General features: G+C 38.6%; 2 protein-coding genes across 6 annotated transcripts; one reads left to right on the top strand and one right to left on the bottom strand.

Moving 5' to 3' along the window:
* Nucleotides 1-24,646: 24,646 nt before the first annotated feature.
* Nucleotides 24,647-43,363, top strand: LOC103026470 (homocysteine-responsive endoplasmic reticulum-resident ubiquitin-like domain member 2 protein). Its single transcript, XM_007236447.4, has 9 exons — nucleotides 24,647-24,804; nucleotides 27,226-27,438; nucleotides 31,678-31,755; nucleotides 31,887-31,985; nucleotides 33,581-33,702; nucleotides 36,233-36,358; nucleotides 37,944-38,210; nucleotides 40,635-40,746; nucleotides 42,610-43,363. The coding sequence occupies exons 2-9, from the start codon at nucleotides 27,292-27,294 to the stop codon at nucleotides 42,775-42,777; spliced, it is 1,119 nt and encodes a 372-aa protein (XP_007236509.3). The 5' UTR covers nucleotides 24,647-24,804; nucleotides 27,226-27,291; the 3' UTR covers nucleotides 42,778-43,363.
* A 5,789-nt stretch (nucleotides 43,364-49,152) lies between these two features.
* On the bottom strand, nucleotides 49,153-137,877 carry LOC103028288 (sodium bicarbonate cotransporter 3-like). Of its 5 annotated transcripts, none has more exons than XM_049474892.1 (26): nucleotides 137,516-137,877; nucleotides 115,688-115,769; nucleotides 111,365-111,514; nucleotides 109,751-109,886; nucleotides 100,449-100,609; nucleotides 98,724-98,915; nucleotides 93,563-93,868; nucleotides 85,060-85,169; nucleotides 84,196-84,353; nucleotides 83,242-83,329; nucleotides 82,361-82,507; nucleotides 81,486-81,589; nucleotides 76,866-77,040; nucleotides 76,395-76,528; nucleotides 75,249-75,494; nucleotides 72,109-72,214; nucleotides 71,762-71,923; nucleotides 71,525-71,638; nucleotides 64,445-64,606; nucleotides 62,576-62,827; nucleotides 60,642-60,710; nucleotides 60,353-60,526; nucleotides 60,001-60,135; nucleotides 58,488-58,597; nucleotides 54,678-54,735; nucleotides 49,153-53,413 (listed from the first exon to the last, which is right to left on the bottom strand). In XM_049474892.1, the coding sequence occupies exons 1-26, from the start codon at nucleotides 137,594-137,596 to the stop codon at nucleotides 53,390-53,392; spliced, it is 3,636 nt and encodes a 1,211-aa protein (XP_049330849.1). In that variant the 5' UTR covers nucleotides 137,597-137,877; the 3' UTR covers nucleotides 49,153-53,389. The 5 variants fall into 5 exon arrangements, with proteins under 5 accessions (XP_049330849.1, XP_022527707.2, XP_049330848.1 ...); XM_022671986.2 differs by lacking the exon at nucleotides 54,678-54,735 and adding an exon at nucleotides 54,236-54,328; XM_049474893.1 differs by lacking the exon at nucleotides 49,153-53,413 and adding an exon at nucleotides 54,240-54,328.
* Nucleotides 137,878-144,179: the final 6,302 nt, after the last annotated feature.

The raw sequence follows: 144,179 nt of genomic DNA, 5'->3' as shown, positions 1-144,179 counted from the left end.
TTTGGATACAATCCGGGTTAGCACCCGAACATCCCTTTCAGACAGCTTCCTCTTACAGCGTCCACAGTTAATCCTGTTGGATGTGGTTGGTCCTTCTTGGTGGTATGTTGACATTACCCTGGATACTGTGGCTCTTGATACATCACAAAGACTTGCTGTCTTGGTCACAGATGCTCCAGCAAGACGTGCACCAACAATTTGTCCTCTTTTGAACTCTGGTATGTCTCCCATAATGTTGTGTGCATTGCAGTATTCTGAGCAGAACTGTGCTCTTACCCTGCTAACTGAACCTTCACACTCTGCTCTTACTGGTGCAATGTGCAATTAATGAAGATTGGACCCCAGGCTTCTCCAATTTAGCCATGAACCTCCCACACTAAATGACAGGTGTTTCAGTTTCATTGTCCAACACCTGTATCTGCAATTGTCTCTCATGTGTCTGGCCCGTGTGATCCAAACTTTGCTTACCTTTTTCAGGTTACGGCAAGGCTGCTTTTGTGGACATAGCGTATCGTAAAAATGCTAAATGTACCCACTTATCCAGACACCACTGCAGTGCTGGATAATGGCATTTCTCACCTGCATGAAGAAGGTTAACGAATTTAAGTGCATTGTGTATTGATTTGTCACTCCATCTCTCTATTCATCTCTCTCTATCTCTTTCTCTCTCTCTGTCTGTGGTAATGTCTCTCGTGCTGTTCTGTTTCATTAACTCTCGGCCGCTCCTAATGCCTTCCCTGCACTTCTTATCAATTTCATTCGCAATCCTTCACTCCATCATACCCCTCCCCTCCTGCCCAGCTCTCTCCTAACTAATACGCTGGAGAGAGAGAGAGAGAGAGAAAGCAGTCTCACTCATTCACAGGAAACCCATAGCTGGAGTTGGCGGAGTAGACAGACCTGTTGCTATGGGAACAGTTGCCAGCTGTTGACTGTCTGTGCAGTCAGGCTATCAGCAAAACACGCAGGAAAACTAGCCGAAGTCCATTATATAATCTTAACTTTCCCTCACTCTCTCACTCTCTCCCTTTCTTTCTCTTTCTATGACGCAGGTGACCAGCAAAGTGGAGAAAAGTTCATCCCCTTTCCAGCAGTCTGAAGGTACTCAGCTTTCTCAGTTCTGAGTGATGACCTGATGGACTGAAACCAATGCTCTGCACACTGCAGACTGCACATAACACACCTGACAGTGAATGTTTGTTAATGCATGTGAATGCAAACAATGCATGCTTTAATTTCTCTAAATTGCATGCAATACTGAGCATGTGGGCATGTCTGCTACATGCATGCTTTCAAACAGAGGAAGATTTGCAAAAAAAAATGCAGGCTTTCCATCTGCTTTCACATTTGTGAAGTTGGAATTACAAGCATTTCATGTTTAATTTGTTTATGCAACTTCTGCTAAAACATCTGCTAATATAATGTTAATACTGAAACATGCACTGCATTAGCAGTGATTACTCAATCTGCTGTGAATAAGTTAAATGCACACAGTTTGCAGATTAAAACAATTTGCATAAACAGCCATTACCACCAACTGCACTGTTAAAAATAAATATTTTTAATGCACAGTAAAAAGTAAAAAAAGAAGTTCCATTCTGCATTTAAAACCCTGTCATTTATTTATATACACTGCGATTGCATATTTCATGATGCACATCCGATAGTAAATGCATGTGAATGCATGCTTTAATTTCTCTAAAATGTATGTTGGACTAAACATTTGCCCATGTCTGCAGAATGCATGCTTCAAATGGTGAAATGATTGTTTGTTCAAATCTTGTAGAGGAGTGCAGGTTTAAAGCCACTTCTGTAGAGTCTACAGAGTAGGGTCTAAAAAGTGTACACTTTGGGTAGACATGCCTGTGTGATGTGGGATCTCCACTGGCTTAAGAATAAAGAGCATGATGTATGGTAGTTGACAAATGAGCTAATACATAATTTATATCTCTCTGAACAAACCCATGTGTGTTCATATTCTTTTCAAAATTCAATGATTTATGGACCAATAGAAATGGAGTTCAATCTTTTGGTACTGACTTCCTATAAAGTTTAGGAAGACTTTTCTTTCTTTCTAATTCTTTCTTTTATTGCTCTGTCAATGAATGTAAATGCATGTCTTAATTTCTCTCAGATGCATGTAGTACCTAATATGTGGTCATGTCTGCAACGTGCATGCTTTAAACTGATAGAGATTTGCTAATGATGCAGGATTTCCGTCTGCACAGCATAATGTCAGCTAATCTCACATTAATAGCTTTTACTACACTTTTTTACCCATTTGCTACGGATGTAACAATGACAATAGCAAATGATAACAAGTGATACTGTGTGAGTTGAGGAATGTTAAGTGCCTGCATAGCTTTAGAATTGGAAAATCACCCTTTAGAAGGCCTCAATGAGTGCTTTTCCACCGGCATGGTGCCGCCGGTGCTGGTGCCAAGATCCCGAATAATTGTGTGCTTTTCCATCACAAATCCACAGAATCTTGTCTAGAAAAGTCAGTGCTATACAGGCCCCACAAACTTGCTGGTTTGCAAGGTGTTCAAATCATCCCCCAACTTCTGTTTCCAGCTTTCAGGCCGATTCTTAAAAGGTTCTCAAGTTGGTGGAAAAAAAGTAAATGAGAAATGGGACAATCCAATACCAAAGTGGGCCATTGCCAAATATGTAGGGGTTACCTAACACTAATGCATCTGCTCCAGACAGTCACTAACTTCTGAAGAGGCTAATTAGCTGGAGCTGCTGCTGCTTGGAATGTGATTGTGGACTGTGAGAACCAGACTGCTGACCACTGGTGGTATACATACATGCATTAGCATCCACTCTCGAGCGAGGAACCGTCTCTAACGAGGCCGCCTGCAGAGAATCCTTATTATCGGCGCTGTTGCATAAACGCCTCTCTGCAGAAAGACGATGCGCTTTCGGTGTTAGCGGCCCCAGCGAGGGTTCAATCACCACATCTGCAGCTAAGAGCTGGAATAAAGGGCATGTGAAGCAGACGAGTCGTCTCGTTCCCCTTCCTTTCGCTGGGCTTTTGCTCCACGCCGGGCTGTTTTGCTGGCTGTTGTTCTGCTCGTTCCTCCAGGCTGAATTGAGTCTGAGAGACCCTTTGACAGAGGAACTGAAAGAGAACACCTACGCTGGAGCCTCCTCTGTAGCAGAGACAAAACACGAGGTCATCAATAAAATGCTGATTTCGACTGTGAGCTGCATCTAAACACGTTAGCCTCAAGAGGACCATATCAACACCATTAGGCAATCCCCCTCCCCTTCCTCCTCCTCCTCACCCTCCTCCTCCTCCTCCTCCTCTTCACCCTCACCCTCCCTAATTATTTGCTGTTTGGGCAATTACATTTTGTGTACCAGGCTTTAAAGGGTGAGAGTTAAAATCAAACAATGAATGATGTGAGAAAAATAAATAATAAAACAGAAAGAAAATCAAACAAGTTGGCACTTTTTGAAGCCCACTTCCGGTGCACTAAAGCTCATACTCATACTGCCACCTAGTGCTCCCGTAGAGAACTGCAGCACACTGGAAAGCTCAGGACTGGCCGGAAGTTGACCATGTGTGGAAAATGTCACCTGAATTCAAGAGCCTGGGTGAAGCTCAGTATGTGTGTGTGTGTGTGTGTGTGTATGTGTGTGTGTGTGTGCGTGCTTCCTCTTATTCTTGTTTCTGGAAAGCGACGCTTGTGTCTTAATGGCATTGCATTTAACGTCTAATTGCACGCCGCTGAAGAAGCGAGCCACTCAGAGCGCACTTACTTATTTATTTACCACCCTGTTCATCCCCAAGGAGACAAGATAATAAAGCAGTAGTTATGCATAGTGCATCTGCATGCAGCCGCATCTTCATCATCATCTTCATTCAGTCACATAAGCATGCATGTACAAGCACCTGTAGAATACAACACATGGAAGAAGCAGCACAGAAACACAGACTATGGATAATTATCCTGGACAGCTGGTGACGTGACCTGACTAGAGAGCAGCAGGGTAACCGGGTGCAGTGAGGAATACCAGGCTGGAGTAGATACTGCCATGCAACTGGCATAGGATGTAAAGTATGTAAAGTGTGTATTGGAACAACACAAACAACACTAGTTTAGTGTCATATATATAATAAAACAAAAATATATTTTGATATAATTTTGATTTTTAGGTCAAATCCAAGAGAGTTTAACCTATAACATACTAACTGTGACTTGTGTTGCATGCAAAATATTAATAAAGCTGTATGATTGAGATTAGCTTGTGTTTTCACTTTCTGGACACTTTATTAGAAACACTTACTACTACCTCTGCTACTACTACATTGTGCTTCAAATCACTGGCCACTTTATTAGAAACGCCTACTATAGAACCTTGTGCTTCCACTCACTGGCCACTTTATTAGAAACACCTACTTTGTTGTGTTTTTACTCACTGGCCAATTTATTGGAAACACCTATTATATGACCTTGTGTTTCCACTCTCTGGCCACTTTATTAGAAACACCTGCTACTACCTTGTGCTTCCACTCTCTGGCCACTTTATTAGAAACACCTGCTACTACCTTGTCCTTACACTCACTGGCCACTTTATTAGAAACACCTATTATACTACCTTGTCCTTACACTTACTGGCCACTTTATTAGAAACACCTACTATACTACCTTGGGCTTCTACTCACTGGCCACTTTATTAGAAACACCTACTATACTACCTTGTCCTTACACTCACTGGCCACTTTATTGGAAACATGTACTATACTACCTTGTCCTTACACTCACTGGCCACTTTATTAGAAACACGTACTATACTACCTTGTGCTTCTACTCACCGGCCACTTTATTATGATTTCTCCTGTTGAATGGAATTGCATTTAAAGTCTAATAGCACGTCTCTGAGGATTTAAGCCTCTCAAAGTGCATTAATGTATTTACCACTCTGTTCATCCCCAAGGAGACAAGATAATAAAGCAGTAGTTATGCATAGTGCATCTGCATGCAGCAGCATCTTCATCATCATTCAGTCACACATGCATGAAGCACAGTTACACAGACTACAGCCTGGATAATTGTGGACAGCTGGTGACGTGACCTGAGTAGAAATCTGCAGGGCAGCCGAGTGCGGTGGGGAATACCAGCTTAGTATCAGAGCATTACTAACTAATCATGACTTCTGCTGTATGCAGATTATCAATACAGCTGTAAAACAGGCCTAGCTGCTCTAATATAGTGTGTTATTTAGTTTTTCTACTCACTGGCCACTTTATCAGAAACACCTAGTACTACGCTGTGCTTCCACTCACTGGCCACTTTAATAGAAACATCTACTGCTTTATGCATTTACTCACTGGCCGCTTAGAAACACGTACTACTTGAAGATTCTGCTCTACGTCCACTTTATTAGAAACACCTACTTAATTTTACTTTAACTAACTGGTCACTTTATTAGAAACACCTACTACCTTGTGCTGCCACTTACGGGATGGCCACTTTATTAGAAACACCTAACAGTTTGTTCTTCCGCTCATTAGATGGCCACTTTATAAGAAACACCTACTTGCTTGTACTTCTACTCAATGGATGGCCACTTTAAAAGAAACAACCAACTACTTTGTGCTTCCAATCACTGGCCACTTTATTAGAAACACCTACTTCATTTAACTTTAACTAACTGGCCACTTTAATAGAAACACCAATAAGCTTGTACGTTCACTTACTGGTTGACCACTTTATTAGAAACACCCACTAGCTTGTGCTTCCACTAACTGGCCACTTTATTAGAAACACCAACTACTTTCTCCTTCCACTCACTGGCTACTTTATTAGAAACACCGATTAGCATGAGCTGTCACTCACCAAATGGCCATTTTATTAGAAACATCTATTACATTGTGCTGCCACTTACTGGATGGCCACTTTAACAGAAACACCTAAAAACTTGTGCCCCCACTCACTGGCCACATTATTAGGAACACCTAATAACTTGTGTTAGAAACATCTACTACATTGTGCTGCCACTTCCTGGATGGCCACTTTAACAGAAACACCTAATAACTTGTGCCCCCACTCTCAGTGTGGCCACTTTATTAGGAACACCTAATAACTTGTGTTGCCACTCACTGGCCACTTTATTAGAAACACCTGCAACCTTGTGCATTCACTCAATGGCCACTTTATTAGAAACACATACTACTTTTTAATTCTGCTCTCCGGCCACTTTATAAGAAACACCTACTAATTTTGCCCTTTCACTCTCTGGAAGCCTTATTGGAAACACCTACTCCCTTAGGCCTTCACTCACTGGCCACTTTATTAGAAACACTTTATAGCTTGTGCCTCCACTCACTGGCCACTTTATTAGAAACACATTAAAGCTTGTGCCTCCACTCACTGGCCACTTTATTAGAAACACTTTATAGCTTGTGCCTCCACTCACTGACCACTTTATTAGAAACACTTTATAGCTTGTGACTTCACTCACTGGCCACTTTATTAGAAACACATTAAAGCTTGTGCCTCCACTCACTGACCACTTTATTAGAAACACTTTATAGCTTGTGCCTCCACTCACTGACCACTTTATTAGAAACACTTTATAGCTTGTGCCTCCACTCACTGGCCACTTTATTAGAAACACATTAAAGCTTGTGCCTCCACTCACTGACCACTTTATTAGAAACACTTTATAGCTTGTGACTTCACTCACTGGCCACTTTATTAGAAACACTTTAAAGCTTGTAACTTCACTCACTGGCCACTTTATTAGAAACACTTTATAGCTTGTGCTGCCAATCACTGACCACTTTATTAGAAACACTTTAAAGCTTGTGCCTCCACTCACTGACCACTTTATTAGAAACACATTAAAGCTTGTGCCTCCACTCACTGGCCACTTTATTAGAAACACATTAAAGCTTGTGCCTCCACTCACTGGCCACTTTATTAGAAACACATTATAGCTTGTGCCTCCACTCACTGGCCACTTTATTAGAAACACTTTATAGCTTGTGCCTCCACTCACTGGCCACTTTATTAGAAACACATTAAAGCTTGTGCCTCCACTCACTGGCCACTTTATTAGAAACACATTAAAGCTTGTGCCTCCACTCACCGGCCACTTTATTAGAAACACATTAAAGCTTGTGCCTCCACTCACTGACCACTTTATTAGAAACACTTTATAGCTTGTGCCTCCACTCACTGACCACTTTATTAGAAACACTTTAAAGCTTGTAACTTCACTCACTGACCACTTTATTAGAAACACTTTATAGCTTGTGCCTCCACTCACTGGCCACTTTATTAGAAACACATTAAAGCTTGTGCCTCCACTCACCGGCCACTTTATTAGAAACACATTAAAGCTTGTGCCTCCACTCACTGACCACTTTATTAGAAACACTTTAAAGCTTGTGCCTCCACTCACCGGCCACTTTATTAGAAACACATTAAAGCTTGTGCCTCCACTCACCGGCCACTTTATTAGAAACACATTAAAGCTTGTGCCTCCACTCACCGGCCACTTTATTAGAAACACATTAAAGCTTGTGCCTCCACTCACTGACCACTTTATTAGAAACACTTTAAAGCTTGTGCCTCCACTCACTGACCACTTTATTAGAAACACATTAAAGCTTGTGCCTTCACTCACTGGCCACTTTATTAGAAACACATTAAAGCTTGTGCCTCCACTCACCGGCCACTTTATTAGAAACACATTAAAGCTTGTGCCTCCACTCACTGACCACTTTATTAGAAACACTTTAAAGCTTGTGCCTCCACTCACTGACCACTTTATTAGAAACACATTAAAGCTTGTGCCTCCACTCACCGGCCACTTTATTAGAAACACATTAAAGCTTGTGCCTCCACTCACTGACCACTTTATTAGAAACACTTTAAAGCTTGTGCCTCCACTCACTGACCACTTTATTAGAAACACTTTATAGCTTGTGCCTCCACTCACTGGCCACTTTATTAGAAACACATTAAAGCTTGTGCCTCCACTCACTGGCCACTTTATTAGAAACACATTAAAGCTTGTGCCTCCACTCACCGGCCACTTTATTAGAAACACATTAAAGCTTGTGCCTCCACTCACTGACCACTTTATTAGAAACACTTTATAGCTTGTGCCTCCACTCACTGACCACTTTATTAGAAACACTTTATAGCTTGTGCCTCCACTCACTGGCCACTTTATTAGAAACACATTAAAGCTTGTGCCTCCACTCACCGGCCACTTTATTAGAAACACATTAAAGCTTGTGCCTCCACTCACTGACCACTTTATTAGAAACACTTTAAAGCTTGTGCCTCCACTCACCGGCCACTTTATTAGAAACACATTAAAGCTTGTGCCTCCACTCACTGACCACTTTATTAGAAACACTTTAAAGCTTGTGCCTCCACTCACTGACCACTTTATTAGAAACACTTTAAAGCTTGTGCCTCCACTCACTGACCACTTTATTAGAAACACTTTATAGCTTGTGCCTCCACTCACTGGCCACTTTATTAGAAACACATTAAAGCTTGTGCCTTCACTCACTGGCCACTTTATTAGAAACACATTAAAGCTTGTGCCTCCACTCACTGGCCACTTTATTAGAAACACATTAAAGCTTGTGCCTCCACTCACTGGCCACTTTATTAGAAACACATTAAAGCTTGTGCCTTCACTCACTGGCCACTTTATTAGAAACACATTAAAGCTTGTGCCTCCACTCACTGGCCACTTTATTAGAAACACTTTAAAGCTTGTGCCTTCACTCACTGGCCACTTTATTAGAAACACATTAAAGCTTGTGCCTCCACTCACTGACCACTTTATTAGAAACACATTAAAGCTTGTGCCTCCACTCACTGACCACTTTATTAGAAACACTTTATAGCTTGTGACTTCACTCACTGGCCACTTTATTAGAAACACTTTAAAGCTTGTGACTTCACTCACTGGCCACTTTATTAGAAACACTTTATAGCTTGTGCTGCCAATCACTGACCACTTTATTAGAAACACATTAAAGCTTGTGCCTCCACTCACTGGCCACTTTATTAGAAACACATTAAAGCTTGTGCCTCCACTCACTGGCCACTTTATTAGAAACACTTTATAGCTTGTGCCTCCACTCACTGTCCACTTTATTAGAAACACATTAAAGCTTGTGCCTTCACTCACTGGCCACTTTATTAGAAACACTTTAAAGCTTGTGCCTTCACTCACTGGCCACTTTATTAGAAACACTTTAAAGCTTGTGCCTCCACTCACTGACCACTTTATTAGAAACACTTTAAAGCTTTTGCCTCCACTCACTGGCCACTTTATTAGAAACACTTTATAGCTTGTGCTGCCAATCACTGACCACTTTATTAGAAACACATTAAAGCTTGTGCCTCCACTCACTGGCCACTTTATTAGAAACACATTAAAGCTTGTGCCTCCATTCACTGACCACTTTATTAGAAACACTTTATAGCTTGTGCTGCCAATCACTGGCTGGCCACTTTATTAGAAACACCTGCTAACTTGTGTTTCTGCTTTCTGGTCACTTTATTAGAAACACTTACTACCTTGTATTTTCACTCTCTGGCCATTTTATTAGAAACACATTCTACTTTGTGATTCTGTTCTCTGGATGCCCACTTTTTTAGAAACACCTACTAGATTGTGTTTCCACTGACTGGCCACTTTATTAGAAACACCTAATAGCGTATGCTGCCACTAACTGGATGGCCACTTTATTAGGAACACCTTTCATGTAGTTGCACTATATAGCTGTAGCCCATCTGTTGTTATGCATGCAGCTTGTTCAGACCACTGTACCCAATTCTCTACCAATCAGTTTCTGCCATGCTACAGCAACTCTGTGCCATGCCCATATTTGGGCATCTTCCTAGAGGACATGTTGGTGAGTAAACTCACTAATGTTCTGAACCATTAGAAGTCACAAAGGTTCTCATTTACTGCAGATTAGCTTTTAATGGTTTAATAGTAAGAATGAATCCCAGGACTGCCTTGATATTCGTGCTTGTCTACTTCATTGATCCATCATTATTGATCAGCCTGCCTCTGAGCCATTGTGCCGGGCAGTGCTGCTCTGCTGGTAGTGCTGTGCCGCTCTGAGGATTTGCTTTGTTAGGCAGCAAAATAACCGGTTTCTATTGAAAAATAGATCAAAAGCACATAACCGAACAAACAGAACACTTTCAAAAAAACCTAAGCGATTGAAGTCCTCATTTAGTCTAAAGCAGGATTAGTGTAATCAGGTGCATTCAAGCCAAAATACACTGAAATGTTTAATGTCATGGGACATGAAGTTATTTTTTGTATATTTTGTATATATGTCCCATGACTTTTGGCATGTCTAATGTAAGCTAACTGGACTCACTGACCTGTGTGATATGCTTGTAGAGTCTCCTTCATTAAATGTGGATGTGATTTTTGCCTAGAGTTGCTTTTCTGTCCTTACAATCATTTTCACACACTGTGCTGTCCACTGTGGGTGGTAACATCTTACATGATGTATTTCCAGTACAGGCCAGCCACTATCAGGCCTAGGATTCACATTGTCCTGCAACAAACATGTTTACCAGTGTGAAGCCTCAATCGATCACAAGATAACACCTCACAACTTACACAGGTTTTTCATTTTCCCAAGCAGTCCTCTGAAGGAACACTTCATGATCAATTCATGTATATGTCATGTCATGTCAATGTATATATACACTCACCGGACACTTTATTAGTACACCTTTCCAACTGCTTATTAATGCAAATGTCGAATCAGCCATTCACATGGCAGCAACTTAATGCATTTAGGCATGTAGACATGACCAAGACAATCTGCTGCAGATCAAACTGAGCGTCAGAATTGAAAAGAAAGATGATTTAAGTGATTTTGAATGTGACACGGTGGTACAATTCAAACACAGGATCACCAAAACTGGACAATAGAATATTGGAAAAACGTTACCTGGTCTTATGAGTCTCTGATGATTTCTGCTGCTTCATTCTGGTGGATGGTAGGGGCAGAATTTGGCGTCAACAACATGAAAGCATCGATCCATCCTGCCTTGTATCAACGGTTCAGGCTGGTGGTGGTGCTGAAATGGTGTGGGGGATATTTTCCGGGCACACTTTGGGTCCATTTGTACCAATTGAGCATTGTGTCATTGAACAACACCACAGCCTACCTGAGTATTGCTGCTGACCATGTCCATCCCTTTATGAACACAGTGTACCTGTATCTTCTAATGTTACTTCCAGCAGGATAATGCTCCATGTTATAAAGCACAAGAGAATCATCTCAGACTGGTTTCCTCAACACGACAATGAGAGAGTTCACTGTACTGGAATGGCCTCCACACTCACCAGATCTCAATCCAATAGAGCAGCTTTGGGATGTGGTGGAACGGGAGATTCGCATCATGGATGTGCAGCCGACAAATCTGCAGCAACTGCGTGATGCTCTCATGTTAATATGGACCAGAATCTCTGAGTTTCCAGTACCTTGTTGAATTTATGCCACAAAGGATTAAGGCAGTTCTGAACGCAAAAGCGGTCTAATTTGGTACTAGCAAGGTGTACTTTATAAAGTGGCTGGTTAGTGTACATATATACATCTGAATATAATATAAAAATATTTTGGTGATTTTTAACAGGCTTTAAGATCTCAAATATTAATGACCTAATTGGTACCTGGAGACCTCATGATTCTATTGTATTCAGTACCACTGTCCTTACCTTAATGACCCATGTAATTAAAAAAAACTGGCTTAAACTCAGAGGAGGTCGTAGGTTGTATAGATTCTGTGTTTTTTCTGCTCTAGAGCTTCTGATTCAGCTCCAGAAGGACCTGACCTTTAGTTAATGATGTGACTCAGCAGTAGGGAACACCAAACTGCACTGCTGGAGAACTACAGGCATTAAACTAGGAAACACTTCTCTGATCCATCACATGTACAGTAGACCTCTATAGTATCTTAATGTATTACTAACAACCTAGTCAACCTGATTCTTTTTACCAAGAGCACCTCTGCTGCTGGCTGAGCATCTGGATTCAAATGCAAAGCATTGGATGCAGTGGTGTAAAAAGCACGCCACAACTGGCACACTTCTATCAGATCTGGCAATCTGATAGATTTGTCTGGGTTTGGTGGTTGCAGGAGAACAGTACTTCTCTGACTGCTTTGTGCCAAGTTACGTTCTTAAAATCTGTTTTTTAAGAACTTTTAACATCTTACAATCCAGTCTGACTGGCCTACCTGACAGTTTATCTCCCGGTTCCTTTAAAACACTGAACACTGTAAACCCATATATTGTTTGAACTCAAATTATTTAAGACTGTTTTACATAAAAGTAGATATTTCTAAACAATACTCAACTATATTGACTGAGTTTACTCTGTTGTCATTGGCAGCTTCTTTTCCATTGGCCTCTGTCACAATCTATTTGCATACTGGGTGTGTCCAACAGTTTCTGATACTCACCATCAGTGTGTAGTGATTCCCCCTGGGCTACCTTAGAAATAAATCAAGTTCCCCTTTAGTTGTAATAACTTGATGTTTTAATTGATGCTAACTCAAGTTTTCATTCCCCATTACTTAAAACATTTGAGCAAACCGGCTGCCTTAAAAAAGTTAAGTAAACTCAACATTTCTGGTTTTACAATATAACAAAAATAAAAAGGTAAAATCAACTTCCCCTTTAGTGGTAAGAACTTGTTTTCATTACCCATTACTTAACCTTTTTAAGGCAACGGGTTTCCTCAATTTGTTTTAAGTAAATTTAACTTATCCGGGCTTACAGTGCAGTTAAGTCACTGTGTGTGTGTGTGTTTGTGGTGCTGGACAATATTGTGCATTGTTGGCATCTTGAGGACACCAGATTGAGCTGTTAACACTTTTGTTAAGATAAAGACTCAGAACTGGTTTGGGATTTTGGGATTTCTGGGAAATTATCCATAAAAACAAGCTTGGATCAGCCCTGATCTCAATCCACTGAATTAGAAACTTAATAGGATGCATTTTTCTCACCATTTTTTATTAGTAGAGGCCATGTGGAAACATATTAATAACATTTTAATAACACTAACTAATAACATTGTAATGACACGACAATAACATGGTAATAAAAAAGTAATAACACAATTGCAATATCACAGTCATATCACCATAGTAATAACATTATAACAAGCAAATCACTATATATATTTTTATTGGTCTGTCTTTATTGTTCTAATTTCTGTGTAATTTAATGTTTTGTATTGCAACTGCATGAAATGTTGCTTTAATTGCTGTTTTAATTGGAAATGAAGTAAATCAGGCTGGTTTCAAAGTTTTTTACTGTGCAAAAACACAGTCGATAAAATATTCAGTTCAGAACTGACCCTAAATAGCATAAAACCTGATCTCTGCAACTTTCCAGCAACTTCCGGGAGGTAAAGGTTTCTCTGAACTGCAGAACTCAGCATGCCAGCACTCATCAGCTCAGAGAAAAAGAGAGAGAGTGAGCGGAAATTCATTATTAAGAGAGAAACTCAGTGCAGACTCTGAGAGAAGCTGCTCGGCTGACGTGGGCTGCGCTGAGATGTGTGAACGCTCGCTCCTGGTGGACGTAACAGGCCACGGGTAGAAGGACCCTGTTATTAAAAGTCTGCAGCAGGGTGTGATGTGAGAGCATGTGAGTAGTCTAGCTCGTGGCCGAGGCGGCACACACACTTCTTTATACTGTTCCAGACCAATCCTCTGAACACACACTGAAAAAATAAAAAAAATGATGCACAGTGTTTGCTGGGTAAAAATACAGTACATGCATCATTTCTATAAAAAGACGATACATCAAGTTTGATTACATCAGCACTGTTTCTTTATCTTTGGCTTTTAATCTCCCAAATGAAAACAGAAGGAGAAAACTTTCTTTTCCATTGCAAATCATTGAATGTGGCTGTTCCAATCAATTCCATGTACTTCCAATTGTGAAAAAAGGGCTTAGTGAACTTAATAAACAAGTCCAGCTGTGAAATTTCCTCACAACTAAATATTCCACAGCCAACTGTCAGTGATATTATAACACAGTGGAAGAGACTGGTAGAAACAGCGACTCTGTGCTCTGAGGAAAGGGTTTCCATAGCTAAGCATCTGAATCCAAGCCTCACATCACCAAATGCAGTGCAAAGATTTGGATGCAGTGGCGTAAAAACCACACCACCTCTGGATCAGAGGAGACCTGTTCTCTGAAATGATGAATTACACTTCTTCATCTGGCAGACTGATGGATTGGTCTGGGTTTGGCAGTTGCCAGGAAAACAGTACTTGCCTGACTGCATTGTGCCGAATGTAAAGTTTGGTTGAAGGGGGATTATTGTGTGGGATTGTTTTACAGGGGTTATGCTCCACCCCTTAGTTCAAGTGAAAGTATTTCTTAATGCTTCAACATACGAAATTCGAGATGTTGAACAATTTCATGCTCTTCACTTTGTAGGAACAGTTTGGGGACGGATCCTTCCTGTTCCAATATGACTAAGCAAAGCAAGCTCCATAAAGAGACATTGATAATCGAGTTTGGTTTGGATTCCTGACCTCAAACCGATAGAGACTGTGAGCCAGGCCTTCTCATCCAACATTTACATTTACGGTATTTAGCTTACCACAGTGCTTCATTGTTTTACTTCAAAATATCCATAGCTAGTTGGTAGAGTCTAGGATCAAGAGATACACGGAGCTTGATAATGTTGAGAACCCTAGCAGAATTTTTTTTATTTTAAGAACTCTTTGAAAAAATGAGTCTTCAGACGGTGTTTAAAGACCGCGAGGGACTCTGATGTTCTGACACCAGTAGAAGTTGGTTCCACCACCTTGGTCCTCTAGAACAGAGAAGAGTCGGGATGTTTGTTTTCTGTTGTTCTTCAGGGATGGTGGGCTGAGTTGAGCCTAGCCCTACTGGAAGCTCTAAGAGCTCTTGGTTGGTGCAGATCTGACTTTGACCATCAGTGCCATCAAGTATGAAGGAGCTGGCCCGTTTTTGGCTTTGTAGGCCAGCATCAGGGTTATGAATCTGATGTGGGCGGCAACAGGGAGCCAGTAGAGTGAACGCAGCAAAGGAGTCACATCCCTAAACTTCGGAAGATTGAAGCAAGTTGTGCTGCTGCTGATTCTAAACTAGTTGCAGGGGGTTGGTGGCTCACATTGAAGGACCAGCCTGTAAATAGTTGCAGTAGTGAAGTGTTGAGATAACAAGAGAGAGAGACTGCACAAGCACCTGAGTGGCTTCCTGAGAGAGAAACGGTTGAATTCTTCAGGTGTTATACAGGAGAAATCTGCATGACTGAGTCAGATTTGCAACTTGGCTTCAGAATAATAACTGGTCATTCATTACTACCCCAAGGCTTCGTGCTTCTGCTAATGGAGTGACCAGTGAGTTCTCAGAAGAGATGGAGAGATTGTGGTGAAGACCTGTAGTTCCTGGGATGAACAGAAGGTCAGTCTTGCTGGGGTTTTAGGTGATGAGAACTCATCCACGATGGGACATTGGTGAGACATGCTGAGATGCGGGGTTGAGTGTCATCAGCATAGCAGTTGTATGAACTGAATCTGGAAGAATGGGGAAAAATTTATTTTCATATTTAACACATTCCTAAACCTTGTGAAAAGCCTTACCTGAAGAGCTGAAGCTGTTATAGCTGCAAAGGGTGGATCGCCATCGTATTAAACCTTCAGCTTCAGTCGACCACTCTATTTAAACATGCAGAAGTGTGTGTACAACACAAATAAATGATGTAGTAACCAACAAAGTTAAGCTCTAAACTAGTTAGTGAGAGCTAGTTATTCGATCTTTCAGAGGTGAGTATTATTGGCCTGTAGTCTGCTTTTAACCCCGGCACAACACTGCTGGAGCAGTATTAGCATTACCTGCTAAGCGCTAGCTTTTTGGCCATTCAGAGGTGAGTATTATTGACCTGTAGTCTGCTGCTAACCCCAGCTAGACCTGCTGGAGTAGTATTAGCATTACCCGCTAGCCATTCGGCTGCTCCGAGTATATTGGACTGTAGTCTGCTTGTGTTTACCTTGTTAAAACAAGCTATGTGGGACAAACCGCTAGCTAATATTGCCCTGGTTTACTGGAACACTCAGAGTTACTCAGTGTAGCGCTGTGGAGCGGCAGTTAGGCAGCATTAGAGCATTAGAATCTAAGCCCACTGTAAATAAACGGAAGCACTTTATTCACAGAAATAAACAGTTTTCAGTAGAGAAATCTGTGTAGATTAACATCCAGCTCTGTTTTGACTCGTCTGACTCCTTTGAATAATGTTTTTTTTTTTAAGAATTACAGTTTTGTTTACTTAACTTAGCTTAGCTTTACATGTCTCACCCCCAGCAGCTGCATTAGAAGGAAAACATGGCAACACCCCTGTTCCTAACAAGTGCCGCTTTAAAAGCACCTTATTATCCAGTGAACCTTTTGTATAAAAATAGAGCAGAAAACAGACATTTACTGATAGTGCGCCTTGTAATCTGGTGCTCCTTATAGTCTGAAAAATACAGCATATACAGTGTAAAATGCTGAGCACAATAAAATTGTATTCAGAGGCTAAATTGCAAATACAGAACAAATTTATTTCACAGGTTTCCATTCATTTCACCACCTTTTTCGCTATTTCATAATTTAAATAGCCTAAATGTATTGTAGACAGTACTTTTCAAATTTGGATTCATCCTAAATGCATTGTTATTCAGTGAGTCCCTGCACTGTTAGCTTCAGCTGCACAAGAGATTAAGCTCAATGGGACTTCCTACTTCATAAGTAGGCCATGTCCCAAAACCCATCCTATTATAGAGCAGCACCTACAGAATCTATCATCTCTCCAACCCCCCTGACATGAGCTTAAAACAGCATGTGTTCCTTTATTCCACATCAATCAAAACACAAATTAAAACATTTTAATATCTGTGGTGTTTTCTCTGTGTCACTATTTCACAAGAAAAAAAAATTTCTTCTTCTTTTCTTCCTCTTAATTTACTGTGTCAAGCACACAGACACCAACAGGAAGTGGGTAATAAGTCAGTACTGGTCATGTAACGCTGTGAGGCAGGCAGCTGAAATAGCCCTTTGTAAGAGAGAAAGAGAGAAAGAATAAATAGTATTCATGCAGAGAGACGAAGATGAAGGAAATTGGACATCAGACCTGCTAATGCAGGAAGCCATTAGGATCCGTGTGTGTGTGTGTGTGTGTGTGTGTGTGTGTGTGTGTGTGTGTGTGAGAGAGGTGAGAGTGGAGAGCAGCGCTGTTCTGGTAGCTTTACAGGAGTTACAGATTAGCTTATATATTGTTATTGGCTATTTTTTGCTGTTTATCCAACACTGACAGCTTTTTCTTCTTCTCTTACATTGTGTTGTTTCCTCAGGATTAATGGACCAAAAGAAATGACCAAAATGACTTAAAAATATATTTTTATATTGACTTTGATTAAACGTTTTTTTTCTTCTGCAAATGTGCATAATTTGAAAATAGATTTGTTTGTGCAACAATGACAATATGTAAACTTTACAGATGCCTTAAAGAAGAAATCCAGTGTATAAACAAGTTTAGTGAAACATTTTAGCCGTGCAAAGTTTTAATTTTAGCCACACAGATGTTTAATTTTAGCCGTGTGGACCAGCTTTACTTTTAGCCACACAGACCTGGAGCTTTAATTTTAGCTATGCAAAGCTTTAATTTTAGCCTCACGGAGCAACTTTAATTTTAGCTATGAAGAGGTTTAATTTTAGGTGCGCAAAGCTTTAATTTTATCCACTCAGATGTTTAATTTTAGCTATGTAGAGCTTTAATTTTAGCTATGTAGAGCTTTAATTTTAGCTATGTAGAGCTGTAATTTAATTTTAGCCCAGCAGAGCAGCTTTAATTTTAGCCCAACAGAGCTTTCATTTTAGCCACATGAAGAAGCTTTCATTTTAGATTTAATTTTAGCCGAGCAGAGCTTTTATTCTAGCCATTTAAAGCTTTCGTTTTAGCCGAGCCGTGGTTTAATTTTAGCTGTGCGGAGCTTTAATCGTAGCCATTCGGAGCTTTAATTTTAGCCACACAGAGAAGCTTTGATTTTAGCCTTGCAGAGCTTTAATTTTTGTTGCGCAAAGCTTTCATTTAAGCCACTCAGAAGTTTAATTTTAGCTATGCAGAGCTTTAATTTTAGCTGTGTGCAGCAGCTTTAAATTTAGCCATGCGGAGCTTTCATTTTACCAGTGCAGAGTTTTATTTTGAGCCGTTAATTTTAGCAAACTGAGTTTAATTTTAGCCATGCAGAGCTTTCATTTTAGCTGTATGGAGCGGCTTTAACTTTAACAGTGCAGAGCTTCTATTTTAGCAGTTCAGAGTTTTAGTTTTATATTACCATTCTAATCTGAGCCGCATCACACAGATCACAGTTTGATTTGTCACTTTTGCTGTATTTGATTTTTACGCAATAACTTTATAATACAGAGAGTCAATTAGACTCTCATTAATAACACAATTAGCATGTTAGTCTACTAGCTATATCTACCTGTGATAGTACTATGCAAAACCAATCAAACATAGCTCGACCTAAATATATTTATTTTACAAATAAATTAACTTATTATGTTACTAACTTCTTAACTTAACTTCTCATTTTACATTACATTTGCTGAACTATTTATATATTTAAAATCATTTGCAAAAAATACTTTTTACTGTTTTACGAGCGATTTCCCGATCATAGCGTCAGTTGGGGGTATTAAAGTGTTTAACCTGAACTCGTTTAGAAATTAGGTCATCTTTTCTTTGCTTAAATTTTCATACTAACAGAGATTTTGAACAAATTATCACAGACATGGACTTTTGCTGATTTTCTTTTCTTATAGGAATGAAAAAGGCTACACATTTTAGACACCCTTCTTAAGTCACAAAAACACTCACAACAAACCACATGGGACACCACAGCAACCACACCATCTAGGCCAGGGGTCAGCAATTTAGTATGGAGCCAGAGAATGGATGAAAAACTGAGTGCGACAGAGAGACAGGGGAGAAATGTAAACAAAAGCTCACCAGAGAAGCATTTTAATTTAATTTTATTTCATTATCATTTATCATAGTTCAAACAACCTCGTGGGCCAGATGTTATATGCTTGCAGGCCACATCTGGCCCCCTGGATGTCTATTGCCGACCCCTGATCTGGGCAATCATCTAGAATACCATAGCAACCACCTAGCAACACCCTTCTAACAAAACAAAAGCATTTTTTTGGAATTAGGTCATCTTTTCTTCACTGTAACAGAGAGTTTGACCAAAATTAAATAAACTTTTGCATGCCACTGTGGCTATCAGCAGTTTTACAGCAGTCCAAATACGGAAGCATTGCCCCTGTCTACCATTACAGTGCTATTGCTCCAGTTTTCCTAAACATCTTAAGGTCCTTAAGCAGCTGCAGTGCTATGAGTGTCCCTCGAGCCAAGTCGAACATCCCATAATGCACAAGGCCAGTCCTTAAGCCCCACGGTGGGAGACGCAGGCGGTGGTGTAGCTCTGATAGACCTGGCTGTGAACGCCGGACTCCTCTGAGACGCTCTCACTCGCCGTATGCTGGCTCTGCTAATGAAAAGAGGAAATGCAGAGCGGAGAGCCATTAGCAGCGCCGCCACTGAGAGGCCTTACGCAATGATCAAGACATCCCAGCAAGCTCATATACACTGATTTCTCATTCATAAACAAAACAGACCTTTATTGTGGGCAATAGGGCACAACCCCTATTGACTTCCTCTGAAATCTGCATTAGTATTAGGCTGCTTAGAAGATTAGCAGTCTATACCGCTGTGGTATGCCCTCTGCTCGAACTCATGAATAATAAAATGTAGTAATAACTGTGATTGATCCTGGGCCTCATAAGGTGACATGCTTCCCAGTGATTTCTCATTTCGCTTTCCGAACACAGAGACCAGCCAGTTCAGCTCACACTGGACAGTCATTACCAGGGCTGCCACCTGCCACTGGGCAATTGAGGTAACTGTTTGGGGCCCCAGGTCCCTGAAAAAATTAAAACTACGGCAGTGGTAATGAGTAACAATTGCAGTAACTGTAGGAAAGACATACAGTAGTAGAACATCCAATAATACACAAGGACAACCCTTAAGCCAGGAGGTGACAGATGCAAGCGGAGGTGTAGCTATGTGATTCTCACCCTGATAGACTTTATAGACTATAAGCCCCACCACACTCCACCTAAGAAATTAAGTTTATGGGACTGAAAAAAGTATATAATGTCAAATATTTAATTCTGCTAGTATACACTTAACAGTGAGGAAATTTCCACTAGAGTCATATTATTGCTTTTTGTCGATTTTCTGATTACTGCATTATTTCAACAAACCAACTGTCCCGTATACTGTGTCAAAATGTCTTGAAAGGACCAAAAGAATTTCTCCAAAATTACCTGAAATAAACTGTTTTTACACTGACTTCTTACCACTGAAAGGTAAGAAGGTTTTATCTCTTTCTACTAAAGTTGCTGTTTTGGAGATACTTGTTTTTCATTGGACAGGGGCGATATGTGTGTTGTGGTAGGTACATTTTCACTGCATAGCACATTTCACAGTTTTTGAGATACAATTCTGACTCCAGAAATTGTTTTTTTTGCAGATTTTGTCCCATAGGATGGATAAAGTGCAAATTTTGAACACAACAAAAAGAACAACAGTGCAACAGTGTAGCAATTAAGGGAACAAACATTTAAAAGTTGTATTGCGTGTTTACTCCTATTGTCTCAATCTTATATTAAAATGTAAAACAGAATACTTTTATGCAGAACTCACTCAGATCCCCCTGTTGTCCAGAGCCGGCGCTGGACGGATGTTTTGTTCAGTACTCACTGGCCCCTCTCTGTGACAACCACTGGACCCAGGCACTAAACTATGTTTGACAGATAAAGCACAACAGAGTATGCTGCGCTCCTGTTTACAGAGGTGATGGATCACATAACACTGTTTCTGACCTAAATACAGCCTTCATACCAAACAGTAGATGTCCTTACCAAGATTCTTACATTTTTCACCTGGATGGATGGATGGATGGATGGATGGATGGACGGACAGACAGAAAGATAGATAAAGTATTTTAGTACTTAAGTACAGTAGAGGAGTAAAAAATAATACTCCAGTAGATACAGATACAGTATTTTAGTACTTAACTCCAGTAGTGAAGTAAAAATAATACTCCAGTAGATACAGATACAGTATTTTAGTACTTAAGTACAGTAGTGAAGTAAAATAATACTCCAGTAGATACAGATACAGTATTTTAGTACTTAAGTACAGTAGTGAAGTAAAATAATACTCCAGTAGATACAGATACAGTATTTTAGTATATCTGCTTTAGAGAGTCCTATTGTTTTGAATCAAACTGTTGTCAGGGGAAACAGCAGTCTTGTTCACAGGGAGCTTAAACAGCAGGATGTCATCATTTACACACGTAGTTTATCATAGTGCCACACACACACACACACACACACACACCAGGGAAAACACTCTTTAGTATTCGAAAACATCTCCACATCAAAACAGCTAAATAACACCCCATCATCATTTTATATCTGAGCATCACACACTCACGCAGAAAAACACAACCAGTCTGATAACATCTTATTTGTTAACAGGTTTTCTGTGAACAACATTGCAATACATGATGAAACCTGCTCACAAATACTCAAAGAGATAAAGTAATCATGCCTTAAAGGTGTCTTTCTTCTAAAATCCACTTGTTCTTTGTGAAATACTATAGGTCTCTCTGAGTTGTATATGATGCTGCACATAAAACTGTTCTTTAACCTCCATTGTCTGCAGTAGCTCGTAAAAGAAAATATTCAGAAAAATGAGTCGATCAGGAAAAGCTCCCGTGTCTATGTCAACCCGTGAGTTCATGGCCTCACCCACTTGGCTCAGGATAGCGTTGAAACTGACATGTCTCGTCAGATAGGAGCTAACAGTGCTAAGAACAGCATGGCAGTTAGTTCCTGTGTTATTTGCGCGAATAGGTTTTATGCTTTACCCAATAATTCAGAGATAAGGAACAAATGGTTAGAATTCGTCTATGGAACACCACTAGTGAACCATTAAGATTGGTAAGTGTATGTTTAGAACAGTTCTGTTTACACTATTTAAATGTAATAATCCAGCCCAGGTTTTGTTCCAACTGCCTGGGCGGCTCTGCTGCGGCTCAACCAGGTGGATTTTTACTTTCTAGACCTGGACTACCCACCTCCATGTGTTTATGTAGGTTTATATAGGATCTCCGGGGGATTTTACGTTTATCAGAGGCAACATGCTTGCATATATGAATATTCATGAGCAAGAGCCAAAATCCTATTGTTTCTCACTGTTACTCCTCCACTGGACTAAAACACTGTTAGAATGGATCACCAGAGCCCTTTTTTTTCACAAAAAAACAGCTCACATGACATTCATTCATACTAGAGACCACAACTAGACATTTTAAAATGAATGGAATGACAGCGAAATGAACAATAAACAAAAGTGTCAAATGCAGCAGTGCTGCTGCAGTTTTTAAACACTGTGTTTAATCACTCACTGTCCTCCACTCTATTACACACTCCTACCTACAGCTGAAACACTTTGTAGATAAAGTAAAGTCAGAGACAGAAGATCTAAATCTGTTGTGTTCAGATCAACAATAATTATCCATCCTTAAGTCCTTCTTTAATCATATCTCTGGTTGGTGGACTATTTTCAGTCCAGTGGCACCAGCGTTTAAAAACTCCAGCAGCACTGCTGTATCTGATCCACTCACTGTACCACCAGCTCAACACACACTAACACTTCATACACCACCACCATGCTAATCACTGCTGTATCTGATCCACTCACTATACCACCAGCTCAACACACACTAACACCTCATACACCACCACCATGCTAATCACTGCTAATCACTGCAGTGAATAACAACCACCAACAAATAATAATAATTAAACTGCTCTGAGGTTATTTTTTTCTCCTGTGGGGTCCTATATATATGTATAGGATAATATAAACTATGCAGAGAAACAGATATAGGAATAAAAAGTGCTTCTGCAAAAAAAATGGGTGTAGAAACAAGGAGGTGGTTAAATGTCAGTGTGTGTGTGTGTGTGTACTCTTTGTTTACATTGCGACAGTAATTTGTACATGTTTGCCAAACATTTTTCTTATATGACACTAACACTTTAATTAATTGTCATTAAATTAATTACGCTGTCATGTACACATAAATATGTGTATAGCAACATAACTATAATTGTCTAAAGATTAATCACTTCTCCAGCACGTACCAGCTGTAGCTGTAGCAGCTGTCAAAACTGCAGTAGTCACATAAAATGAAATGACAGAAATGTTATGTGAAAATATGAAGCACGTAGCACTATTGTTAATGCGTAAAAGCAAAAAGACGCATGAATTCTGATTTGACCGTTTACATTCATGACTCATCTCCATGGATCAGATACGTATCTGATTTAGGACAACAACCAATAGGAGAGCTACAGGAAGCCTCAAGGCAAGAATATTGTATGTGACTGTTTACAAACGATTTGAAAAAGAACACATTTTGCAGTTAATATGCCTTATATGATTTTTACTTTAATATATACAGGATTTGAAACACAGGTAGCATTTTAAAGTCATTATATGTATAGTTATTTTATTTTGCACTACTTTGTCTTATTGTGCAGTGTTATTTTTGATACAAACAAGTTTAATAAATACACATTTTGCAAGAGTGATGTTCTTTATTGCATTAATTCTATCTAAAACAAAGGTGAATGTATAGCAGTGAAACTGTGATTCTTTGCTATACAAGGTTGTAGCAAAAAGGGGAGGGAGCAAAATGTATTCTATTAAAAAATATCAAGAACTAACAGTGTGGCAGAAAAATAAACTGTTGATGGGGACAAAAGTTATGAGTCTCTGATTAATCACAGTGCTGATACACACATTATTTATAACTTAATATCTAATATGTATTTGTATGTAAATTCTCCCAGAAAGCAGCATGATGGGAAATAACCTCAGAAAGAATCTAGTAGCTGTCTTGCAAGTAGTGATCCCCAGTTTTTGCAAAATCTTAACCTGTGACTTGTCTTTACAATTGAGAGGGTGTCAGACTTTAGTCTCTTAAAAGTCTTTTCAGAAGCTCTATCCGGACAGGATAGAATATTTTAGAATATTTCACACTTCTACTCAGTGATTAAACTCTTGCATCCGGACTGCAACTGAAAAAACAGGAGGACCAGTGAGTTTTTTTGGCTTTCTCGATCACAAGACATCGCGTTCAGTAGCTATTTTATTAAAGTGAGGTGATGAAACTCAGAGATGTGCGTCCGGACGAGAGTAAAATTACTGGAGGACCACGGAGTTTAGCAAAAAACAGTAGATAATTTAGCCTGTAGTTTAGGAAAAACATATATATGGTTATTCCGGGTGGGAATAAAATCCCAGAGGACCCCCCATAAAAGAGAAAATTACCCCAGGAGCCCCTGAGAAACTAATCCAGTCCAGTGTATGGATAACGTTACTGTATTTTCTCAGCTGATCTCCTGCTCTCCAGAGCTGCAGGGGCGCTGGTGTTCAGGTGAGCTCAGCTGAGGGACAGTGCTGTGAGCTGCGGGGCTGAGGAAGCAGCTGTGGCCGGATCAGCTGAGGCTGAGATGAGCGACAGAGGATCGGGGAGTTTGGGCGATTAGAAGAGAAGAATGGAGGCGTGATGCGGGAGAATGATCTCTGGATCCTGTAGCAGGAGCTCTGAGGTACGGGTTAGAGTCAGTACTGGGGGACTGGCCGGGTTTTACTGAGCGCAGCGGGCTGGAGACTGCGGGCTAGCAGGTCGGCTAACAGCGCTGAGTCTGAGCTGAGCTAGTTTACTGTTTATCTAACTGTAATCATTAATAATAATAATAATAATAATAATAACCTAATGCTCTGAGGATAGGCTTTAATATATAGATATTCTAGAGGCTGAGGATTCTGTGCTTCTTTCTGAATAGTACCTGCAGGGATGTGTGTCTATCTGGCTGTGTTTTTAGTGTTTTAATAATAAAATGTGTTGCTGTTTAGAGAAGGGTGTGGGTCTGTTAGCTTAGCTTAGCTTAGTTAGCTCAGCTACAGGTGCCAGAGTCTGCTGCTGTCTGTTGTTAGCTAAGCTAGCTTAATTTAGCTATATATACAGCTCTAGATCAAATTAACAGACTATTTAGACTGATTTAACTATTAACAGACTGATTTAACTATTTATAGCTATATGGTTGTATAAAATGAATATTGTGGTTTTATTCTATAAACTACTGCCAACATTTATTCCAAGTTACAAACAAAAATATTGCCATTTAGATCATTTATTAGCAGAAAATGGGAAATAGTCAAATTAACGAAAAAAGATGCAATAATAATTTTGTTAATCACAAGAGTATTCTAAAATTCTAGAAAAATAGCATTTGTTACCTGTCCCCACACTCAGACTATAAACTTTGCCATGAAATATAATTCCAATAAAGTGCAAATTCAGAGATGTAATTTTTGTGCATTGTTGTGTGACTCCAAATGTCATCCATGCTTTAAAAACGTCTTATCATAATAAATCCATAATATTTAAAGTTAAAATACACATTTTAGTTGTGTCCCTGGTTTATCACTCAGTCCTTTTACCCTAACAAATCACATCTACAACAGGAAGTGACATCAGCTGGTTCTTCTGTAGATCATGGGACGGCCAAAATTAAGTTCCCTCATTAGTTTTTCTGTATATTTGATCTTATTTTAACTGTGACTGAGGAGGTAAATCTCAACACTCTGTCCTGTTACCCAAATTAATTCTTAAATCTTATTTGTTTATTTTTAAAATACAGATTTGGGGAAAATCAGTAGAATTTGCTCAGTGTTCTCTTGCTGTTAGCATAGCCGCCATTTAGCTATTTTCATGGTTTGCTAATTATATGCTAAAAACTCATTCCTGTTACTTTCAGTCCTGTTACTCAAAACATAAAAAGTAACAGGGGTGAGTGCCAGTAACAGTTTCCTGGTTTCTTGATATATTGATGTGAATATTAGTTAATGTAAACCACATTTTTCCAATTCTGTTTGGTTTGGTTTCTTCTTGAAAAGATAAAACTGGCTTTGTATATTTTACAAAAATACAATGTGCATGATTATATAGTGCTTTTTTATGTCATAAATATGAATAATTTGAACATACAGTCAACCATTTTTTTTAAATAAAGACTTTCTTGAGAGAAAATCTAATGAATTAGTGGACTTGCTTTTAAACATGCTTTTTAAATGTCAAATGGGTTTGGTAACAGGACTGAAAAAAATGTAACCGTCTTCAGCTTAGAAAATTTGTGAAACATTAAGTAAACCTGCCTGAGTTTGACCAGTACATGTGCTGAATAGTTAAATACATGTGTTATTAGATTTAGAGTATTCGAGTTGGAAAAAGATAAAAAAAAAAAACTGTGATAAACGGGTTAAAAAAACTAATTAAACAAAATGTTAAAATACTAAAAGACATATCTGCTTTTCTTGTTAAGTGCACACAAAATTATGGTCATCAATAAATATTGAGGTCATGTCCAAATGTTTTTCTATAATTTGATAACTAAATTCTAACTGTTCATGTATATTGTTTATTTTATTTTTATTATATTTATCCTCTGTACTTATTTATTAACATTATTAATGCCACAGTGGTGGGTGATATGGCATGTGTAAAGTAAAATACTGTAGGCAAACATATTGAAGATAACGATTTATTTATAAAGATATATCTCTTATAAAGTAAAACACTTTCTAATATCTGAGGATTGATGAGTTGTAATAGACAGCAGTAGTCAGGGCCAGTCAGTGGACATTCAGGAGATTAAGCTCATATAAGCCACATAAGCTCATCCCACCCGGGTCTAACTCGCTGTCTCTAATGCTGACATCACCTCAAGGTTAAACTGCTGCATATATGAACATCACTTGCTTCTGATTAGACATATTTGTGTGTTATTCAGCAAATTAAATGCTAAATTAACCTTTTAATACTGTATTAATTTCTGAATAGCTATGTGAAAATGTGTTTAGAGTCTATTAGAATGTCTATTCTGAACGATACACCAAACAAGCACTTCATAAGGCATAAGAAAGCAGCTTTTACTTTAGCTAAATTTAGATGGTTTTTTTCTCTCCAGATTGTCGTCCCAGCAGCCTAGAAGACAGAAACACACACTTCTGTCTCGCAGAGTGTGTGTGACGAGATGGAGCAAGGCGTGGTGGACAGTCCTGTCATCCTGGTCATTAAAGCACCGGATCAGAAGTATGATGACCAGACCATCAACTGTTTTCTGAACTGGACGGTGGAGAAACTGAAGAGGCACCTTTCCAAGGTTTATCCGAGCAAACCTGTGAGTGAACTCATGATATTATGTGACGTTTTCACATTTAATGCATTAATAGAAATGGTTCAAACTCCACTAAGAACAGAAACATGTTACTTTACTTCATATTAGAAGTTCAGAATGTTTATAATGTTCCTCGTTTTGTACAGTTGCTGGTTTGGTGGCATACAGTAGAAGTATCAGTAGAAGGAGTACAAAAACTGCTCAAAAGGCGGAGTGTGCAAATATGAGCGTAAAGCTATTTGTGTTTTTTGACATTTACTAAGCTCACTGAGAGAAAGGTCAGCAGAAAATGATCATACTGGTTGGAGCTGACAGAAAGGCTACAGTAACTCAGTTAAACACTGTTCACAACAGATTGAACCTTTAGGAGGTTCTACTTCTGTTAGCCAAGAACAGAAAGCTGGGGCTGCAGTGGCCACAGACTCACCAACACTTGACACTTGGAGATTGGAGAAACATAGCCTGGTTTAAATCTCTGGTTCTGCTGAGTAGGTCTGCTAGGATCAGTCAGCGGAATCAACAATGTTTACTATAGAAAAATTGTCATTAATGTGTGATGATGAGAGAGAAAGAAAGAGCACATACGAGAGAGGAAGACACAAACATAATGAGTGAGTGACAAATTCTGAGCTTCCTGATTGGCCTCTTCTCATGCTTAGTTGGCCAATGAGGTTTCAGTGTGGATGGGAGAGCGGGAGAAAGAGCATTAGAGATGCGTGTACAGTGTAATAGTAGAGCTGTGTCCATTAAACACAAACACATAGTAAGAAAAAAAAGTAAAAAAAATAAATTCTAGAATCTCCTGAAAATATCTCAACTCGACTCAACTTTATTTATTGAGCACTTTAAAAACAACAACAGCTGCAACAAAGTGCTGTACATAGCAAACTATAAGATAAAAAACAAAACACTAGAAACAATAAGACAAATTAAAATAAAGGTATCAATAAAAATAAATTGCATTAGATAAATATATGAGCCAAGTAAAGTAAAAGTTAAACAAAATAAAATAATAAAAACAGAAAAAATAAAATAAAAATAAATAAATAATTAAATAAAACAATATCATACAATCTGTTTAATGTTTACAAGAATATTATTTGTAATTTTTTGTTTAATAAAGGTACATCAAACTATGAAAATGTACTGCAAAATTGGTCTTGGGGCCTAACGGTTTAGCTCTCCTCACCAAATAGACGGCATGACAACAAATAATTGGAACTAATTGACTAATCAAACAGGATTAGGCACCAATATAATGAAGCTGCCTTGCTTAAATGATCTCTTAAATGCCACAGACCTTTCAAGTGTAGATGCTGACCATGTGCATCCCTTGCTGACCACAATATATGATGGCTATTTCCAGCATTAGGGCTGGGATAAGTTATCAATATTGCAATACATATAGTTTTCGTTTGCTTTATTACTTGTGGTGGTGCTGTAATCAAATGAATCAGGAAAACATGCGGTGAAGAATAAGAATGCACTACTGCAACAAAATAAATATATATTTTATTATATATGTATAAATTATATATATATATATATATATATATATATATATATATATATATATATATATATATATATATTATTGCATACAATATGATATGTCTCACCCCTAACTGAGATATTATGATCCAGAATGTCATGATACTAATAATAATGCACTCCAAATATCTCCATATATCCAGAATTAAAGTAAAATAAATGATACTGGACAGATATAATCCGTCTCTAGTAGATATATAATAAGAAATGAGAACAGTGTCAATTTTTCTTTAGCTAAAACAGCAAAGTAGTAGTTACCTGATGTAATAATTAGGCTGAGCATTTTCATTGGAGATTTTTCACTGAAAGGAAAATATTGTCTGTGGCTTGATCCGTGTCTGGGGAAACTGGCCCGATTGAGCACAGGCTCAGTAGAAATTAGGCTGCAGGTCGAGTTGAGAGTAAAGGAGTGTATAAATATTACGTAACATAAAATTTTTTGAACCACCAGCAACTGTCCAATAAACAGAAAAGCAGATTGGAACAAATCCAACCTAAGCGAAGAAGCTGGCCAAAGAAAATAACTGGGTTACCCTTAGCAACCACTTGTACCAACAGCCTGGATAATGGAAAAAAAAGGCCCAAGTGAAGAGGCTGTCCTGAGGGACCCTCTGTACTCTCAGAAAAAAGCCATTTCTACAGGCCCATTTCTATGTCCTGTTGTGTCTGTGGCTTTCACCCCAGGTGAGGAAGGGCTGTAGGGCTGTGTCTGTAAAAGTAGGTGAGAAATGTTTATGTGGGAGATTGTGAAAGAGTCTGTTAAGGAAGTTATGGAAGTGGAAAATGAATGGGGGCATGAACTAGTCCAGATAAGGATGGGTGATATGGCCCTAAAATAATATCACAATATTCCATGGTATTTTTGCAATAACAATATTATTGGTGATATGACAAAACATTGAATAAAAAATATATATATTCTCAAGAATTCCCTACTGCAACAAAATAAATATTAAAGTTTATTTAGCAATATTATTCCATACTACACTGCCTGGCCAAAAAAAAAAAAAGGTCACACTATCTAATGTTTGGTTGGACCGCCTTTATCATTGATTGCAGTACACATTCACTGTGGCATTGTTTCAATAAGCTTCTGTAACGTCACAAGATTTATTTCAGTCCAGTGTTGCTGGATTCATTTTTCACCAAGATCTTACAGCAGCATTGATGATGGTAGAGTCTGACCAACCGCTGCACAAAGCAGCTCTTCTCCATCCAGCACATCCCAAAGATTCTCAATGAGGTTAAGATCTGGATTTTTTTTTTTGGCCAGGCAGTGTATAAGGAATGGCACACTCCTAATTGAGATTTTTACCAGATTGTAACAGAAGTCAACGTTCTAGCATGTTGTGATACTAATAATGAACTGTATATATCCAGGATTAAAGTAAAATAAATGATACTGAACAGATATCTGTCTCTAGTAGATATATAATAGGAATTAGAGCAGTTTGAACATTTTCCTTTTGCTACAAACAGTCTTAAAATAGGTCACCATATTTTTTTATCAATATTTAAACATTTTGCTGATGTTGCTGCTTACCATACAATATGGCACACTACTAGGACCAGATTGTAAAACAGTATTCTGTAGCATTTTGCAGTAAATTTACAGCATAAAAAATAGCGCTTGACGATTTTCACAATAATTCTGTAAATTCATATAACAGTTTTAATGGGATTTTAAAATGGAGTAATCGCAATTTTACATATAGGCATTTATTATTATTATTTTTAAATATCAGCGTTATTGCTCTTTGGTGAGGAACCATGATTATTAGTGGAAAACAATAATAATCTCTTCTTCAAAGTTTTTTTCTGTGACTCGATTAGTGCGTTATTTCACAATCACAAACCCGTGTTCTGAAGTATAATCCAGTGTCTGTGTGCACAAGTTTCTCCCTGGCTGTGTGTACACAATGTCAGAGCGTGATATGAACGCATGAGCTTAAAACAATGTTTCGAATCATTGATTCACTCAAACTCTGAACACCAAACAGATTTTTTTTACAGGTAAACCTAATTTGAACCATTTCTTTTTTTATCTGCAGTTAGATTTCTTTGTAGAGGGGAAAAATCGATTATAATCAAAAATCAGACTTTTTGTGAAAATCCGATTTTGTCTTCTTTTTTTTAGGCCATAATTGCCCCCCAGCACTGGTCCAAACTGTATATCAACATATATTTCTTCATTTCAGTTGATACCATATAATTCCAATATTGATATGAATAGTATAAAAGCCACTGCATGTTCTGTATTTGTGTCAGCAATGGGTGCTTTTTAAATAAACTAAATTGATTCATTAGAAGGGTAAAAGGGGTGTCCACCAACATTTGTACATAAGGAGAAATGGTGTCCTAATTCTGAAGGAAAGTTGTGTGTGATCTTTGTCCTGAAGTGCAGTCTAATCTCGTAAAGTCGGTTAAGTCTTCTCTATCCAGTTAAACACGAGAGCCAGTGCTGCTGTAAACCAGGCTGTGGCACAGTTCCAGTTCCCTTCTTAAAGGAGCACAGCTCCCACAAACCTGAACGAAGAAAATCTAGACCCGTTAATATTTTACACAGATTTAAAATAATATTTATAAATGTTGATAAATGTGGAGGACTGATTGTGTGTGTGTGTAGTTGTTGTTTGTTGATTGTTTGATTTGGTTAAATTAATACAGTTTATATAATGGTGTGTGTTGCAGCGCTCGAAGGATCAGAGGCTGGTGTATTCTGGAAAGCTCCTCCAGGATCACTGTAAACTCAGAGACGTGCTCAGAAAGGTATTACACATCCTCATTCACTGTATGATGCTCTATAATAAGTGTTATTAGAAGTCTGTGAGCTCTGGGTCATCACTGTGAACTCTGGTCATCTCCTGAAAATCATGCTGAGTGTTTGTGCTCCTCTACAGCAGGATGAGTTCCACATGCTGCACTTGGTTTGTGCTTCACGCAGCCCACCTCCGTCCCCCACCACACACAGAAGAAACAGCAACAAGAAACAGCCCACAGTGAGAGAAACACCCACACCCACATACATACATACATACCGCAAGGCGCACCAGATTATAAAGAACACTATCAATAAATGTCTATTCTCTGGTTTAATTTCATACATAAGGCACACCAGATTATAAGGGGCATTATGCGACACCATTAAGGAACATGGGTGTCACCATGTTTTTCTAAAATTAAATCACAATATTCCATGGTATTTTTACAAAACATTGAATAAAAAAAATATATTTTCTCAAGAATACCCTACTGCTTGGATTGCAGAACGGATTCACTGTGTCATTGTTTCAATAAGCTTCTGCAATGTCACAAGATTTATTTCAATCCAGTGTTGCTGGATTAATTTTTCACCAAGATCTTGCAGCAGCATTGATGATGGTAGAGTCTGACCAACCGCTGCACAAAGTCTTCTCCATCCAGCACATCCCAAAGATTCTCAATGAGGTTAAGATCTGGACTCTGTGGTGAACTCTCTCAATCCATGTGTGAAAATGATGATCTCATGCTCCCTGAATCACTCTTTCACAATTCCAGACCCATGAATCCTGATATTGTTATCTTGGGAAGAAAAAATCCATTGATGGAATAACCTGGTCTATATTCAGTATATTCAGGTAATCAGCTGACCTCATTCTTTCAGCACATACTGTTGCTGAACCTAAACCTGCAGACCAACTGCAGCATCAACCCCACATCATTTACTTACTTAAATCCAGGTGCAGTGTTATACTATATATAATCTGTCTCTAGTGGATATATAATTGGAATTAAAACAGTCTTTTCCTCTAGCTACAAACAGTCTTAAAATAGTAATTTTTTTTTTTTTTTTTTTTATCAATATTTAAGCATATTGTCAATATTACTGCTTACACATGTTTTTCTTCTAATTCAGCTAAGATAAGCTAGGTTAAGTAAACAAAACTGGAATTCTAAACTAAAACTTGTTAAAACTAAGACTTTTTTAAGTCAAATGACCACTGGATGTTAATCTACACTAGATTTCTCTCTTTAAAAAAAAATTGGGTGAGTAAAGCTTAGATTGCCAGATTTCCATTAAAGCTGGGTGCAGCAGCATAGCACAAGCCAGTTCATCCTGTGTAGCTAGTTTTAACACAGTGAACATGCAGGCTACAGTCTAATATACTCACCTCTAAACGGTAAAAGAGCTAGTGCTTAACACGGTTAGTGGCTGATGCTAATGCTGCTCCAGCAGTGCTAGCCGGGGTTAGCAGCAGGCTACAGACTGATAATACTCACCTCTGAATGGCGAAAGAGCTAGCGCTTAGCAAGGCACACTGTATTTCTCCTTTAAACTGCCATAGTAGCTGTTAGATAATGTACACTCTGTTCTCTCAATTCTGTAGCAATAGAAAGTAAGTTTTCTTGTTTAATTATTTGTTATAAAATTATTCATGGGCATGCATAATAAAAAAAATGCACTTTCTGTTATTTGTTGAATCTCTTGTTCATCATTTTAGGCATACGTCTTGTATATATGCACTCTAAACCTTGGTGTTCGGTGCTTTATCTATTTAATGTGGCCCTAATCTGTGGCTTCCTAACCTCATTTCCTATAATTCTTCTCTGGCAGAATACCGACAACTCTGGAAGTCCCGCCCCTGCTGATAACACCCTGTCTGCTTCTTCAGGAGAAACTCCCAATAGGCTGACCCAGAATTCAGGTCCCATCCATAATCACCCATCTGCACAGGGGTAAATACTGTTTACTGTTATGTGGTTTTCAGTGCAGAGGGTCTAGCAAAGAACCCGGTAACACCTTATAATAGCTTTCATTAATATACCATTAACTAATGATTAATAACTGTTATTGTGCATATTTTAAGAAATTAAAAAGCTGCTATCACATTTGTAAATACTTATAAACGCATTGGCAACAATTTAAAATTCGTATTTACTAGCGATTTATTAATGTTAAAATTCTAATGAGCTAATAAATGATTTGCTAACATTTTTAATATGAAACTCCTTGCTGAGAAACAAGTGTCATGTGTGAGAATTTGTTAATATTTAAATTCTGATGAACTACTGCTTTGTTCTCGTCTACTGAGCATTAGTTAAAAATACATTAATGAAAGTTATTATAAAGTGTTACCAAGTATGTGGCCATCCTTTCTAAAAAAAAAATGGGTGTGAACATTTTAGCCAAAGTTATAGCAAGCAGGTAAATAAAACATACATAAAACCATGATGTCTTTATACAAAACTACTATGAGTAGAGTAGAGTAGAGTAGAGTAGAGTAGAGTAGAGTAGAGTAGAGTAGAGTAGAGTAAAATGCTCAGTGACTTGGCCCAGGGTGCCAAGTCAGTGTCTCAAATATGTAGCCTGCTAGAGCTGCCCTAGCCAACTGTAAGTACCGTATTTTTCGGGCTATAAGGCGCACTTAAAATACTTATTTTTTTCCCAAAAATCGTCATTGCGCCTTATAATGCAGTGCGCCTTGTGTATGGATTTTGCTTGTGTTTACTGACCTCGATTTTTATGTGGTACACGGCGCTCTGTTGTGCAGAATTCCTCACCCACGCCAGAAAAAGATCCCCCTCTTGGGCTAGCGCGCGGTTACCTTTGACTGCCGTACTGCCTCTCGGCTGTGGCTCAGGGTAGCTAGTTTCCACTGTAGCTCCGTGGCCAGAACAAGGTGCCGGTAAACTTTCCTTTCCACCCGTTCTGGGGTAATAGCACAAACTGTTTCTTTTTAGCGCCCACTTCTAAGTAAAGTTAACCTCTTAACACGCGCTGGCCCACCGGCGGGCCAGAAATATTTAATATTTCATAACTGGCTGTGTTTCTGAATAGTTATGAACAGTTACAGGTTCAATATAGACATCCAATATACCATTTTAAAGCTTAGAATCTCTGCTTTTGAGCTATTTAGCCTATTTAGCGGAATATCCTTTCAGAAAATAAACATTTAGGGCGAAATATGCCTTGGTTATGATTTTAATAATTCATAACTCTCATATTTGCGTTTATCGTTCGTCCATATTTCATCGAATGCGGTCATGTCATACACCATTCGAACCGTCTGGCTCTCCGGATTTCAGAACTGTGCTTTTACTGTAGGATGTATGTTTCATGAATTAGAGCTGCGTCAGAGCGCATGTTTCCAGTAATAAAAGGCTCTCCTTTTGTCCTGGGGTAACCTCCGGTCACTGCCGCCACCCCCCGAACACACACCCGCGCTCAGCCACAGGTCCTACCTTCAAAACGCGTCCAGACTAAAGAGAATCCATCAATCCAGTCTCCTGTAATCCACAGTTATATCCAAACAGCGCTGGAAATCACTTCATCCAGAAATGAAACTTATCCAATCTTTATCTCTGTTTTAAAACTGTTTTATTCACCGAATTCGGCACAACACGCTATTATAGTCAGAAGCCTCGCGGAGTAATGCGGTACTTGCTGTGCTTCAACATAATATTATGGTCTGTCGGAGCGTTGCGGCTACCGTTGTCAGGAGCCTCGCGGAGTAATACGTACTTGCTGTGCTTCAACATAATATTATGGTCTGTCGGAGCGTTGCGGCTACCGTTGTCAGGAGCGTCGCGGAGTAATACGTACTTGCTGTGCTTCAACATAATATTATGGTCTGTCGGAGCGTTGCGGCTACCGTTGTCAGGAGCGTCGCGGAGTAATACGTACTTGCTGTGCTTGTTGATTTATTGCTCAGAGATGTTGTTATTTTTCACAGATATTGTGAAGGATTTATTGCTCAGAGTTATTGTTACTGATATAAATAAAGTTTCATTTAGTGCGCCTTATAATCCAGTGCGCCTTGTGTATGGACTAACACTAAAAATAGACCGTTCACTCATCGTGCGCCTTATAATACGGTGCGCCTTATAGTCCGAAAAATACGGTAATATTATTGCAATGAGCAACATGTGCTCTGTGTGGACGTGATGAGCCACAAAAAAAAAATTACTGAACAACTCAGCCTCAGCTTCTAGAGGCAACCTCAGACATGTTTAAGAGCTGCTCACAGGCCTAGGATCATTATTTGCAATGCTCAACTTATCAGCACCCAATTTACTACGTATTTACTTACTTACTTAACGCAGACTTTTTTATTTTATTCATTTATTTTTTAATAAAATGTTATTTTAAAATGCTTTGATGTTCAGGTGTCCACATGCATTTGGCCATGCTTGGTGTTCAGTACTGAAAGTAAGTGTGTGGAGGCGGGGCTATAATGTTGGATGTTGCATTTTGTGCTCTGTGCAGGTATGCATGGAACCAGTGGTTGGCCCAGCAGGGACCCAACGCGAGTATGCCACACTACCCAATGTACAACCCCATGACTCTGCTCTGGTGGCAACAGCTCTACGCCTGGAATTACCACATGAACTAGTAAGATGCCTGTGTAACTATTGGACAATTATTAAAAAAACAATTAAGGATTTTATTTTCAGTACTAAATGCTGAAATAATTAGGATGTATCATCAGATGTTAAGAAAACATGCTGAGTACCTTCCTTTTTGGACTGTTGCCAAAGCAAAAAAGCAAGCGGAGCTTCCCAAAAATCACCTGGCAATTCTCAAGCAATAATGAAAGAGTCATTGAAGCAACCAATTAGCAATACCCGAGCAACCACCTGGAAAACTATAACCTCCAGTTATAGAAACAATGTATGAAGAATATAGCGACATCATAGCACAGCTGTGCAGTATCATTCATTTTACTTTTATAAATCCTGGATAGGTGGAGATATTTGGAGTGCATTCTGGATCATTGACTTCTGTTACAAATAAATACAATACAAATTCTTTTAATATCTTAGCTAGGGGTGTATTATTGTATGCAATAATAAAATAAAATTCATTTTGTTGCAGTAGTGTATTCTTTAAATATATATTTTTTAATTTAGTGTGTTATCACTAAGAATATCGTTCTCGCGCAAATACCATGAAATATCGGGATATTATTTTAGGGCCATATCGCCCACCCCTAAATACAGTAGACAACATAAAGTGCAAATGTGCAAGTACTGTGCAACATGCATCTAAAACTCTACGATAAATACAATAATAATAGCAGACATGAAAAAAGTCAGACAGACAGGAAAGTGTAGCTACCTAGAAAGCACCATATGAACCACCTACCAACTTTTAATCAAAAGTGAATGATGCACTTGCAGTACCATAGCAAGAAAGTAGCAATATTGCAGCAACCACTTAGCAATACCCTATCAACCATCTAGCATCCTTTCTTCAGAAAAAGGCATTTTCATGTTTATTAAAACTCAACTGAAGTATTACAGCAGCACATAACTGTATATTATTCATATCCTTTGTAGGGCTGCAACGATTAGTAGATATAATCGACATTGTCGATTAAAAAAATTGTTGACTCCAAATGTTCGTTGTCGACTAATCGTCGATTAGTAGCACTACACAAATTACTGTAGACAAAAACATGGCCTGCGTCTCCAAAAGTTTTCAATCACAAAAGATTTCACATTTCCTCACTAAATATCAGCACCTTCCACATTCAAAGGCAAGGCAAGTTTATTTAAATATCGCCTTTCATACACAACGGTCATTCAAAGTGCTTTACAAATTAGAAAATACAAAGAGAAGTCAAATTAAAAATATAAAAAAAACATGTAAAAGAATAACAATAAAAATGGAAATAAAACATAAAATAAGAATAAAGCATGACTGATTTAGATTAAACAAAGACAAGTCAAATAAAAGAAACATTTGAAAGAACAACAATGAATTAGAAATAGAAATAAAATAAGAACAAAGCACAAATAAAACATGGACAAAGGACAATGTTCTGGACATTTGAAGGACATTTATAAAAAATAATCAGCAGATTATCATTAGATGCAGCCCTAATCATTGATGTTCTTTTCAGTAATATATATATATTTTTTTTGTAAAACATGCTGAACATTAATGTCTGCTGTTCTTTCGTTCTATCTGTCAGTCAAGCCTGGTCCAGCTCACACAGACCACCGCAGCAGCAGCCCACGCCCCCTTCAGTCGACCCTCCAAGAGAGGGACGGGCACCTGTCCGAGACCACCCTCAGGATGCTCCAGTCGGGGAGGGGCAGAACGAGGAGGATCTGAACCGTGATTGGCTGGACTGGGTGTACACAGCGTCCCGAGCTGTGATTCTCCTCAGCATAGTGTATTTCTATTCGTCCTTCAGTCGTTTCATCATGGTGACTGGAGGCATGCTGCTGCTCTACCTGTGAGTCACTTATTATAACCACACATCACTGTTTAACCACTTTAACCAATCTCTTTAACCATTTCTTAACCACTAACCACAGATGATGTTTAGTTTTGATTATATATACTGTCCTGCCAAAAGTCATGGGACACAAGTATGTAAACTCATTGTAAAGGCTTTCCTCAAGAAATAGCTTGGTTTTGGTTTAGATTGTGCTGAAAGTGTATATGTAAGCATGTTATTATTTGGAAAAGATTGTACCCTGATGAGGGAAATGTAATGGGACATGTGGCTCATAGTGGCAGCGCATTAGAACGCTGGACCACTCGGCACCCCAATGCCCTCATGTTTAATATTATAGGTACTCAAGTCACAAATATATATATTAGAGCCCAGTTATGCAAAGATAAGAATAATAATACAGTGAAACTGTCAAAATATTAAAAATTACCTTGATATACAGTGGGGAGAACAAGTATTTGATACACTGCTGATTTCTCAGGTTTTCCCACTTGCAAAGCATGTGGAAGACTGTAATTTTTATCATAGGTACTCTTCAACTGTGAGTGATGGAATCTCAAACAAAAATCCAGAAAAATACATTGTATGATTTTTAAATAATTAATTTCCATTTTATTGTGGGAAATAAGTATTTGAACATCTATCAACCAGTAAGAATTTTGGCTCTCACAGACATGTTACTTCTTCTTTAAGAAGCCCTCCTGTTCTCCACTCATTACCTGTATTAACTGCACCTGTTTGAACTCGTTACCTGTATAAAAGACACCTGTCCACACACTCAATCAGTCAGACTCCAGCATCTCCACAATGCCCAAGACCAGAGAGCTGTGTAAGGACATCAAGGATAAAATTGTAGACCTGCACAAGGCTGGGATGGGCTACAGGACAATAGGCAAGCAGCTTGGTGAGAAGGCAACAACTGTTGGTGCAATTATTAGAAAATGGAAGAAATGCAAAATAACGGATAATCTCCCTCGGTCTGGGGCGCCATGCAAGATCTCACCTCGTGGAGCATCAATGATCTTGAGGAAGGTGAGGAATGAGCCCAGAATTACACGGCAGGACCTGGTCAATGACCTGAATAGAGCTGGGACCACAGTCTCAAAGAAAACAATCAGTAACACTCTACGCCGTCAAGGATTAAAATCCTGCAGTGCACGCAAGGTGCCCTTCCTCAAGCCAACGCATGTCAAAGCCCGTCTGAAGTTTGCAAATGACCATCTGAATGATCCAGAGGAGGAATGGGAGAAGGTCATGTGGTCTGATGAGACAAAAATAGAACTTTTTGGTTTAAACTCCTCTCGTCATGTTTGGAGGAAGAAGAATGATGAGTACAACCCCAAGAACACCATCCCAACTGTGAAGCATGGCGGTGGAAACATCATTCTTTGGGGATGCTTTTCTGCAAAGGGGACAGGACGACTGCACCGTATTGTGGGAAGGATGGATAGGGCCATGTATCGTGAGATTTTGGCCAACAACATCCTTCCCTCAGTAAGAGCACTGAAGATGGGTCGTGGCTGGGTCTTCCAGCATGATTACGACCCAAAACACACAGCCAGGGCAACTAAAGAGTGGCTCCGTAGGAAACATCTTAAGGTCCTGGAGTGGCCTAGCCAGTCTCCAGACCTGAATCCAATAGAAAATCTTTGGAGGGAGCTTAAAGTCCGTGTGGCCCAGCGACAGCCACGAAACCTGAAGGCTCTGGAGGAGATCTGTATGGAGGAGTGGGCCAAAATCCCTGCTGCAGTGTTTGCAAACCTTGTCAAGAACTACAGGAAACGTCTCATCTCTGTAATTGCAAACAAAGGTTTCTGTACCAAATATTAAGTTTCTTTTTCTGGTGTATCAAATACTTATTTCCCACAATAAAATGGAAATTAATTATTTAAAATTCATACAATGTATTTTTCTGGATTTTTGTTTTAGATTCCATCACTCACAGTTGAAGAGTACCTATGATAAAAATTACAGTCTTCCACATGCTTTGCAAGTGGGAAAACCTGAAAAATCAGCAGTGTATCAAATACTTGTTCTCCCCACTGTACATTTTTGGTCATACCGCCCAGCACTTCTCCCACCATCCAACCTCACTTCAAATCCCATCATTCACATTGCCTTTGCCATGAGTATACTAACCAGTGTTCAGCCTCGCTCACAGGATAACACCTCACAACTTAAACAGGTGTGTGAGTTTCCAAAACTATCCCCTGAGGTTACACTTCATGATGGGTTACATACAAATAACCAATTTATAAACCTTTTTATCACAGCATGCAGCACACTAGCCAAAAGAACAGAGAAACTAACCGCTCCTTATGTTGTTACATGTCTTGAGAATGTGAGAGAAGTTGAGGAAATTCTTCAGTACGCACTGCAGGAACACTACGCTCACGCTGCTTCTTAATCTCTCTTAAACAGGCATCAGGCTGGCTGGCTTCCCTTTAACCTGGAGAATGAGCTCCAGGACCTTGCTGACCCGGCCAATCACGATGAGCTGAATGCAGACAATCCAAATGACCCACAAGACATGGTGACTAATTTTAAACTTCTAATGCATTTCAGATCACCTCTGGAGTTCTATCCACTTCTACTGAGCATTAAGATTAAGAGATTAAGATACCAAATTAATAGACCACTTCAGTTTCTGAATCGATTTCTCTGATTTTGCAAATATAGTTCTTTTATTCTATAAACTAAATACAACATTTCTCCCAAATTCCAAATAATTTAGAGCATTTATTTGCAGAAAATGAGAAATGTCTGAAATAAAAAAAAAGATGCAAAACTTTCAGACCTCAAATAATGAGAAGAAAACAAGTTCATTTATATATATATTTTTTAAGTTTTAAGAGTTCAGAAATCAATGTTTGGTGGAATAACCCTGATTTTAATCAGTTTTCATGCATCTTGGCATTTTCTCCTCCACCAGTCTTACACACTGCTTTTGGATAGCTTTATGCCTTTACTTCTGGTACAGAAATTCAAGCAGTTCAGTTTGGTGGTTTGATGGCTTGTGATCATCCATCTTCCTCTTGATTATATTCCAGAGGTTTTCAATTTGGTAAAATCAAAGAAACTCATCATTTGGCCTCTTTTTTTTTCCAGAGCTGTACATTTTTATGTACTCTTTGGACTCACTGGCTCTCCTTTAAACATGATAAAACGTTTGATTAAAAATCATATACAGTTAGTAAAAATTAGCTTTTTAATTTGCCTCTTTGGCTCTAGTGCAGTTTTTCCAGTGCTGTGGGCAGGGCTAAGCTATTGTTTTATTGGCTTATAAACCTTTTCATTGGCTTCTTTACAAGGCTATTCTGATTAACAACAGGTCTTCATTAGTTATGTTCAACAAAACATTTGAAAAAAAAAAAAAAATACATGATGTACATTGTAGGGGTGTGACGAGACACTAATATCACGAGACGAGACACATACTGGGCTCACAAGAACAAGACGAGATTTAAAAATAAAATGTTAAAGAAAACGTCAAAAATGAAAACTAGAGTTTTATTTGACGAAATCATATAACGCAAACTTAACAGACTGGTTTCTCTCACATTGATTCTATAAGAAATAGAAATAAGAATAAGAATAAAAAATAAAAATAAAACTTTTCTAGGTCTTATATAGTGCAAACAATAAGTGCAAACCACAACCAGTCATATTAAGCCTATAGTTTGTGTTTTTTTTCTCCTAAATCTCTTGTAATTTAAATATGCATCACCATAACCAGTCATATTAAGACTAGGCTTGAAGTGCAAACAGAGACAGAACATTTTTTTAAATACAGTACAGAGTTAAGGGATTAGTACACCTGCCTATGAAACAGTCACGTGTTGGATTTACGTACAGTATTTATATTTGGTTTGTGTCTTGTTGGTCACTCTGTTACTGTTTATTGTTTCCACTGGAGCCAAAATGCAGCCAGACATACAACTTAAAAGTAGCAGAAGCGTCTTCTATGCAAATGCCCAAATTTTCCTCTTCTGCTGAGAGCTGCTCTCACTGCTCAGCCACCACACTCGCTGCTATCGCTACTGTGTTGCCAGATCCCTCTTAAAAAGTCCACACTAAACAGTTTTTTTTCCCTGTAAGACAGGTTTAAGCTTGACGAGAAATATCATCACATTTTAATCGTCACACCCCTAGTACATTCAGATGCAGGGTCTGAAAGGGTTAAAGGAAAAAAGGACGCTTTAATAATAAAATGAAGTTGAGCAGAAAAACATGACACATCCTGGGCCCATTTTATTTTTATATAGATTATGCACAAATCAGTTCTTTATGAATGAGTTATTTGTGTTTCTGACAGAATGTTTAGAAATGGTCACTGTACGCACTTACTGTAAACATTTAAAACATTTTTCTCTCTCTCTGTTTTTCCTTCCCCCAGGAGAGGCTGGCAGATGACGGCGAGGAAGACGACGAGCAGCGAGGAGACATTACTGACGACGATGCCGAGAGAGGGATGAACATGGGCTTTTTATCTTCTGCCTGGTCTTTCATCACCACGTTCTTCGCCTCCCTCATTCCTGAGGGCATCCCCAACGCAGTGAACTGACCCAGACCACAGCCCCACCTCCAACACGCCCGATCCGCTCTTCCTCACTTCTACTGTCCTTTAATACCAAACCGACAAGCACTTCAACATGAGAAGAGCACGAGAGCTTACCTGGAATCTGGAGGCAGGTCTGTGTGAAGAGAGGTGCTGAACAAAACATCCAGTACACGTGCAGTATTTCAGAGAGAGCTGTGAGTTTGTATTGTGTGTACACTTTGAAGAAACGTGTGATGCAGCTGTAGGACTGTTCTTAAACTATAAACCGCTGGGATTCCCAATGCCCCTCGCTGGACTGGAGACTTTTGGGTCCCTTGTAACATTTTAGTCATCATGTAAGCTCATTTTAAAGGACTAGATCGGTCAGAAAATGCTAATGTTGCTAAGAATTAGGGGTGGGCGATATGACCCATAAAATAATATCACGATATTTCATGGTATTTTCGCAATAACGATTTTTTTTTAAACTCTCATTGAGTTAAAAAAAATATTTCAAGAATACACTATTGTTAAAAGATTAAAAAAAATGAATTGTATTATTGCGTACGATATGAACTAAGATATTAAAAAATACAATATTTTTATCAGATTTGTAACAGAAGTCAATGATGCAGAATGTCATGATACTAATAATACTAATAATGAACTCCAAATATCTCCATATATTCAGGATTAAAGTAAAATAAATGCTACTGGACAGATATAATTTGTTTCTAGTAGATAATATATAATGGGAAATGAGAACAGTGTGCATTTTTCTTTTGCTAAAAACAGCAAAAAATAAAAAATAAAATAGTACCCTGATGTGATAATGGCACGATATCCTGAAATGGCAGGATATTTCAGGGTATAATATCGTACATGATATACATAAATGTTTGTGATATTATTATGTATGATACGATATGGCACACCCCTACTAAGAATACATGGAAACAAACAGTTACTACCAGTTACTATCATGCAAATATATTCATATTAACAGGTCATAAACTAGCTTTTATTTAATTTAAGGGTCATCTTTTTAGACTTACAAATGTCCAGACCAAATTTGAACCAAGATTCATGTGTTTGTTGGAATAACTGCTGTACATTTGGTTCGTTAGTTTTGATTTTACACTGCAGTTACTGTAAGTGAGCAAACTAAACTTATAATGATGATGGCTTTCTGTCATCAACATCTACATCGACTGTGTCTCTTTATGCTTAACACTGTTTGTTTGGTTTGTATCCAATAATTTTCTTAGTTCCAGGTGTTTTACCAATTTTGACGCCCTGCATCACACAGCAGAATGAGTGCAATAGATTCCCTCTCTAACTCTTTTATTTCTGTTTATAAATAAGGATTCATCTACAGTTACAGTAGATACAGAATTCACCACTGAGAAGGGAAGTCAGATTTGGGTGCAACAACTGTTCTTTTTCTTCTTCTGTTGTTTAACGGCTGACGATTGCCTGCCTAACTTACCTGTAATTGGTCAGAACCAAGTCTGAACCGCCAAAAAAAAACTGCAGACCAACTTGGTTAAACTATGGTTTAGTTGATTGGTTCAGACGAAGACCACCTCTTTTGGTCAGGCTATTATAAAAAATAATTTGAACCTTTGATACAGGATAGGGCAGCACGCTATATCATTAAAGCATCATCATCACGATGTGCGCATGCGCAATAGTTACAGGATGTGCAGAAAGGCGTGAGGGGGAGGGGTAGTGGTCATAAACACAAGGTTACCGCATTTTCTCCACATGGTTGGGCACGTGCTTGTAAACACAAACACAGCGGCTGACAGTTTGTCGAAAGCTGTGCACCTCAGTCTGGCACAGTTGTGCACAGATATTTTCAGTAACTGCTAAAATTAAGCTTTTAATTCCAAAAAATGCTCTTGTTCAGCTTTTAAAATGGCAGATTAAAGGGCTGATTACTGTTGTTTTGCTGTTTTTCTTGGGTTTTGAGTGATCAGCTGATTCTAAAACGCTGTCTCAGCTCTTGGTTGGTCCGGATCTCTGACGTGAGACAGTGAGCGGGTGGGGGCGGGGTCTGGTGACGTCACAGGCCCTGCATTGATTTATTTTGCAATATATATATATATGTATATATATATATATATATATATATATATATATATATTGTTGGGAAAAAATAAAAAACATTGCAATGTCAATTTTTTTTTTTATATCATGCAGCCCTAATACAGTGGGTACAATTCCATATATCGATACTGTGTTTTTGAAAATTAATACAGAATTGTGAAACAAAATATTGCACTACATCAGAATGTTGATGTTTTCTTGCACCTCTTTTAACACCTGCTATTTTTATTTAAACTAAGCTGAAAAGTCTAAAAGTCCAAACTAAACAGGAAAGCCCCCTTAGCCACATTAGCATTGTCTGATCAGACGATTCTCAGATTCCTGTAAACAGATTTGTCGAAAAATTCATGTTTTATAGGTCTGTTTAGTAAACCTGTCCTTTTAACACTTTACTCATGACGCGGAGTCTTACAAAGAGCTTCAACGATTGGCTGAGAACAAAAAGGAGTCGTTGCTTTGTGTTTTATAAAGAGAGTGTGTGTGTGAAAGTATCTTAATAAAAGCAGCTCTCCTTTCTTTAAACACAAGCTCTTGCCTTTTTTTCTTTCCTCAAATGGAGCACTTTTGGGTTTAAAAAAAAAACTCTCTTTTACCATCCTCTTTGATGATGAAAGGCTTTGAAATTCAGCTACACATGAAAAGAACTGTGAACATTAAGAACCAGAGAGGAGCTTCACGCCAATTACAAAGACATTCTCCTCTTTCATGAAGCGTATCATCCACTGTGGGCTTTATACTTTTAAAAGGAGGAGCTGTTACAAAACATTGGCTGAGAATTTCATACCAAGCATACTGTACATAAGTATTCAAACACTCCTATTATACAGCACTGCTCTCACAGCTTGTAGGGAGAGTGAGGGATGATTGGGAGCCAGTTGGGAAAGTTAAACCACTACCTGTATCTGAGCAACCATATATCATTTTTGTCATCCCTTAATTTAGTTTGCAGTTTAGTTTAAAGGACCATTAGAGATTTAAAGAGAATATTTTCAGTAGTAAATGACAAAATGATGAGGACATACAGGGGTTGGACAATGAAACTGAAACACCCGCATTTTAGTGTGGGAAGTTTCATGTCTAATTTGGAGCGGTCTGGTGGCCAATCTTCATTAATTGCACATTGCACCAGTAAGAGCAGTGTGAAGGTTCAATTAGCAGGGTAAGAGCACAGTTCTGCTCAAAATATTACAGCAATGCACACAACATTTTGTGTGACATACCGGAGTTCAAAAGAGGACAAATTGTTGGTGCACGTCTTGCTGGAGCATCTGTGACCAAGACAGCAAGTCTTTGTGATGTATCAAGAGCCACGGTATCCAGGGTAATGTCAGCACACCACCAAGAAGGACCAACCACATCCAACAGGATTAACTGTGGACTCTGTAAGAGGAAGCTGTCTGAAAGGGATGTTCGGATGCCAACCCGGATTGCATTAAAAAAACATAAAACCACGGCTGATCAAATCACATCAGAATTCAATGTGCACCTCAACTCTCCTGTTTCCACCAGTCGAGACAATAAATTATTGTAGTCTAAAACCAGGTGTTTCAGTTTCATTGTCCAACCCCTGTATCATCATATATTAAGGAAACAAGCTAAGTTAAAACACTGGCAGCTCTTGTCAGCAGGGCTTTAGCCAGTGCGTTCCTATTTGGACAGTGCAGTGCGTCACGGTATCTGTGTTTGTTCTGGCCTCTGCTCGTTCCCCAACACTAACTCCACCCCCGAGGTTGCCAGTACGTACACAACAAAAGCAGCATTTCAAACTGGTTTCATGAACATGATTTTGAGTTCAACGTTTTTAAGATCAAAGTGTTTTCATAATTATTCAAAGCAAAAGCATCTCAAACTGGTTTCATGAAAATTATTTTAAATTTAAAAGTCTTAAATTCAAAGTGTTTTTATAATTTTTCAAAGTAAAAGCATCATAAACTGGTTTCATGAACATGATTTTGAGTTCAAAGTGTCTGGAATCCATGGAATTACGATTTGAAGCTGTTTTGGTAGCAAATCTATAGTATGTACATCTATAATGTAGTTTTAAAGTGCTTGATGTGCTACATGCAATCAGATGCTTACATCTAATGTTTTAATATGTGGAGAAAAGCCTTGCTGGAAGAGTACAGTAGATTGCAGTGCTGCACAAAATCAGGTCAAACATCCCCAATAATACACTTAACCTCAAAAGAAACACTGGATGAGCAGATGTAAGCACTCTTATACAGATATACTGTATATACATAATGGACATCAATGGACATATGCTTTAATGGGTGTTTTACCTATACTCAGTTAATAGCTATGGGTCAGAATTTAAGTGAGAGCTACATAAATGTAATAATCACTCATCCATTCATCTACAGTCTTTCATTCATTTTTCAGTCTAATTTATTGCGCTCTACGTTTCGTTACACAGCCCCTGCTCACCAGTAAAGAAAGGCTTTTCACACGAGGCTGGTAAACGCGAAGCAGAGGAGCGAAGCTTTTGTTAAACTCGACCTGAAAGCACGGCTCCATTTTTTCCTGAGATTATAATCACGCTCCTCTCAGTTTGCGATCCATCTAACGAAAAATTCCACTGCGTAATTTGCGCGCTATTAAAATGTTTACATAAAAGCAAGGTTACACAAGTTTATGACGCATGCACTGATTGTGAAAGTTTACTCTGTTTTGATTTTGGGGGGAGCAGCTTTCTTAAAGACTCACCATGCAGCGCCAAAAACGGAAATAACACAAGTGCGCACACCGGTGCACACGCACGGTGACGCTCAAGAACTCAAAGTTGATCAAAGAACTGAAATTGTTTGATATTAAATTACTTTAACATCTTCAATATAAAACTGTTCATTGTTCACTCTCACATTGATGCTGTCAGTGTACTACTACCTTTACTCTTAACGTATTTTAAGAACCAAAGAATTAAAAACTCTAGAATTTCAGTCAGAATACCACAACTTACTGAGTATTCCAGAACTTCAGAACCTCAGCTATAATTCTAGGGCTTAACCTTTAGAACCAGAGATGGGAAGTAACTAATTGCATTTACTCACATTGCTGTAATTGAGTAGTTTGTATGAGTAATTAAAAAAGTAGGTTTTAAAATAAGTAATTTTACTTTTACTCAAGTACATTTTGACTCAAGTAATTTACTTCACTATATTGTAAAAAATAAAATGCTGGGGAAAAAAAAAACAAATTGTCTGAATTAAAATAATAATAATAAAAATAAATAAATGAGTTTTGTTCTCCATGGCAGCGCAGCTGAACTTCTCCATGCAGTGTTTATTACGGTTAGCGGGAGAGACGCTGTGAATCAGCTGTGTAGCCTGGGGTCTGTGTGCACGGCTCGGGGGAACCAGTGTTCTGTCGAGTTATGCTACCCATCGATATGTGCTTCTTAAACCCAACTGTGCATGCGCCCACCAACAGTTTTTTGTAGGTTTGCACGTTTTTAATAATAATACTTTAAGGTTTTATTGGAAACATTAAACAATCTGCTTGAATGTTAGAAAAAAAAACATGTAAATAGCAGTTAAAGCAAAGCAATTGTAAGTTAAAAAATAATAATGAAAAAAATACAGGTTATAGTCACCTATATGACCTTAACTTTTTAACAGTAACGAAAATAAAATGGATCATAGAAACCTATAACCTATACCACTTGTTCTTGAAAATGATTTATGGGGTGGTCTGAAAAAATACTGCCTGAAAGATCCAAATTATTTAATTTCATAATTATTTAATTTATGATTTGTACTTTTTCACATCAAATAATTAAAAGCAACTATGTAACTTTTACTCAAAGTACATTTTAAATTAAGTACTTTTTTACTTTTACTCGAGTAGATTTTTAGATGGGTACTTTTACTTTTACTTGAGTAGAATTTAAAGGTACTTTTTCTTAATTACATTTTTTCAGTACTTTTTCCACCTCTGTTTCAAACCCTACGGAAGGATTTTACGTTCAAAATCACATCTTGTGTTCTGAGCCTAATTACTCAGGAATCCCTTCACACATAAACATAATCCATATATGGTTAGAAAGGTGCGGAACTTACTCTTTCTAAAGCATCTGCAGGAAATCCATTGGGAAAAACACCTAAAAAATAAGATATCTTAGGTGTGAATATATGTAAAGTCTATACATTAAAAAATAAGTAAAAAAAGAGGAACTGAAAAAAGTTGGGATTTATTATTACTGTAGAGCTGAAGGCAGGGCATCATACTGTCTCACCATAAAAGAAGCACTATTCTTATTTCTTCCAGCATTACAGAAATCACCCTCAGTTCCATGGAATACATGTTTTATTGCTTTTGTCAATAATTTTACAAAATAGAACATTACTATTTATTGCACAAATATATAGCAGTACAGGTGTCTCTCCTCCCCTCCCTGCAGCAGTAATGTCTCAGGCATGAGCCTACCCCAACTCCCCCCTTTCCTTTCCCCTCCTCAACATAAAACATTTACTTAATAATTCTAGTTTTCTCTTTCAGTCAGAATTCTCTAACAGCAGCTTTAATTCTAAGCTTTCAGTCGAGATTCTACAACACTGACTCTAAATTAGGGCGTATTCACACCAGCACCATTTGTTTCAGTTAAAACAGGCTCTGGTACGAACTCTAGAGTGGTGAGAAAGTGATCCGGTTTTGATCTGACCCAGCTATTAAATATACTAATTTTATTTGAGCTAAACTGCTGATAACGCGCAGTTTAATCTGATATATATTAGGCAGATTATGCTTATGACCCCAGCTATGAACAAACGCTGTCTCTGCTGCTCCATGCTGTTTACACGTGCAGTCTGTGCAGCGTTCACTTAACAGATATATGCTCTGGAACACAGAATCTTCTCGCTATATTTACTGGTACTTTCCTTGTCCCTAATGCCAGACAAGTCTGACCAATCAGAGGACACAGCCTGCTCACGTGGTTTATTGGTGCGCATTTTGGTGCGTTCAGGTTTATGCCTGTGTGAAACCAAACCAAACCAAACAGAGGGAGAAAACGCTCCAAGTAAACAAACTCATCAACTGATCCGGACCATAGAAGCCAACTACAGGTGTGAAAACGCCCTTAGAACTTGGACATCATCCTCAATTCTAGAGCTTCAGTCAGGGTTCTAGAACAACTTTCTCTATTCTAGAGCTTCAGTCAGGGTTCTAGAACATCCTTAATTCTAGAGCTTCAGTCAGGGTTCTAAAACAACATTCTCAATTCTAGATTTTCAGTCAGGGTTCTAAAACAACATCCTCAGTTTTAGATCTTCAGTCAGGGTTCTATAACAACATCCTCAATTCTAGAGCTTCAGTCAGGGTTCTAGAACAACTTTCTCTATTCTAGAGCTTCAGTCAGGGTTCTAGAACAACTTTCTCTATTCTAGAGCTTCAGTCAGGGTTCTAGAACATCCTTAATTCTAGAGCTTCAGTCAGGGTTCTAAAACAACATCCTCAGTTTTAGATCTTCAGTCAGGGTTCTATAACAACATCCTCAATTCTAGAGCTTCAGTCAGGGTTCTAGAACAACATCCTCAGTTTTAGAGCTTCAGTCAGGGTTCTAGAACAACATCCTCAGTTTTAGAGCTTCAGTCAGGGTTCTAAAACATCATCCTCAATTTTAGATCTTCAGTCAGGGTTCTAGAACAACATGCTCAATTCTAGAGCTTCAGTCAGGGTTCAAGAACAACCTCCTCAATTCTAGAGCTTCAGTCAGGGTTCAAGAACAACATCCTCCGTCTTAGAGCTTCAGTCAGGGTTCTAGAACAACATCCTCAGTTTTAGATCTTCAGTCAGGGTTCTAGAACATCGTCCTCAGTTTTAGATCTTCAGTCAGGGTTCAAGAACAACATCCTCATTTCTAGAGCTTCAGTCAGGGTTCAAGAACAACATCCTCATTTCTAGAGCTTCAGTCAGGGTTCTAGAACAACATCCTCAGTTTTAGAGCTTCAGTCAGGGTTCTAGAACAACATCCTCGGTTTTAGAGCTTCAGTCAGGGTTCTAGAACAACATCCTCAGTTTTAGAGCTTCAGTCAGGGTTCTAGAACAACATCCTTAGTCTTAGAGCTTCAGTCAGGGTTCTAGAACAACATCCTCGGTTTTAGATCTTCAGTCAGGGTTCTAGAACAACATCCTCAGTCTTAGATCTTCAGTCAGGGTTCTAGAACATCCTTAATTCTAGAGCTTCAGTCAGGGTTCTAAAACAACATTCTCAATTGTAGAGCTTCAGTCAGGGTTCTAAAACATCTTTAATTCTAGAGCTTCAGTCAGGATTACAATATTAACCTAAATTCTAAAACCTTAGTCAGGGTTCCAAAAAATCAGCAGTATTCTAGGACATAAGCTTTCAATAAGCTTAAATAAGGGTTCTAGAACTCTAGTCAGGATTCTAGAGCATCATCTATAGTTTTAGAGCTTCAGTTAGGGTTCTAGAGCACCATCTTCAATCGTAAAGCTTCAGTCAGGGTTCTAGAGCACCATCTTCAATCGTAAAGCTTCAGTCAGGGTTCTAGAACAACATCCTTAATTCTAGATTCTCAGTCAGGGTTCTAGAACAACATCCTTAATTCTAGATTCTCACTCAGGGTCCTAGAACATCCTTAATTCTAGAGCTTCAGTCGGGGTTTTAGAACTCCAGTCAAGACTCTGGAATATTAGTCCTAATCTAGAGCTTCATTCATATGCTCAAATTCTAGAACTCCAGTCAGGAATACAATATTAACCTAAATTCTAAAACTTTAGTTGGGGTTCCAGAACATCAGCAGTATTCTAGAACATAAGCTTTCAATAAGGGTTCTAAAACTCTAGGCAGGATTCTAGAGTATCATCTATAGTTCTAGAGCTTTAGTCAGGGTTCTAGACCCAAAGCATTGTAGAGATTCAGTCAGGTTTCTACAGCACCATCTTCAATTGTAAAGCTTCAGTCAGGGGTCTAGAACAAATGCTTGAATTCTAGAACTCTAGTCAGTATATTATTACGATATTTTTTTATTATTACAAAATTTCTTCAGCCTTAATTTTAGAATTTCTAGAATTCAAGGTCAGGGTTCCAGAACATCAGATCTTGTTCAAAGAAATTTAGTAAGGGTTCTAGAACATTAGGTCGTATTCTAGCGCTTTAGTCAGGGCTCTAGAACTCCAGACATCAGACTGTTAGAGGAATTACAACTGATATTCTAGAGTCAAGATTGTAGAACCTCAAGATCTTGAGCTTCAGTCAGGGATCTAGAATGCTAATCAGGATTCCAGAACATTAGTTGAAACTAAAACATCAATTAAATTCAAGTTCAGTCTTTAGTTAAGATTCTAGAACTTGGGTTCAGATTCTACCTCTTCGCTTCGCTGTGTTCTGTCGGCTCTTTTGAGGCTCCTGGATTTGGCTCTGGGTCCCGCAGCGCTCCTCTAATAGACAGCAGTGATTAAAGTGAATAAAACTGGAACTCTTTACAGTGATACACATAAACACACACACACACTTTGTGCACTATGACCAGACATCTGGTGGTGGCAGTAAACACAATATTCAAAACTATACACACAGACAACAGTACAGCCACATCTGTCCAAGAAAGACGTTTAAAAATGACTCAGCGACGTGTGAAACACTTCCACACACCAGAGCGGGAATACAGACTCAACACTGAAATCCCAAATCCTCAGAAAGTGTGCTTCAAATACAGAGATCAGTATCAGAACTGATGAAGAATCAGAGACTCTGTGGAGTCTGTTCTGTGGAGGTGTGAAAGGATGGGACACTATAGACACATCACAGTCTTTGGAACTGAACTAAATATGGGTTTGGGAAAAGATCATCTCTTCTGGGCAACAGTCTCTCTCTCTCTCTCTTTTTTTTTTTTTTTTTTTATACCCAAGCGTCCTCCTCCATTTCTGTGGCTGTACGTGAAAACAGCCGTTTTTACAAGGCACGCTTAATTAAACCTGAAGTAGAACTTGTACGTTTTAAAGGGCGTCCAACACGACAGCATGTATGAACGTGAAACATGGCATCATTCTGAAGACACGTTTATGAATTTGTGTTAAAGCACATTCATTTTTAAGCAATCAGTACAGTGCAGTGGCTTCAGGACCGCTCCCAGCCAACTGTATGATCTATTAATGATGTTTTATTATTATCATTAATAATGAACATTCTAAATAAAAAAAAAAAAATACAGTAAAATGCTGTAACAGCAAATAAAAGAAACCAGAAATAAAATAAAAGTTTAATAAAAGTTAAACAGAGAGATAAAAGGAGTCAGTTGGGCTGCTGGTCTTTAATGTGGCCTGTTGGGTTTGTCGTTGGTACCTTGTTCTTCCACACCGTGCTCCTCTCACCTCCGGGTCAGCGGGGGGCCCTGCTGAGTCCAGCCCAGGCCGAGGCCCCAGTGCAGGCTGCTCTGCTCCAGCAGGAGGGTTTCACTGTACTGTTGGGGTCTCCACAGCACCAAAAGAGTAGAATAATCTCCTCTAGAGAGCGGTCTCTACATTAGTCTTATCACAACCGTTCTGGGCTCCTTCCAGGTTCACCCTAACACAGGCCACCTTCTCCTGACTGCACAGAAAAACAGAGAGAGAGAATAAGGACATAGACTGTCTAATTAACAATTATAACAATTCTGTCTAGTTGGATGTAAAAAAAAAGTCATTTATTGTTTTATAAAGGCTTTATTAGCAGTGTATTTAATCTGCATGCAAAAATGTGATACATTTAGTGTAAAAATTAGACATAACCGGAAAAAAAAATTGGCTGAAACAAGAAACCTTTTCCAAATCTTATATCTAAAAAACTAAAATATATATATATATATAATATAATATAATATAATATAACATAATACAACATGCCTGTCGAATTGAATGTTGCAACAAATTAACATTTTCAATTTTTAAATATTTTTTTTGTTTTTTAAGCCTATTTTATCTGCATTTCAAAATGTAAAAAATAGTGTTAAAATTAGACATACTTGAAAAAGAAATTGTCTAAAAGAGAATAAAAGTAAAAATACTATTTTTTTTCTTACTAATATTTTTTCCACTTTTTTTTTACAACTGTATAAATTACAATGCTAAATGTATTTGTGTATTTTATCTTTTTCATACCAAAAAATAACTGGCTGAAACTGAATAAAAGGCAACATACCATTTATTTTTACCAACCATTTTTCCACATTTTTTTACAACTGTATAAATTACAATGCCTTACAATGCCTAAATGTATTTTTTCAATTCATATTTTATTTAAAAAAATATGAATTGAATCCTAGCATCACAGTAACACTGCAAAATTACTGCATTTGAGTACTGTATACAATATTTTAGTAAAAATAAATAAATAAATAAAAAAAACATGCTGTCTGTTAGGAAGGAAAACTACCTCTCACTCCTCTTCATGGTGTTTGATGCAACAGCTTTCCATGCAGAACTCTTGTTCATTTCATCAGTTATATTAACAACTGACTGATCAACACTGCATGCAGCACACACACACACACACACACACACACACACACAAACACACAATGACAAAAATAAATAAATAAAACATTACAATGATACCAGATAGGGACACCAACACACAAATTAGGGAATGGCATGGAATGCAACACAATAAGCACACATATCATATCATACGTTTGAGACAGCACATAATAATAATAATGCTCATTAATGCTGGATGAATTCTTTTTAAAAAAGCCAAACACGTCTGCCCTCATTCTGCTTTGGTTAAACTCTGGCTGGTTGTGAGAGGATTGCAGTGCAGCTGTGAGATTAAATCAGGCCGCTGTGGTTAAAATCAGCACTCAGTTCTCTCTTACACTAAACTCTGACTCCTCTTCATCCGCTCTGAAGGAGAAGGCTGCTGGTCTGTATGACCTGCACAAACGTAGCATTTAGCACACCTGAGAAACAGGTGCCTGCAGTGCAGCACATACAGGGCCATCTCAAAAAATTAGAATATCTTAGAAAAGTTACTTTATTTCAGTAATTTAGCTAAAAATGTGAAACTCATATATTATATAGATGTATTACACACAGAGTGATCCATTTTAAGCATTGATTTCTTTTATTGTTAATGATTATGTAATGCAATAAAAACCCAAAAATCAGTGTCTCTGAAAATTTCTATATTATGTAAGACCAATTGGTACTTTCTGCAGTGTGGGCAGTGTGCCAAGTCCTGCTGGAAAAGGAAATCCGCATCTCCATAAACGTAGTCAGCAGAGGGAAGCATGAAGCGCTGTAAGATTTTGTGGAAACACAAAACTGCACTGACTTTAGACTTGATAATAAAACACAGTGGATCAACACCAGCAGATGACATGTCTCTCCAAACCATCACTGATCATCAGTAAATTTTACATTTCATTTGTAAATCAAGGGATCAGAGTCTGGAGGAAGAGAGGAGAGACACACAGTCCAAACTGCTTGAGGTCTAGTGTGAAGTTTCCACCAATCAGTGATGGTTTAGAGAGACATGCTGATCATCTGCTGGTGTTGATCCACTGTGTTTTATTATCAAGTCTAAAGTCAGTGCAGTTTTGTTTTTCCACAAAATCTTACAGCACTTCATGCTTCCCTCTGCCACTGACAACTTTTATGGAGATGTGGATTTCTTTTTCCAGCAGGACTTGGCACACTGCCCACACTGCAGAAAGTATCAATTGGTCTTATATATAATATTCTAATTTTCTGAGACACTGATTCGTGAGTTTTTGTTGGCTGTAAGCCACAATCATCACCAATAAAATAAATAAACGCTCAAAATAGATCACTCTGTATGTGATACATGTATATAATATATGAGTTTCACATTTTGAACTGAATTACTGAAAAGATATTCTAATTTTTTGAGATGGCCTTGTAGAAACTTCTGTCGTACTCATTAACTCAGTAGTAAGCTCAGTATGAGTTTATTCCCCAGGCATTAAGAAACTCAGTGTTACTTGTAACCAGTGTGTGCCTTTAAGTTGCTTCCCTTGTAAAAAAAAGTTGTGTATTTAACCCTCCTATTATGTTCATTTGTCAGGCACAGAAATGCTGTTGACCTGATGCATGTTTAACCATCCAAAAAATGTCTGAAACCCACAAAAATCCTCATTAGCAGTGTAAATATTTAATTGCTCAATCCATTACTAATGATTCTAGCTATATTTAGTGCGATGGTGTTCCTTACCTCTAACAGGTAATGCTTTAATTAGGATTATTTACACATTTTTCATAAAAAAATACATATTCATATTTTTTATTTAATGTTTCACTACTTTGTTACTTTTTTGAAAAACAGTAGTTTTACATAACATTGAAAGATAACATTGCAATTTTGTTTTAGTTGTAGTTTTTGCAGGGGGTGGTCGTAAATATGTGAGCTGAACCATTTTCATATTATGTTGATTACATTAATTAAAGCAAGCAGAAGAAGTTTCATACTGAAAAAAAAAATAACTGTTTTTACTAGATCTTCGAACTTTAAATAAAAAAAATATAATTGAACAGGAGGGTTAAATATATTAACAGTGAACTTAAAATATATGTGGAATGATTAGAGTATACTTTTTCCTGCTTATATTTACATTTTTACCTAATTAAGCAGTATTTAAATATACTTTAGTCGGCTGTGCTAATTTTGGACTAGAGATGTATTTATACAATAAAAATGTATATTATGTATTAGGGGTGTCACGATTTCGATATTTAATTGAAATCGATCGAAATTATGTCATGGTCTCGATCCCTCCCTCTAAGCTTCACAAGAACGTGGGCGCGCAACGCAAATAGCGCAGCTCACTGTAGCCGATGCTGCGGACATTGTGACTGTTCAAAGAGCAGCCCTTTCTCCAAAGAATATGAACATTCTTTTCTTCTTAAAGAAAAACTTGAAAATATAAAATTAACAGTTGTTTTGTCTAGCCTCAAATATGTTAATAGTTTTGGTACCTTAAGGAGCATCTTTCTCTCAGATAGAGTTAATAATATATCTTTATTAAAGAAAAAAACTTCTCATTCTCAGGGACCGAGTCTTATATTTCATGTTTAACTGTTATAGTAGGATAGAGTTCAGATTGTTAAGGCTCTAATTGTTATATTATTTTGTACCTGACTGGTCCTGTATTTTTTTATTATTTATTTTGTTATGTTGCACATTGCTGTTTTAATAGTGCACACTGCTGCTACCAAAAAAAGCCACTAGATGGCATTACATATATATCTTAATTTAATTATTTAAATTTGACCTTTAGTGCCTAATGGGGTGTATTACAGATCACTTGAATCACTTTGCATCACTTATATCAAGCCCACCTTTTGAAATAAGATATTGTAAATTTGATGAATCAAACCAATGACTGACCAAAGACTAATCTAAAACTGGCATAGGCCTCTCTGCTGTCAAAAAAGAAAAAAGAAAATCGAGAATCGAATCGAATAATGACCCTAAAATCAGAAATAAAATTGAATCAAGGATTTAGAGAATCGTGACATCCCTACTATGTATTATTTTATAAAACTGTGCTTTTTGGAATAAATAAAGTATCTATCTATCTATCTATCTATCTATCTATCTTTTTTATGATAAAACTATACTTTTAGTAAATGTGTCCTAAGAGCCGATATTTCTGCAATAAAACGTAGTGTACTTTAGTCAAATTTGTTAGCAAAACATAAAACATAATTTTGTGTTACTCATACTAATTAAACTGTGCTGATAAAATTACACTTAAAAAGTTAAGTGTAGTTGGTATAGTGTAGGTAAAAATATCTTTTATCAGCTGATCCGTTCAGCAATGAGATATCTTTCTTTTTTTCCAGTTTATATACAGTACACTCCTCAAAATGAATGTTGTGTTAAATCTATACTTTAATCATACTTTTAATATGTTTTAATGTTCTGTTTGGACAGCTTATGCAAATACAGTTACATTTTATTAAATAGTGGCGAAAATAACATATGACTAGTATACTCAGTATGAATTTAGTGCAAATTTATATCATTTTAAGTACCAAATTATGTACAAATTAGTGGTTCCAAAAATAACATAACTTACGTACAGACCAATTAAAGCATAATTTAAGTATACTTTATTTTTTTCACAAGGGTTAATAAAGATTAGGGGTGGGCAATATTATATCGTATACAATATATTGTGACAGAAATATCATGATATTAAAAATCCATATCGTGATAATAGGGCTGTTCTGTCTTAAAAGTAGTCTATTATTTACTGTGAAGCTTTAAGTGTATTTATTGTATAATTGTTTTAGTTTGCAGTTTCTATGCATGCACTAAATATTCTGCAATATTTTTTGCTGCATTATATTATTTTCTGCTATATTATATATTTTCCCACATTATGATTATTCTGTTATACTATTATACTATATTCCTGAAATTAATTAATTATTTTTCTGTTTTCCTATATCGCCAAGTATATCGTTATCACAAAAATACCCTGAAATATCGTGATATTATTTTAGAGTCATATCGCCCACCCCTAATTAAGAGTACTACTTTGTTTACTACTAACTGATAATGTAAGGTCAAACAGTTAAACTGTAGTTGGATTAAAGTAATGATGTCTATCTAACATACAGTAACTTCATATAACTGGTCAGTTTAAGTTTCCACTCACCTGCCGGTGTGAGACTGCAGTGGGATTTTTAGCATATTCCCTCCTCCTCCTCCTCCTCCTGCATACGACAGTCTCACCTCTTCCTCCTCCTCCAGACACTCCTCCGCTTCCTGTTCAGAAAAGAACCAATTACAGTACCTCTTGGCTTCATTTCTCAGCTGTGTACAAAAAAAATCATTCCGTATAAATCCTACACTGCCTGGCCAAAAAGTCTCCACCTGGATGTAAGTAAGTAAATGATGTGGGGGTTGATGCTGCAGTTGTTCTGCAGGTTTAGGTTCAGCAACAGTATGTGCTGAAAGAATGAGGTCAGCTGACTACCTGAATATACTGAATATAGACCAGGTTATTCCATCAATGGATTTTTTCTTCCCTGATGAACACGGCCATATTCCAAGATAACAATGTCAGGATTGATGGAGCTGGAATTGTGAAAGTGATTCAGGGAGCATGAGATCATCATTTTCACACATGGATTGAGAGAGAGTTCACCACAGAGTCCAGATCTTAACCTCATTGAGAATCTTTGGGATGTGCTGGATGGAGAAGAGCTGCTTTGTGCAGCGGTTGGTCAGACTCTACCATCATCAATGCTGCTGCAAGATCTTGGTGAAAAATTAATGCAACACTGGAATGAAATAAATCTTGGCTTGGCTTATTGAAACAACGCCACAGTGAATGTGTGCCTCAATCAAATATTAGATTGTGTGACCCTTTTTTTGTCCAGGCAGTGTATTAAAACTAATTTCACCATATGTGGGCTGTACTTTAACTAACTGTAATTTGGTTGTCTTCTATTACAGCCAGTAAGGGGTTAAAAAAACACATATATATATATATATATATATATATATATATATGTATATATATATATATATATATATATATATATATACATATATATATATATATATATATATAGAGAGAGAGAGAGAGAGAAAGAGAGAGAGATGTGGGATTTACAGTGAAAGACATACATCTGGAAATGTTGTAGTTGTTCTGAAAGAGTACAGATTCTATTGGAATTAAAGAAGTGATCACAAGAATGTACTACTTAAAGCTCCACTAGGAAGGATTGAGTTTTTGTGGATTAGTTTCTTTTTCTCGTTTTCTGGCTTTCCCAGACATATTCGGTCTCTTTCCAGCTTCTGCCAGAGTGTCTGTATGTTAGTTTGTAAAGAATGAACCAGTAGTCCTTGTAGAAGGAACTGTTAGAACTAAAGGTCGGAAAGCAGGGCGCAGTTCTCGCGAGCGTTGGTCGCGGCCGCCTCGGAAAACTTACAGAGTCTGGTTTGAGCTCAGAGGAGCTCCGGCACAGACACGAGAACACCGCTTTTCCTCCTATTACACCTCAATGCAGCGCTGAAGTGAGTTTCAAGCTGTAATTTTACTTCTTTAAAAAGATCAAAAATCATTGAAGAATTCCTACCTAGTGCTGCTTTGAATCTACACAAAAAGTCTAATAATTCTATTAATTTGACTCTGTATAAGGCTGAGCCCCGCTATTCCCTACCTGCTTGGCCTTCTTCTTCTTCTTGTCGTCTTCTTTCTTCTTCTTGCTTTCAGGCATCAGGTCATCCAGCCAGCTCAGCTCTCTCTTAGTGAAGAAGAAATCCAGAAGCTTCCGGATGAACACCAGCCCCAGCACCTGAGATACGGAGGAAAGCAAGAAGGTTCTCTTGTATTTGCTTTAAAAAATCAGATTAGATTTAAAAAATATATATAATCTGGCCTGTTTTTAGCTACTAAATACAACCCTGTTGTTATTATAAACCTATTTGACATGTTAATCTGTTCCAATAAGATGTAGACAGTTAAATATTAATAATAATAGATAAGCAAGAAGATAATAAGCCCATCTTTACCATCATAGGGAAGACGACGCGGGCGGAGGAAGCTTTGATGACCCACAGCAGCACAAGGCATGTGAGCTGCACCAGCGTAAAGATATGAACCTTCCACAGCGGCACGTAACGCAGGTAGATCAGATCCGGCTGGTGTTTCGCCGGCATGCCAAACAGTTTTATCCTGTCAAAGAACTGAGGAGACAAAAAGGATATAAGAGAAGAGAGAGAAGAGCAACAATCAATGTAGCAAAACTGATAAAAGAAACAACAGATTTTATTATCCCATCTGCTACAACAACTGTCTTACCTGTATGCCTTTCAGAGAAGAAACACCCATGTAGAGAAAGACCCCGTACAGCACCGGCATGGGAATAAACTACAAGCAAAACATGTGGATTATTAAATACCTATGATTAATAATAATGCTTTTTATATTTCACAACATTTTAAAAACATAAAAAAAACAGAATCCCACTCTATGTACAGCTCTGGAAAAAATAACAGACCATCTCAGTTTCTAAAATCAGTTTCTCTAATTTTGCTATTTATAGGTATATGTTTGATTAAAATGAACATTGTTATTTTATTCTATAAACTACGGACAACAATTTCAAATAAAAATATTGTCACTTAAAGCATTTATTTGCAGAAAATGAGAAATGTCTGAAATAACAAAAAAAAAATGCAGAGCTTTCAGAGCTCAAATAATGCAAAGAAAACAAGTTCATATTCATAAAGTTTTAAGAGTTCAGAAATCAATATTTGTTGGAAAAACCTTGGTTTTTAATCACAGTTTTAATGCATCTTGGCATGTTCTCCTCCACCAGTCTTACACACTGCTTTTGGATAACTTTACGCCTTTACTCCTGGTGCAAAAATTCAAGCAGTTCAGATTGGTTTGATGGCTTGAGATCATCCACCTTCCTCTTGATTTTTTTCCAGAGTTTTCTTTTATTTGGTAAAATCAAAGAAACTTATCATTTTAATATGGTCTCTTATTTTTTACAGAGCTGTATTGTATTTGCCAACACTTGGCAATTTTTGAGCTTCAAGTACCTAGAGGTTAAGTAGGTCCTCCATGTCTGCTCATGCTTGGTCAGTAATGGTACAAATATTCCAAGACCAACTCTGTGGTCAGAAACTGACTAGTGATAATGGAATGAAGGATTTGCTTGTTTGACTATGATAAATTAGAAACAACTGTAAAAGTATAGCTTTAATGTGTTACCTTGCTAGCATAGAATAGGTAATATAGCTTTTGTAGTTTGGCTGTACCTGAAATAATGAGGTCCTCTGAGCATTCTTTCATTTCAAAAACATACATCCTTCTCGGTAGAGTCAAAAGCAAGTTGACTATGATTCATATTATTATTTTTATTAATTCATTATTAATGTTATTTTTTATTAGTTAAATGGTTCTGGATGTCCATGTATTTGTATATGTGTGCATAGCAGCATTTATAATTATAAGACTGGATTATAAGACGCACTAATAAACGTCTATATTCTGGTCTATTTTCTGGTCTTTTTTTATACATTAGGTGCACTGTGTTATAAGGTGCATTGTGCAACACTATTAAGGAACAGGGGTGTCGCCATGTTTTGCTTCTAAATCAGTAGAAGGGTAACTAAGTTAACTAAAGTTAAGCTATGTAAACAAAACTGTCATTTTGATGCCAATGCTGCTCCAGCAGCACTAGCTGGGGTTAGCAGCAGGCTACAGGTCGATAATACTCCTTTCTGAATGTCAAAAGAGCTGGTTAGCGGCTAATGCTAATACTGCTCCAGAAAACTAAACTGAAACTCCTGTATAACACTGTACTTCAGCGGAGTGGTTTTACTGCTCCTTAATACCTGACTGGTAAAATTTATACATAATGTGCACTGGATTATAAGGTGCACTGATGATTTTTGGGGAAATTAAAGGATTTTAAGTGCACCTTATAGTGCAAAACATACAGTAGTTTAAAGATGTAAAAAAGATAAGGGAAAAGGTTAAAGAAAGGTATAATGCATATGTAAAATGCATTTGACCATCATCCTATCTTTATATAGGAAATAGAATAGTGTTCCTGGTTACTTACTGGTATGACAGATGTAGCTGTGGTTAGACTAAGTGCACAGTTGCTACACTCAGCCTGAAGCCCTTGTTCTAATACATCATCTATTTATGGATGTTAATGGTCCACCTGCCAGTGCTCTATATTGTAAGCCACAGTATCACCTGAGTATCATCCTAACCTTTAGCACTGAAGTCATAAAGACGGAGCAGCCCATCAGAGTGAAGATCAGGACTCCAGTGAGGCGCTGTTCTCTGATACCCAGGAACTTGGGCTGTTCCCCCGGAGCTGAACAGCTGGACTCCAGCTTCAGGCTGTTCACGTGGGAGATGGACAACACAGTCGCTGCCACGAACCACGGCAACCCCATAATCGAACACACACCCAGCATCACCGCCACAACCAGCAGATCCAGATGATACCCACAGCCTTTCTGCAGGGAGGGAGAGATATGAGACATACACAGATTCAGGATTCAAGATTCAAGATTTTTATTGTCACATCACAGAGTACAGGCGTACATGTGAGTGAAAAACTTGGGTGCAGATTCCCACCAATGTGCAAAGAATAATATTTACAAGAAGAATAATACACTATACACTATAGACAAATATTGCACAGAACAAATATTGCACAGATGTAGATATGCAGATATCTAGAGTGTGTGTGTGTGTGGAAGTGAGGAAATAGTCCAGTAGGTGACAGAATAACTAAGAATAAGTGCAGGTAAGGAATGAGTTGAGTGGAAAGTACAGGAGGCAGAATGCTGTATACAGTAGCTAACAATGATCATAAAAATTATATGGACGAAACCACAAGGCATCTACACTTACTGACTTACCGTATTTTTCGCACTATAAAGTGCACCGTATTATAAGGCGCACTATCAATAAACATCTATTTTCTGGTCTATTTTCATACATAAGGAGAACAAGATTATAAGGCATACTTTAAGAGACACTGTTAGAAACTTCTAATTCAGCAGGTCTTGCCGTTGGGTGGTGGTGGAGAGGTTATCTAAGTTAAGTAAAGCTAAGCTAAGTAAACAAAACTGTAATAAAAAAGACTTTATGTTAAAGTCAATGGAGCACTGGACGTAAATCTACTCAGATAGTAAAGCGCTTCCGTTTATTTAGAGTAAGTTTAGAGTAACGAATTTCTCCAGCACTATGGCTGGAGCATTAGCATTAGTGACTAACCGCTAGCGGTTAGTGTACCGGTAAGACAGGGTGATATTAGCTAGTGGTTTGTCCCATGTAGCTTGTTTTAACACAGTAAACACGCATTCTACAGTCCGATATACTCACCTTTGAATGGAAAAAGAGCTGTTCCAGCAGTGCTAGCCAGGGTTAGGAGAAGGCTACGGGCTGATAATATTCACCTCTAAGCGGGGAAATAGCAGTTAGCGGCTAATGCTAATGCTACTTCAGTCTCGTTGCTGAAGAACTAAATCTCCTAAATATCTGGGCATACATTCACACACCAGGGCATTTTTTTCATGTATCCAATTTTCTGGGCAATTTATAAAATCCAATTTACCTGATCTCTATGTTTTTGGACTGTGGGAGGAAACCGGAGAAAACCCACGCAGACACAGGGACTTGAACCCAACCCTCCCCAGCGCAGGGAGGTGAATATGCAAACCACTAAGCCACTGTGCCACCACCTAACAATTATAACGGTGTAATCTGCATACTTGTACCACTAAAGATTTAGGCGCAATCCCATTTCACTTCCCCTTCCCCTTGGAACAAAGTTACACTTGAAAAGGGTTACACTCGAAAAGAAGGGGTAGGGTTAAGTGGTAGGGCCAAGAGGAGAAATGGGATTGGGCCTTAGCCTAAAGGTGTTTAATTTGACACACAAACTGCCACTGTTTGACCTTCTCAAGGTTTTTACCTTTGACTTCTCCCCTGGGCATAGCAGTGATTAATGCCCACTACCCCGGGCATGCATGCTCACTAGTGTGTATGTGTGTGTTCACTGCATGGACAGGTTAAAGGCAGAGGCCACATTATTTGGTGAATATGGTAAGCTTGTCTTGTCCTACCTTAAGCTTGTGCTCTTTGCGGTTGATGATGACTGCTGTGATCTGCTGGTCCATGAAGATGAGGATGGTACAGAGAAGAGCAGGAATAACAGATACAAGCATCGTCCACCAGGGGTTACTGTCCAGTGGAGAGATGAACCAGCCACGGTGCTTAGAAGTGGGCTACGCACACAAACACACACAGAAGGTCTGATTTATTATGTTTTTTTTTTGTGTGTGTTAGTTTAAGCTGCAAATCAGATGTACAGTATTGTGCAAATGTTTTAGGCACCTGTGGGACATTTAGGTAAAGAAAAGCTTTTTATCTGTGAAGTAAATGTTTTTCAGCTCAGTAAAACACCAGCATAACAATAAATACCTTAAAACATTTCCTAATCTCTCCCAATCTGAGTTTAATAGAGTTATTTCTAGTTCTCATCATATCAACACCTGGTTTCATCCAATCATATTGATGTTAAATCAGGTGAGCTGCTGATGGAACTGAACATATCGTTGCTGTTCAATGAAAAACACTTATCTCCAAAACAGCAACTTTACAGGAGAGAGAAAAAAAACTTGTAAATTTTCAATGGAAGTCAATGTAAAATAAGTTTATTTCAGGTGATTTTTTTTTTTTTTTTTTTTCCCAGGTTTATTTAGTATTTTTATCATGTAATTATACAGAACAAAATCCAATCCAGTCAGACAGAACTAAGCAGAACTCGGGGGAAAAAAACAGCAAAAAAAGGATAGCTAAGACATATAGTATCCTAAAAAAGAGAAAAAAAGAGAAACATATATAACATAATAGAAAGAAAAGAAGGAAAAAAAAAAAAAAAAAAAAAAAAAACAATTATAAATATAGTAAATAAATAGTAAACAGATTACTCAGGAATATCAAAGGATTGTAAGCTTTTCACATATGCAAAGAAAGGTTCCCACATTTTCTTATAAGTGCTCAAAGAACCTCTAATGGTGTACCTAATTTTCTCCATTTTAACACATCTCAATATTTCCATAATCCACTGAGAGTGTGAGGGTGGGGAAGAGGATTTCCACCTCAGTAAAATTAAACGCCTCGCCATAAGTGTAGTAAATGCAATAAAGTCTGCTTTATACTTTGAGAGTGAAATATCTATAGGGGGAACACCAAAAAGAGCAATTATTGCATTAAGGTCAAGGGGAGTCTTAGTACAAATGGAAATAGTTTTAAAGATTTCTGACCAGTATTTATGAAGTAATGGGCATGACCAAAACATATGTACATGTGTGGCTGGGGCTTGGTGACAACGATCACATGAAGAATCAACATCAAAAAATTTTGCTAATCTGACTTTAGTAAAATGAATTCTATGTACAATTTTACACTGAATCAGCCCATGCCTTGCGCAAATAGATGAGGAATGAATGCGACGTAAAATAATCTCCCAAGTCTCAGTTGAGATCTCACTCCCCAACTCCCCCTCCCACTGTCTTTTAATGGAAAGAAGTGTACTGGGACATAAAGAATGGATTAAATTATATAATGTGGAAATAAGTCCACTGGCTTTTGATAGGGGAGTTACAAAACTATCTAAAGAAGTAGTGTTTGGGAGGTTAGGAAAGATGGGATTTACACTGCGAGCAAAACTACGAATCTGAAGGTATCTAAAGAAGTCCCGTCTGGGGAGAGTATACCTCTCTGAGAGCTGTTGAAAAGATGCAAAAATATTGTCAATATATAGGTCTTTCAGAGTGTTGATGCCAAGAGTGGACCATGAACCAAACGTGCCATCCATTAAAGAGGGGCTAAAAATTGGGCTTGGTGTTATAGGGGTAAGAGATGAAACAGTTTTCAAATTAAAGTGGCGTATGAATTGGTTCCAAATTCTGAGTGTAGACTTGACAATAACATTTTCCAATTTAAGTGAAGAAAATGAGTCTAAGGGGGCGTGAATAAGGGAAGTTAATGAGGCAGGTCTAGAGGAGGAAGCCTCCATATTTAACCACGATGGGCAACTTGGTGATTTCTCCAGTTTAATCCAGTATTGTAAAATTCTAAGATTGGCTGCCCAATAATAAAATTTAAAGTTGGGCAAAGCCAAGCCTCCAAGAAGTTTAGGTCTTTGTAGTAAAGCCTTACTCAATCTAGCAGTCTTTTTGTTCCAAATAAATTGTGACACCATGCCATCTAATCTGCGAAAGAAGGACAGAGGCAGAAAAATAGGTAGGCATTGGAAGAGGTATAACAATTTTGGCAAAGAGTTCATCTTTACCGAATTAACCCGTGCTGCAAGAGATAGGGGTAATAGTGACCAACGCTCAAAATCCTCTTTTAATCGGGTCAACACTGGGTCATAGTTAGAACTATACAGTTTTTCAAACTTATCTGTAATTTTAATGCCAAGATATGTAAAATTATGTAAAGCCACTTTAAATGGAAAATTTTGCAATGGATACTCACGGGCTGCATTATTTAGTGGAAACAATTCACTTTTATCTAGATTAAGTTTGTATCCTGAAATTTTACCGAATGAAGAGAAAACATCAATCACTGTAGGAATAGACACAGATATATTAGATAAATACAGAACAAGATCGTCTGCATAAAGAGAAAGCTTATGCTCAACCCCATCCCTAATTACTCCTGTTATGGAAGAATTTGATCGAAGTGCAATGGCTAATGGCTCGATCGCAATAGCAAACAATAGAGGACTCAAATTGCAGCCCTGACGTGTAGAGCGATGCAGAGGAAATTGTTCTGAATAAGTGTTATTGGTTCTGACAGAAGCTGTAGGGTTAGTATAAAGCAATTTTACCCAGGTAATAAATTTTTTGCCAAATCCAAACTTTTCCAAAGTGTAAAAAAGATATTGCCATTCCACACGATCAAATGCTTTTTCTGCATCTAATAAAATTATAGCTTCTGGAGTGTTACAGGAAGTCGAATTATAAACTATGTTAAGAAGTCGTCTAATATTGAAAAAGGAGTGTCTATTTTGGATAAATCCTGTCTGGTCTGGGGAGACTATAGATGGAAGTACTGATTCCAAACGTGTGGCTAATAATTTTGATAAAAGTTTTAGATCGACAGATAATAAGCTAATGGGACGATAGCTAGCACAGGATAATGGATCTTTGTTTTTCTTTAAAATAAGTGAAATAGAGGCCTGTGTAAGTGTTGAGGGTAGTTTTGATAAGATAAATGATTCATTATACATGTCAATCAGGATGGGTGCTAATTTATCAATGAACGTACGGTAAAATTCAACTGGATAGCCATCCAGTCCTGGGCATTTTCCTGATTGCATAGAATAAACGACTTTCTTAAGCTCATCTACAGATATCTCCGCATCTAACTCCTCTATTAAGTCAGGGTCCACTCTTGGCATCTTTAACAAATCAAAAAAGTCATCCATAAGTGAAGAAAGACTGGTGGTCTGCTCAGACGTATACAAGGACATATAAAATTGCTTAAATTGTTCATTAATTTGTATAAGGTCATTTGTTTCACCAGATTGAGTTTGGATCTGTAGAATCTGATGGGCAGCGCAGGACTGTCGCAGCTGATGAGCTAATAGTTTACCTGCTTTGTCCCCTTGTTCGTAGAAGGTATGCCTAGATTTGAGTAGCAGGTTTTCTACATGAGCTGTAGAGAGGACATCAAATTCTGCCTGAAGAGTGAGACGCTCCTTAAATATATCGGAGGATGGAGAATGAGCATAAGCACTATCTAGCCGAGCAATTTGTTTAGTCAGTGTGGACAGTTTCTCCTTCCTAAGCTTTTCGCTGTATGCAGTATATGAAATTATCTGACCTCTTAAGAATGCTTTTAGTGTCTCCCACAATAATGATGGTGAGATTCCAGGCGTTCTATTAGTATCAAGGAAAAAATCTATTTCTCGAGAAATAAAGTTAACAAATTCCACATCAGATAATAGATTAATGCTAAATCGCCATGGTGGGCGTGTGCTATCTCTGTGCTTCATACATAGATCCATTATAACTGGGGCATGGTCTGAAATTACAATAGCATCATAAGAACAAGAACGTACAGATGGAATTAATCGATTGTCAATCAAAAAATAGTCGATACGTGTAAAAGTGTGATGAACTTGGGAGAAGAAAGAATACTCTCTCCCAGACGGGTGAAAAAGACGCCATGGATCAGATATGGAAAATTCCTTCATAAAGGATGAAATAATCTTTGCAGATCTCAGAGGTGTTCGAATTTTGGTGGAAGAGCGATCTAATGAGGGGTTGAGCCAGCAATTAAAATCCCCTCCAAGTATGAGAAGGTGTGAAGAAATATCAGGTAATTTGGAAAATAAAAACTGGAAAAAGTTCTCATTGTCCCAGTTGGGACCATAAATGTTGGCAAGCACTACAGGAGTGCCATGAAGTTGTCCCGTAATAACTACGTATCTCCCATTTGGATCTGTAAGAACATTAGTACAAATAAAATTAACCTTTTTGTGAATTAAAATTGCAACTCCCCTAGATTTACTCTGAAATGAAAAGTGATACACCTGGCTAACCCACCTTGTTCGCAGTTTGGCCTGATCAGACAATCTAAGATGTGTCTCCTGAAGGTAAACAATGTGTGCATTTAAGTGCTGAAGATGATGGAGCACTTTACTGCGTTTCACTGGTTGATTTAAACCTTTACAGTTCCAGCTACAGAATTTAAGTATACCCACCCCTGCTCGAGTTATATTAGGTTGAGCCATATATCAGATACAGAGGTACATAAAAGAATATCCTGGTATAAGAATGTACATACAGAAAACAAATACAAAATGTACATGCCAAACAAAAAAACAAAAAAAAGGGGGAGAAAAAAAAAAAAAAATAATAATAATAAATAAATAAATAAAAAATACCCTCCCTCTCCCTTGCTGAAGCGCTTCCCCAAACGAAACGCGCACAGAACCCATTTTGAAACTTACAAACTAACCTCCTTCTATCCATTCCAGTAGTAATGCTCCGTGAGATAAAAGTAATGAAATGAAAAACTATTAAATCCAGCACAACGTTTTAGATGAGAACGGCAATCACAACATAAAGAACACTAGCCATATCTTTCCAGAGAGTACCATTGGTTTAGTAACACTGGTGTCCAGAACGGACTGCATACCTAACGAGTCCAGCAAGGCATCTCTTGGAAAATAACCTGCACCTACGCAAGAGTATTTATTTCTTAATACTTGCGTTCACAAAGTCCAGTGCCGTTTCTGGGCTGTCAAACGTGTTGGTGGTTCCATCTGGCAGGGTAATTTTCAAGACAGCAGGGAACAACAGCCCGAACTTGAAACCAGGGCAGGTACGCAGCTGACGTTTCACAGGTGTAAATGCCGCTCTCTTCTTTGCCACAGAGGTAGTATAATCCGCGAAGATGAAGATTCTCTTGCCTTGGTAGTTTAGCGGGGATGCCCGGGAAATCTCACTTGCGCGGCGTAGAATTTCATTTCTCACATGAAAGAAATGAACTCTAATGACAAGGGGCCGAGGCGCATCTCCCTCTTTGGGTCTGACACGCAGTGTGCGATGTGCTCTGTCGAGTAGTGGCACCTCATCCATGTTTAGGAGATCTTTTAACAATTGTGCAACAAATGTAGTAGGACTATGAGCCTCTAGCCCTTCCTGAAGCCCTACTAGTCGAATATTATTTCTTCTGGATCTTCCCTCCAGATCCTCACATTTATCCATCAGCAGGCTCACCTGGCTCTTCAGCACGTTTACAGCTGATTCCAATCCCGTCAGCTGATCACTGTGCTCCGTGCACGCATTTTCCAGCTCGCGGATGGTCTGGTCGTGGGCGCTGATTTTTTGTACTAGAGGTTCTAAAGCATTCTTCATCTCTTTTTGAACGGAAGAAATTTCCCCTCTAAGTTCTGTTGCCAAAGAGTCAATTTTCCCACAGATGTCATCTTTTAGTGAGTTTAGCATACCCTGTAACAGGTCAACATCCGTGCTGCTAACGGTGTTAGCCACGCTAGCGCCGGATTCTGGCAGCTGAGGCAGATCAAGTGAGTGCGAGGCTTTACTGCGGCCTGCGCGCGCGGAGTCAGTTTTTTGCTTGGACGTTGACATACTTTCTCTAGGGTCGAGAGAAGCGTGCCAAAACCGACTCTGATAACTTCCTTACCGACCACCAGACACAGTTTGTTGACAAAGTTGTGTTAGAAAATCAATATTCACCGAAGTCTCACGGAGCTGCGAGGAAACACGTCCTACATGTTGAACACCTAGGCCACGCCCCTATTTCAGGTGATTTTGAAGAGTTTCTATTGGTCCGTTCATCAATACATTTTGGCACAGTGTCAGGGACAGTTTGTCTGTTCAAAAAAAAAAATGGAGATAAGTGTTTTCATTGGACAGCGACGATATACCCCTCTGCTTTAAAATCTTTTGTTGTTGCTGTTTTTATTTTTTTTTTATATTAATAACTTTATTTCCCATTTTCACCCCAATTTACAAGGCCAATTACCCAACCCACTCATTAGGACTCCCCCTATCACTAGTAATGCCCCAAAACCAGGAGGGTGAAAACTCTGCCTCTTTTTGAACTGCAGCTTATGCAGCATTGCCGAGTAGCATCACAGGGCATTTAGAGGAAAACGCAGCGATTCGGTTCTGATACATCAGCTCACAGATGTCTCGTGCTGATCGACATCACCCTTTGGAGTGATGAGGGACAAAAGGCACTACCTACCCACCCAGAGAGAGCAAGGCCAATTGTGCTCTCTCAGGGTTCCGGCAGTTGATGGCAAGCTGCATAAACAGGATTCGAACCTACAATCTCCTGATTATAGTGGCAGCACTTAGCCTGCTGGACCACTCGGAGCTTCTTGTTGTTGTTTTTAAAAAGAAAATCAATGTGTTTTAGTGTTTTTGGGCAAAATAAAAGCTTGTAAATAGGCTTGTAACCTTGCATCTGTGCACATATCACTACAACCACAATTTATACACTTATATTTATAAAACTAATAAACTGAGGACAATACTTTAGTATTTTAGTAATAATTTAACTATAAAAATAATAATAAAAAAATGAAAATAAAATAAAAATCACGTGTCTACGCATGAGTGTGTGTGTGTGTGTGTGTGTGTGTGTGTTACCTCAAAGCGGTCAGGTACGTTAAGTTTGGGCGATGGAATCCCCATCAGAAAATCCACCAGCACCATCACCAATATAGTCAGAAACACAGCAAAATCACTGATAGTGGAGCGCACCTACACACACACACACACAGGTACAGATATATACAAATAAAGACACAATTACAGTCAACACAAATAATGTCTCTGAATTGAGTAAATAACACAAAAAATAATAGGTGAGTAATTTGTGGTCACCCTGGTGGGGAAGTATCTCTCCGTTTTGAACTGCTTGAGGAAGGAGGAGAGGAAGAAGGTGGTGAAGAACAGGATGATGGACCAGAAGAGCACATCTGGGATGAAGGGCCCGTGGTGTCCACAGGCGGAGCCAACAAACTCACCGTGGAGCAGCTTACACATCTACACACCAACGCACCCACAAAAAAACACATTACCCACTCAACATAAACATGCTAAAAATTATTACACTGGTGGAAGAATAATCTATTTAGCAAAAACATGAGCTAAATGCTGTGCGTGTGTGTGTGTGTGTGTGTGTGTGTGTGTGTGTGTGTGTGTGTGTGTGTGTATATGTGTTCACTAACCGACACGTTGAGCTGATTCCATGGTATTGAATCCACACTGTGACCCGTGTTGTTCCACAGCTGCAGCGTCTCATTGGCTATTGGATCCGGAGCTGAACACTGACAGCTACAGGGCCAGAGAGAGACATATACGCGCATAAATTATACTCCAATTATTACAGAATAAGGTCTAGGGGTTAGGAATATTCATTCACTCTTTAAAATAAAAGTGTTTCAAATGATTTTTTTTGAGTACCACAAACACATGCAAATGTCTTAAAGGGCAACACAAATGAAATTACTGGAAAATGTAGCTAAAAACTCTGATCTGATTTGGTGTTCTTTTGATAGTGTATGATTTTACATTGAAATACTGTCTGTTTTCCAGCAAAACTCATGATTTTAAGGTTATGTTAGGATTAATTCATGTGATATGACATCAGCCTTCTGTGCACATTAACGCTTTCACATTAGCTTCTAGCTAGAGAAGCATTTTCCTAAACTGGCCCTGCCCATTATAGTGTTTCTCTACTTCAACACAACTGTCCATCTAATGTGTACCATTACCAGAATTAGCTAAACCTAAGAACCCGAAAGAGTATGTGAATGGAGGTGGGGCTGCCTTTGAGCCCCACCTCCATTCACATACTCTTTTGGGTTCTTAGGTTTAGCTAAGAATCCTCCTCCACCAGTCTTACACACTGCTTTTGGGTGACCTTGTTATATATATGTGTATATATACAGTGAGTCCAAGAAGTATTTGATCCCTTGCTGATTTTCTTTGTTTGCCCACTAATAAAGACACTATCCTTCTGCACTTTTAATGGTAGATATATTCTAACATGGAGAGACAGAATATCAAGACAAAGAATATAATTTTAAAGAATATATTTTAATTAATTTGTATTTCAATGAGGAAAATAAGTATTTGATCCCTCTTGCCAAACACACTCAATACTTAGTGGCAAAGCCTTTGTTTGCAAGCACAGCGGTGAGACGTTTGTTGTAGTTAACCACAAGTTTAGCACACACACCAGGGGGAATTTTGGCCCACTCTTCTTTGCAGATCCTCTCTAAATCATGAAGGTTGGTGGGCTGTCACTTGGCAACTCTGACCTTCAGCTCCCTCCATAGATTTTCGATCGGATTGAGATCTGGCGACTGGCTGGGCCACTCCATGACCTTAATGTGATTTTTCTTGAGCCAATCCTTTGTTGCCTTTGCTGTATGTTTAGGGTCGTTATCATGTTGGAAGACCCAACCACGGCCCATTTTCAGATCCCTGGCAGAGGGGAGGAGGTTGTCCCTCAGGATTGTGCGGTACATGGCTCCATCCATCTTCCCAGTGATGCGGTGAAGTAGCCCTGTACCCTTGGCAGAGAAACACCCCCAAAACATTATGCTTCCACCTCCATGCTTGATGGTGGGCACAGTGTTCTTGGGGTCATAGGCAGCATTTTTCTTCCTCCACACATGGCGGGTGGAGTTGAGGCCAAAAAGTTCAATTTTGGTCTCGTCTGACCACAAAACCTTCTCCCAATAACTTGGTTCATCTTTCAAATGATCATTGGCATACTTGAGGCGCGCCTCCACATGTGCTCTCTTCAGCAGGGGTACCTTTCGGGCACTGCAGGATGTGAATCCATTGTTGCGCAAAGTGTTGCCAATTGTTTCCTTGCAAACTGTGGTCCCAGCTGCCTTCAGGTCATTTGCTAACTCCTGCCGAGTGGTTGCAGGACGATTTCTGACCGTTCTCAGCATCATTGCCACCCCACGAGGCGAAATCTTCTTTGGAGCACCGGGCCGAGGTCTGTTGATTGTCATGTTATACTCTTTAAACTTTCTGATAATTGCACCAATAGTTGTTACTTTCACATCCAACACCTTACTAATCTTTTTGTAGCCCATTCCAGCTTTGTGAAGGTCAACAATTCTGACTCTGAGGTCCTGTGACAGCTCTTTGGTTTTACCCATGTTGGAGACTTGAAATCTGTGTGATCTGTCTGATTCTGTGGACAGGTGTTTTTCACACAAGTGATTAGTGAGAAAAGGTGGCTTCAGGTCAGGTAACAAGTTGATTGGGAGTGTCTAACTGGTCTGTAAAAGCCAGAACTGCTAATGAATACTAAGGGATCAAATACTTATTTCACTCCATGAAATACAAATCAATTAATATATATTCCTTAGATTTATTTTCTGGATTTTCTTTTTAATATTCTGTCTCTCCATGTAAGAATACATCTACCATTAAAAGTATAGAATGATCATGTCTTTATTAGTGGGCCAACGAAGAAAATCAGCAAGGGATCAAATACTTCTTGGACTCACTGTATATACATATATATATATATATATATATATATATATATATATATATATATATATATATATATATATAATAAAGCACTAAACCAGTCACAGAAACTTACTGTGAAAGGAAATTTGAAGGAGCATTTATTATTGTGTTTCACTATTAATCACAGATCCTCACCGTGATGCTGTAGTTTTTAGAAACGGTAGGATTTCTTTCTAGGCAAACTATATACTTTATGCTGATGTGTTGAGTCATTCTAGCGTAATTAAGGTTTTGTGTGTGTGGGGGGGGGGATCAAGCGTGCGGGAGCAGGGTCACTCTGAACCATGGGAGCCCAAAGGGAGCGTAAGTTGTGAAAGTGAAAAATGAGAGAAAAACTATTTTCATAAAAACACATTAGTTAATTCGATTTTATTAATAAAATTGATTATCGCCCAGCTATACACCAACTTAAAGGTTACATATAGGTGTCAAATTCAGAGGGAGCAAAATTGGCCCTGCTTCCTTCAGGTGGGTAGATGGCGCTCTCTCCCCACATCACTCCTAAGGTGATGTTCACATGTATCGAAGGAAATATGTGTTAGTCTTCACCCTCCTGGTGTGTTGGGGCATTACTAGTGATAGGGGGAGTCCTAATGAGTGTGTTGGGTAATGTAAATTGTGTAAATTGGGAGAAAACGGGAAAAATTAGAAATTACAAATATTTGGAACTGATATACAGAGATGACACAACTTGATGGTGGTCTCTATCTTTTTAACGTCTGGTATATTTTACTGGCCCAGCATAAAATATCCATTTTTTTTTTTTACTAAAGTCAGATGTACTGGTGTACGTGTGTCTCCTGACCTGTACAGCGTGAGGTTATCCAGGGTGTTGTGCGTGTTAACCGGGTAATGCTCGCCCAGGTGCAGCAGTTTCTCCAGAGCCTCGTAGATGAAGATAATGCAGATTAGAGCAGCGAAGGCCTCCTCAGTGAAGCGAGTGATGTAACACACCAGTGAGCTGGCGTCTGTGGCCACCAGCACTATGCAGAGGAAGGCCGTCCACAGGCCGATACTGCAGCGCAGCGACAGGTACGTCATCCCATAATCCCTAATACAGTACAAAACAGCAGTTAATGCATTGTGGAGATTTGGAAACAAAGCATGAAATAAAGCATGAAATTTACAATTATAGTGTATAGTTTTAGGGGCTGAAACAAAAATATATACAGCTCTTGAAAAAAATAAAATGATGAGTTTCTTTAATTTTCCCAAATTGAAAACCTCTGGAATATAATCGAGAGGAAGATGGATGATCACAAGCCATCAAACCAAGCTGAACTGCTTGAATTTTTGCACCAGGAGTGAGTAGCATAAAGTTATCAAAAGGCAGTGTGTAAGACTGGTGGAGGAGAACATGCCAAGATGCATGAAAACTGTGATCAAAAACCACCAGGGTTATTCCACCAAATATTGATTTCTGAACTCTTTAAACTTTATGAATATGAAATTGTTTTCTTTGCATTATTTGAGGTCTAAAAACTCTGCATCTTTATAGTTATTTCAGCCATTTCTCGTTTTCTGCAAATAAATGCTCTAAATTTTATTTGAAATTTGGGAGAAATGTTTTTTGAAGTTTATAGAATAAAACAACAATGTTCAATATAATCAAACAAGTGGTCTCTTTATTTTTTCCAGAGCTGTAGATAACACTGACTGTACTGGAATTATCCCCCCATTTTCACAGGTTCTGGAAAGTTATCATAAAAGATGTAGTAGATGAATATATAATTCTATATTTGGTATTTGTATTAGAAAAATAATTTTCAACATTTTAAACATTATTTAGAAAGATTAAGATTTTTAAAAAATTATCAAATATCTTTACTGTTTTAAAAGAAAGAAGACTGAACTGACTTTGCTCTTTCTGCACTGCAGCACTAGAGGGCACCATTGTAAAAGAAAACCACAGCCATAATCAAACATTAATCAAACGTGAATCAAAACTCACTCGCAGAATTTAAAGAGGATTTTCTCAAAGACGAGAACAGGCCCTGTGCTGCCCAGGATGGTCAGAGGCTGTCCGGCAAAGAGCGAAAACGCCACACCGGTCAGAGAGGCTCCGAATAACGACTCTATAGCACTCTGAGAATAAGAGAGAGACAGAGAGACAGACAGAGAGGTGGGAAAAATCAATGATTCTGAAGGCACTACTGATCAAAGAGACAGTCTAGTTCTCTGACAGTTCCTCCCACACACACACACACACACACACACACAAGCACACACACTGACTGACACATGCACTCACAGCAGGATACACAGGGTGAATAGGCTTTGTTTGTCCAGGCTGCTGCACAGGTCGTCAGTTCTCATAACTCACTTCTCAGACTGTCGACAGACACACACACACACACACACACACACACACTCACTCTAGCATAAATGAGCGTTTGTGAATGTGTGTGTATATAACACTCACTATGTTGCTCCTGGTGGCTTCTCCCAGCAGTCCTCCGAAGGTGATGACTGGAGACATGCAGGCGCAGTACAGGAACAGTACAGAGGCCACACACTGCAGGCTCAAGCCATCCACTATATCACTCCAGTAAAAAGGAGCTTTACGCTTCACATCGTTCACCAGACCTCCAAAAACCCTGCAGTAAAGAGTGAGACACATATAAAAAGTTACGGCACATATATAAAACATAATGGGCCCTATCTATCCCTCTTCACAAGGTGCACAGTTTATTTCACACCTTGAGCCTGCGCCGTTAAAATAGCAATGCTTATTAATTTACAGCTCTGGAAACTGAATCTGGGAATTTCTGAATCAGTTTCTCTGATTTTCTATTTATAGGTATATATTTGAGTAAAATGAACATTGATGTTTTATTCTATAAACTACGAACAACATTTCTCCCAAATCCCAAATATAAATACTGTCATTTAGCGCATTTATTTGCAGAAAATGAGAAAAGATGCAGAGCGTCATATTCATAAAGTTTTAACAGTTCAGAACTAAATATTTGGTGGAATAACCCCGTTTTTTAATCACAGTTTTAATGCATCTTGACATGTTCTCCTCCACCATTCTTACACACTGCTTTTGGATAACTTTATGCCTTTACTCCTGGTGCAAAAATTCAAGCAGTTCAGTTTGGTTTGATGGCTTGTGATCGTCCATCTTCCTCTTGATTATATTCCAGAGGTTTCCAATTTGGTAAAATCTAAGAAACTTTTCCACTAGCCTCGAATCATTTTGTCCACTGTGTGCTACAGGACTTACTGTAAGCTATAATTAGCGAAAATTAATTTAGCTAGAAGCTGGATGTTGTGGATAGCCAGAATTTAGTACTATACTTAGTTTAAATTAGTTTCTTAACCCTGGTCTCTGTCCTACAATAGCATGTTCTCCACTGGATCCAACTGAACAGCTACAAAACTGCACATTATAGTGTTAAACATTATGTATCAGAATATATATATTAAATATATATATATGATTAACTGGGCTGAGCCCCGGATCTTTACATACCCAGGCAACGCCCCTGGTAAGTGGTAGTAGGTCCCAGGGGTGAAATGGGTTTGGGCCTTATTATACAACTATGCCACTGAAGTTACAGCTTTCCATTATTTCAGTCCAGTTCCAATTCAAATCCAACATATTTCACATTAACAAAAACATCTAACCATGATTTACTACTGTATCTATTCCAGCTTCCTGCTATAAGCTCTAAAATTATCATTAACAGTTCTAGCTTTTGTCAGAATCTCTTTACAAACTCTATAAACATTTATACTGTAGCAAAAGCCAGACACACTCTGAGAGGACAGACTCTGACAGGATGGTAAAGGATGACTGAACAGGTCACTGCTCAAATACCGCTACAGTAAAGGTAAAGCCGGTTTTATCCATAGTGGCAGCCTGGGGACTCAGAAGAGCGATTGGTTGTTTATTTCTGTGCCTTTGATTCATATTTCATCCTGCAGTAAGCAACAGGGACCCGTTTCTTTCTACACACTCCCAGCTGATAGTGTGAAGCCATTACTGAAGAAAAAGAGACTCAAGCTCCGTCCTCTTCCTCTTCCTCTTCCTCTGCCTCTGGCACTGTGGAGGGGTTTCATAGCTAAGACATGCTTTCAAGAGTATGAACCCACTGCAGTAAATAATGGAAGGCTGCATCTGTAGGAGGAGTATGTGCATATGTGTGTGTGTCACCCGTATCTCTCTTCAGCAGGCCTGTATAGTGCGAGGGTAAACCCACCCTATGTGTTCCTCTGAAGCAGAGCGAGACGAATGGGAATGAAAAGGCTTATCGGGAGCGCCCGAATACAGGGAGCGTTCATATTTAACAGTATAGACAGATGAAAGGACAGTGCTGCGCCTCTTCGTTCAGTTAATTCACCACACTCCTCCAGTTATGTAATGTCTTATATAAAGCCTTCATCCTTCATTGAGAAATGATCAATTCAAGCACAGAGAGGAGCCTGTGCTATAATACTGAAACTGTCTGTGTTTAAGTTCAACCCCTTGTATGTGCAAAAAAAAAAAAAAAAAAAAAGTCTCCACCTGGATGTAAGTAAGTAAATGATGTGGGGTTGGTTGATGCTGCAGTTGTTCTGCAGGTTTAGGTTCAGCAACAGTATGTGCTGAAAGAATGAGGTCAGCTGACTCTACCTGAATACACTGAATATAGACCAGTTTATTCCATCAATGGATTTTATATTCCCTGATTAACACAGACATATTCCAAGATAACAATGTCAGGATTCATCAGGCTGAAATTGTGGAAGAGCTCAGTACTTGGAATTAACAAACCATTATAAACCATATTATCGTTCCTCATTTAAAAGAAAATCCAATATAACCAAAACAAAACCAGATGATGCAACCCCTTCCTTAAGTTGTACTATTTAAGGTGGAACTACTATCAATCTTTTTTATGCTTGTTATGAAGAATTCAGACATAAAACGCTAAAACTACACATTAAACTATGGTAAGATTGTTTGAATCGTCACTTTTAATGAGGAAAATACATCATCATTTGTGGATTTCTTTGATCGCTTGTTCCGCCATCTTACGAGTGATTCTCATATACCTCGGTTTGAAGTGTGCCTCTAAAAAATCTTTGTTTGAAGAGCTAATAAGTCCTATCCCTTCCCCTAACATACCCCTGCAGTCTAGGGGTAAGTGGCAGGGGCGTCGCCTGGCCTGGGCTTCCGGGGCTTTAGTCCTGCATAACTTTCCAGTAGCCCCGAATCGTATTGCCCACTGTGTGCTTAATAAAATACAACCTGTGACAGTCAGTTAGCATAGCTTTAGAATTAGCTAGCTTAAATGGATAGTCAAGGTATGAGAAAAAAAATTGCCCTGATGTACCTGATCAGCCAATAACTATTTAATTTTCAAATTGTTTTTATTCATTTAGGATTGCAGGACTTACAGTAAGCTATAATTAACGAAAATTAATTTAGATTATTTTTACAATGGATTTTTTCTCCCCTGATGATCACGGCCATATTCCAAGATAACAATGCAAGGATTCATGGTGCTGGATTTGTGAAAGATTTTAGTACTTGAAATTGACAAACCATTATAAACCATATTATCGTTCCTCATTTAAAAGAAAATCCAGTATAACCAAAACAAAACCAGATAACAGGTAAATTCCAAAACCTTAAAATTGTTATGTAACAGTATTGAAGCCTCAATCTGCATGTAAAGCCAGCCCACTACTAAAATCCCTAATTAACACTGGTGAAATTATACAAGGTGATGTCAACTTGCTTTGTGAACCAGGTCTCATATCTATGGCTTTTTTTTTCATGCCACAGAGTCCACAGAAGGGGAGTTCGAACTCAGCTTGCGAAATAGTAAATCTGTGGTGGCTAACAGCTCACAAAAACAGTGTTAAAACTAGATGTGGCTATATGTGCTTTCTCTGAGCAGTGAACCAGTGCTACAAACCAGCCAATAAAGGCAGAGCTTATTGTTTTCTTTTCGACAAGACCTCCATAAAAAGACGAGTCAGGGTCTTTCATTCTGAGGGTAACGTAACATGGTTGTAATACAGCTTGTTAATTGACATTTGAGCATGTTCTTACAGCAACCAACAATACAAACATACTTTTAATACATCAAACAACAACTTAAATACTCAATAAATAAATAATAAAGCTAATTAAAAAGAATTAATAGAATAAATAGTAGATTTGATTTTGTGTAAGTATCTTAACCCAAAAGAACCCATGGTGACGTGTGTGTCTCAGACCCTTTAAAAGCTGTGTATAGTTCCATTTAGCACATGAAGTTCCAAAGTGATATATACTGAACATCCTGAGAGCATCACTACAGGACAGTGTGGGAATCTGTGTTCTGTGTTATTTACAGAATGTCTGAGTGCTTTAGGGTTAGTGCTGGAGATAAAACTAAACTAGCTCCTTTTAAAAGAGCATTATTTACTTTTACAGCTCTGTTCCAACCATTTAACAATTCAAATGCATAAATGCATGTTTTACATTCCATATAAGTACTTCTGACCTGATTTCTAGAACAAAATGTTAATAATAGATAAGGAATTGTTGTTGCATCATTTATGTCGCATCATGATTTTAACCTTAAAATATTTACAGTCATGTGCCTGCAAGTGGTTGGTGTGGTGTAGTGGATAACACCACCACTTGCCAGTGAGCTACCATGTGGAAGACTGGGGTTCAATTCCAGGTCTGGGTAACTATTCTGTGCTACATCAATAAGAGACCTTGCGCTACACTGACCCACTTCTGTACTAGGAATAACCTTGTAAGTTGCCCTGGATAAGAGAGTCAGCTAAATGCCATACATGTAAATGCAAAAAAAAAAAAAAAAAAAAAAAAACATAAATAACTGCTCACTGAATTCATCTGATTCAATTTTGAAATTGGCATCAATAGTCTAATGTGCTGTTTTATAGTGTTAACGTGCCAGTGGCATATATAGAATTTTAAAAACATAACGACCCTTGAACACAAAAAAATGCTAATTGGTTGAATTAAAAGATTAGCTGCCATAAATCAACAATAAATCACACTGCAATGTGTGTGTGTGTGTGTTCCTACCTGCCCGTTCTCTGCAGCTCTGGTCCAGCGTGGTGTTCTTCTTCTTCAGGAGGCTCGGCAGAAGATGCCATGCCGTTAGCCTGTGACAGCCCCTTCCTCTTCATCTGTAGCAGAGACAGAATACCACGACTATATATTTTCAATCTACGTTTTCACTCTGGTTTATAAGCAATCATACAGTTACAGGAGTTGGACAATGAAACTGAAACACCTGGTTTTAGACCACAGTAATTTATTGTGGTGACGGACAGTTCTGGTGGAAACAGGAGAGTTGAGGTGCACATTGAATTCTGCCGTGATTTGATCAGCCGTGGTTTTATGTTTCTTGGATACAATCCGGGTTAGCACCGGAACATCCCTTTCAGACAGCTTCCTCTTACAGCGTCCACAGTTAATCCTGTTGGATGTGGTTGGTCCTTCTTGGTGGTATGCTGACATTACCCTGGATACCGTGGCTCTTGATACATCACAAAGACTTGCTGTCTTGGTCACAGATGCTCCAGCAAGACGTGCACCAACAATTTGTCCTCTTTTGAACTCTGGTATGTCACCCATAATGTTGTGTGCATTGCAATATTTTGAGCAGAACTGTGCTCTTACCCTGCTAATTGAACCTTCACACTCTGCTCTTACTGGTGCAATGTGCAATTAATGAAGATTGACCACCAGGCTGCTCAAACGTATCCATGAAACCTCCCACATTAAAATTATAGGTGTTTCAGATTCATGGTCCAACCCCTGTACATTGGACACAAAACCAATCTTGAAAATCATCTTGACCCCATGTCCACAACACAACACAGCAATTATTGAATGACGATGGAGGAACAAGAGGAGTGAACGAAACATTTTGATTGGCAGTGAGGCTGTCTCACCTGTGAGGGGACATTTTTGGGGGGCTCAATGCGGATGGTGGGGTCCCACTCTCCAGGTGGAAGAACAGTCACCTGATCCAAAAACTCGTCAATGCCAGAGAGAAGATCTGCACGGTCCTTGGCCTTATACGCTACGTCATGGAATATCTATGGTTATAGAAGAACAGAGACAGGAAGTGTTATATATTTTGTGTGACAGTGTTATAAATATATCTGACATGTTAGCTTTTCCAGTTTCACTCTAAAAACTCTTAAAAAAACTTTTATAGCACATCCACAGCTCTATATTTGTCTACCAGCCTACAACACATGGAGGAAATGAGTGATGACTCATTATTGTCACAGATCTTCATTTCTTACATTAATTCTTGCTGAAAATGTTATATGACTGTTGCTATTCATAGAGAACTGGATTTTAGTATAAATACCACCCTGTTTAATGAACTCTGTGTAACTGACTTATGGTTCTTTAACGAGCCACTAAACTCTAAACCATATATCTTTTTATTAATAGCTAAAATGTGTTTCTTTGAAGTAATACAACACACCAGTCCAGCATAAAATCTTTAGAAACATTTCCTAACCTTTAAAAAACAATTTTACTGTGGTCATTTCTGCCTCTGCAGTGCCCTCTGCTGTGCTATAGACGAGGATGATGTTTCTGTGTACTTTGGTAGGCAGACATGGCACAATATGCAAATTAGTCAATCAATAATCGCTGTCAGAGGCACACTGCTGCTGCTCCCGCTCCGCTCCTAAACCCATACATCACACTACTAAACTACTCCTTCTGTTTTGTAACCAATTTTTAAATTTGAGCTGAGGGTGGAGTCAGCTAAAATCAGGGGGTTTAGTGCCTCTTTAATCAATCAATCTCTCACCTCGTCCGTCATCAGCGTGGCCATGGATCGCCCAATCTCATGATACTGAGGACCTTTTCCATACGGACCCAGCAACAAAAACAAGAACCTAAACACACACACAGACAAACACACAGAAACTTCTCAATTTGTCTGATCTACCGAGTAGTTTGTAACATTGCAGATTCATTGAACAATTTACTGCAGTGAATTAGTTCTAAGATCTTTTGAAATCCCTTCCCAGAGTCACCTGCATCTACAATCCTTCATTTTGAAGGTCTCAGAGAGCTTTTTGGATCTGGTCATGGTGATCCACTCACTTCACCATTGCAGAAAAACCAAAGCAGATTACTGTCTGAGGTTTACCTCTCTAACCATGCTGTAATCTTTTGCATCATGTGCTGTACCTAATTCTAGTTCTACACATTTTAGGTAGTCATTTTCTCAAGAAAAATAAATCTACATTTTACAACTTTATTTAATTTTATTTTTTGTGTTTAGTTATATAAGCTCAATCTCTAAATAGTGTTCAAATGAAGCTCAAATGTCCATATGACAAAAGGTGGTCCCACTTTAAAATAAGACTACCTTTATAAAGGGTTTATAAATGATTTACAATTAATTTATTAATGGTTACTAATTACGTTGTAAATGCCTTAAAAATTATTAATAATCAGTTATAACATACGTAGAAATGTACGTAGACCTGTTGTTTGCCAAATAGTGAATCCACAGCCATCTATATTGTTGCCCTTTCTACGTATGTTATAACTGATTATTAAAGATTTTTAAGGCATTTACAACCTAATTAGTAACCATTAATAAACTAATTGTAAACCATTTATAAACCCTTTATAAAGGTAGTCTTATTTTAAAGTGGTACCCAAAAGGTTTTCATGAGGTGTCAATTTTGTATTTGTCTGTGTGTGTGTGTGTGTGTGTGTGTGTGTGTGTGTGTGTGTGTGTGTGTGTTACCTGGTCGGGACAGGCACCTCTGTGAGTCCTGTAAGCAGCACAGCAGGTGAGAGACGAACAAAGGCTATGATTGGTCGATCCAGAAAGTCCACTTCACCCACCAGCACATTTGATGCCTCCGCCCCTGGAGGAATCTTCCTCATAAAGTTCATATCCACCTGAGAGAGGAAGGTGAGAAGTGTGTGTGTGTGTGTGTGTAGGAGAGAGAGTGTGAAAAGAGACAGCGAGGGGAAGAGCAAGAAAAAAAATGCATCTATGTCTACACGTATCTATAAAACTGTTTAAAACTGATTGTAGTTCATTAGAATAATAAATATATCGTATAGGCTCCTGTTTTAGTGCAAAATATAAACAGGTGGACTTTATGTGATCCAAAAGCCTAAGGCATTTCACTATAAGTTCTGCATCATGCTGCTTGCCATCAGCAGCCAGAGTCTGAGAGAGCACAGTTGGCCATGCTCAGTGTGATGCTGTTTAATACAGGTTTCTGTGTCAAATGCTTTTATTGATTATTATTTATTGGTGCTCTAAACTCCCTAAGACCCCTCCAATCTGACTTACTAATCAAAGGAAGTGGGTAAACCTGCTGTAAACAATATTGGTAGTTACATTTTTTTTAAACAGACACCAATAAATCCATAATTCCTGGTATTTGCTTATTTAGGAGTATTTTATCCTCTTCAGTGTCACAGATGCCATGAAGTATCTTATAGAATAGTCTTGTGAAATACAGAGCATTGCAGAATCACAGTATCGCAGTATCATCATTTATATGCCACTAGTTAACCTATCCAGACAACCCTTCTCATTATTGAAGGTGCCCAATGCCAAGCATCACCAAGACACCTTTCTCTAGAGCGTCACCTTGCTGAGATCTACAGTGCTGCCATCTTTGCTGTTTGGTTTGGATCTGTTTTCAGAAGGCCTGCCTGCGTCCATAGAGCCAGAGAGAGAACCAGCAGACACCAGCAGTCCTGAGAGAGAGAGAGAGAGAGAGAGAGAGATAGAAAGAGACAAGGAGAGAGAGAGAGGGACAATGAAAGAGAGACAGAGAGAGTGGGACAGAGACAGAGAGACAGAGAGAGAGAAACAGACAGAGAGAGAGAGAGAGACAGGGAGAAAGACAAGGAGAGAGAGAGAGATGGACAAAGAGAGAGGGAGAAGAAGACAGAAAGAGAGAGAGAGACAGAGAAAAGAAGACAGAAAGAGATAGGCAGATAGAGAGAGACAAGGAGAGAGAGAGGGACAGAGAGAGAGAGAGAGAAACAGACAGAGAGAGACAGGGAGAAAGACAAAGAAAGAGAGAGACACACAAAGAGAGAGAGGGAGAAGAAGACAGAGAGAGAGACAGAGAAAAGAAGACAGAAAGAGAGAGGCAGATAAAGAGAGACAAGGAGAGAGAGAGGGACAATGAAAGAGAGACACAGAGAGAGGGACAGAGACAGAGAGAGAGAGAAACAGACCAAGAGAGACAGGGAGACAGGGAGAAAGACAAGGAAAGAGAGAGACACACAAAGAGAGAGAGGGAGAAGACAGAGAGAGAGGGACAGAGACAGAGAGAGAGGGAGAAACAGACCAAGAGAGACAGGGAGACAGGGAGAAAGACAAGGAAAGAGAGAGACACACAAAGAGAGAGAGGGAGAAGACAGAGAGAGAGACAGAGAAAAAGAGAGAGGCATATAGAGAGAGACAAGGAGAGAGAGAGGGACAGAGAAAGAGAGACAGAGAGAGAGGGACAGAGACAGAGAGAAAGAGAGAGAGAGAGACAGGAAAATAGTGTGAGAGAGAGAGAGATAAAGATATAGAGAGATGTTAGAGAGTACTCCTCTTTTCTGTATTTGTTTTAAGTAACACAGAACTGAGGCTTCAGAACAGATCAGCACAGACAGAAGTGTAGAAGCACTTGCTGATGATTCAGTAACTCTAATCTGACACCAGATTCCCCTTTTATAATATTAACGTTAAACAAAAAACATGGACAGTTGAAGATCTGCATAGTGCAGATGCTTCACAAACTTCATGCGATGAATAAAAAAACGATATACATTAATCTTGTTACAATGCGTTACTATTAATATTAGGACTGGCTACTCAGCAACTGTTACACTTTTTAAGTACTGATGTACAGGGGTTGGACAATGAAACTGTCTTTGTGATTTATCAAGAGCCACGGTATCCAGGGTAATGTCAGCATACCACCAAGAAGAACCAACCACATCCAACAGGATTAACTGTGGACGCTGTAAGAGGAAGCTGTCTGAAAGGGATGTTCGGGTGCTAACCCGGATTGTATCCAAAAAACATAAAACCATGGCTGAACAGATCACGGCAGAATTCAACTCTCCTGTTTCCACCAGAACTGTCCGTCACCACAATAAATTATTGTGGTCTAAAACTAGGTGTTTCAGTTTCATTGTCCAACCCCTGTAAATTGAAGCTAACATTGTTGCTGTTATGCAAATATTTTTTGTCAATTTTTACTTGTGAATCTGGTGGGGTTTTTTTTACACTGTATGCAAATTCTATCATGTCTGGGCCAATTTAAAAAGGAAGGCTATATAGCTCTACAGAAAACAATGCACTGGATTAATTCTCTATCTAACCAAATAATAATGTTGTAATGTAAATTTTATACCACACAAATCACACACACCCCCTCAGCAGCAGATGAATGTCTAGGCAAGGTGTAAATGGAATAAATGTGAGATGATGCCCTTGGGCACCTGGGCAGGTTGGCATTCCTCAGATAGCCCTTAGCAGTGCAGGATTAGAGCAGGATTTGGCCGGGCAGAACACATGCCAGAGATACCAACACGCTTTTATTCAGAGATTAACCCAGGAATGCACACTAACTAAACACACACACACACACACACACACACAGATACCAGACTGGCACAATCTCTCATACACACACATACACACATTTAGCCAATTGGAAACACACACAGTAGTGCATGAGATTAATTACAAATTTAGAGTTATAACAGCTCCTGTAGCCAAAAGAGCATGTCCTCTATGTACTTCACTCAGGCAGACACAAGCTAATTAACACATACAGACTCAGAGAGAAGAGACTAACTGAGTTACACAGCTAAAAATACAGCACACCCAGAGCATACACACTCTAACACACACACCTCCGCTGCTCATCTCCAAAAGCTCTCTCTAAAATTATTAATATATAGTAGAAATTTACAAAATATGGTAAAAGTACCACAGAATGTCGAACTGTTTTATGTAGAGTACAATATATATATGATCTAAGACTCATTTAAACTAAGTATAGTACTAAATTCTGGCTATCCACAACATCTAGCTTTTAGCTAACTGGTTAACTAAATTAATTTTCTTTAATAATAGCTTACAGCAAGTTCTGCAATCCTAAATTAATGAAAACAATTTAAAAATGAAATAGTTATTGGATGATCAGGTACATCAGGAAAAGTTAAACATTATATATATATATTTTTTTTTTTTCTCACCTTGACCATCTATCTAACCTAGCTAATTCTGAAGTTAAGCTAACTGACTGTCACAGGCTATAATTTATTAATCACACAGTGGGTTTAATCTGTGTGTTTTGATTCAGAGACGAGTCTTTTTAACCAGCTATCAGAAACAATCTCATCACCGTTTTAATGGTTAGTTCAGTTTCCTTTCTTTTAGAAAAATCGCCGTATATCTTCCCTACTAGCCCACCGCGCTCCACAAAACCAGCAAGCTGATTGGCTGTTTCTCCTGAAAGGCGGAACTTTAACCTTGAACTGGCTCTGTGATTAGCGCCGAAAGATTTTCCATTAATAATTATTAAATAACTCATTAATAATACTGCTGAGCTGAGCGAAACGATTCGGGGCTGCTAGAAAATGATTTGGGGCTAAAGCCACGGAAGCCCAGGCCAGGCGATGCCCCTGCAGTCTTTGTTTATTATTTTAAAGGTTTACTTCTGCTAAAATCCACCTTTTCTTGGTTTTTCGTGAAATATTATAGATCTCTCTGAGTTGTATATGGATGCTGCATATGAAACTGTTTCTCAGCCTCCACTGTCTGCAATAGTTACTAAAAGAAAACCCTCAGAAATATGAGTTGATCAGAGAAATGTAATATGTCGACGTCAACTAGTGAGTTCATGGCTTTGCCCACCTCGGCTCTGGACTGCCCACAGGTAGAGCTAACAGCTTTTGTTCACAGAGCTGATTAGTGTAAGCTATCTTGTGTAAGTACCTGTAGGTTTAAATCGGATCTCCGGTTGATTCTGTCTTTTACCAAGACCTTAAATGTACACTAGGAAACACAACTCGACAGAACACCGGTCAAAGTGAGTGCCGTTCTGGTCAGATTTCATGATATAGATTAAACTCTGGGGCTTCAACATGGTGAAACTGCCCAAGCCCCGAATCTCAAAGTCTGAGGTAAGAGTATAGTAGCGTTAGTTTAGCTGAAAGAAACATTATCAATGCCGCATGGGGGGGTGGTTAGGAGGTGGATGTGGGTACCCAGCTCGGAGCATCGTTAATGTTTCTCGACTGCATGGAGAGGGAGAGCCGTCGGGGCGGGCAGTCTGGGCTCGGCCCGCCACACTGATAATGTTTCTCGGTTGCGGGGAGAGAGAGCGACGGGGTTAGCAGCAGGCTACAGGCCGATAATACTCACCCCTAAACAGCGAAAGAGCTAGCGCTTTAGCAGTTAGCGGGCAATGCTAATGCTGCTCCAGCATTGGACTCCTGTATAAATTTGTACCTTAGAGGAGTGGCTTTACTGCTCCTTATAACAAGACTGGTAGAATTCATACATAAGACAGAAGTGTAGAAGCACTTGCTGATGATTCAGTAACTCTAATCTGACACCAGATTCCCCTTTTATAATATTAACGTTAAACAAAAAACATGGACAGTTGAAGATCTGCATAGTGCAGATGCTTCACAAACTTCATGCGATGAAAAAAAAAACGATATACATTAATCTTGTTACAATGCGTTACTATTAATATTAGGACTGGCTACTCAGCAACTGTTACACTTTTTAAGTACTGATGTACAGGGGTTGGACAATGAAACTGAAACACCTGTCATTTTAGTGTGGGAGGTTTCATGGCTAAATTGGAGCAGCCTGGTGGCCAATCTTCATTAATTGCACATTGCAGCAGTAAGAGCAGAGTGTGAAGGTTCAATTAGCAGGGTAAGAGAACAGTTTTACTCAAAATATTGCAATGCACACAACATTATGGGTGACATACCAGAGTTCAAAAGAGGACAAATTGTTGGTGCACGTCTTGCTGGAGCATCTGTGACCAAGACAGCAAGTCTTTGTGATGTATCAAGAGCCACGGTATCCAGGGTAATGTCAGCATACCACCAAGAAGAACCAACCACATCCAACAGGATTAACTGTGGACGCTGTAAGAGGAAGCTGTCTGAAAGGGATGTTCGGGTGCTAACCCGGATTGTATCCAAAAAACATAAAACCACTGCTGCTCAAATCACGGCAGAATTCAACTCTCCTGTTTCCACCAGAACTGTCCGTCACCACAATAAATTATTGTGGTCTAAAACCAGGTGTTTCAGTTTCATTGTCCAACTCCTGTAAACTGAAGCTAACATTGTTGCTGTTATGCAAATTTTTTTTTGTCAATTTTTACTTGTGAATCTGGTGGGGTTTTTTTTACACTGTATGCAAATTCTATGATGTCTGGGCCAATTTAAAAAGGAAGGCTATATATCTCTACAGAAAACAATGCACTGGATTAATTCTCTATCTAACCAAATAATAATGTTGTAATGTAAATTTTATACCACACAAATCACACACACCCCCTCAGCAGCAGATGAATGTCTAGGCAAGGTGTAAATGGAATAAATGTGAGATGATGCCCTTGGGCACCTGGGCAGGTTGGCATTCCTCAGATAGCCCTTAGCAGTGCAGGATTAGAGCAGGATTTGGCCGGGCAGAACACATGCCAGAGATACCAACACGCTTTTATTCAGAGATTAACCCAGGAATGCACACTAACTAAACACACACACACACACACAGATACCAGACTGGCACAATCTCTCATACACACACATACACACATTTAGCCAATTGGAAACACACACAGTAGTGCATGAGATTAATTACAAATTTAGAGTTATAACAGCTCCTGTAGCCAAAAGAGCATGTCCTCTATGTACTTCACTCAGGCAGACACAAGCTAATTAACACATACAGACTCAGAGAGAAGAGACTAACTGAGTTACACAGCTAAAAATACAGCACACCCAGAGCACACACACACTCTAACACACACACCTCCACTGCTCATCTCCAAAAGCTCTCTCTAAAATTATTAATATATAGTAGAAATTTACAAAATATGGTAAAAGTACCACAGAATGTCGAACTGTTTTATGTAGAGTACAATATATATGATCTAAGACTCATTTAAACTAAGTATAGTACTAAATTCTGGCTATCCACAAAACCCAGCTTCTAGATAACTGGTTAGCTACATTAATTATCGTTAATTATAGCTTACAATAATCCTGCAATCCTAAATTAATAAAAATGATTTAAAAATGAAATAGTTATTGGCTGATCAGGTACATCAGGAAAAGTTAAACATTATATTTCTCATATTTATATATTTAAAACCATACAATAAAAATAAGTGTGGTAAATAGGCCACACCACAGTCATCTAATTACTATTTATATGGAAAAGAACATTTTCAATAGTAAATAAATCAATACTTTGACACTTTTAACATAATTTTCTGCTTGAAATCAGGTTTGCATCTTGTCATTTCAACAGCATTTGAGCTCACAGACAGAATGGCAATATAGTGAAGGTCATTCCTTTAATAATACAGCATGTGGGTGTTCTGTTCAGAAAAAGGCCTTGGAGTTACAACAGGTCATGGCCAAGCAGTGCACATAAAGCAGAGACAGAGAGATGACCTCATTAAACTAAAACACCCTGTCTCTTGACATGATGTTAGGTCACACTGACAAATGCCATTTTCCTTCTGTTTATGTTACTGACAGTAAACAGCCCAGCAGAAGCATTTATAGTTCCTGAGTAGAGCTCCGCAGATCTGCTGACCGATACCATCATATTCCACTACTCCATTACAGTAACCAGAGGCTAGAACCAAAACACACAGCCTGTCTGATCTGCCTAGTGTCATCTAAAGCACTGGTCTATAGATGTAGACGCTGAGGATCACAGAGTACATCTGCCTGTACCAGGTTAAGGTCTCCACCAGTATAACTCTATAACCAGCATTAAAATTTGTCGAATAGGGGGGTCTTTCAGGGCCATGGCTGGGAATCACTTCCTTACAGCAACTCAAGCTGGTGATGCAGTGCTATTATGCTATTTTATGTGCTAGTATATGACTTTGATAAAGAAAATTCACAACCCTGTTTTAATTCCCACAGAATTCTTAAAAAAAAAAACAAAAAAAAAAACAATAAGCTCTGCTGGTTTATCGGCTGGTTAACAAAGTCGCTTAGCAAACCTGATAGCTTAACAATATAACAAGAACAATTTATTTTTTGTAATCATTCCAGATTAATAATGTCTGAGAAATGTATTCTTGGCACACGTTGGGCTGTTAATACCAATTATACCTCAGTTAGGTCTGACCTAAGTCTGAGCAATGTGATTGGCTGTGAGGTGTTTGAGTGACTATGAGTGCCATTATCAGCCGGTAATGCACTGTAACCGAAGCTCTCCATGTATTCCACATACAGGTAACCTAGCAACGATGCAGCACTTATGAGCCAAACAGCGCAGCTACAAACAGAGCAGCAACGGAACTATTTTAACTATTTTAACTATTTTAAGAGTTTTTATAACCAAACAGATCGTATTTTCTCTTCCTCTTTAACTCAAAATCTTTCAATAAACAGAAATAATGGAACTGTGGTATAATCACTTGAGGTTCATGCTATAACGTGTAATATCGGCACTGCTGTTCTGATCTACGGCCAATATCGCATGTTACTTTCTCTCATGTGTTATTGCTTAATCAATTATTACTTGAATGCCACAGACTATTGAAGTATTGTTGCTGACCTATGAAGGGTGCATCTCTTCATGACCACACAGTTTACTCATCTGGTCATGACTAGTTTCAACATCACAATGCACCATGTCACAAAGCAAAAGTCAATCTCAAATCTTTCAGCTAAGTATGGAACATGGACCAGAATTTTAAAGAAGTATTTTCTACATTTTGTGCATTCTACAATTCATGTCATAAAGAACTGACGTTTTTTTGAGAGCAAAAGGTCTCCTACCCAGTATCGCTACACAGTTAATCTAATATGATACTCACCTATATGGCATGAAGAATTTGTCCAGAGCTTGGCTAATTTATGGCAGCATCGCCTGAGACTCAGCATTTGACATGCAGATTTGGGTAGACTGCTGTTTATACTGAGCAACCGGGGTCCCAGGGCAGTTCCCATATTATACTCCGCAATCGGTGTGTTGGAACAATCTACACAAGTCGATTCTGATATAACATCTGGCAACCAGAGGGCAGAATCAAGCCTATATTCAGGACAGAGAGTGAATGTTGAGCTTCAGTTTAGTTTCCATTTCAGTGATGTGATGTTTTGCTGCAACCAAAGAACCCATACTGTAAAGCATGACTAAAGTAACTTGAACGTGGATAGTTCCCTGTGTGAATTCTGTAATTTGACAAGGCCTTCACTTATTAAATGTAAACACAGTTGGGTTTTAAGCACTCCTTTGGGATGACAGACACTGACTGCAAATAAAAAAAAACACAAGTAAGAATAAATAAAGTTTAACACAGTGGGAATCCTTCACTGTAGCTCTCTGATGGGAACGTTTACTGCATCACCAAGTAAACACAGCGAGGCCTGAGGCCACACACACACACACACACACACACAGTCATGGAAAGATGAGCAGAAAGGAATATGTACAGCATGGATAAACAAATGAATGGATGAAATGGATGGATGCATGCATGTAAGGATGGACGAATTGAACAATGTGTAAAGCATGGACGGATGGATGGATGGATGGATGGATGGATGGATGAATGGATGGATTTAAGTGCAGCATGCAGCTCATATATGCAGGGCATGCAACAAGATGCAGAAAGATAGAACAGCCAATAAGCCATAAAAAAATAAATGGACAGATGATTTGATAAAAGTCAGTGAGCACAATTATGGGCAGAAAGGTGGCAACGTAAATCTTGGGTCACATGGACACATGGAATGGAGAAGGGATGAACAGATGAATCCATGCTGATGAAAGAGTGCTAGCAGCATGCTGACAGGTGCTCTCATGTCTCTGTTCTGGCCATCACTCACACTGGCGAGGTTACACAGATATTTGCCTTCACAAGCTGTGAACTCCAGCGTGTCTTCCTCTGCAGAAATGCCCTCCGTCTCCTCGTCCTCCACCGGAGGCGACACCACCACCGAGGGGATGTCCAGGTGCACCGGGGGTCTGTGGGCGGAGCCAGAGCGCCGAGAGGACGGCGGGGTGTTCTGGGGAGAGGGGCTGGGGGAGTGGCCGTGGGCGGGGCCAGGAAGGAGGTGGTTCAGGAGCATGGAGACGCGGGACTCGCGTCTCTGGGACAGGTTTGAAATGGAGCCGCCCAGTTTGAGAAGGGAATTGCGGGACGCAGACAACCCTTCACCTAGGGATAAAAGAAGACAGGTAGGAAAGGTAGGTAGAGGTAGAGAAAATAGGGGAGGAAGAGGAGTATGAATAAAGAAAGGAACAGGTCAGGGAACTGAGAATTGATCTATCCATGCTCTGATCTGAATTCTTTCCAAGGTACTGTTGCTAGGTTGCACAGGAATTGCAGAATGCTGGTAAAAATCCCATTTAACCCAATGAGAGTTTGAATTCACAGGTCAATGAAGCACAATGCTTGCTTTCTGGTTTTATTGCAGTGCTCTGTGTTTTAAAGACAGGTGGTCCTGAAGGACCCCACACCCTGCATGTTTTACTGGTTTCCTGCACAAACACGCCACCTTCATCTCAAGAGGGATCTGTTAATGAGCTGAACAGCTGGATGAGGTGTGTTGGGAGCAGGGTAAACATTGAAATGCGCAGGGCACAAGCTCCTCCAGGACCAGGGATGAGATCTGCTGCCTTAGAGCCATTTAAGCCAAGATAGTGGTTTAGGTTCTGATGCTAAAGGTGCTAAAGAATGCGTTTGTTTAGTATTTATTATAGTTTTTGTGATTTGTAAATTCTAAGTATGTGACTTTAATGTAAAGCCTATTTACAACCCTGTTATTTTCCTCAGAATGAAACGCGCTGCTTTTCTATTAGCTTTTTATTGTGTGCTTGTGGGAATAAATAGAAATGTAATTTCTAATTTCTAATTCTAATTTTTTTTGCAAGTTTTCATTTATTTTGCCACTTTTATGGCATAAACAAACAGTTTAAAGCCCTATCCGGACAGGATTAGTTTCTCAGGGGGATCTGGGGTCATTTTCTCTTTTATGGAGGGTCCTCTGTGATTTTATTCCCATCCAGAACAACCATGTTTGTGTTTTTCTCAGACGTTCTCTGAAAAAATTACAGGCTGAATTACCTACAGTCTACAGTAATTTTATTCTTGTCCAGACTGTCACCTCGTGTTTAATAAAATAGCTATTTGTCCACTGCCATGCACCGTGATTACACTTTGGGCGCACGTTTCTATGGAGATCCCTGTAAAGACAACAGCGAGTGGAAATGGAGGAGCTACTGAACGTGATGTCATGTGACAGAGAAAGCCAAAAAAAACTCACTGCTCCTCCTGTTTTTTCAATTACAGTCCAGATGCCAGAGTTCAATCACTGAGTAGAGGTGTGAAATATTTTTCATAGACTTCCCCCTGAGAAACTAAACCCGTCCGGATAGGGATTTAGTGTATTTTTGTCTTGCTAACATGGCTCACACCAATCGCTAAGGTATCCCAGGTCATTGTCAAGGTTACCACAGGTGGTTGCTATGGCTTTGCTAACTGGTTGCTAAGGTGTTGCAAAAAAGGTTCTACTATGGTTTCTATGGTGTTTGCTATTTTGGCCAAACATTTACCTAGTACTTTTCTAATCATAAATTTACCTCAGCAATGCTTCTCCCTTTATATGCGAGGCGAGAGGAGGGATGCTTTTTTGCTATTTTTAGATGAATAATTTTAGTTGCTAAACATTCTGAGTAACACTAAATAAAATCTCTGCTTTTATTGGCTGGTTACGTCACCATGTCAGGCTCAAACTAGTTGCTTAGCAAAGTATTTTCCCAACATCCTGGATTTACCGTCTATAAAAACAACACAACTTATCATGGTGGACTAGACAAGAATGATGTGTTGGAAAAAGCATTCCAATTTCGAAAGTGGTTTGAGGCATCTTAACACAATGCGAACGCAATGTGGGTGTGTTTACACACCTGACAAAAACACCTGTTAATGCCAGGTTTTACCAGCTTTTTCTTTTTTGGCGAAAATTTAATTTACTTACTTAATTTACTTTTAATATTTAATCTGACAAATGGATAGAAACCTGGCTTTTATCATCCAAATATATATAAAATCATATAAAAAATAATTTATCTGAGCTGTGTGCTTTAATATTAGGTCAATAGAATGTTTTCCAGTATTCTGAAGGACCTATTCAAGCTTGCAACAGTAGCTATAAAAGAACACATCTCCATAGACAGACACATGGATAGATCAATTCTGGGAAGTCCTAGAGGAATCGCTCAGAGTCATGCAGAGAGCTAGTTTAGTCTAGTAGAGTTATAAAAATGACGTGTGCTGTTGTTTGTCTGCGTATGGGAAACAGAGAAGGGCTAAAGAAAGCATGACAGAAAAAGACTAAAATGTCTCTCCAGGGTATAGAAAGTATGCCATGCAGGGAAAGGGGCCAAAAGACGGACGAGTTCTGCTATAAAAATCCTCATAATCATTCACAGACATGCTGATCACACAGTTTTGGGTAAAGTGACAAAGGAATCTGATTGGCTGGGATGCAGAAAAAAGAGAGATAAAAACATGGTTAGTCATAATTGTTTAATTGCCCCTACTGCCCTATTAATTACAGACAGCTAATCATAACCGGAGCGATTACGTAAATGACATGGTCATTTTAGAAGAACAGGCCATGCAAAGACAGACACACTGAAATTATCTTAATCATATTTAGCATAAGCTAATTGAAAGTTATGCTAATCTGAACTGCACTTGAACCATGCACTGCAGAGAATCAAGTCAGCCCCCAAGCTCATCACTCCACTGATCCACTGCAAGGCTTTTCAGGGCAGGCAAACAGCAGAGAAGGCATCAGTACAGAGCAGCTCTATCCGCACCCACAGGGGACGCCAGCATCGACTAGCTTAAGCTTCCCCGCCGGCTCACTCACACACTACTCACTTTTTAAGGCCTGAGTGGTACAGCCACGTTACTGTGAGCAATCACAGCTCAGGCCGTGAGACTCCAACTTATCCCAGCTACTGTCCTTCCACTCTCTTAAAGACTTCACAGAGAGTGGGAATATAAAATAAGCAATTAAAGGGATGATGATGATTTAATCAAATTAAAGCATGGTCTTAGAGAACAGAATGCAAGAATGAGTGGTTAGGATGTAAAAAAAACAGAATAGGAGAAAAAATATTTGTAAAATCTGGACTGCTAAACACTGTAAATGGGTTAACCCTTCCGCAAGTGTGGTCTTATGAGTGAAATCTGTCAGAATAGCTGGTCTCTGATTGGTATGGTCCCATCTGTTGGGATGGAGGGTTTGGTGGGGAACGCTCAGCTTTAAACGTGACATAACAATCACATAACTTATCACTTATCCAATCTTCTCTAATACACTGCCATTAAAACAGTGACAATTACAATCTGTCAGAAATACAGTTTAGGGTCAAAATCTATTAGTAAGTAGGATTGGGCGATATGGCTCTAAAATAATATCATGATATTTCAGGGTATTTTTGTGATAATGATATACTTGGCGATATAGGAAAACTAAAATAATTAATTCATTTCAGGAATATAGTATAATAGTATACCAGAATAATCATAATGTGGCAAAATAAATAATATAGCATAAAATAATATAAAGCAGCAAATAATATTGCAGAATATTTAGTGCATGCATATAAACTGCAAACTAAAACAATTATACAATAAACACACTTAAAGCTTCACAGTAAATAATATACTACTTTTAAGACAGAACAGCCCTATTATCACAATATGGATTTTTAATATCATGATATATCTGTGTCACGATATATTGTATACGATATAATATTGCCCACCCCTATTAGTAAGTCTACATACTTTACTTTCAGTGACATATGTCTGACATCTATCAGATTGTCCAGAAATGCATGTGTAAAGCACGTCCTTTTAAAATGGCTCCAAGTGCTAATTACACTTCCAGTCTGTAGAGGGAGCTCTACAGGGAGCAAAAAAATAGCAATTTCCCTTATGCTGCTTTAAGCTCATCTGTGCTCAAAATATAAGGTGATGTCTTTCCATCGTTTTTCTGTAAAACAGTGAAAAAAATGTATGTTTGTCTGCAATACCTTTAGCAATTTAACCTCACTATTGCATCAAATTCCAGGTGGCAATCAAAATTGATTAAGATAAGATAAAATATTTGCTAGCAAAATTGATTTTTTTGTTCCAAATTACATGATGCTAAGGTAACAAAGGTATTTTTTTTTGCTTCATACTGTGAGATAAATACACCACAAATTTATCAAGTTGTTTTGATCTGTTCAATCGTCTCATTTTAAAAATTGTCATAAAACATAACTTTTTCTTCTTCTTTTTCTTTTGGCTTTTCCCTTTTCAGGGGTCCTCACACCTACCAGCTACCTACCAGCTACCTCCATGTCCTCTCCATGTCCTCTCCATGTCCTCTCCATGTACTCTCCATGTCCTCTCTAACTGCGTCCATATATCTCCTCTTTGGTCTTCCTCTTTGCCTTTTTCTTGGCAGCTGCATGTCTAAAAAATTTTCTACCAATGTACCCCCTGTCCCTCCTCTGGACATGTCCAAACCATCTCAGTGTGGCCTCTCTAACTGTATGTCATAAAATATCACTATTGTATTGAAATAGTACAATATGATAATATAATTATAATAATAATCCAAAACACCTCAGAATTTATGATGATCTTGTTCAGCCGGTGACTCACTCGCGAAAGGGTTAATAGGCCCATACTCTACATTTCACATTTTACTTTTCCTCAAGACAACTTTCTTCAGAATAAAACACTAAATGTTTGTTGCTCAGTGTTTAAGGTTGCATTTATACTGACTCTGTGGACTGAGCTGTGAAAGTAATGCTATATAATTAGAACAGCGTGAAGCAGTCCCTTTAATTACAGTATAGTGTTTTACTGAAACAGGGCTGTAGACCTAATAGACAAGGTGCTATTATAAAAGCCCATCTGTTCTCTGATGTGATTATAATACGAGGATGCAGCGCTGTAGGAGGCGGAGGAGGGGAGGGGGGGGTGCAGAGAGGGTTCTCACCACTGCGCTCCAGTAAGAGCGGGTCGGAGTGTTTCTTGCCTATATCAGCCAGTGAGCGCACGGCCAGCGGGAAGCGGTTGCTCAGCTTCCTCTCGTTCTGGTGGTGATGACGCTTTAGCACCGCCTCCCGCACCTTCTGCCTTAAAGAGTCATCCAACTGACCGGATGCAACCATACTGTCTATCACCATATCTACAAACACAGAGAGAGAGAGAGAGACAGAGAATGAGAGATAGTATAAGGCACAATCCCATTTCACCCCTTGCCCTCCCCCTTCTTTTTAAGTGTAACCCTTCCCTTTGGAAGCAAACTTGCACTCTTGACTTCATGTTGCTGCTACCTGCCTACTCTCCCTATTTATTTGTTTGTGTATTTATTAGGGCTGTCACGATTCTCTAAATCTTCGATTCGATTTTATTTCCAATTTTAGGGTCACGATTCGATTCTCGATTTTATCATATTAACATATTTGAGGCTAGACAAAACAATTGTTATTTTTATTTTTATTTTCAAGTTTTTCTCTAAGAAGATGAGAATGTCCACATTCTCTGGAGAAAGAGCTGCTCTTTGAGCAGTCACAGTGTCCGCGGCGTCGGCTACAGTGTGCTGCGCAATTTGCGTAGCGGGCGTGCTTGCGTAGCTTAGAGGGAGGGATCGTCGATCATCTTTTGGACTTCGATGCTCGAGACCACGACATAATTTCGATAAAATATTGAAATCGTGACAGCCCTAGTATTTATCTTAATAATCTTGATCTATTTTGTTCTATTCGATTTTTGTTATCTATTTTATCTACATTTATCTATTTTAACAACAGCTCTTGGGTGTAAACTGGATCATGAGATTCCAATTTCGTTCCACCTCATGTACCACATGTGATGCAAATGACAATAAAATCTCCTTGAATCCTTGGAACAGAGTTCCAAGAGGAAGGGGTGAAATCCTCCACCCTTAGAACTGGGAAACCCTTCAAGCACCCGATACGTCATCAGGATCGCTAAAGTTCAGTAACCTAGCTGCTGCTGTTTAACTAGTTAAATTTAGTGCTTGTATATCTTCAGAAAGGAAGCAGGTGGTGCAAAAATGTATAATTATTGTCCATTCCTTAATTCCTTCGTGATAGGAAGCTTTGATCAACTTTTATTTTACTTAATTTTTCTGTTCCGATTTGAATGCTAAAGCCCCTGCAGTCTGTTGTACCATTTAAGGTGGACCTGGGAAGTTAGCTAGCTAGCTACTGAGACAAACTACTAACAATCTTTTTATGCTTGTTATGAAGAATATGGCGATAAAACATTGAAACTACGTATTAAACTATAGTAATATTGTGCTAATCGTCACTTTTTAACAAGGAAAATACTTTATTACATTTGTGGGTTTCTTTGGCCGCTTGTTCTGCTTCATCTTACCAGTGATTCTCATACCCCTCAGTTTGAAGTGTGCATCTGAAACATCTCCATATGAAGGGCTAACAAGCCCTATCTCTTCCCCTAATCTACCCCTCCAGCCTAGCAAGAATCAGGACACCCCTACCCCTCGGCGTGCACACGCAAAACAGAGAGGTAGGGGTAAGTGTTAGGGCCAAGGGGTGTGAAATGGGATTGGGTCTAAGACTGATTTTTAGAGGTAATGAATCTCACAGTTATTCAGCTTTTTCCCAGACCAGCACGAGGCTTACGTAAAGCCGTGATTTGAAAAGCGCAGATGTGCGGCGCACTCACACACCTGCGATATCCTCTATTGAGTCAGCTCTCATGTCCAGCAGCACTGTGCCATTCAGAATGCAGCTGCGCAGCTCAAACAGGCTGTGCAGAGAGAGAGTGGCAACATAAGGCTTACTCCACCTCTCTCCACCATCCTCCACGTCCTCCTCGAACTTCAGCCATCTACAGAGAGAGAGAAAGAGAGAGAGAGAGAGAGAAAGAGAGAGAGAGAGAGAGAGAGAGAGAGACAGTGAGTGCATTTCAATGCCATTAATATGAAATATGAAAAACTAGGGGACTTTGTGCACTTGATTCACCACAAATGTGCCAGTTTGCCCTGTTTCAACAATCAGATCTATTTCATTTTTAAGATTTTTTGTTCTAAATGGTTGATTGGCGTTTGTTCTTCCTCAAATGACTCTAAAGACTAGTGTAATACAGTTTAAAATATTCTGATTACAGCAGAGTTTGTATGTAATCCAGTGAATGCATGTACATAAACTTACCCAGCTGGCACACAACCGACCTTCAACGTTGAAATGTGGTTGAAATATGACTAAAGTAATGTCTGTTGTTGTTTCAACGTTGAAACAATGTTAAATCAACATTTATTGTTCAATGGTTGTGCTAACGTTGAAATTTTAACGTTGAATCAACATAATATCCTCAACCTTCTGCCTTTTGAATCAGCATTTTACATTTCATCACCATATAATTTCTAAAAACGGTTGGATGGAGGAATGAAACAGTGTTTTACTTCTATTTGCAGTAATTGTTTTTTAATTTAACACCATGTTCATGTTCTAATAGTTTTACTGTTTTAGTGTTTTTGAGATCAGATGTTCACTAATCAGATTGGTAGTGGTGGGTAAAAGGGGTGGGCAATATTATATCGTATACAATATATCGTGACACGGAAATATCATGATATTAAAAATCCATATCGTGATAATAGGGCTGTTCTGTCTTAAAAGTAGTCTATTATTTACTGTGAAGCTTTAAGTGTATTTATTGTATAATTGTTTTAGTTTGCAGTTTATATGCATGCACTAAATATTCTGCAATATTATTTGCTGCATTATATTATTTCATGCTACATTATTTATTTTGCCACATTATGATTATACTGTTATACTTTTATACTAAATTCCTGAAATGAATGAATTATTTTTCTGTTTTCCTATATCGCCAAGTATATCGTTATCACAAAAATACCCTGAAATATCGTGATATTATTTTAGAGCCATATCGCCCACCCCTAGTGGGTAACATTCTTTATACTCAGCTTTACTACAGTTTATTGTTAATCAGAGGATTTTCTAACATAAGTGAGCTATGGTTTATCAAAGGTCGAACTTATGACGTTGAAACAACGTTGCTATATCAACATTGATTCACTTTTCAAAATCAACGTTGATTCAACCATAACATCTACGTTGATCAATGTTGATTCAATGTTTATTCAATGTTTATTCAAAGTTAAAATGCCATCTGGGTAGGTACCGGTAATCAGATAATGGAAAAACTTTTAGTTTAAAGTTTACATGAGTCAGGCAATAATAACCAGATTTTTGCTTTAAAACCAAACAGTAAACTCACACAACGAGACATTAGGAAAACATCCTGTAAAAAATGAAAACTTTCCACATCTTTTTTAACACATTAAGTCACAATTGGATCATATATCAGCTAGAAGATGAAGAATACTGTTAAGTATAAGTCAGTTTCAGTGTCGCTCCAATGGACATTGTGCAGTTTATTTCTGCTACCACAGTCTGTTTTCACTCACTGCACACACTGAGAATTTCCAGAATACTCCCTTATAGTGTTTACATGCACTGAGGAATACTGTACAAAATAATAACTGGCTAAAATCCATCTCTCTTTATCAGATTTCTTTTTATTTGGCTACTTGAACAATCAAATCTTACCAGCAATGTCTAAAAAAACTAAAAGAAGGCTTTCCCTGGACAGTAGAGACAGTTACTTCAACAAAAAAAACTCTTTTAATACCCTTTTTCAAGATAATCAATGAACGAGAAGTTGTCCCAACACTTTTGTCCATATATCATATAACCTTATTTATGTGTGAGAGAGAGAGAAAATAAAAGAGAGAATAAAAGAGACATTCACAACACAATTTATACAGTCCATACAGTACAATTTCCAGGTTACTGTGATGGTTGTCTAATTTTCGATAGACTGAACCCTTAAAGGCATTTAAGGTCTAGGTGTGTGTACAGGTGAATTGTGAGAGTGTGTATGTGTGTGTGTAAATTGATTTTTCAACATTCCACAGTTAGATCTGAGTGGTTTGAGGTATCGCTTAAGGTTTTCTTAGGAATTGCTAACACAGAAGATATTGTTTGTGTGTCATCAGGCCGTGAGGATGCTGAACTCTCTTCCTGCTCTACCCCCCATCCCAATCCTGCCCCCAGCACACACTCACTCAGCATCCTGTCCCCCCCACCCCCCACCAATACAGTACTGAAACTCTGTACTACAATACACAAAGTACTGGAACCTTTTCAAACGGACTTGCACTACACACCCAATACCTGCACTACTGATATACTTGCACTGTCAATACGCACTTTAATTCCCCCAAAACTGTGAACTTTAAGAACTTTACGCACTCATTCAATTTACCAGCCTTAAGCTATATACCGTATTTGCACTACTGTTATTTACTATTTTTACTGTCATTCCATCTCAATCACCATCAATATTGCACTATTGTCTTACGTCTTTCTTATGTCTAATGTGTCTTGTTGTTTTGTACATATAGTGTCTCCCACTCTTTTATATTATATATCTATTTCTTTTTTTTTTTACTTATATTTATATATCTATTTCTCCCCCTCACTACTGCACCTTGTTTCTGTCTCATGTATGTCTATTTGTGTCCCTGCTGTATTGTACTCATAGTGTCTCCCATTCTTTCTTTTATTATATCTATTATCTGTACTTGCTGTAAAATTTGGGAAGGAGAGTAACGTAATTTCAGTTCTCTGTATGTCCTGTACATATGCAGTATTGACAATAAAACTACTTGACTTGACTTGACTCAGAGTCAGACGAAGGATGTGTTACATCTGTTTGATCTGTATTCGGAAGAGTCATATATCTCAAAAATGATAAAGTACTAAACACTGGTTAGTGTTATTAAAAACTTGGATTTCAAATGAAAACTGATAGTCCTGGTGTTTGGGAGTCTTGGTCATGTGTATAGACTGGAAGTGTGTGGTCTTGGTCTCGGGGGATAAAGTAGAGAAAAAGCTAAACAACTGGTAAAGTTTTGCTCTATTTCAGTGATCACTGGGAGTATGCAGATTTGGAAAAGGCTCTGTATTTTTTATCCATAAATGGAGAAAACATGAAATGTTCTAACACACTGTATGAACTATGTTTGGACAATTTTCTGGAATATTTTGTTTCCTATTGTTTTTTTCTATCGTATATGGCAACGAAATAAAGTATAAAATGTGTGTGTGTGTCACGTCTTTGCCCTGTTTCCTGTCTGTTCTCATGTCTCTGTGTGTGACCCCCACGTGACCCGTGCTCCTCTGTGTTATTCCCCAGTAAATTTCCATTCACCTGTGTGTAATTTGTAGCTCCCCCTTGCCCCAGGTGTTTCAACTTCCTGTGTGTGTTATATAGTCTCAATCTGTGTCTCAATTCAGGGGCTGCATCGTTCGAAGGAAGCGGTCTACGAAGGTGTGTCCTTCGAAGGATGCGTAGGCTGCGATGGCGGTACTGAAATGGGACAGTCTACCCTATGGAGTATTTCCTGTTTCCTGTTTGAGATTCTTCCCGCCACAACCAAAGTCAGAGCTGAGATTCTCGTTTTGCTTCAGATCACAAAATACCAAATTAATTAAGTCCAGGTTAATTAACTGTGTTACTTAAATGTTTTAAATGTGAACGGGTGGAACTGAGCATAAATAAATAAAAGGGCGTTTGAAATGAAGTTGGAGAAAAGAGAATAAATTAGAATAAAGTATTATGTTATATTATTTATTATATATATATTATATATCATATAGTATTATGTATTTTATATTTATAAATACTATATATATATATATATATATATATATATATATATATATATAAACAATACTTATAAATAAACTAAATAATACATTAATACATACACACACACATATATATATATATATATAGTTTACGTAAATAAACATATAAGTATTTATATATCTATAAACATATAACAACATAAACATGATACTACATATATAAACTAAATAATACTTACATATATGTATATAAACTAAATAATATAAATGATATATTATATATATATAATATTTATAATATCTATAAGTATTTATATATCTATAAACTACATAATACTACATATACTACATAAAGCCAGGCGGACACTGTGCGATTTTTGTAATCGGATGCGTTCTGTAGAGCTCACACTGCACGTTTGAATCGTTTGTCGTGTATGAACAACGCCTGCGATTCATCTGCACACACTGTACGGTCCGACTGACCTGCTGCGACGGGGGAGCTTACACTGCACGTCTAAACGCAGCCCGTAGGCGGAGCTTTCTTTGCGTACAAACTCTCACTTCAACACAACGCCTTGCAAAAGAAAGCGCTTAGCTTTGCTTATTTGTGCCCTGTTGTGCGCTGAAAGTCCACGGAAGAGACGTACATGGACTCGCAGGTGGCTGAGGCGACGTGGACTCTACGGGTTGTCCGTTTTACAGAAGGAGAGCGCATAGAAAAATGACTGCGCCTCAGGCTGCAAAAGAAACACCAGCAGCTTAAATAAAATAAAATGATTTTATTTTTTATTCTGTTTATTGTTTATGTAAAAACTGATTTTGCAAAACTGAATATTAAACAAGCAATCGATTATTCACACTGGATAGGGACCCTCATTTACAGTGCCGCTGAGCATTAACAGTTTAAAAGGGATTAAAAAAATATATAAAAAATAGAAATAAAAACTGACATTTATTATAGACGAATAAAATATATACGTAAAAAAGGAAAAATAGGACCTTTTAAAAAGATCATAAAAATTGACATAAAAGGTAAAAAATGTATATCTTATGAAGATATATATTTAATGATTTGATTAATAAAAGAAGAAAAATAATTAAAATGAATAAATAAAAAATATAAAATATAAACTCATTAAAAATTTGTTTAAAATAACCCAGGCTTTCTGCAGAATAATCAAAGTTTCAGTTAGTTTCAGTTTCAAATCATGAAAACAGCTCACCAAAACCTCAAACTATTCTTTATATTTGACAATATTTACTTACAGGTCCTTTGCTTGTACTTACAGGCCCTTACTTATTTTTATTCAACTGAACTGAGTTTCTGTAGCCTCGCGCTGAATTCAGCTCCGCGCTGCGAAAGAGAGCGAGAGAGAGGCGCAACGCATTTTGTCCGATTTATCTTGATTAATTATCAGTACATTTATTAGCTTTAGTAAGTTTAATAGCACTAATTTTACTACACTTCTCCGACCTTATTTATTAAAACGTTTATTTTAGAAGACAGAGGTTATTATGCGGGCAATGCCGCGCGCAATGCCGCGCGCAATGCCGCGCGCAATGCCACGCGCTGCGCTAAGCTGGCTTCGCGTGGCTAATATTCTGGAGCACTGGACGAGATTTTAATTAATAAATTAACATATTTATAATTTTTATAAATTTGCCCTGGCGAAAAGAAACGAATTATAAAATAAATTTATGTTTGTCAAAGTTATTTTCTCTTTTAATTTTTCTTTTCAAAAACTCCAGCTATTGACTGTTGAAATTATTAAACAGCAGAATGCCTGTGTCTGCTATATTAAGCTATAAGTGTGTGTACCGAACATAAATATATACTGTACAAAATATAAACTGACAGAAATAAATATGACTAATAATAATTTATAGTTACTGTGCAGATTTTTGGGAAAACAGGTCGTGACGTTAAGAAATCGCCCGCAAAACAGCTCACACTGTGAGACAAGCGACCAAAATTTCTGGCATGTCAGAAATCCCTGGTCGCGTCCGACTGCTCATTCGCAGCTCCTATGGGCAATTAATCGGACATCGCTTCCCCTCTCACACTGCACGACAAACGACGCACGATCAAGCTAAAATTCGGCCCGATCATGAAATTCAGTCGCATCCGACCAGATCAGGCTTAAAATCGGGCTAAAATCGCACAGTGTCCGCCTGGCTTAATACAGCCGACTCCTCTGCTGACTCCGCCCTTTTCGTGCTGAAATAACGCAATGAATCTTGGGATACTATAGGCTGTGAAGGATGCATTCGAAGGAGTCTTCGTCGCACAGCCTAGTCGCACCGCGGTGACGTAATCGGCCTTCAAATGAGTACTTCAAAGGATGCAGCCCCTGAATTGAGACACAGCTTCAGTGTATCAGTCTTTATTCATCGGTCTTTGCACTAAGCCATGTTGTCTTGTCGGTCCCGTGTTTCCGGTTTCCGTTTCTCAGTTATCAGCTCTTGTTTATTTCATGTTTATTTATTGTTTATTTCCTTGTTTATTTCCTCGTTTTTGTTCCTCGGTTGTTTTCTCAGTTACCTTACCTACCCGTTTGTTTCTCTTAGTCTCTTGTTTGCTTTAGTTTGTTTCTTTGTTCTTTTGTTTGTAGATTTGTTAATTGATAAAGCCCTTTATTACCTGCACATACGTCCGCCTCCACGTCTTCCTGCCTGGCTTTCCCTGACAGTGTGTGTGTGTGTGTGTGTGTGTGTGTGTGTGTTGGTGTTTGTGCTATAGCAGTGTTGTAAACGACCGCATAAATGATGGAAACCGAGGACATTGTTCAGTTACACAGAGCCTGGTTCAACCATCATCATCAGACACAGGTAATCTTGCACACACACTCACACATTCACACAAACACACACACACACACACACACACACACACCGCAGTTAAGTCACAGGAATAGTGAGAGGAGCAGTATATAAAGCTGTTTCCTCGCGGCAGAATGAAAACATTAGTCTTATGAGTCACCGCTGTTCCGCAGGTGCAGTCTGCACTGCTGCTTCAAACACCCAAAGGAGTGGAACCCAGCTGTGATCTGCACTATATAGGAAAAAGTATTGGGACACCTGCTCATTCGTTTTTTTTATAAAACCGAGAGTATTATAAGTATTAAAAATAGTTTTTTATAGATCATCATTTTAGAAAACACAGTTCCACTGCTCCACAGATCAATACTGGAGGGTTATATACGCCTCCAGCCCATTAGTTCTATTCTATTGGCAGTATTTCTCTACAGAGACTAGACAAGTGAAGCTGAAGTCAGCTTGTCTAGTCCGAGTCATTATGAGGTCTGACCTTATTAAAACTCCTACTGAATAAATCAATCAATCAATCAACCTTTATTTTGACTCGGAACTACATTGAGGGCAACCTTCATTTTCAATGTGGCCGAGCATTTACAAGAACAGGGAGTGACATGATAAAGAAAATAATAGCTAAATTGAATTATTTTAAAATAACAGTAAATAACATATAAAAATAGATACGAATAAAAATAGAATATGAATAAAAATCATATTAATAAAACTTGGTTTGATTGATAAGAAATTAAGATCAAAAGAAGATTAGATTAATACAACAATTAAATTTAAAGTTTTAATTAAAGTTAAAATGAATTAAAAGTTAAGTTAAAAAGCAATACAAAACTATTACAAATTAAAGAATAAAACAATGAAAGACATGTTAAATGCTGGTATTTCCCTGTATGTTTTAGAGAGAGACAGTAATAATAGTATAGTCTGGCAGACTAGATCCTTTTTTAATAGTGAAACAGCACGAGTGAGCGCCTGACGACAATTTAAATGATGTGCGTTTCTGTGTGCGCTCTCCGCTTGTGTGCACCAGAGCAATGTCATGGGATATTTACCTCACTGTGCACGCTCTCCGCATGTGCCACACTCATGTGCGTTTCACGCAAAGTATCGAAAGAAGGTACCACATTTCCTTAGACCTTTTGGTACTCTTTAGTACTGAGACATTTCAGTCGGTGCCTTTTTGGTGCCTTTCAGCCTTACAGACGACTGTGCCAGTCAGTATATCCTGATGGGAGTAAGCACATGGCCAATTGTGCTCTCTCAGGCTCCAGGTGCTGATGGAAAAGCAGTATGATGCGTGATCTGAACTTGCAATCTTTGGGTCATAAACCCTATCCAGATGGGATTAGTTTCTCAGGGGTTTCTCTTTTTATGGGGAGTCCTCTGTGATTTTTATTATCGTTTGGAACGACCATGTATGTGTTTTTCTCAAGCGTCCTATTGGGAAAATTACAGGCTGAATTATCTAATGTTTTTCACTGAATTCCGTGGTTTTATGGTACAATTAGTCCCATCTGGACTCACATCTTTGAGTTTCGTCTCCTCGCGTTTAATAAAATAGCTATTTGTCCACTGCCACGCACCGTAATTACACGTTGGACCGCGTTTCCACAGAGATCCATGTAAACATAACACCGAGTGGAAATGGAGGAGCTACTGAACGCGATGTCAAAAAAACTCATTGTTCCTCCTGTTTTTTCAACTGCAGTCCGGATACAAGAGTTTTATCTCTGAGTAGAAGAGTGATATTTTTTTACAGACGTCTCCCTCAGAAACTAATCCCGTCTGGATAGAGCTTTAGTGTCGGAACCACTCTCGTGCACACTTTAATTTTATACATTTGATAGACACTACTTTATTTACAAGGTGCAGCAGTTAGGTTGTAAAGTCAGAGAGATAAGCTTTGAATCTGTTGCTGCACAGCTTGTTTTGGTCATTCTTTAGTCTTGTCATTCTCATCAAGGGTCAATGGAGCGTTTAGAAACTCCAGTAGCACTGCTGTGTCTGATCCATACTAACACCCCATACACCACCACCATTCTAACCAGTGCTAATTACTTCAGTGCTACTAATAATGACCCAAATAATAATAATAATAATAATAATAATAATAATAATAATAATAGCTGCTCTGTGGTGGTTTTCTCTCCTGTAATTACTGAGTATTGAAGAACAGGGTGAAAGGAAGATATTTAAACATGCAGAGAAACAGATACAGAACTACAGTCTGAAATTATAGAAGTAAAACATGTTCCTGTATGCTTTGTGGAGCTGATGGCTACGATATACTTTCAGGACAGTGTATACGAAAGGAAACCTTTTAGGCTTATCTGTCTGTCCCGGTTTTGAAACTTCCTCTAAGAGAACTAATTGGCGGGACGGGCGACGCTGTGGCTGGCAGTGAGCTGAGGTTGGCCTTTGCACGCTGTCAATTAACCTCGGCTATCAAAGCAACACCCACCTGGCTGTCTCTCTCCACTCAGTGTTCCCGTGACGGACAGACAGTTCATCCAGTTCAGTGAAAAGCTCATGAGGAACATGCTCCACATCATCATCCTCAGTACCCAGAATGCACTGCACTCGCTGAGACGGTGTGTCTGCAGGGAAAAAGCAAAGAGACAGGAGTGTGCACGTGTGTGCTTCTGTGGTTGTGTGTTTGTGTATATGTTTGTATATGTGTGTGTGTGTGTACGTATGTGTTAATGTCCTATGTGACTCATTTTGTCTTATTCAAAGCCCTGTCTACCTCCAGAGACTCTCCAGGTTTTCCATTAACAGTCTCTTTCACAGGTCTCTCACTCTCTCTCACACACACTGACTCACACACACCTCTCACACAGTCGACTCAATCCAGTCCTGCTGGTCTGAAAGGTGGTAACAAAAAAAAAAAGAGCAGGTGAAGTTTTTGAACATCACCAGAGTCAGCAGAGTAAGTGGATTTTGATGAAGAAACTACAATACAAATTAGGTTTATAATAACTAATCTGAGCTAGAACCTGAACAGTGAGTTATTACAGACTAAACTGAAATAATTTAATCAAGAATTTGAAGAACTAACTAAACAATTTTAAAGAAGTTACTGATATTCAGGGCTCTGAGTGCTCCAGCGGTCTAAACTGCTGCCACTGTGGGAGATCATTGGTTTGAATCCCGGTCATGCAGCTTGCCATCAGCTGCCGGAGCCCCGAGACAGCACAATTGGCCGTGCTCTCTCTGGGTGGGTAGATGGTGCTCACTCCCCACATTACTCCAAAGGGTGATGTCACTCAGTGCAAGGCGTCTGTGAGCTGATGTATTGTAAGCAAGTCGCTGTGCTTTCCTTCGAGCAATTAAAGCTGCATCAGCAGCAGTTCGAAAAGAGGTGGTGGCTGACTTTACCCTTCTGGTATTGGGGCATCACTAGTGATAGGGGGAGTCCTAATGAGTGGATTTGGTAATTGGTAATTTTGGTAAATGGGAAGCAAAATTGAAATAAATTGTTTTCTTATTTGGGATTTGTTTGGTTTGCGAGCACCGTGGGATCCATCATGAATCTGATGTAGACTTTTTGTCCATTAAATCGTATTCCCCAATATCTTTCTGAGAATTTGCTTAAATGTGTCTATGACAGATTTAGAATGTGTTTTTTTAAAGGTCAGACTTTTTTGCAGTTCTGCTCTTATAGTGATGGATCTCATTGTCTTCGTAAAAATGAACAAATCTGATTAGAAAAAAACTGAATGCCAAAATGTACATGTAAACTGCATAAACATGCTTTGCTAAATCAGACAAGAATTCTAGTAAATGAATGATTTAAACGGATCCATTTGAAGGCTCAGCATGCTTCCGGCAAAGACGTCACTTGTGCTTGGATACGGTGACCAATGTGGTGTAATTGTGCAGAAAATGAACAACCACAAAAATTTCAGCATCAATCACACAATAATGCACACAGAAGCATGTCAAACTCTGTAGACGAAGACACTGTGCGATACCCTTAAGAAGCTGACCTTCTGAACTTCTAAACTTGGAGTTTTCACACATCTAAGCACAAGTAAAAGAGCGTAAAACATCTTCATCCCTGGGTGAGGCTTACCATATGTGGGTGATTCTCTCTCTCCGGCCTCCAGGTCAGAGTCTCTCTCCCTGTTCCTCTTGCGGTGGTGTCTGTGTCCTCGGTGTCTGTGCCTGCGTCTGCTCTCCTTCCCCAGAGGGACATGGACCCCCACATACACAGCCCTGTGGCCTGGAATAGACAGAGCACAGAAACGTCAGATCTAGTGTCACCATTCTAAATCACTAAACTCAGGTTACAATTACTTCCATTGCCACACGTGTATAAAAGCAGCATTTTACAAATTATTTTTTATTTTACATTTAATTTCAAGGAAGTCAAAACCATTCAAGCTCAATAAAACATAAAAACAAGATAAAATTAAAAGTTTACATTATCTATTGTCTTATAAAAAGTAGCAGCTTTTATTTTAAACAATGAGCAAAATCATTTTGCACAATTACTTTTTTGGAAACTAAACATCAATATGAATATACACTGCCTGGCCAAAAAAAAAAGTCACCACCAAAAAAAAAGGTCACACACTAATATTTCATGGGCCTGCCTTTATCTTTGATTGCTTTGGCGCATTCGCTGTGGCATTGTTTCAATAAGCTTCTGCAATGTTACAAGATTTATTTCAATCCAGTGTTGGATTAATTTTTCACCAAGAGTCTGACCGCTGCATAGAGCTGTGTGATATGACGATAAATATCGTGGTGACGATAAAAAAGTGTCTATCGTGCTACTTACCTTCTATCGTCCCTGTCGTTTCTACAGTAATTTCATTAATTATTCATGCAAATATATAAAGTAGGCTACGATGAAATGTATTTAGCATGGTCACTTTGCATAAACTCAGTTTATATATTTAGATAATAAAGTAATTTTCGCAAAAAAAACTTCATAATGTGGTTTTGCGACATGACGCTGCTTTACGTTTTTTGAAGGACACTTTAAAAAATGTTAATTAAGTTTATTTAAATACCTGTATAATTTTGAAAAGATTAGCTACTGCATCTACCCCATCTCTTTTCATTTGATATATACACTACCGTTCAAAAGTTTGGGGTCACATAGAAACGTCCTTATTTTTGAAGGAAAAGCACTGTACTTTTCAATGAAGATAACTTTAAACTAGTCCTAACTTTAAACAAATACACTCTGTACATTGCTAATGTGGTAAATGACTATTCTAGCTGCAAATGTCTGGTTTTGGTGCAATATCTACAAAGGTGTATAGAGGCCCATTTCCAGCAACTATCACTCCAGTGGTACAATGTGTTTGCTCATTGGCTCAGAAGGCTAATTGATGATTAGAAAACCCTTGTGCAATCATGTTCACACACCTGAAAACAGTCTAGCTCATTACAGAAGCTACAAAACTGACCTTCCTTTGAGCAGATTGAGTTTCTGGAGCATCACATTTGTGGGGTCAATTAAACGCTCAAAATGGCCAGAAAAAGAGAACTTTCATTTCCTACAACGGTGTGTACTACTCCCTTCAGAGGACAGCACAAACAGGCTCTAACCAGAGTAGAAAAAGAAGTGGGAGGCCGCGTTACACAACTAAGCAAGAAGATAAGTACATTAGAGTCTCTAGTTTGAGAAACAGACGCCTCACAGGTCCCCAACTGGCATCTTCATTAAATAGTACCCGCAAAACACCAGTGTCAACATCTACAGTGAAGAGGCGGCTGCGGGATTTTGGGCTTCAGGGCAGAGTGGCAAAGAAAAAGCCATATCTGAGACTGGCTAATAAAAGAAAAAGATTAAGATGGGCAAAAGAACACAGACATTGGACAGAGGAAGACTGGAAAAAAGTGTTGTGGACGGATGAATCCAAGTTTGAGGTGTTTGGATCACAAAGAAGAACGTTTGTGTGACGCAGAACAAATGAAAAGATGCTGGAAGAATGCCTGACGCCATCTGTTTAGCATGGTAGAGGTAATGTGATGGTCTGGGGTTGCTTTGGTGCTGGTAAGGTGGGAGATTTGTACAGGGTAAAAGGGATTCTGAATAAGGAAGGCTATCACTCCATTTTGCAACGCCATGCCATACCCAGTGGACAGCGCCTGATCGGAGCCCATTTCGTCCTACAACAGGACAATGACCCTAAACACACCTCCAAATTGTGCAAGAACTATTTACAGCAGAAGCAGGCAGCTGGTATTCTATTGGTAATGGAGTGGCCAGCGCAGTCACCAGATCTGAACCCCATTGAGCTGTTGTGGGAGCAGCTTGACCGTATGGTACGCCAGAAGTGCCCATCCAACCAATCCAACTTGTGGGAGCTGCTTCTAGAAGCGTGGGGTGCAATTTCTCCAGCTTACCTCAACAAATTAACAGCTAGAATGCCAAAGGTGTGCAATGCTGTAATTGCTGCAAATGGAGGATTCTTTGATGAAAGCAAAGTTTGATGTAAAAACAATGTTATTTCAAATACAAATCATTATTTCTAACCTTGTCAATGTCTTGACTCTATTTTCTATTCATTTCACAACGTATGGTGGTGAATAAGTGTGACTTTTCATGGAAAACACAACATTGTTTGAGTGACCCCAAACTTTTGAACGGTAGTGTATATATAATATATATTGCTGCACTAAAATGTAGTAATTCTCATTTGTGAAAGTTTGGTTTAATGTCACTTTGAAATAAAGGTTGAAAAAAAGTAAGCAATGATATTATTTTGTCATATTTTTGGAAGAATTACTGAAAACATACTCAAATGTGGTATATCATGATATATATCATTATCATGATATACAAAAATTCCATATTGTGATATATGATTTTTCCCATATCGCCCAGCACTACCGCTGCACAACGCCTTCTCCAGAACATCCCAAAGCACATTCTCAATGAGGTTAAGATCTGGACTCTGTGGTGAACTCTCTCAATCCATGTGTGAAAATGATGATCTCATGCTCCCTGAATCACTGTTTCACAATTCCAGCACCATGAATCCTGATATTGTTATCTTGGAATATGCTCGTGTTCATCAGGGAAGAAAAAATAAATCCATTGATGGAATAACCTCGTCTATATTCAGTATATTCAGGTAGTCAGCTGACCTCATTCTTTCAGCACATACTGTTGCTGAACCTAAACCTGCAGACCAACTGCAGCATCATTTACCCCACATCATTTACTTACTTACATCCAGGTGGAGACTGTTGTTTAGTAAATGTACAATCAGAGCACAGACTATATGGGCATCTTCTGTGCTTGTAAATGTTGTATAAAACTCTGAACATGTCTATCATATCAGGTATAAAACTGTAACTATATCCCTTTCAGCAGTTTGTGGCTCTGTATAACCTGACCCGGTAATTGTGTTCAGCAGACTGGCTCTTTTGTCTGGGTTGTGAATATGTCCTTTTCTAATCCCTGATCACAGGGTGGAACAGAGGGAGCGGCGTATTCATCCTCACAGATGATCTGACAGCAGGTGATCCATTAATTTTCCACACAGGTGGAGTCTGTCAGCAAACCGTGTGACTTGTTGAGGTGGTACATTTCAATAGAGCTCATTTAGAATTTGGAGATCATCAAGAATAAATAATGTAATCATGTATTCATGACATGATGCTGAAAGCTTTGATCAGTGACAAGATACAATTGCAAATACACAATCTAAAATGTTAAAAAAGGCCTTGAGACACTGAAATATATTACTATGAAGTCCTTATTGTATATCAAAAAGATATAATTATTTATTAATACAACATATTAACAGTCTGTATTTATGAAGTGTCAGATCTTTGGATAGAGGGATAAATGCACTGCAAAAACATTAATCTTAGCAAGTGAAATGATCTAATTTCAAGGCAATAAACCTTATTTTTGTCCTCTGATAAGAATTTTTGTCTTACTAAGCATCATAAATGTAAGATTGCTTTACTTATTTTAGAAATATGATATTATTTAGACTCAGTTAGATTTTTCACCCTATTTCAAGTAATTTGAACTCAAAATAAGCACAAAAAGTTACAAGTCAAGTTATACTGCTTCTAGTGTACAAATTTAGTACAAAGCTTGATTTAAGCTTATTTTACTCATTTCGAAAGTTTGTAATTGCTTATTTTAAAAAATCTTACTAAGAATAAATTGCCCACCCCATTGGCTGATTTTTTTGCTTAATTTAAGCATTATGTCTCAATTTACACATATTTTGTCTAGTTTTTGCCAATGGATTTTTTGCAGTGTCGGTGAATTTAATGACATATGAATGAATGGATTACTGGCTGAATTGGTGGAAAAATCTTTGTATAAATCAATATATGCATTAATATATAAGTGGTCTAAAAGAGATAGGCAGATTACAGACAGTTAAGTACATGTAAACATGTCTATACTTACTCTCCAGTTCTTCTTTCTCAAAGTTGGTGTGTGTAGCTGAGCTGGTCTTGCCATGATCAACAATGGCTTCTTCACTCTGATTCTAGGACACAAACACACGCAGTAAAACTGGATAAGTACCAGCCAATGGGCTAACTTTCCTCTAACCCTCTGAGACACATACACAGTCATGCACTTAAAAATACCCCTCCACAAGCTCTGTTTTAAAGAAACATCCACACCAGAACACACACATACACACACTGATTAATGGAGGGAGGGGTGAATAATTGATGCTTCATGCACTCTGGAGAGAAAGAGTCAAGGTGAAGGTGCCATCATCCTGAGAGTAGTACTATACCACCATCAGCCATATACTTCACACACATGAGGATTTATACATGTGCACTTAGAGATGTATTGAAATAGCATAAAATGGCTTGCTATTTTTAGCATATTTTGCTTTTCAATCATTTATTTCCATTCTTTTTTATTCTTGTTTTTCTTGTTATTCTGGTCTATAGTTTTCAAATGTCTACAAAATCATCTGAAAAAAATAGTCGCCCAGCAGTACCATTTTTTACAAAGAGCTCTGAAAAAAAATCAACTTCAGAGTCAACTTCAGTTTCTGAATCAGTTTCTCTGATTTTGCTATTTATAGGTATATGTTTGAGTAAAATGAACATTGTCGTTTTATTCTATAAACTACAGACAACGTTTCTCCCAAATTCCAAATCAAAATATTGTCATTTAGAGCATTTATTTGCAGAGAATGAGAAATGGCTGAAAAAACAAAAAAGATGCAGCGCTTTCAGACCTTAAATAATGTAAAGAAAACAAGTTCATATTTATAAAGTTTTAAGAGTTCAGAAATCAATATTTGGTGGAATAAACCTGGTGTTTAATAACAGTTTTCATGTATCTTTGCATGTTCTCCTCCACCAGTCTTACACACTGATTTTGGATAACTTTATGCCTTTACTCCTGGTGCAGAAATTCAAGCAGTTGAGCTTAGTTTGATGGCTTGTGATCTTCCAGCCTTCTCTTGATTATATTCCAGAGGTTTTTAATTTTTCAATTTATTTTTGGTGGTCTCTTATTTTTTTTCTAGAGCTGTATTAAAACATATGGTAATTTGATCTATATACAAACAATACTGTTGTTAGGAGCACACAAGCAAGCTCTCAGCATGGTTGGTGTACACCCGTTTGAATTTTTTGGGGTTAATATGATGTTTTCTTGTCAGGGTAAATGGAGGTAATACAACTAAACACATTAAACTAAAGAAATATCTATTAAACATCATTTGTAAAATCCAAGGCAGGACACTCTCAAATTTATTACTATGTCAAATATCTAAAATCATAGTCAGGTGCAGCCTTTCTTATTTAAACCTGTTTAAGCATTAGTTTGATTTGATCTTAATTCTTAATGTGAGTGGATCATGATGACCAGATCCACAGTGCTCTCTGAGACCTTCAGAAATAAGTCTGGAAAAGGATAAAAAAAAGATCTTTGTGCTCCGAGTGGACCTGCGGTTCACTATGATAAGGAGATTGGTGGTTCGGATCCCGGTCTTGCACTCAGCTGCCAGAGCCCTGAGAGAGCACAATTGGTCGTGCTCTCTTTGGGTGGGTATATGGTGCACTTTCCCATTATTCCCTCTTTCCCTAGGGTGATGTGGATCACCACAAGGCGTCTGTGAGCTGATGTATTGGAACCTAGTTGCTACGCTTTCTTCCGAGTGCGCTGTGATGCTGCTCGGCAATGCTGCGTCATCAGCAGTTTGAAAAGAGGCAGAGTCTGACTTCACATGTATCGGAGGAGGCATGTGCTAGTCTTCACCCTCCTTGTGTTGAGGCATCACTCGTGGTGAGTAGCAGTTCAATGGGTGGGACAATTGGCCAAATATATTGAGAGAAAATGAGAAAAAATGAGAAATATCTAAAAAAAAAAAAAAAAGATGTTAGAACTGTCAAAAAGCAGTTTTTCCACTTCACATAAGCAAAGAACTTTTAAAACAACAGCCAACATTACCAGATCCGGAAATCTTTAGTTTTTGTTATGGGGTGACCTAAATTTTATGCATGGTTTAAAATAATCTTCAAAGGCCAATAATTTGAAGATTTTATGATGGGCTTTTATGTGTTTGTACAATAATCCTAAATCCTAAATCAGCCATGCCTCACACTTTACTGCTCCCTGCTCTAACTCACCTGCTGTAAATAATATGAAGTGTGTGAGAGTCAGCTGTTTAGAGAGCCAGCTGCAGATAGCTGGAATCACTACCACTGTTCCTATCTTCATTATGTTTTAATAAGAATGTACACATTAATATTTCAAGATGCTCGTAAAAGATTTAAGCCAATGGGGATTTGAATAAGGCTTTCTGCTAGAGTACTGTGCATAAGTTTTAGGCACCAAAGCAAATGACACTAATCCATTTATCTCAGCAATATGAATGTTTTCACCTGAAAAAAGCACCACATATAATTTGAACAAATGCAAATAAACATAAATACAGTAAAACATAACAAGGAATTCTCATTTTTAACTAAGTATGCTATATCCTGTGAGCTGAGCTGAGGAACAAAGTGTAGTTCCAGATTTCTCCTGGATGCTCCTCAGCCAGCATGTGTATATGTTAAATTCCGTCAGCAGCTCATCTGATTTACCAAATTTACCAATTTACCAAACCAGGTGTTGATATAATGAGAACTAGAAATAACTCTATTTAAAGAAAACAGGGCTGTAAAAGCTGCACTGCTTTTTGTAAAATTGATGTTTGTATTTATTGTAATGTGTTTTACTGAGCTAATAAACACTTACTGCACAGATAAGAAGCTTTTTCTTTACCGTAATTACAACAGGTGCCTAAAACATTTGCACAATACTGTATATTATAGAACATTCATGTAAGGATTTGATTGCATACATTGAGAAGAGCTCTAGTAAGGTGAGGATGTTGGATCATCACTATCCTACTCATCCCAAACTCCCCAGTCCATCACAAAAAGTACTGGATGGCGCACCAAAATAAAGAGAATACAGGTCCACTGCTCCACAGCTCAATGCTGGTGGGTTTATACACCTGTCATAACACCTGACATATTGTCAAATTTCCTTAATATTTTCTTTATTGTCACATTACACCAAATATGTATTTATGTGTCTTAATTTAAGCTTTCAGTGGTTTGATTTGTAATGATGTTGCACTTGTTGTCTTGTATATGTATAAGTCATTTGAGGTGATCCAGCCTGATGTAGTCTCAATGTGTTACAGTCAGTCAGTTGAGACAGGCTTAGTGAAAGTGTAACTGACCTCCAGTCAAGCTTGGCAACAAGCTCAGCGTCTCTGGACCTGGAGCCTGGCAGCGAAAGCTTTAACGGTCAGCTCATATAAAATCACTGAACTGACAGCAGAAATTTTGCCTAACAGACAGATTTTACGTGCAAAACGGTTTGATTAGTTAGGCTTCTGCAGTTTCTGTAATACTGGAGGATATTAAAAGTGTGTTTCTGAAAATAGCAATATTTTAATTTAAAATTTTAAATAATTGAAGTTGTTGCAGGATGTTTAGGCTTAAATGTCTCATTCCATCGTTTTTTCATTCATTTTAATATGTCTAGTTGTGGTCTCTTATATGAATGAATGCCATGTGAGACGTTTTTTTGTGGGGAAAAAACGTGTTCAGGTGTTTCTATTTAGCCCTGCTTTAGATCACTGAATTAGGGGTCTCTAAAGAAAGACAGGTTTTATACATGCATGCAAATATATCGCCTATGATTGGCTAACAGCACTGCAGCAGAGAACGCCTACCTGCTGCCTTCCCCCCCACAGTCAATTTTACAGCTCTAAAACTTTAAGGACAAACTGTTTTTAGAGATTAGTTGTAAAGATCAGCCTCAGATGTAAATATACAGCACTGAGTGCTATATAGGTAAAGTTAACTCCTAAACTTCACTTAATGTCTCTCAGCGTCAAACGGCCCTGCAGCTGAGAAATGTTATCAGTGCCACAGCCACGTGGATTTCCCCCCTCCCCACGGCCGTGCAGACGCCCCTCCTCCCTGTAGCATTGATAACATTTCTTTCAGCTTAACTAAGGCTACTAAACTCTTACCTCAGACTTGGTGATTTGGTGCTTAGGCAGTTTCACCACGATGAAACTCCAGAGTCCGCCTTATATAATAAAATCTGACGTGAAAAGCGCCCGTTTTGACCAGTGTTCTGTTGAGTTGTGCTGCCTTGTCAAACCATGCTTCCCTAGTGTATATTTAAGGTCTCGGTAAAACGCAGAATCCACCGGAGATCCAATTTAAACCTAAAGATACTCACACAAGATAGCTAACACCAGCTGTAATTTATCTATTTTTTATATTTTAATTACTGTTATTTTAAAATAATTAATTGTAGTTCTTATTTTCTTTGTCATGTCAATCCCTGTATTTGTAAATACTCGGCTACACTGAAAATGAGGGTTGCCCTCAATGTACTTCCGAGGTAAAATAACCAACCAATCGATAGATTGATTGATTGATTGATTGATTGATTGATTGATTGATTGATTGATTGCAAAATCTCTACATGCACAGAGAAGAGGTTCAAATTTTCAATGCCAGACTCACTCATGTCACATAAATTAAGCCTATCCTGAGAACTTTCTGAGATTCACTATTCACAATCAAGAATACAATAGTTTAATGTACAGTACTGTGTAAAAGTTTTAGGCACCAAAGCAAATTGCACTAATCCATTTATCTCAGCAATATGAATATTTTCACTTGAAAAAAGCACCACATATAATTTGAACAGATGCAAATAAACATAATTACATTAAAACGTAACAAGGAATTCTCATTTTCAACTAAGTATGTTATATCCTGTGAGCCAAGCTGAAGAACAAAGTGTAGTTTCTCCAGATTTCTTCTGGATGCTCCTCAGCCAGCATTTGTATATGTTCAGTTCCGTTAGCAGCTCACCTGATTCACCAAATTTACCAAACCAGTTGTTGATATGATGAGAACTAGAAAAAACTCCATTAAACTCAGATGAGGTGAGATGAGATTAGGAGATGTTATAAGATGTAAAAGCTCTGCTTTTTGTAAAATTGCTGTTTGTATTTATTGTAATGCTATAATGTGTTTTACTGAGCTAATAAACACTTACTTCACAGATAAGAAGCATATCTGACTTTTGCACAGTACTGTAAAGTCACACACTATGGCACTAAAGGCATTGCTCTTTAACTCTCTTAAACAGCTAAATCTAATCCAAGCTCTATGTATGTAAAGGATTTGAATCCTGCAGAAATTCACATCATATCCTGATGGGTGTTTCAGACACTGTAATTAATGCATTCATCATTCAAAGCAGTGAGCTCAATGACTCTCACTCCCACACACACATTCACACACACAGCCTTCTATACACTCCCATGGCATGTTGGGTATCAGAAAACAACAGGAAGCTCATAATAATTACGTCCGTATCCAAAAATACCAACTGCTCAACACCCACTCACATTCACACACCCTTTCCCCCTTTTCATAGTGCCTGAATACAGCACACAAAGTCTGATTATTTTTAAGCTGTGTTACAAAAAGCTTTTCCAACATACTGCCACTTCCTCTCGCTCCTTTACCCCGTTCTCTTTCTTTCCTCTCTTTCCTACCTTTCCTCACAAGCACATTCTAACCTGGTTCATCCACAACCTGCCTGTGTTAGACCCGCCTGTGCCAGCCTGTGTCTAATAGTAATCTACAAATGTCCGACCTGCCTGTACCCAGTCTGTCTGTGATCAATCTGCCTGTATTGGACATGCTTGTAGCTCAGACTGCCTGTGTCAAGCATGTGTCAAACCTGGTCTCTGATTCCTGTGCCTGATCTGCCTGTGTTTAGTCTGCCTGTACTAAACTTGCCTGGGACCACCCTTCCTGTACTAGACCTGCCTTTGCACAGCCTACTCAGCTTTCCTGTACTAAACCTGCATTTGCACAGCTTGCACAACTTTCCTGTACTAAACCTACATTTGCACAGCCTGCACAGATTTCCTGTACTAAATCTGCCTTTGGACAGCCTGCGCAGCTTTCCTGTTCTAAACCTGCCTTTGCACAGCCTGCGCAGCTTTCCTGTTCTAAACCTGCCTTTGCACAGGCTGCACATATTTCCTGTACTAGACCTGCGTTTGCAAAGCCTGCACAGATTTCCTGTACTAAATCTGCCTGGGAAAACCAGCACAGATTTCCTGTTCTAAACCTGCCTTTGCACAGCCTGCCAGGCTTTCCTGTACTAGACGTGCTTTTGCAAAGCCAGCACAGATTTCCTGTACTAAACCTGCCTTTGCACAGCCTGCCAGGCTTTCCTGTACTAGACGTGCTTTTGCAAAGCCAGCACAGATTTCCTGTACTAAACCTGCCTTTGCACAGCCTGCCCAGCTTTCCTGTACTAGACCTGCCTAAATTCCTGTACTAAACCTGACTAGCTTTTCTGTGCTAAACCTCCTTTGCACAGCCTGCCAGGCTTCCCTGTACTAAAACTGCCTTGCTTTCCTCTACTAAACCTACCTATGCACAGTCTGCCCGGCTTTCCTGTACTAAATCTGCCTTTGCACAGTTCTTCCTGTAAACACCTGCCTGTGGCCAACCTGCCTTTACACAGCCTGCCTGTGCCTGTTCTTCCTGTAAACACCTGCCTGTGGCCAACCTGCTGATGTTCAACCTGTGCACAGTCTGTCTGGCACAAACTGCCTGTGCCCTGCCTTCCTGCTGTTTGTGTCTGGAGGATATTTTAGTATTTTAAGCTCACAGCATTTGTAATAGACTGCCCTTCTAAAAGCCTCTTCATCGTTTTTAGGAACCCCTACCATTCTTATCCATTCACTGGCCACTTTATCATAAACACATAACAGAATTACAGACTGTAATCACTCAATTCATTAGGCTCAGCCTTACATTCATTACTGATCGATTTCTGACCACAGCGCTGCTCCTAACCAGTTACCATTCTCAGCTCAGCAGTGATAAGTATGCTTATGGCAGTGTGAACATCGGAGTTCGCCAGTAATCCAATCAAAGCATTTACATGAACTTTGGTAATCAGTTAATGTAAAAAAAACCCTCTAAAGTTTACATAAGTAAGCCAATAATCAAAATAACCTGAAACTTTATGCTTCTAAACACATGCACATACATCAACTAGAAGAGGAAGATTATTTAAATCCTTCAGTTTCAGCATTATTTAAAACACTGCTCTTTTATTTCCACTACTCACAGTCTGAGAAATCCCAGAATACTGCAGTTAAGATGTTACATGACCTGATAAATATCATAACTGAGCTAAAATCCAGCTTGTATTACAAAATTTCTTGATCAGATTTTTAGACATTTATATGATCTAGGAAAAGTATGCTGTTTACATAGTTACATACTACTTGATAACTAAAGTAACTACAGTAGTCTGATTATGAATGATCACTTGGGGCTGGCCAATAATTTTGATATCAATATATACAGCTCTGAAAAAAAAGGTGTGAGTTTTTTTTTTTATTTTACCAAATTGAAAACCTCTGGAATATAATCAAGAGGAAAATGGATGATCACAAGCCATCAAAAAACAGGGTTATTCCACCAAATATTGATTTCTGAACTCTTCAAATTTTATGAATATGAACTTGTTGTCTTTGCATTATTTGAGGTCTGAAAGCTCTGCATCTTTTTTGTTATTTTAGCCATTTTTCATTTTCTGCAAATAAATGCTCTAAATGACAATATTTTTATTTGGAATTTGGGAGAAATGTAGTCCGTAGTTTACAGAATAAAACAACAATGTTCATTTTACCTAAACATTTACATACAAATAGCAAAATCAGAGAAACTGATTCAGAAACTGAAGTTGTCTCTTAATTTTTTCCCAGAGCTGTAAATGCTGTACTTGAAAATGTTATAATAAAAGTGACATGATTTTTATACTTTATACTCTGAACCAAATATAACATATCAAATATATTGCATCATAATAATTATACAATGAATTATGTCTTTTTATTCGGATACAATATAAATTAATTCTTTTTTTTTCTCTGTCCATTCCTTGGTCTTGACTCAGATTTGACTAATAAAAGTCTATTTAAGGTCTTGATTTAGACTTAAAGTGTTGTGTTGAAGTCAAATACAATGGGTTTTAGCCACTGAAGAGAAGACAAGAGCCTGGCAGGAATAATTCATTCTCAACCTGTACACTAACAAGATTTCTGATAAGCTGTTCAGTGAGAGCATCATAGTGAACAAGATCGTGCACTGTCCTCAGTGAGCCTGTTACATCACCAGCACTCAAAACAGACTCTTAACAGCCTGAGCACAGGCAAAGAGCCCTAACCACTCTCTCACTTCACACGGTTCTGATGGCTCAGTCTAGTTACTGAGCCATTTGTTACACTGCTGAGAATGAAGGTGCTTTCAGGCCATGCTCCCATGCTTCCTGTGACCTGAAATGAACATGAATGTGATGCTTAAAGAAGAGGCTGGGGTTGCTTATTCAAGCATTAGAGGTACAGAGGTAGAAGGTGCTTTTAGAGTGTGTTTTAGTGACCTGAAGGCAAACGAGAAAGCCTATCCCTTTGATTTTCATTACAAAATAACATAGGGTTCAATATCAGACTGATTCACTTGATACTAATGGCAGGGACAGGAAAATATATGGTAAATAATATGATATTTTTAACCATACCCATCAGAACAAATTAGTGTTGGGCAGTATGCCTTTTTGCACATACCACCATACCACTACAGGCGCTGTGGAGCGCTGTGTAAAAACAGCACCACCAAAGAACTCTGACACAGCTCGCTAGCTAATGCTAGCCAGTTAGCATAACAAAATTGCTAACACACTGGAGTGACGGTAGCTCAACTCTGTCCTGCCTGGAGAGAAATGAGAACAGCACTTTATCTGAGGAGCTCCTGTTGCCGCTCCTCACAGTATGTGCAGTGTTCTCAAGTTTCACGCTTTGAGCGAGTTCACACGCTCACACGCCACACATGGTATTTCTCACGCTTGCCAATCCACCGGCTGTATATTATAATGTACTCTCGTTGAGCCAATCAGAATATAGATCCCTCTGTTGTTAGGCAGACCTAGTCAAAGAGGGTGGAGTTTCAGCCAGAGTGTCAGGCGCGAAGAACTGTCCAAACAGCGGCAACACCGCCCCCCCCACCCCTTTTAACAACTGTGCGCACCCCCCAAGTTTTGATTACTAATTATCATTCTTCTTCTTCTTTAATTATTTTTCTTCTTTAATTATTATTATTTAATTATTATCTAATTATTATTATTATAATTATAATCATATATTTTTGTGTGTGTGAAAGCATGTGTGCACGTAATATTTTTCATTATTGTTATTATTGTCACTTTGCATAAAAGTGTGTAAACTGAAAATAAACTAAACAAAGCAAACAAACACCCTCTAACTAACTGAGTACATTAAACTACTAATTCTGTACATTTATTATCACTGTGGTCATAATCTATATCAGGGGTCGGCAATTAAGTTTGGCCGCGAGCCAGATACTTTCCAAACCATCATGTGGCAGACCACAAAAAAAAAAATCTGTTTTGGAAAATGAAGTGTAATGGGATGGAGTGCTACAGACTAGTAGCTCTCCAGCCCAGAGGGTTATAGAACCCAATTGCAGAACTGTTGATCTGAAAGCAGGTAAACCCAAGAAAAAAGGAAAAAATAAATCAATAAACACACTGCTCCTCACGCGGGACCAAACCCGTGTCGTCAGGGTCACGGTACAATACACTACAGCTGCCACGGCTAGTGAGCGGCCTTATAAAGATATAGGGAGCCCAAGAACGGGCAGAAAAAGGAGAACGGGTGGAAACTAAAGTTACAAAGTGCGCGACAGAGAGAGACAGGGGAGGATTGTAAACAAAAGCTCACCAGAGAAGTTTTTTTTTTTTTTTCATTATCATTTATTATAGTACAAACAATCTCACGGGCCAGATGTTTCATGCATGCAGGCCACATCGCACAGTAAACAAACATGGCCCCTTTCTTCTCGTTGTGCAGAATAAGGTGAATAGGCGTTAAGGACATGATTGATTGAATGTAACCTTGTAGCACTGCAGCTATTTGGTATTTGAGGTATAAAGTTGGCAGCAGCTACAGTCTATTAATAGCAGTGCGGGTGCTGTTTTAAACATAGTGCTAATCTGTCATAGAGGAAACCATGTCATCATTACAATGGGATGACATGAACATGATCCCCAGAGGGCAAAGCATCTTTGGAAGTCCAACTGAGCCAACAGGCTACGACAGAGCTCCTCAATTTTGATTCAGAGCACATACACACACACACACACGCACACTCAGACACTCTCACACTCTCACGCACACATACACACAGCTCACGTCCTTCACTGCCTCCAGGGTGTTTGTTTCCTTGGAGTCTCAGAAAATGGTTTAGGAAAGGGTGTGTTGGGGTATTCCGTTCTCTTCAAGATACTGGTCTGAAGCCAGCTAATTAGTATAAATGCATCTAAATACAAACATACAGTACTGTGTGGCACACACATCATGCCGAAATAAGGCCAAAACCAAGAATGTACATTTATATTTTACTGATCCAGCTTTGATTGAGCTATTAACAACATTTCTCTCAAATTCCAAATACAAATATTGTCATTTAGAGAAATGAGAAGTGGCTGAAATAATAAAAAAGACGCAGAGCTTTTAGACCTCAAATAATGCAAAGAAAACAAGTTTATATTCATAAAGTTTACAAAGTTCAGAAATCAATATTTGTTGGAATGACCCTGGTTTTTAATCACAGTTTTCATGCATCGTGGCATGTTCTTACACACTGCTTTAGTATAACTTTATGTCACTCCTGGTGCAAAAATTCAAGCAGTTCAGCTTGGTTTGGTGGTTTTTGATCATCCATCTTCCTCTTGATTATAAAAAATCAAAGAAACTCATAATTTTAAGTGGTCATTTTTTTACAGAGCTGTAGATGAACTGCAGCATTATGGTTGTTATTTTTATTTTTAAATATATATTTGGCATGCAAAAAGCTGAGAAACTATTACTCCTGGCTGTGAATTTAAAAAACAAGAATAATCAAGGCCAAAAACCAGGTTTTATATAAAGCTATAAAGCGCCTCCAGCTCACAGACAGTTTTCACTGAAACTGCTATTAAGGCAAACAAAGCAGGATCTAGATGACCAAGAAAATTGTCAGATAAAATAAAACTCAGGTCAACGCAAAGTAGGCTCACACTCCCACACCTCCAACCCCACACCCTCTGCTACATATGGAACTTTCATGTTCATTTATACAATCTACTAACATCATTGTAATGATAAAGTTTGCAGCATCGGTATTTAGGCTTTGTGTCAGATACAAGCTGTACAGGACTAGGATAGTAATCCTTAGCATTTGGTTGTATGTCGCATGTGATCTACTGTGGCTTTCTTTAATCAACATGCAGCTTTAATTTAATGTAGCAGAGACATAAAGCACCTGCATGCATGAATGCACAGAGCTGTATTCATAGTTTTACATTTATAGCCCTATGTATAGTTTTATACATGGGATTTTATGCCATGAAGGAAGCAGTGGAAGCCACTGGAGCAGAAAAACTGTTCTTCTGTGAAGCAGTGCTTTCACAAAAATCTAAATGTTAACTCTACCGACAACATTAAAAAAACAAAAAGAAAAACAGGGAGAACACCCAACAGATCATGTAGATCAACCAGAGGCACAAAAGCTGTAAAATTATAATCTTTTTGGCCACAAATTTGCCCGCAATTACAAAGGTAAAAAAAAAATTCATGAGAAGAACACTTTGCCAACTGTTAAGCATGTGGATCTGTTTTGTTTTCTTGGGTTGTGGAGCAGCCAGAAACAAAAAACACGATACTGGTTGAGAATTCTCCTAATTATAAGTAAATGTTGGAGAAACACTGACAGTCAAATCTGTCAGGTGGAAAAAACAATCAACAGGAAACATACCTCAAAACCAACCATGAGCTTCTTCAGGAAATATCAGTTGAATCTTTTCCAATTATCCTCACAATATCAAATAATAGAATGATTAAATAATATTTCAAAATTAAATTGTAAGCATGAAATTTTAACTTAAATACATGCAGTTATATACAGAATATTAAAGTCAGTCTCCACACTGTAAAAGGGAACTGATAGTTAAAGCTGTGGATGAGCATAGAGTGTCTTCACTGGGACCGCTTTATCAACACAGTGACGCAACACATGCACTATGGTGTTCCCTACCAAAATACACCACAGGTGTCTCCAAATAGACTGTGTGTCTGGGGGATGGGCTGCATAAGGTCACCCCTGGTTGTAAATGAACTCACTCACACACACACACACTCTCTCATACACACACGCACACACACACAAACACACCCCTTTCAAGGAAAGGCCATCTGCAATACACAGTGGAACATTTCGCAGCAGGCAGACGGTTTGCGCGTGTGTGGAGCTGTTCTATAACAGTCCTGTGTGTCACCTGTCTGGGAGGTGGCAGAATGTGATGCCTGCGTGGCACAGGATAAGCTGTCCCGACCCCCCCACACAAACACACCAGCACGCCTGTAGCCATGCCAACTCTACACTGGCAATGCCAACATACAGCCCTCTGGGATCACACACACACACAGATACTGTACCCTTAGCATCATTCACACTCCTATTGTGCACCAAAGAATTATAGCCTTGGTACAACCTCACAAACACACACTCTTGGGTTCATTATATAATGGGAAACTATTACATACAGCTCTGAAAAAAATTAGAGACCACTTAAAAATTATGAGTTTCTTTGATTTTACAAATTAAAACCTCTGGAATATAATCAAGAGGAAGATGGATGATCAAAAGCCATCAAACCAAACTGAACTGCTTGAATTTTTGCACCAGGAGTAAAGGCATAAAGTTATCCAAAAGCAGTGTGTAAGACTGGTGGAGGAGAACATAACTGTGATTAAAAAACAGGGCTTATTCCACCAAAAAATAATTTCTGATCTCTTAAAACTTCATGAATATGAACTTGTTTTCTTTGCATTATCTGAGAAAGTCTGAAAGCTCTGCATCTTTTTTGTTATTTCAGCCATTTCTCCAAAATGTTCTGCAAATAAATTCTCTAAATTACTATATTTGTATGTGGAATTTGGGAGAAATGTTGTCTGTAGTTTATAGAATAAAAAAAACAATGTTCATTTTACTCAAACATACACCTATAATTAGCAAAATCAGAGAAACTGATTCAGAAACTGAAGTGGTCTCTTAATTTTTCCAGAGCTGTATATCCATATATTTGCTAAAAACTGCAAAAAAAAGAATGCAATGCTTTTTCAGTGTCACTAAAGCCAACATATATAAATATACCAACTTATTCAGTCTAAAGCAGTTTAGCCCCACCGATTTTAAAGAAGTGGTCTTTTTTTGAGTTGCCATTTTTTTCTGTTACAGTGAGCAGCATGCAGCATCACTGGGTAGCCAGTGTGCTCGGAGGAAAGTTAACAGTAGGGGTGGGAATCACAGTGCATCTCATGATACGATATGATATGATATGATATGATATCACATTCCACGCCCAAGATAACCATATCACACTACTGTGATTTATCACCTTTCAGGTTCCGAGGGTTTTTAGCGAACTAGGAAAATTTGCTTTTAGCTACAGTACAGCACCAGGGAGCTCTAATTCACTACAGAAAACTCAAGTTCAGTTCATTGGGATCACTAAACCATTTTAAACTTTAAGTTTCTAAACACCATCAGAAAGTCTGTGACTGTTTTAAATGAGGTTATCTTTTCTCTTTTTATTTGCTTTATTTTTTTTGTATTCTTATGTTTTTATATTTTGATTCTTATGTTCTTCGTTCATTATTATTCATTTTATAATTTCTTATTATTTTTATCATTTTATTGTACTTTTACTATTATTAACTTAATTTTATATTTTATAAATTTTTACTTTTTATGTGTCAATTTTCTTTATGGTCAGTTTTTAGATTTTCCTATTTTTTATATATGTTTTTTTTCCATCTATATTAAATGTTTATTTAAAGTTTGTATTTCTTTTATTTATTTCCGTTTTATTATCTTATCTAAATGTGTTCAATCCCTTTTAAACTGTAAACTAAAAATAATGGTTGATTGATTAATTTTAGCAAGTCAAACTGGAAAGCGAGTCTTTGAGAGTTTAGAACGCATTTGTTTAGAAAAAATATCAACATTTGATGCCACATTTCTATATTATTCAGCAAACGACAACAATATATCGCAATATCGATATATTGTCCCACCCCTAACTAACAGATGCCTGTACCAGCCAATATCACACTGGGAGTGTGTGAAGAGAGAGAGCCATCTACCCATCCAGAGAGAGATTGACTAATTGTGCTGTCTCGGACTCCGGCTGCTGATGGCGGGCAGCATGATCCGGGATCTGAACAAACTATCCTCGGATCATAGTGACAGTGCCTTAGCCCACTGGACCAATCAGAGCCAAATTAATGGTTTTATGAATTTTGATTTAGTGTTTCAGCCAAGCTTGCTGTGTTAAATCAGTCAGAATTGGGACACCCAATCAGAACAGGAATCATTTGCATATATCAATCTCCAGCTGTTTTACACATCTCGTTCTTTATTTTAGTTTCGTTATTTAACACTAAAGCCTATAGCTGACTCCTCAGATGCTGAAAACTGACCTTTTCAGACTCCCCCAGCTCATAACTGTAGAAATCAAACCCATTGCTCTACTCTTATATTTTTGTGCTCAGCTGCAGCAGCCAGAGCAGCAGCTTGTGCTGCAGAATCGATTCGAGTGTATGCCAAGAGTCAGATGTTAAAAACGGGCAGATTATGCAAACAGCACAGTGCTGATGTGCTGCTAAATGTAGAACCACCAGTAGCAAAACTGAATCAGAAATCAACTGGAGAAAATATGAACCTGTAGTTTTAATACATAAAAAAGGACAAAATTACAGAAACACTTTTATTTTATGTCCAAACAAAAAACGTATAGCTGGGAAAAATACAGGCAAATAACTTTAAGTGAACTAAAGACCAATGAGGGATATTGGCTAGTTCGACTAATCGGCTTTGTATCGGCATCTGCCAATTTTAAGCCAAAATATGCAATTAAACAATGCATAATACTAGAGATGGGGCCAATTTTGACTTAATCAGTGTATCAGACATCGGGTGACCGCGGCCAATCCACTTACCGATCCCACTTAAACCCTCCATAACGTTAATACGAAACACATCACTGATCCGGATTCCAGTTCCACATTTTACCCTAAACCCCCAGCAGCTTCAGTCTGTTGCTGACTGATTAACTTTAGCTGTTTATCTACAAAAAAAGTCAAATATCTGCAGAGTTTTTACTTTGGAAACGCAGAACAGCAGAACGGCTACATGTAATATTTGTAAAGTCAGCGTCCGAGGTGTGAACAGATTAACACCAGCAGTCTGTTAGCATAGCTAGCACTAAACCGACAGCTGCATTCTGGTGTTATAAAGGTATTAACTACAGACTGGAGCAAACTATAGTCATAATCCACATATCCTATAGAACCACAGTATCTACAAACACTAATCAGCACCAACACACCCATCTGCTGTTAAAAACAGCCATTAATTTAGCTCAGAAATACAGTTAGCATCGCCAGTTAGCCGTTAGCATCTCCATTAATATCTGCAGTCTGTTAGCCTAGCTAGCATCAGGGCGACAGCTGCATTCATGGCATTGTGAATGTAATAATTAACTTAAAATAACTAACTGAAGTGAACTAAAGCCATAAACCACATCAAATATTAATATTATTAAAAAACAGTGTTAAATTCAGCTCGGAAATACAGTTAGCGTCGCCGGTTAGCCGTTCGCCATTGCAGACAGTTCACTACACTACGTGTCAAAATAAAAGTCTCCTGAGCAACTAGTGCAAAAAAATAGTCTAGAGCCCTGTATTTAATATTTTAACTTGTTTTAACATATGTAATATTTAACTTTATATATATATATATATATATATATATATATATATATATATATATATATATATATATATATATATATATATATTTAATTCAAATTTAAATATATAATTTGAAAGAAAACTATTGTGTGTTTGTATATAAATTGTAAATAAATGACTTTGGAATACATTTACATTAAATGCACTTGTGTTTACTCTTCAAAGGGCTGCATGGTCTGTTTCAGCCTCATTATGTTACCTTAATCATAGTACCAATAACAAACTAAAAGAGCCCTTTTATCTGTATTTGTCTCAGTATCGCAGTTTTATATCAGTTTTATATCGGAATCCGATCGGAGCTGAAAAAAGTGGACTGTCCCATCACTACATAAGATTAACGCGAATAAAAAAGACTAAAGAGAATAAATTGTTTTAACACCACTAACCGGATATCCCTTTTGAGCGTGCTAATCCTCACAAAACACCAGACCACATTCAATCACAACACAAAAATAGAGCAACAACAGTTGGAATGACAAAGAAATCACGTTCATGGATTCACTGGATAAGCAGACCTTTTATGGCTGACTATAAACACACAGTACGTTATAAAAGTCCTGCACAATTATATATTAGCAGTCTGGTGGTACTAGCCTGGAAAGGGTAATGGGGCATCTAGCCCTGGTGTTGATTGGTATTGGTGATTGGCTGATTCAGCAGATTTAGCTGAAGGATGATCTGCAATTGAAATTGGCCCCAAAAACTCTTATCAGTGCATCTCTAATATGGGCATTTAAAAACCTTTATTTAGAATGGCACAAAGGGCAGATCAAAGGAAGTAAAATTAGCTGTAAACGATTTAAAGCTGAATACAACACACCTAAACACAGACCAAATGGAGACAACTGAAAAAATAGCCTTACACACACACACACACACACACACATAAATTCTTGCACGACCAAATGCAGCAGCCCTGACCCACTCTAAAAACAGCAACATTACATTTAGCTGTGGTCTTACAGAAGATCTATAGATGATGTAGGAAAAAGAGCGACCTAATATTCTAAAAAAAAAAATGCAACAGAAAAAAATGACATTTTTATTGAATCATTTAAAACATCTCTGCTACAAATAAAATAATGTTTGTTGCCAGGACCAACCACTGTTTCAGGACTTGTAGAACGCATGTAGCTAAAAAAACTTCACAACTAGACAAGACAAACATGATCAGATGGAATGTGACCTCCACCTTTAACCCATCTGTGCAGTGAATACATTCACACACACACACACACACACACACACACACACAGTGAGATGCCCTGACATAAACACTTGTCCGAGGTGATGACCAGCCATTGCTGCAGTGCCCAGGAAGCAGTGAGGGTTAAGGGATTTTCTTAAAGGTAACATTGATTTTTGGTGTCGTTGAATTGCCTACTTCCGTTTTCCCACAGTTTTCTGAGATCCAGTATTTTTTTTACATTTTGCACAAATCGCTGATGCCACCATTATCCAGGCTCAAAGAAGCTCCACACCTCATTGGTAGAATCCAGAGAGCCCTCCATTTAAGGTAAAGGTACAAATGGTGGCGCCCAGAGATGTAGGTTACGCTACAGGTGGTAAACAGCTGGTGTTGTTAATAAGCTTCTTGTGCAGTTTTAACATTTTAAATGCCTTGGTTTAAATGTCAGGGCTTTCCAGATTCTACTATTAAAGTGTGGAGCTACTTTGAGCCTGGATAACAATGTAAAAAGCAATTTGTCTGCAGGGGAAAATATGCCCCATATCATCCATTCTAAAGCATGTTTGGAGAAACTGCAAAAAAATTACTGGATCTCAGAAAGCTGCTGGAGAATGGAGGTGGGCTATTCAACAAGGGTTAGTACTATTTATCATGTTTATATATTTATCACTAGAGTTCTCCTTTAAGGGTCAAACAGTGGAAACTTGCCAATCCCAGGTATCAAACCCACAATCCAGTCCGATCTTTTTTTATGCTTGTTATGAAGAATTCAGTCAGAAAAAATTGAAACTCCACATTAAACTATGGGATTATGGTGATAATCGTCACTATAACAAGGACAATACTTTTGTTTGTGGGTTTATTTGGTCGCTTGTTCCGCCATATTACCAGCGATTCTCATACCCCTCAGTCTAAAGTGTGCCTCTGAAAAATTCCCATATGAAGTCCTATCCCTATCCCTAATCTACCCCTCCAGCCTAACAAGAATCAGGACACCCCTACCACTTGGCATGCACGTGCAAAACAGGTAGGGGTAGAGGTAAATGATAGGGCCAAGGGGAGAAATGGGATTGGGCCTAGTAATACCTTCAAAATTGTGCTACACTGCAGCCACCAAGTATCTGATTAAAATAACATATTCGTATAGTGTATTTTGTGACTTTGTGAACTCCACAACCATATATGCATACAAACAAACAAAAAAGTGTCTTTGAAGATGCAAAAACTATCAACATCTTCATTCTAACATTTTGCTGGTTCAATAAATCTGAATAAAATCAGTACTTCCAAGTTATGTTCTAAAAATTAAGTTGACACACCAGAATGAACATCTGCATGAAAGCACATTTTAGTACAGCACAGTTTATAGACTCTACATATAATGTGTTTTCTTGTTTCTCTGCTCCTTCCTTAGAAGGTTTTGCTGCAGCACAAAGTAACACACAGTTGGCCACTAAAGTTAGACGTACACCATATATGTCCATGAAAGCCTCTGACGCACCAAAATAAACCATTTCCACTAATCCTGAGATTGGAAGAGCTGCTGTCTCTGATACACACAGCACACACTTTTATCAAACAAAGTAGAACATTTTCAGAACACATTCGTTCTGTACAGGGACAGGGCCGGTTGCCAGATCCTCATTACTCCTGCCTATCTGTGACTCACCACTCTGTTTGACAGTTAGGCTTTGAGTTAAGGACAGGAAGGGAGCAGCATGCATTTCTGCAGGCAGGTGTCCTACACACACCCACACATCCACATACCCACAAACACACACACAGATACACACACACAACTAAAACAAGAGCAGCTATTTTCATATAGGAAAAACAGGACTATTTAAAGTATTTCTTTCTGCCCCACTTTCCTGAGAAGCTGTACAACTTTCCTGAGAAGCTGTACCAAGACTTTTCCTACTTACTAGCACTAGGCCTCTAACAATAACTACTGTGTTTTTTTTGGATGATACATTGGCCCAGAATTATTGCAATAAACTGTATTATTTACATTTTTAATTAAAAATGTAGAGTGATGTTAATAGATAGATAGATAGATATAACGTGTGATACTCACATACACTAGTAACTTCCATACTGGGCAATACACTTGTTGATCCAGTAAAATGTATTACTTTGGGTGGCTTACACCCAACAACACTGTGCTAAAACTAACCCCGTGGTGTGGAGGCTGTAGGGATGCTGGAGGCTCAGTGGAATAGGTCTGCACGATATCATTTACATATCGTCATTTGCACAATAGTCACATTGCAGGACATGTGATGTTACTTAAGGCACAAGAAGTAGATACACAGCATTGTCTCTGTGTCTGTGTAAGTGACAAGCTGCGGCTGCCTGAGAAGCATAATCTTGCAATGTTACAAGATTTATTTCAATCCAGTGTTGCTGGATTCATTTTTCACCAAGATCTTGCAGCAGCATTGATGATGGTAGAGTCTGAACGCTGCACAAAGCAGCTCTTCTCCATCCAGCACATCCCAAAGATTCTCAATAAGGTTAAGATCTGGTGAACTCTCTCAATCCATGTGTAAAAATGATGATCTCATGCTCTGTGAATCACTCTTTCACAATTCCAGACCCATGAATCCTGACATGGGGAAGAAAAAATCCATTGATGGAATAACCTCATCTATGTTCAGTATATTCAGGTAGTCAGCTGACCTCATTCTTTCAGCACATACTGTTGATGAACCTAAACCTGCAGACCAACTGCAGCATCAACCCCACATCATTTACTTACTTACATCCAGGTGGTGATTTTTTGTTGGCCAGGCAGTGTAGCTCTGCAGGTTATGTGGTTATATAATTAGCTGATGTTTTGTTTGAACAGCATTTACAGAAGTAGTTGCTTGCTCCCCAGACAGGGGGTTTAAATCAACCTTTATTTTGTTCAGTGTCAATACACTTTACATATCCCTTTGTTGATAAGAAGAAGACTAAAAATTAAGATTAACCTTAAAACACTAACGTTAAAATTAGTAACACAATTACTAACATTGGGTATGTTTTACAACATACATCTCATGAAAAAAAGAGTACCATGGATAACCCTATAAAAAAAGCAGAAAAAATATTAGAAAATTAGGTAATCCTTAACAGGTAATGTCCTAAAAAATTGATTTGATTTAAACACACAAACACTAACATCAGGTAAATTACACCCATAAAATATGTTACTCTCCATCACTAACGTCGGATGAAAATCACCTGAATACATACCTCTTAAAAAAACATAGATGGGAAGAGAGAATCAACCATAACACTAATTAATGACATCAATGAGCCCTAAAGCTCCCCAAACTCCCATACAACTCAGACAGCAGCAACACAATGAAAATCACATGAAAACATTGTGTGGGTGAAAATCACCCAGTGTTAGCGTTCCAGGGTTAAGCATTGCCATGGATTTCTGAAAATAATTAATCCATATACTACAGAGCCAAAAGTACTGAAACACTAGCTTCTTCTTAAATCAACAGTATGTATCTACTTGTGTGCGAGTGTGCATTTGCACATATGTATCAGCAATGGGTGCATTCATTTTAATGCACTGAAACATTTGGACATACAGTATATATTGTAAGAACACAACAAGGAAAGTGGGCAGTCATCTCAGCACCCAGGAAACAGTGTCTAGTTCAAGGGTACCTCAGTACCAGGATGCCAGACCTGGGAAAAGGACCAGTGAGCTACCTGTCCAAATAATGCTTTTTTAACCTTTAAGGCCATGGCTGCTCAAATGACTGACACATTAGAGTAATAGTGCAGGATTTTACACTATTAATATGACTAATACACAGTTCTGCAGAGAGGACTTGTGCAGCTCCACCAAAGTTACATAGTGTAGCAGCAGCAGCGTTCCAGCATTATTAATGACAGAGATGCTATTCTTCCTAGTCAATATTTTATGGTAAAAATGCTACATAAGTTGCTTCATTTACAGTCTTCATTATATGAAGTATGTGTGTTTCACAGAAATGAGAAATGGTGGAAGGGTAGTCAACTGGTTAAAAATATTGCTCCATAAAAAAAAAAAGACAGGAACACACAAGTGAATAACTAATAAATTATGTTTTGTATACCACACAACAAATTAAGCAATTAATTGCATGGCAATTTACAATTCAATTAGCAGTACTGCAATAATAAATAATAAATCATTGCAATATTTAATGTTATTGACCCATTAGATAGAACACAAGGTAGACAGAAACAAAAAATAGTGCATAGGTAATAAATAGTGCATTATCTACCACATCATGTATAAAACTAGCCAAAATGACTTAAAACACACACACACACACACACACACAAACACCCACTGACGCTCACTCCTCTGTCCGACCTTCCTACACATCACTGTACATAAGCACACACTAACAGGTATACAACCAGAAGATTCAAAATACAAAACCACAGAATTCACCTACACACACACACACACGTGTGTATGTCAATCTGATATGACCTTAGCATACATAATACAAATTCACATGCATATGCATGCACACACACACACACACTCACTCTCTCTCTCTCTCTCTCTCTCTCTTATTCCTACCCTCAGCACGTGTTCTCCTTCTTCATGGCTCTCGTCCATGTCAGTTAAAACGGCACTAGTGGAGGCAGCAGCTGCCTCCATGCCCTGCTAGTCTCGTATGAGTGTGTGTGTGTGTGTGTGTGTTAGACAGAGAGAGAGAGAGAGAGAGAGAGAGAGAGAGAGAGAGAGAGAGAGAGAGAGAGAGAGAGAGGAAGCGGGAGGGAGAATTAGTGTGTGTGTGTGTGTGTGAGAGAGAGAGAGAGAGAGAGAGAGAGATGCTTTGGGAGCAACAGAGCAGGAAAAAGGTTGAGTGTGTGTGTGTGTGTGTGTGTGTGTGTGAGAGAGAGTGGAGAGTCTCTGTGGGATGCTGGAACATCTCTGTGTGTGTGTGTTTGTACGGGCTCTTTCCGTTCCCCTCTCTCTCTCTCTCTCTCTCTCTCTCTCTACCAGCCAATCACCGCACGGAGCTATATTTCATTCTCCTGGCCAGTGACACGTGCGCCAAAACAGACACATAGCTGTGCACCTACATGCACACACTGACAGGTATACAGCCAGACCTAAAATCCAATATCACAGAATGCATGGACACACACACACACACACTTACAAAACACAATGAACCACAAAAAACATTTGTGTCGACATGCTCAACTACAAATTATATCTGATCATGTGACCTGGACAATGAAAAATCCCTCTGAAGGACAGATTTAAGGTCAGATGTGATGAAGATATCTGTAGAAGTGAAGATGAGACACATCACATTATGATTACAAGAGCACTGAACCTACTGTTAAGCATGGTGGTGGAAGCATCATGAAAGGAGGCATCGTGTTTTGCTCCTAAACTGTACTTTCTAGAGCTATGCTCTATAATTTTCTCTACTAAAAATATTTATTGCATAAAAAAACACACCAAAATTTTATGTGACCTTCATGACCTTGAACCACCTATGTGACCCTATGTGAATCAAGCTCGTATTTTTCTCATTACTTCTCCAGAAAAGAATACTATGCACACATTTTCATGTGTACATGTTTTTGCCACACTAAAAATTGTTTTTGACCACATTCCCAAAGGAAAATATATATTTTTTTGGAGGGGGTTTAAAAAGCAGACTAAGTCGGTGCCACTATGATCAGGAGATCGCTGGTTTGAATCCTGTTCATGTAGCTTGCCATCAACTGCCAGAGCCCTGAGAGAGCACTATTGGCCTTGCTCCCTCTCCACATCACTTCAAAGGGTGATTTCAATCAGCACAAGGTGTCTGTAAGCTGATGTATCAGAACCGCTGCGCTTTCCTCCGAGCACACTGTGATGCTACTAAGAAATGATGTCTGACTTCACATATATCGGAAGAGGCATGTGCTAGTCTTTACCCTCCTGGTGTGTTGGGGTATCACTAGCGATAGGGGGAGTCCTAATGAGTGGGTTGGGTAATTGGCCGTGTAAATTAGGAAGAATTAAAAAAAGTGTTAAAACTAAGAAATATATATATATTGTTTTAAATGTAAAATATTTCTTGCTCAAGGATATTTAACCAAATATCAGTTAAGCTGTATAAAGGCCTGTCACAACAACAATATTTCTTAGGTGATATATAGCTTTAGAAATAATTGCAATAAACACTCATTTAATCAAAAACAAAAAATATACTTCACCAATAAAACCTAAATATGATAAAATTACTGTTTTTAAACAAAGTCAACACAGGGCTCATTTGAGTAATGGGTTCTCCTCAACAAGTAAATCTGTTGAGGTTGTATCTATATATTGTACCATAAATTGGTAATATATTTGTGCAATATTTTTTTTAGAACAGCACAAACATTATCAACCAAATGCTGAACATGTGTTGACATTTGCATCTATGCGCATGAATGTGCCCTTCTTCTTTCTCTGCTTCTCTTGAGTTCATAATTTTAGCCAAGGTCACCATTCTGGCTCCCTTCAAGACGTCAATGCAGATGCCGATGCCTGGAATATGCACAGACTCACACACAGACAAAACACACACAGATACACACAGACAGCCGTGCTCTGAATACACAAACCTCTTCTCTGTACACACTCTGCCTGACGTTCACCACACAGACACACACAAGAGCACACCAAATAAGAATAGCCCGACAACTTTCTTTCTTTCCTTCCTACAGACTGCATTCAGCTCCCCCTGCCCTGCCGTTCATCACCTGCTTAATGAGGTAATTAATAGATAAATTAATCAGCCAAGTCTCCTTAATGAGCCTTCAGTTCTGGTCATCACATGTCCGCTTATCGACCTTCAGAGGCTTCCAGCCCTGTTATTAATTATTAATTACAGTTTTGTCTAATGTTCACTCATTCACTTTGGGCCTGTGGTTACTCTGTGCAGAAGAGATTTCTTTACTTAAGCAATAATACATGAGAGGTTCAGCACAGCAGTGCCAATATAACACATTATAGCACGAACCTCGAGTGTATTATTGCTATTATACCACAATTCCATTACTGCTGTTAATTTTGAGTTAAACAGGACAAGAAAATACGATCTGTTTGGTTATAAACACTCTGCGAGTTAAAATAGTTCCATAGCTGCTCTGCTTTAGCTGCACTGTAAGCTCTGCTTGTGGAATTCTGAAATTGTGGAAATCTAAGCTTACTGTAAATAAACAGAAGCGCTTTACTCACCCATATAAACGTTTTTAGGAGAGAAATCTGTGTAGATTAAAGTCCAGCGCTCGTTTGACTGAAAAAAAAATGTTCTTTGTAAGAAATAAAGTTTTGTTTACTTGCAGAATTACAAGAGTCAACCTTACATTCAGCTTAAAATTCCCCAATATTAACTAAAAAATGTATACACTTAAGCTTTAATTTTAATAATAACAACTCTTAACCTGATATTAGTGGCTGATAATGTGTGTAATAATGCATATTTCTGAATCGCTGGGCTTATTTATTTGTGGACCATGTCTTTGCCTGCGCCGCCTATTAGAGGCATGGCGTTTCTGCACTGTGCCTCTATGGGATCTAATTTTTTATGGGATCTTTTACATTTTTCAGTCCTTTACATTGTGTTTATAAATCATGATAAATTCTTCAAATGCATCAAATGACTTGGAGTAAAATATTTTTACACTGACTTCACCACTGACTGAGGTAGAAAAGTGTAAAGTTGTGATTTTGGAGATGTGAGATCTGTGCATGGCTAAGGTAATAAAACAATATTGCTGTTTAAAGTAACAACATGTAATAAATGACAGCAAGCATGTTGTAATGCTACTACAATTTCAAAACACTGGAGAGAGATGCCAGTCCTGCTCTCCTCTTACCCAGCTGCTACACTCATGTGGGTTGCCAGGTTAAGGGCACTGATATGGCAACCCGGTTTGTGGAAATTGGATGGGGAAATGGGCAGTGCAAGTTAGTACAGAATATATAATAACAATACAGTGGTATAATAAAGTTTGGGCACCCCTGATCATTTTCATGATTTTCATTTATAAATCATTGGTTGTTCAGATCAGCAATTTCAATTAAATATATCATATAGCAGATGAACACAGTGATATTTGAGAAGCGAAATGAAGCTTATAGAATTTACAGAAAGTGTTTGACAATTCTTCACACAAAATTTGGCAGGTGCATACATTTTGGGCTCCCTTATCGTCTTATTTATTTGATTTCCTTTATCACTAATTACTGGAACACAAAATTAGTTTGGTAAGCTCATTGACCTTTGACCTACATACAGGTGAATCCAATAATGAGAATGGGTTAAGGTGCCAATTGCAAGTTTTTCTCCTCGTTGCATCTTCTCTGAAGAGCGGCAACATGGGAGCCTTAGAACAAAACTCTCAAATGACCTGAAAACAAAGACTCTTCAACATCGTGGTCAAGGCGATGTCGGCGTGGTCTACTTCCTGTCGGCGGCGTGAGGAGTTGCAGCGGCTACTCCGGAAGCAAAACACGGTGCTTTTGTTTGTTTTTCTGTGTAAATAATCCGACCTGAACTCGCAATCATGCAAAAGTTCGCTATGGGAACAACTTACGACCGACAGACCCTGCTAGACCTGCAAAATCAACAAAAATCTGTACTTACAGACAGTCTACGAGCGGAGCTACGCGCGCTAGGCCTGCTAAGATCCGCGGCGTTTCCTGAGCCTGCTATCCGGAAGCGGTCTCTCCGCAAGCGTTGCGCGAGGAGCCGAAAAGCGCGGTAAGAGAGCCGGAGTCCGCGCTAAGCTAATGGCTAACTCCAGCCGGCCAGCGGTTCCATCTCTCCTTCTCTCCAACGTTTGCTCCCTGCCGAACAAGATTGACTATCTCTGGCTCCAGTGGACATCCCAGCGCGAGTTCAGAGCCGCGACGTCGGCCTCTCGGGCAAGGTACGTGGAGGTGGGGTGTGTGTTTACATCAACACAGCATGGTGTAACAACGCTGCGCTGATCTCCAGCTACTGCTCGCCGCTGGTGGAGTTTGCTGTAGTCAGAGCCAGGCCATTCTACCTGCTCAGAGAGCTTAGCAGCGTCTACATAATAGCAGTGTATGTAGCACCCAGTGCTAATGCTAATGCTAACGGTGCTAATGCTAACGCTCTGCAATAACTGTACACTGTTATCTCCAAACTCCAGAACTCACACCCCGAGGGACTGTTTATTGTTGCTGGTGATTTCAATCACAGTAATCTGAAGGCCCTGCTGCCCAGCTTTCACCAACATGTGGATTTTCCAACCCGTGGAGCTAACCTGCTCGATTGTGTGTATACTAACATTCCAGGTTCGTACAGAGCAGAGCCCCGCCCCCCCTTTACGGCTACTCTGATCATATCACTGTCATGCTCATCCCATCATACAGAGAGCTCATCAGACGTGCCAAATCAGAGAAGAAGCAAGTTACAACCTGGCCTCCAGGAGCCATCTCTGCTCTTCAGGACTGTTTTGAGCACACTGACTGGGACATGTTCAGAGAAGCTGCTACCTCTGATGACTCCATCAACCTGGAGGAGTACACAGACTCCGTGACTGGCTACATCAGCAAGTGCATTGAGGATGTTACTGTCTCCAAAACCATCACAACCCGCCCCAACCAGAAGCCGTGGATGACTGCAGAGGTGCGTGTGCTGCTGAGATCCCGAGACAAGGCCTTTAAGTCAGGGGACAAGGCTGGCCTCCGAACAGCTAGAGCCAAGCTCTCCCAGGGGATCAGAGAGGCAAAGCGCACCTACGCAAAGAAAATCCACGCCCACTTCCAGGACACTACTGACACTCGGCGCATCTGGCAGGGCATCCAGACCATCACCAACTACAAGTCACCTCCACCTGCTTGTAACAGTGATGCCTCCCTTCCAGATGCACTGAACTCCTTCTACAGGAGTTCAGTGCATCTGAGTTCAGGAGAAGATACAGGAGCATCCGAGCCTCCAATACTAGACTCTGCAACAGCTTCATCCACCAGGCAGTCAGACTTCTCAACGCACAGAGACAGAACTGAACCCCCACCCCACCCACCACTCACCCAATACACTCACACAAAACTAAACTGTACACCCCCCCCCCCCCTTTACACTCACAAAGAACTGAACTTCACCCACACACACACCCAGTCAGCACACAGAGGCTGACATGACTTTATTTGCTGCACTCTTAAAAACTATAAACTCTACCTCAGTAACTGCTGTGATTATATATGTTCTATATGTTACAGTATGTCACACATCTCTGCACCTTATCCCCACTATACACTTTATTATACCGTATCGGTACTGCACTGTCCTGTCTTTAAATTGTCTCATCTTTTGTATTTATTGTATTTATTGTTATTTAGTGTTATAATTTTATAATTTTATGTTGCACTGTCGTCACTCCTGCACTTTATGTTGTCTATTGCTTGTTGTCCCATGTTGCACCATGGTTCCGGAGGAACGTAATTTCATCACACTGTGTACCTGTACTCAGATGTAATGACAATAAAAGCCTCTTGACTTGACTTGACTTGAAGGCCAAAGCACATTTAAACAAGCCAGCTTAATTTGGGAATAAGGTTCTGTGGACTGATGAAGCTAAAATTGAGTTATTTGGAGGGTGGTTATTTATGCATGGTGGAAAAAGAACACAGAATTCAAAGATAAACACTTTACTGCTCCCCACAGTAAAATCTGGTGGTGGTTCATCATGCTGTGGGGCTGTGTGATCAGTGCAGGTACTGGGAATCTTGTTAAAGTTGAGGGTCGCGTTGATTCCAGTCAATATCAGCAGATTCTTCAGAACAATGTTGAAGAATCAGTGAGAAAGTTGAAGTTAAAGCGCCGGGGCTGGATACTTCAACAAGACAACGACCCTAAACACTAAACACTGAAGAAAATCTACTAAAGCATTCATGCAGAGGAACAAGTACAACATTCTGGAATTATCATCTCAGATCATCTCAGTCCCCAGACCTGAGTATTATTGAAAATTTGTGGTGTGATTTAAAACCTCGGAAACCATCAAACCTGACTGAACTGGAGATAATTTGTAAAGAAGAATGATCCAAAATACCTTCAACCAAAAGCTTCACCCAGACTCTCGTTGGAAGCTATAGAAAGAGTTTAGAGGCTGTTATTTCTGCAAAAGGAGGATCTACTAAATATTGATGTAATTGTTTGAGTTTGAGTTTGTTTGAGTGCCCAAATTTATGCACATGCCTAATTTAGTTTAAATAA

The sequence above is a fragment of the Astyanax mexicanus genome, chromosome 2 (genome assembly GCF_023375975.1).
Source record: "Astyanax mexicanus isolate ESR-SI-001 chromosome 2, AstMex3_surface, whole genome shotgun sequence".
Lineage (NCBI taxonomy): Eukaryota > Metazoa > Chordata > Actinopteri > Characiformes > Acestrorhamphidae > Astyanax > Astyanax mexicanus.
Note: the sequence above shows the minus strand (reverse complement) of the source record. Positions and strands in the feature narration are given on the sequence as shown.

Coding starts and splice junctions, on each gene's coding strand:
- LOC103026470 (XM_007236447.4), top strand. CDS start 27,292: ATGGAGCAAGGCGTGGTGGACAGTCCTGTCATCCTGGTCATTAAAGCA. Junction 27,439..31,677: donor AGGTTTATCCGAGCAAACCT/GTGAGTGAACTC, acceptor TGTGTGTTGCAG/CGCTCGAAGGATCAGAGGCT. Junction 31,986..33,580: donor GCAACAAGAAACAGCCCACA/GTGAGAGAAACA, acceptor CTTCTCTGGCAG/AATACCGACAACTCTGGAAG.
- LOC103028288 (XM_022671986.2), bottom strand. CDS start 137,596: ATGGAGGCAGCTGCTGCCTCCACTAGTGCCGTTTTAACTGACATGGAC. Junction 77,041..81,485: donor GAGCTGCAGAGAACGGGCAG/GTAGGAACACAC, acceptor TCTTTACTGCAG/GGTTTTTGGAGGTCTGGTGA. Junction 60,136..60,352: donor GCGTCGTCTTCCCTATGATG/GTAAAGATGGGC, acceptor TCCGTATCTCAG/GTGCTGGGGCTGGTGTTCAT.